Source organism: Lontra canadensis, unplaced genomic scaffold (genome assembly GCF_010015895.1).
Source record: "Lontra canadensis isolate GAN:19392208 unplaced genomic scaffold, GSC_riverotter_1.0 scaffold79, whole genome shotgun sequence".
In the NCBI taxonomy this organism is placed as follows: domain Eukaryota; kingdom Metazoa; phylum Chordata; class Mammalia; order Carnivora; family Mustelidae; genus Lontra; species Lontra canadensis.
In genome coordinates, this window is record NW_022631073.1 from 7621838 (window position 1) to 7763119 (window position 141282).

At 52.6% G+C, this 141282-nt stretch overlaps 1 protein-coding gene across 1 annotated transcript; it reads left to right on the top strand.

The window, feature by feature from the left end:
* Positions 1-48168: 48168 nt before the first annotated feature.
* On the top strand, positions 48169-121235 carry CHST15 (carbohydrate sulfotransferase 15). Its single transcript, XM_032882128.1, has 8 exons — positions 48169-48247; positions 88846-89915; positions 90602-90941; positions 92852-92998; positions 96320-96476; positions 111530-111686; positions 118204-118351; positions 119959-121235. The coding sequence occupies exons 2-8, from the start codon at positions 89370-89372 to the stop codon at positions 120147-120149; spliced, it is 1686 nt and encodes a 561-aa protein (XP_032738019.1). The 5' UTR covers positions 48169-48247; positions 88846-89369; the 3' UTR covers positions 120150-121235.
* The last annotated feature ends 20047 nt before the right edge of the window (positions 121236-141282 follow it).

The following is a 141282-nucleotide window of genomic DNA, read 5'->3' on the forward strand; positions in this document are numbered from 1 at the left end:
GGGTTACTTTCATTTTCGGAGCACTGATTTATTGTCGGACACTTGGCCTGTTTTTTCCAGACTTTTCAATATTATACGTAACAACTCAATGACTACCTTTGTATATACAGTTCTGCTGCTGTCTTGACTAATTCCCTTGGGAGACCATCTTAAAATATTTACTGGGCCAAATTTACCCACATCCTAAAGTCCCCTCGCACACGTGGCCAGACCGCCCTTCAGAAAGGCAGTGCCAATTTAAACGCCCGATGTCACTTTGGCCCAATGCCAAGGGCACGTTTCTTTGCTTCTTCACCAGGACCAGGTATTATCATTGTTAATCTAATAGAAAAATAACATCCTAGGGTTTTAATTTGCTTTTGTTTGTCTACAGGTGAGACTTACCCTTCTTTACCCACGCTGTTTGACGGTTTCTGTCTCTTCCGTGAATTGCCGACTCCTGGTGCTGCCCACTTTCCTCCTGGTTATCCTTCTCGTGAGCCTGTTTCTTGAGGACATCAGCCCTTTGTGGTGAATGTCCTACCTACTTTTCTTAGTTTGTGTTTGCCTTGTTTTCACTCTGCTGGACTCTCCCTTTGGATGTCTCTGGAAACCTTGACCCTCCAGGTAGAGATGGTTCGCCAGGAAGAAGCAACTGTTGAATGCTTAGGTTAAGGGATTATCTGCCTCACCCAACCCCCATCCAAAAAATAAACCCCAAAAGACAAAAAGCCACGACAAAAAAACCCTGAAGCTCAACGAAGGCCAGAGAGTTCGGTGGGGAAGAAGTTCAAGGGGTCAGAGCATATCCTGTTGTTCATTTCACAAATCATGCAATTGCCCAACTTAGAGCCACGTGGGGGCAACCCGTGGCAGCAAGATGCGTGTTTCCTCACACACAAGGACAGCCCAGGATGTTTTCATTTTGGTGGGTGGCGTGTCAGGAAGTCCCACGGAGGCCTCTGGGGCTGAGTGACGAGGGTCCTGTTCACGGAGTTGGCACGATCTGGGACCGACCTGACTTGGTGTGACTGTGAGGAGTCATTTGAAACGACCCCTCTGAGGTTTCTGGGTCTAAAGGACAGGCTCTAACACAGCCTGCAGGGTTTGGGGGACCATCCAGGGGGTGGCCGATGTGAAAATGATTCTCTGCATGGCGAGTGGATTGGAAAGGGCTCCCTTTCACCCCTGAGTTATGACCCTGCAGTACGAGAAATGTTGATTCACGCCTACCCTCTGTGGGCGGCGGTTCCATTTCCTCTCCCCAGCTACACAGCATGACTGTTTTTCATGGCGCTGAACGGACTGTGGCTCCCACGTGCCCTGGGCTGATGGGGTTCTCTGAACAGAACTGTGGGTCGTGCACTTCACGGGGATCCCTGCCGGCTGCAAAGTCCCTTCGTCCACGGGGCCGCTGTGTAGCAGAACACCGCCCACCGGGAGCGTACACCCAGCAGAACCTGACTCTTCACTGTTCTGGGGGTTGGGAGTCAGAGGACAGGGTGTCCTGGAGGTTGGTGAGAGCTGCCTTCCCGGCTCCTAGGTGCACCTTGTTGCTGTGTCTTTGCAGGGCGGAAGGGGAGCAGGAGTGCCGTGGGGTCTCCTTCACAAGGGGGCTGTCCTGTCCCAGGGGCTCCTCCCCCAGGACCTAATCAGCTCGTAAAGGTGCAGCTACTAGGATCATCCTTTGGAGCTAGAATTTCTACACGTGAATTTGGGGGGACACAAATTTAGCCCACAGGGGTATCCACCGAGTCCCCAGGTCGCTATCTCCCTTCCTAAGGAAATGGATAATCTAACAGGGGACCTTTGTCACGAGGCAGTCCGGGTCACACGCTGGTCTGTGACAACAGCGGTGGCTGAGTCTGCTGAGCATTTTCTGGGGGCCAGGCCCTGTGCTTGGGGCTCAGACAAAGACCCCACGTGCATGTGACTGTCTCAGAGACCCCCACTCAGACACCTGTGTACACACACACACACACACACACAGACATTCTCATGCACACAGACACTCTCACACACTCACACACAAACACAACACACACAGACACTCAGACAACCCACACAGCACACACCCACTCTCGCACAGACACAGACAACACTCACATACACTCATAGTCATTCACACACACACACATACACACACACACACACACACACACAATGGCATCAGAGCCTGTTCTGTGCCTGTGGACATGACCTGGAGAGCTGGGCTGGTTCTTGACCGTCCTGCATGAAGAAGAACAAACACAGGGGGTGGGCGGTGCAGCCCCCATGTCCGTGGGGGAGCCAGGAGCGCGCTAGAGGTGTTGGTCTGGGAGAAGGGAAAACTCGGAGGGGTCGGTGGGGGCTCTTCAAATAGTCCATGATCTTCCCTGTGTAAAAGGGTTCTCGGTGAGGCCCAAAGATCCACAGAATGAGGACGGGGGTGGCGAGGGCGTCTTACAGGGGCAGATTCTGGCCTGAAAAGGAGCAGAATTATTTGTCACTTCTGTCTGGGGGGCACCTATCCTGGGCCAGGCGGGGAGACAAAGTGGTGAAGAGGGAGGTCGGGGACTGCCTTCCTCAACTTCACGCTCTTCTGAAGACGGCAGACTGAGCGGAGGAGTTATGGGGTATCTGTGAGGCCCAAGGGAGACGTGCAGGGCTCCAGAGGTGTGCTGTGGGCAGAGCTCCGCCAGCAGGAGTGAGCTCCCCGTCACAGGCTGTGGCCAAGCACAAGCTGGGCAACTTGTCGGCAAGGAGGCTGCTGGGGGCCATTGAGAGCCAGACGAGGGTTTGAACTTGACGCTCTGCCAGATCGCACTCATCCAGGACTCCGAAACTGCCGGGGTTGTCTGTTTCACACCGGGGAGGTCTCACAGAAGAGATCAGGAAGAGGAAGTCGGAATAATTTTGTCACCTCCCCCACCCCTTGTCCCCTGTTCTCTTCAGGTGGCCAGCCCAGGTGACCATTGCCCGGCCGGAAGGAAGGAAGGACAGGGCGGAAAGACGGAAGGAAGGAAAGGAGGGAGGGAGGGAGGGAAGGAAGGAAGAAAAAAGGGTGGCAGAAGGTCCAATGTGCTTCAGCAGGTGACAGTTTCCCTCTGGAAGGGCCTAAGCTGCAGAGTAGAGAAAGAAGGAATGTGGACCCTGGACTGGGAGGCAGAAAGATGGCTTTCAGGCTTCTGCTTTGTAACATATCGCCGTGTGCCTTTAGGCAAAGTCACTTGGCCTTTCTGGGCCTCTGCTATGATCTGAGAAAGTGGCACTGGTTGACTTTATGGCCACGCCAGCCCTGAAGGCCTGCAAGTAACGCTGTACTTACTGAGCCCAGGAGAGGCCCCCACAAAGGTTGGGTGGGCCGGCCCGCCCCACAGCCGCTGCGGGGCTGAGATCAAACATCCCAATAGCGGTGTTTCAGGAGTGATGCTATTTATTCCTTTCTGGGTTTCAGAACAAAACCCCAGAAGCAGAAACCACTTCTCGGCTCCCAGAGGTTTCTTTCCAAGGATGGTATTTGCTAACCAAAGACAGACACATGAGAACTGGAGTTTTCTTTAAACTCTGCTCTGAAAAAGCCAGTGCCCAGCACACCATTTTTCTGCTGCAAAGGTTGGACGGCAGCTTTAAATAGATATCCTTAGGGCCTCACATTTCAATTGAGGAAAAATCCACTAACAGTCAAAAGCAAATGGGAAAATTAAGAGTTTCAGAAACTGTATTTCAAAATTGACCATGAACTTGCAACAAATATTATGAAATGCCTCCGTGGTTCTCAGCCCTCCCAATCCTTGGATTTAATGGATGCTGGTAACTTGCCAGCCAGTCAGCATGACCTTCGCAGAATTTCTCTAAAACTCGTGAGGAAGGTGGACTTCCGCCCTCTCAACCAGCCTTCCTCCCGGGGAATCCATGCAGGGCCCGCTTCACGGGGGTCAAAGGGCCCCGCCGTGTTTGGTTTAATGCTTGGCTGTACTGTTTTAAAAGTCTTAGTAATTTTTGAACAAGGGGCTCTGAATTTTCATTTTGAACTAGGCCCTGCAAATGCTTGAAAAAACTCAACCCTTTCCCTGGGCCATTACCGAACTGTGCTAATTTGTAGCCCACATCCATTTAGCTTTCAGAACTAAATGTGCAACTTTTCTCTTATTAGTGCATGACGTAGGCAACTGACCTGTCCAGAATGTGTCAAACACAATGGAAGGATGGGTCCTTTGGTTTTGTGAAATAAAATCGGTCTGTTTCACATATAACTGTTCTCATACGTAATTCCAAATCCAATTGCCCAAACTTACACAGGCTTGGTGGGGAACCTGTAAGACCGCAAGAAAGTGCTGATCTCCCAACCCTTGACTTAGATCTTCTTGATCAGCGGGAGCAAACTACGGCTTGTGAGCCAAACCTGGCTTTCTGCCTGTTTTTGTCAATAAAGTTTTATTGAAACACAGCCACACACACAGCCACTTACATACTGCCTATGGCTGTTTTCATGCTACAATGGCAGAGTTGAAAATTTGCAAGTGTTGGTAGGTCCAGCAAAGTCTAAAATATTTACCATCTGGCCCTTTACAGAAAAAGTTTGCCAACACCTCTCTAGCTATTAGAATTGCTAAGTTTCTAGAAGACACTCGCAAACTTTGAAAACATGGCTTTTAAGAATAATGTTGTACTCTTGGGATTGGAAATGATTACTTAGACATAAGCCATAAGTGAAAAAGATTTATCAGGTTGGTTACGTTAAAATAAAAACTTTGGCGTGACCAAAGCCACCATCAACAAAGTTAAAAACAATCAACTAGCTGGGGAGAAAATGTTTCCAAGACTTTAAACAAATGCAATTCTGATTATTTGAAGAAATCCCGAAAAGACAAGAAAAATAGAAAAAAGCAGGCAAAAGATATGTATAGAAAATTCTAAGAGAACTAAAAATGACCAAGAAACATATTAAAAGATACTCTCATTTAGGGGCACCTGTGTGGCTCAGTGGGTTACGTATCCACCTCTGGATTTTGGCTCAGGTCATGATCTCAGGATCGTGAGATCAAGCCCTGTGTTGGGATCTGTGCTGAGCGTGGAGCCTGCTTAAGATTCTCTCTCTCCCTTTCCCCCCTCCACTGCTTGCATGCTCTCTGTCTCTTTAAAATAAATATATAAAATAGAATAAAATAATAAAATTGACTACCTTGGGTAGTACAGTTAAAAAACAAGAGATACTCTGATTTAATAACTGAGAATATGCAAATTAAAACACGACTGTTTTTCACCCATAAGATAGGCAAACAGTGTTGAAATCTGACAGATTCACATAAACAAGAATGCTGGAAAATTGTGGCTCTGCACCCTACTGATTGAAGAATAAGTTGGTACATCAGCTTCGGCATCCCTAAACCCTAGATAAACTTGCAGTGACGTGCCCAGAAAGGATGTGTGAGGGTGTTCGCAGCAGCACCATTTATACTGGGGGAAAATGAGCCAAAAGTAACATCTATGAAGAATGGACAAATTCTACTACTTTGTTTTCTCTCTTTGGCAATTCTTAGCCAGTTTTGTAGTGAAAGAGGCAACGTTTGCAGGACATGCCCCCTTCTCCTGTGATCCTTGCCTCTCCGTGGCTTCTTTACCAGAGCTGACCTACAGGTCATCCTGGACCTGGGTCTGTGGACAAGTGCCCTCCAGCTCTGCACATGTGGATGAACACAGAGGCCCTTCCACTAAGTGGCCAGAGCGATCTGTCACTGAGTCTTTGTGGATGGTAGAGATACCAGGCTCCTAGGTAAATTTGGCCTTATGTGATCAGAGCAACACAGTAGAATAGGAATGCATGGATGTTGTTACCCACAGCCTTGAATTTAAATTCCTAATGCATCACTTACGGCCCACGTGGGCCTGAGCTCCAGAACTTACCCATCCTGATCTTTTATCACTCTTCTCTGAGAGGACATATGTCCTTGGTGGTTAAATGAGATGGCACCTGAGTGACTCATTTGGTTAAGTGTCTGCCTTTGGCTCAGATCGTGATCCTGGTGTTCTATATTTAAACTTCAAAAAAGAAGTCAGCTCAAGATGAATTTTCTAGAAGCTCCTTTGCAAGACTGGGATCTTATAGTTGGTTTTGTGTAGCCCCATTTGTCTTTTCACACTCAGAGAAACTGTAGGTTGGAGTCTGCAAAAGGGAAGACTCATAACAGAAAAGGTGCATCTGTTTGTGGGTGATGTCTCTAGAGGGACATAGGACACTCTTGATGGGCATGACCTCTGCAGAAGGGGACTGGCGACCCAGGGTGAGAGGGATCCTCACCTTGTTGGCCAACCCTTTCATGCTCTGGAGTGACCCTCCTCATTTACAGGAGTTTATTGCTGCTATTATTATTATTATTATTATTATTATATGTTGTATGCTGAACAAAAGAAAAGAACTTTGGGCCAAGATGGTGCAGTAAGATTCTGCTTCCAATACCCTGACAGCTTCACTTCTGCATGTTTGGAACTGAACAAAAATAGAGGTGTCTGGGTAGCTCAGTCAATTAAGCATCTGTCTTCAGCTTAGGTCATGATCCCAGGGTCCTGGGATCGAGCCCTGTGTTAGGTTCCCTGCTCAATGGGGAATCTGTTTTTCCTTCTCCCTCTGCCTCTCCCCAGGCTTGTGCTCTCTCTCTCACTCACTCTCTCTCTCTCTGTTTCAAATAAAGAAATAAAATCTTTTTTTAAAGAAGAACTGAACAAAAATAAAAGAATAATACATCACAGCTTGTGGGGTGTAGCAAAGGCAGCACGCGGAGGAAAACTTATAGCCTTAGCTACAAATTAGTTCAGTGTTCAACTCAAGTATCTAGAAAGAACTTTGGAGTAAACCTTTTTAAGGAAGAAGAGAATCACACACATAAGAACAGAGTTAACAAAATAGTGAACAAAATATTTAATTGTTATGCTTGAGAAATACATGAATAGGGTTTTGAACTTCATTACAATTTTTTACTGCCATAAATAATTTCTTCACTAAATGTGTCATACACGCTTTGTTAATAATTATGTGGTTATTTGTTTAATATCTGTCTTCCCAGAGACACTATGTATTCCATGCTTGTCTATCCCCACAGTCTGACCCTTGATAGGTGTTCATTAAATATTTGCGACTTGGATTAGCGAGAGGAATTCCAACCCTGCCATTGATGGTGTCCCTGAGCAAGTTATTTTGCTGACCTGAACTTCCTCTTCATGATCTGTCAAATGGGGAGAACAAAGCCCCCCTCACAGAGCTGTGGGGAGAAACAAATTATGTAATGTACTTGAACTTCCGGCGCCATTGCCGGCACAGGGTGAATAGCCAATAAATGGAGGGAGGTATAATTATGAGTCAGAGAACTGGCTCAGTCATAGGAGTGTAATCAGCCTGCCCTACAGCCCCCAGCTCTCTGAAGGGCATACTCTGCATTGCTGGAAAGGACCAAAGAGGCAGGCTTGAGTGGGAAGGGAAAATCTGGCAAAAGGGAATCCTGAGAAGGGGTCAACCAGATGACCAGTGCCTGGGACAAGCCTGGACCATGATGAGGAGGATGGTACACCCATCCCTGCCTGGCTAGCTCTGAACTCTTTTTGCTAGAATTCTCTTCCCCCAGACTTTAGCATGTTCTATTCTTTCAACATATGGGTCCTGACCTGATGTTGCCTCCTGCTCTGGCCATTTGCCTGTTTGCACTGAGATCCAGACCCTTCCTTCCCCTGCCCTGCTATATATCACAGAGCCCTGGGGAAAATGAGTTTTCCATGCTTGCTTGCCCACTGGCTCATGGTTAGGTTCAGCTACTCGGAGGTGTTGGCAAGAGATTGGAAGGCAGGAGAAAAGGAGAAGCCAGCATGGTTCTAGCCTTTGTTCCTTGGTTCTGCTTCATGGATGATCTCCAGTGGCTGTTTTAGCTCCCTGCAGTCCAGCCCTTCCCAGCCTGGTGTCCACTCCCAGGCTCTGGGACATCCCTTCTCTTTGTCTCCACTGAGGTTGGTAGTAGCCGCGTGTTACTGCTCATCTCTGGTTAGGCTCATCATCGTGTCTGTCCTTGCTGCCTACCCAGCACCTTTGTAACTAGTTGTCCATAGTAAAATCCTTCTCTTGGGCTCTCTGATGGGGAATCTGCTTTCTCAATGGGCTTGCTGTTAAATATCTAGTGTTAAATACCTGGGATTCTGTGACTTTGCTTTGCAATTACTATTGTAATTCAGCCAACTTGGAAATAACCCAAAATTTTGAATTTCCTTGTCCAGAGTCATCAGACAGGTTAATAAAGGTCAGAAATCACTAATCCCTTAGAGTGCTCTGTTCTGCTCAAAGGCGGTCAGTCCTGGTAGGCCACTGCTCTCTATTAAGTGTTCAAGTGTGTGTATGTGTACTCATCAGGAAGAAATGGAACAGAGAGGCCATCTCCCAGATTCAACAATGGCCAGACAACACTGGCAGTGCACAATCCATCCCAAATACCAATAAACACATAATTACAGCGTCAGAGGTGAGCAGAACTCAGCCAAGTTGGTGGGAACCTACAGTTCTAGGCTGTCTCTAGGAAGAAGGGGAAGGGCTCAAACCTCTGTGTTTTCAACTTCAAGGCTGCCGCATACTGAGCAGTCATGTCCATGTGGATGTGCCACAAACGTTAGAGTTGTTTTGAAATACGCATCGGATACTTAATATGGAGACAGCTTCTCTCCAGGGCCACTCCCTCTGTCTCAGGGCCCCTCACTTCTGGTCTGGACCACGCCAGACCTGTCGGATCTCCTGGTGCCAAAATACCCCTCCTCTCACCCAACCGCCTTCCAAACCACCCTCCCCAATGTCATGAGAATGGCCTGTCCAAAAAGCTTAGAGGACTGAATCACTCACCACCTAATGCCCTTAGATAACTCCCCATGGCTCGCAGGATAATTTCCTGGCTCCTTAGCCTTGGGCTCAAGGTGACTGCCTGCTCTGCCCCCTGATGACGTCCTCAGTCAATTTTGTCGAACGCTCTTGCGTGGGCTCAAATAACACTTCTCGTGGTCCCGCCCCTCCGTCTGCTCAGTTCCCCCTTAGTATCTTTGCTCAGGATCTTGCTCCCTCCTAGATGACCCTTTCCTTCCTTTTTCTTTGGATACTAACTCATGCTTTGCCTCCCTCAATTTTAAAATAAAATATTTGGCGCCTAAAAGATATGAGGAATATCCTGCCAAGCTTAAGAAGCGAAGTATCCCCACACAGTCAAACCTCTGGACTTCCTGATCTCCACGTCTCTTCCTCCGGAACTTCCCCAGGTGACCACCATTTTATTTCTTTATTTCTTTAAAGATCTGTATACGTTTATGTACATAATGCGTCCCTAAGCCATACGTGCTACTTAGAATGTTTTAAAACCTTACACAAAGGGTTATCATACTTTAGGTATTCTCCTACAACTGGCCATGTTTGCCTAATATCATGTTTTTGAGACGTTCCATGTTGTAGCCTTAGTTCATTAATTTTCAGTATCGTACGACACATCGGTGTGTGTGTGTGTGTGTGTGTGTGTGTGTTTACACTGGCTCTCTTGTTAAGGGCTTTTCGGTTGCTTTGATTGCTCTTTTTCCTCCCCTCCCTTCCCTTCCCCTTCCTTCTTTCCTTCCTTCCTTCACAAACCTGACTGCTGTGAACACTATCAACACATCTTCTTGTGAACATGGGCAAGAGGTTTTCAAGGGTATCATACAGAAATGGAATTACAAATCGTAGGGCAAGTAAAATTTTTCAGTTTTACTAGGTATTGCCAAATAATTTGCCAAAATGATCGGAGTAGTTTATATGTCTCACCAGAAGCACATAAAGAAAATACCCTTCAGGGACGCTTGGGTGGCTCCGTCAATTAAGTAGCTGCCTTCAGCTCAGGTCACGATCCCAGAGTCCTAGGATCGAGTCCCACATCAGGCTCCCTGCTCAGCAGGGAGTCTACTTCTCCTTCTGCCTGCTGCTCCCCTTGTGTGCTTGCTTGCTCTCTCTCACTATCTGTCAAATAAATAAATAAAATCTAAAAAAAAAAAAAAAGAAGAAGAAAAGAAAATTCCCTTCAGTCTACATGGTTGCCTCAACTTCCTAATAACATATTTAAAAGATTTGGGGCAACAATTCTGCGTGAAATGGAGTCCTGTTGTACTTTTGATTTGGTGCTCCTTGCTTGTAGGTGGACCGTCTCGTTTCCCATTCTGTGAAATGCCCGTTGGTAACTTCTGCTGGTATTTCCTTCATTCTTCTAATGGTTTTTAAAATGACTTGAAAAAATTCCCCAATATATTTTGGATAATAATCTGGTTTTGGTTATATATGTAGCTAATATCTTTTCCCTGCTTGCACTCTGTCTCTGTTTATAGGATCTCTGATTAACAGGAGTCTTTTCAGTTTTGTCAAATTATTACATGTTTCTTCTCTCAGTGTTTGTGCTTATGTCTTTCTCCCTCCGTATCAGCTGAGGCGTGGATCAGACTCCATCCTGTGCGGCTAACCCAGGTCCCCAGTGTCGTTTATCTATCAATTGACCCTTCACTTTATGTCAACTCTTCCAGTTAGACATCCTTGTGTCATTCATCATTTTAAAATAAATGCTTTTCAATGCTATCAAGTATGATGCTTGTATAGATTTTTAATTTATTCTTAGTTAAATAAATTGCTATCTTTTTTTGAGATTGTTAAGATTTTATCATAAATGTTCAACTTTGTTTGATGCCTTTTCCTGCTATTAATGAATGTCAATACAGTTCCTCTTTAATCTCTTCTTGTAATGAAATTATCGATAATTTGCTAATAATAAATGATCTTCACCTTCCTAGAATAAACCCAACTTGATGATGATACATGGTTATTTTATAGTCATGGATAGATTTGGATTCCGCATGAAACTTGTAAACGATGTTAGCCAGGGGTTTTCTTTCTCATACTGTCCTTCCCTGATTTTATTATCAAGGTTGTAGTCACCTCACAAAATGGTTCTCTTCTTCTATTTTCTGGAAGAGTTCACATAAGATCAGAAATAGAGGGGCGCCTGGGTGGCTCAGTCGGTTAAGCATCTGCCTTTGGCTCAGGTTATGATCCCAAGGTGCTGGGACGGAGTCCCTCCGCTTTGGGCTCTCCATTCAGTGCAGAGCCTGCTTCTCCCTCTGACCCTCACCCCAGCTTGTTCTCTCCCTCTCAAATAAATAAATAAAACCTTAAAGAAAAAAACACACTAGGTGTTGTACATAAACAATGAATATTGGAACACTGCCTCAAAAACTGATGATGTATTTTATGGGGACTAACATAACACAATAAAAAAATAATAAAGAAAAAAAGAGATTGGAAACAGAACTTTGCCAGAATTCTCCTGTAAAGCAATCTGGGCCCAGCAGATAGGTTTTAAGTGAGTATTAATCTACTTTATTTAGCGGTCATAGAACTACTCAGATTTATGTAGATTGTCTATTTCTTTCAGATCACTTTTGGTGAGTTAATTCGTGAAGACTTATGACAAATCTCAGGGGTCGTATTCTGCAGGAAGCCTTCTGTGATCACCCCTTGCCCATAGGGATTAAATTATTCTCTTATTAGCTCCGACATAACACTGACATTCATTCATTCAAAAAATATTTATTGAGCATGTACTATATGTATTCTTCTATATGCTGGGGAAACCACAGTGAACCAAGCAGGCAAAAATCCTTGTTTGCACAAAATGTACATCCTCGTAGAGGCAGGCAGGCAATAAACACAACAAATGAATGAATTACGTGATATCCTGGAGAGAAAAATCCAAAACAAAAGGGCACCAAGCAGGAAGGGCCACAAGTTGTAACACGATGTCAGAAATGCCATTGTGTGCACTTCCTTCACGTAAGAGACCTTTATTCATGGGTGCTGGTACTGGGATTACAGCAGAGGACTAAACCGACAAATTTAGTTCTTGCTTTTATATTTCTATTTTAGTGGGAGACAGGCAGTAAATAAGTAAAAATCAACTCAACATTATAGCTATTGATGGAAATCAGCAGGTGCGTTGATAGAGTAGGGGAAGCCTTTCTTGAATGGGGTGTTTAGGGAGGACCCTTTGAGGGGGTGGCCTTGAAGCTGGCATCTGATGGAGAGTGACAGGCAGTGGTGCCCAGAGCCCTCCTCAGATGGTCTGGTCACATCCAGTCTCTTCCACTGGACTATGAGCTCCCCAAGGGAAGATAGGAATTATTCGTGTGGGTATCCCCAACTTAGCATAGGGCTTGGCACATGGTAGCTGCCCAACAAACGTGAGCTGAACTGTTAGGTATAGGAGATCTAAGGTAAACATTTGAAAACTTCTATAAACCGGCTAGAAGAATCCCTTTATAAAGGAAATAGCCATCCTCTATTCCACAAAGGCTAATAGTGCCTGCACTGGGTTACCATTCCTAAAAGCACTTGCTTCCTTGTCTCAGGAAGCTTGGCAGGACCCATAGGCTGATTTGCACTCCGAGAAGAAGAATGCCCTTCTCTGAGATGCACCATCAAAACCGTGACGGCGGCTGGAATCAGCGGGACAGCTCCATGTTTATTGGTTTGGTAGCAATGTCCCAGCGGCATTTTCCGCCAGTTGGCTTCGTGTGGCTGTCCTCGGATGGGTCAGAAGTGTGTTTACGTGCCTGGGCAATTCCATCATTTGGCTAATGCCTCGCAAGGGAAGTGGACATTTGGAGGAGTCAGGAAAACAAGCTTTTAAAATATGCAAATAATAACAATGTCTTGTTTCCATATTTACTTACGCTTTGTCAGCATGGGTTTCCGAGAATTTAGAACCTGCTCATTTCTCCCGTGTGTTCTTCAGGAGGTCTTATCTCCACTGGGCATAACAGAACTCTCCTCTGCTAAAGCGAAAATTAAAAAGAAATCTCCAGCTGCTGTTAGTAAAGTTTAGGACAGAATATAAAGAGGTACAAATGTGCAGGATCAAACAGGTCCCTTCTCAAAACATGCCAGTTATCAACCGGCACTGTTCGGTCAAACACAATCTTCGCACGCCAGCCATTTCCTGATTCCTACAGGAGCCCCTGGTGGCCACGCGGGTGCCCCAGTGCTGGGGTCAGTCAGTGCTGCTGCCCTGGTCAGCAGCACGTGGCCCATCTGGGATCCTCCTGCAGGAGGGACCATTGCTGCCCACCTCGTGGTGGGCGACCGTAGCCGTCCACACTGGCCCCCCAGCATCTAGCACTCTCCTGGCTTGTCCGCTAGAGCAGCAAGTGAACCTATGACCTTGTTAGGTCATAGAAGAGGCCGTCTTCGTAAAAACTAAAAAGAGACAATCTGGGACAGTTGCTTTTCTTACTTTTCCCCAGTTTCCTCTTTTTTACCTTGTAACCACCACCAACCAATCTCTTGGCGAGACTTGCAACCCGCCTTTTCTTGTCCCTAAACTTAGCTGGAGTTTTTCTCCTTCAAGAGCTTTATAAACTAGGCCCTACGCATGAAAGTTAAGCAAAATCTGTCCTTCTAGGCAGAGTCAGGAATTCCTCTTCACTTCCACACTGAGCTTGGCCATTGCTGTGTGCTCGGTATTTTACAAAACCGTCTTTGCTTCTCAGTCTTCTTCAGCAGGTATCCTGGTTAGGGCTTGCCAGCTACTGTGACCCAGAAACTGAGGCCCAGCGAGTCTGACTCCTTATCCAGTCCTGCTCCCCCCTTCTTCATCTCCTACGGCTATAGAAACATGTCACCGTGTTGTTATTGCACTTGAAGTCCCCAATGAGCCCAGCGCTCTGGGCTTCCTGTCCCAGTTCCTCTGTGGCCCAGGACCGCTGTGGAGCTGCTGGCACGGTAGCAGATGGGACTGTGTGCTGTCATCACCCAGGACCATGGGAGGCCAGGGACCGGGTGTCCATTGTCTGCACCAGCTGACACGGAGTAATCGGCGCTATGAATGGCTTTGAGCTCCTGTGTAAGAAAATGCAGCAGGAAAAAATCTAAAATTGGAACGAGGGTCTCAAGTTTATGTGGTTAGTTGGGAACAGAGCTGAGGGGAGAGGCCAGGCCCCCAACTCCGGGTTTAGGGTCCCTCCTGTGTGTCAGGACACCTCTTGGAGTTCCCTTCAAGCTGCCTTCTGCCATCTTGCTTTACTTTGCACGAAAAAGTATTGGTCACATATATGCTTTCTTCATTTTGCTTTTGAAACTCGAAGGTAGAATTATTAAAAAAAATTTTTTACAGCCATCGATTTACAGAAGAGTGTTTAAAAAGTAATCACTGGTGAGATCATGACGTTCAGGGTGAAGAGAAAAACCCAGTGCCCCCTCAGAATTTGCTTCTACCTGCAGCTGGGAGACACCCCAGTGTGTGTGTTTGGGGGTGCGGGCTTTCTTCTTGCAGAAAAGCTCTCCACGCAGCCTCTGGAGGGTAACCAACTGGACGCCCACCTGCCATAGAAGCCAGGCCCTCCCTGGGACATCCCGGACCCAGGCCCCAGTCTCTGGATGGTTTTCCCACCACGCAGCCCCCCTCCCACGGCCCTGGGATCCGACATCCGTAACTGCAGGTGACCACGGCCCCCTTTCTCCTTTCCAGGCAACACTTTGTTTCGTTTTCTGAGATGGCAAATTGTGTGATTAAGCGGACTGCTGGTTTGGGAAGCAAAGGAAGGTTAAGAATATGTCAAAAACACTGAACCAAGTTTAAATGGTGCCGCCAACTTCAAAACCAAGCCAGGGGTGCAGTGGGCGCTTCATAAACGTTTGTGCGGCGTATGAATGAAAATACCCAATCCTTGAACCACAGGCAGGAAAAATGATCACACGAGGGCTGAATTCAGAATTCTCTATTGGAGCTTGTTCTTGCTCTAAGAAAAGTGCATGTGCCAATGTTAATGTTTAATATCTAGGAACCTCCAAGTTTCAGCCCGAGGCTAACTAGAAATATTAGTGACTCTGGAGAGATTTGTTGAAGTGACAGCAGAAAAGGGATAGGAAGGGCTTCTGCCCGCCGGTTTGCAAGGAAATCCCAAGACGCTTCGTGAAATGCTATTAGTGATGTTATTTCAAAAGACTTTTTTCCTTATTTAATTTTTGGTGCCATTTTGTTTCCTTCTTTATCTTGTCAGGCCGCTGCTCGTGACTTCCTGCTCCCGTCACCCCCCGTTCCTGCCTATATTCTGGGTCTGTTTCAGTCCTCCAGGAGCTAAACCATACAGCGCGTCTCCGGCTGGGACCTGAAAGCTGGGGGTGGGGTGGGGGCGCACCAGGGAGGTTGAAAGAGGAGAGCAAGAGAGACCAGAAAGCCACAGAGGGGAAGGAGAATAGGAAGAGGCTCTTCCTACCTGCTCCACTCGCCCTCCCGCCCCACCACTTGGGTCACGGGATCTCCCCCCCCCCCCAGCAGCTTCAGTCCCGCTGGCGACGGGGCAGTAGCTGGGAGATCCGTCCTCGCCTGGCATCTGACGTGCTGGCCGTAGCCACGCACAGAGTCACATGACCTTTTCACACCCTAAGGCACTGGTGCGCGCTGCATTCCTGGGTGGCTGCCTCAGTTTCCCTGCTCAGCACTCCAGGTCTTAGCTCAGTCCTGAAACGTGTCCGGAGCTGCTGGAACCCTGACGGGTGACTTGGTATCACTTAGGTCCTTCCCACTGCCCCTGGCCAGCCTGGACAGAGCAGCCTCCTGCATCGCAGAGTTCTTTCCCAAAGTCCCTTTAACTGCCTTTCCAACCCCAGCAGGCTAGCCTCGAGTTCTGAGGTCCTGTGCATCTCAAAGCCTGGCCCATTGTGTGTGTGTGTGTATGTGTGCACGTGCGCACATGTGCACGGTTCCCAACCAGTCTGGGGCTCACACGGCACACCTGTAAAACCACAGCACCGCTCACAACCTGCTTCTCAGAGCTTCTGGGAGCTGCGAACAGCACTGGGTCAGTGTCTGCCTTGGAGGCCAAGCTCAGACCCCCAAAACCAGCCTGCCGCTCCTCTGCCCTCTGGATCAGGCAATCTAGCTCCCAGCGGGGTCTCCTTGGGAGAGTGAGAATAGCCGTTCATGAACAGGGTTGGTGGCCAGTCCTCTGAGACGGAGGCTACAACAGGTGTATCCCACACTTTATGCCCTGGCACAAGGCCTGGAACCCAGCGATGGGGGCCTCTTCTTTTAATGACAAAAGGACCAGGTGCAAGTGGATGGAACTCCTTTGAGTGGACAGATACTAGAGACCTAGGTGTTTCTGGAAACATCTAGGGAGGAATTGTAGGGAGTCCAAGCCAGAATCCGAATTGGAAAGGCCTGTGCTACATTAATTACCCCACTTGGAGATGAGAGCTGTGCTTCCCAGGAAGCTTTTAACATCATGGTCCCAGCCGACTCGGGGCTGCACAGAGGGGAGCGGAGCTCGTCAATTATACATGGCCCAGACCTGCGGGGCGGGGGGATCAGCTGGGCCCTGAGTGGTCGGGAGTGGAGGCTGAGCCTCGGATCACGATCCCCTGGGAGAGGGAATGGGAAGTGGCTCATCTCCAGGCTGCCCCTCCCCGCTTCTCCCCACCTTGGCTGTGCCTCCCCTCCCCTCGGGAGTGACTCAGAGTGAAGAAGAAATCATTTGAGTGGTTGAAGGTTAAAAGGGAAAATAACTGTTGGGAGATCTGTGCATAACAGGGCTGGTTAATGTGAGAGAGAGGAGCGGGGAGAGCTGGTTTCTCCGGGTTTGCTGGGCCCCCCACCTGCAGGGGCTGGACCCTGGGCTTGGATGTGCACAAGGCTTGTGCTGGAAAAGCCACAGAGTGCCTCCTCCATGCTGTCAGTTTGTGGACGAGGTTGCGGGGAAGGGGAATGTGACACCCCCCACCGCCACAGGTCACATGACGGGAGTGTGGAAGGGCAAAACATGTGGAAGAGAGGGGGTGCCCAGAGGGGCTGCTTGGGGAGAGCTGGGGGCGTTGGGTGGAGAGAGAAAACACTTGCTCCTCCACATTTCATGGCATCGCAAACCTGGGGGCCTGAGCGGCTGCTGCTTGCTCTCTGCCGGCCAGACTGTTAAGAGCAGTGGAGCCCCCCAGACCTTGCCTCCTGTTCCCCCGACACCTCCCAGTCTGCCTTGAGGGTTTGGAGGAGGAAAGAGGCAGCAGAGAAGTGAGCGAGGAAGCAGGCAGGTTGAGGGCAGCAGGGAGTGGAGTTGGGCAAGGGGACGGGATGGGACAGGCCTCAGCAGAGGGGGGCAGGCAGCCTCAGCAAGGGGCAGACTCTGACTTGGCTGAGCGATTTTCCCTCCCTGGGCTGTGCTGCCCCATCCAGACAATGAAGGGTGTCGGGCCCCCTGGCATCTCAGACTTGCCCTGGGCAGATATTCATGGATTCTGTCTTCTCTGGTGAGTTCCAGGTGGTTCTTAGTCACCAATCCCAACCCACCCCTGCCCCTGGGAACTGGGGAGCTCAGTCCTGACCCTATTCCCAACCTCAAGTCCCCCACCCCCAAGAGGAGAAAAAGGGGCCCCACATCAGCTCTCTAGACCAGCATTGGAATGGTGATGTGCTTTCTGTCCACTCTGGGGATTGGTCTCAATTTTATGTATTTTTATTATTTTTAAAAGATTTTGTTTATTTGACAGGGATTGAGAGAGAGCGAACAAGCAGGGGAGTGACAGGCAGAGGGAGAAGCAGGCTCCCCACTGAACAGGGAGCCCAACCAGGGCTCCATCCTAGGATCCCAGGATCATGACCTGAACCAAAGGCAGATGCTTACCCCACTGGGCCTCTCCTCTCCTCTCTGGCCCAGCCCTCTGTGCCTTGCTGGGGGGAGGGACAGAGCCCAGCAAAGAATCACTCAGCTCCGGAGACTGAGGACCCCCAGGACCCGCCCGGCCACCGTGGTCCTGAGGCCGCCTCTGCAGGGGTTTCCTCTTGGTCCTGCATGAGGCCAGGGTCCGTGCCCTTGAGTGCCCCAACCATATCCCGCCAAGGCCACAGCCAAATCCCAGACACAGGAGCCCTGCCAGGTGAGGGGACAAGAAAGGAGGCTAGGGGCAGGTAGGTGAGAGGACTAGAGGAGGGCGCAGGCTGATGGCTAGTCAGCGCTAGAAGGAGCAGAGGCTTGGGGGCTGACTGTCGGGGAATATCCCGGGTCGCACAGGGACGGGGAGCCCTGGGGCAGTTGATCATTCCAGGGCCGGAGCATCTCCAGCGGGGATGGTGGCGCCGTATGGGTGAAAAGGCGGTGGCGAAAGAGCTCCGAAGCCCAGTGTGGGCTTTGCATCCAGTTCACCCTCTGAGGCTGCCTCTGAGGCTCCAAATCCTCATGCTCCGGAAGCTGAACAAGGAGTTTTCTCAGCCTCCTTCTGGAGGTTCTAACTGGGGCTGGCCAGCATCCACTGCCCTCCTCGAGCACGTGCTGATGGAGGAAGCTCCCTCTTGGATGCTGGCACGAGGGCTGGGAGGGCATGCCTCACCCCCCGAGCTCACTCCAGGGGAGAGGGAAGACCGTGCTCAGCCCAGGGGTGGGAGAAAGCCAGGGCCTCTAGCTAGGAGATCACACAGCCAAGCTCAAAATGAGGATAGATTTGGTGTCTGGCAAGAATACTGTCTTAAGGGGTAATTTTTTTCCTGTTATAAATCCATTAGGAAATTAAAAATCTGGGCTGTGACTTTAAAATATGGAATGGAATTTTCTTTGGAGCCCCCAGGTATATATATATTTTTTCTGTAAATGCAGAAATCGAATGACTCTAAATCTCACTGGGGTGACATTCCCAGAGCTGGCCACCACGCCGTCCCCATCCTCGGACTTGCGGCTGGATCACGTTCTCAGAAATGTTGACGGAAAATCTGACAGCATTTGCCCTGGGCCGGAACTGATACCCGGGCTCATGAGTGTTACAGAAAACCTACTGTGTGCCAGGATCCACCACCTGTGGAGCCGGGGGCAAGGAGGGGAGGGAAGGGAGGGCGGCCAGCAGATGGCTGAGGTGGGCTCACATCCCACAGCTCACAGTTGGTCTGGGAGATGGAGACCCTTTGACAAAGGTGCATGTCCAACATCCAAAGTCAGGTTCAACCAGGTCTAGTTAGTCTCCGATGAGGGGAGTTAATGTGCAACCAGGTTGAGTTAGTGTCTAACCAGGCAAGAGGGTGTATAACCAGGTCAAGCTAGTATAGGTAAAGGGCGAGTTAAGGTGTCATACAATGTAAATGTCACAATATTCCACCATCGAGGGACTGGACTTGTAGCAAAGCTGGGTCTTGGACAAACGTGAGGCCGGAGCTCCTAAGTGAAGCAGGATCTGCCCAGCCAAGCACCTTGCTCTGTGATTCTTCCCTTGACGTCCGCGCCCCTCCGGAGGCCCTGGGTGACAAGCGGGAGCACATGTGCCATCAGACAGTGGCCAGAAGAGCCAGAGAAAGCGCCCTGGAGGGGCCCGTGGACAGGGAGCTGAGAGCCCCCCAGACCAGCTCAGACACCAGATGGAGCAGACATGGCCATGTGGACAGGGGCTCATAATGATGATCTTAAATCAAGAAAACTATAGTTGTCACATTGGAAGACTCCAAGAAGCACGTAAAAGATGTATCACGGCTTTTGACCAAAGTGGTTGAAATTCTAAAAACTTATGTCCCGAGGATGAATATTGTTGACCTGGAAATTTTTGATTCAATTTCACACACATTTTCTAAGAATGCTGGGTGGGTGTGACTGTGTGGTATGTGTGGTGCACGTGAAGTCTGTGTCTGGTGTGCATGTAGTGTGTGTGATGTGTGTGTGTGGTATGTGTGCACAGTGTGTGTATATGGTCCATGTGTAGTACATATGAGATATGTGTGGTGTGTATGTGTGTGGTACGTATGAGATGTGTGTGGTATGTGAGGTGTGTGTGCTATGTGTGTGCTATGTATAGTGTGTGATGTGTGCCTATGGTATGAGTGTGGTATATCATGCRTGTATGTGGTGTGTGAGATGTGTGCAAAGTGTGCATATGGTACGTGTAGTATGTGTGGTGTGTGAGGTATGCATAGGCTGTGTGTGGTGTGTGTGGTATATGTGTGATATGTGAGATGTGCATATGGTGTGTGTGTGGTGTCTGAGGTTTGTGGTATGTGTGTGATGTGTGAGGTGTTCATATGGTATGTGTGGTGTGTTTGTGGTGTGTGAGGTGTGTGTGTTGTGTGCGGTGTGTGTATGGTTTATGTGGTGTGTGTGGTATGTGGTATGTATGTGGTATCTGAGGTGAGTGGGGGTGTGTGAAGTGTGTGTTCTGTGTGTAGTGTGTAGTGTGGCATCTGAGGTATGTGAGATGTGTGTGGGGGTGTGAAGTGTGTGTGCTGTGTGAGGTGTGTATATGGTGTGAGTGTGGTGTGTGTGTGGATGCCGACCTCAGAGAAGGGACAAGGGACCTGGAAATGGGAAAGGCAGAAGCAATTGAACCTGCTGTTTTGACTCTCCTCAGATCAGATAACAGTTTCCTCAAAATATTTTCACACAACTTGGTTGCATTTAAACCCAATCAACAAAGAGACAGCTCCTTGGCAAAGATCCCAACATGGCACTGGAGGTTTAAGAGCGTTAGAAGGAGCTTGTAGATGTGGTTCCGAACAGAAAGATCTGTCATATAATCAATGAGGCATTAGGAGACTGGATTCTTGGTCCCAACTCTGCCCCTGACTAGCTGTGTGACCTTGTACAACAACCTCACTGGTTTTCATTTTCTGCAGAATCTGCAAGGTTTGGGGCTCTGAAGCCAAGTCTGCAACAGAATCGTCCAGAATGCTTTCTCCTAACATGCAGGGCGAAGTCACCAGGCAGATCTACGGATTCGGAGCCCTTGGGAACCAGATGCTTAGATTTTTCTAGCTCCTGAAACAAACAAGCCCCAGGTCCCACTGGGTCAGCGCGATCATGTCTGTTCTCAGCCATGTCACCGTCTGCGCACGTGCCCCACCAGCAACCCTCCAGCGGTGAGTCGGCCACTCTGACTCCCGTCTAGTGCCTCTGCCATTGTCACTGTCATTTTCAGGCTCACTGGGGCATCGTCTCCATCACGGTGAGCGGGAAGGGGGAGAGCCTGGAGGATCTGTGGGGTGTGGATCCCTCTCTCTGGGCCGCAGTCCCAGCAGCCACGCGGCCCCCCTTCTGCGGGGAGCGGAGGAGCCGGGTCCGGTCATGAGCGGCAGGGGCCGCCGCAGCGGGCAGCATCCTGACATTCCTTCCAGCAGCCGAGCTCCTGAACGGTGGTCCCTTTGGCTCCCGCTGTCATCAGGACAGTCCTCTCCGCAGCACTGGTCCAGTCCACCTCTTGTCTCCTTTGCATCAGTGTCCCCCAACCCGCCCACCCCCGATGCCACATGCTCCCTGAAGCAATGCTACACTGTATGCATCATTCTTGCTGTCCCCCAAAGCACCCCACTCGCTGTTTTGCGAAGATTAGGTGCTCAAATGCTAACTGACTACATGACTTATAGATGTGATTTTTAACAAACCCATTAGCCCTGGGCAGGGAAAGTGGGAGCCCTGGGATCTGCAGACCCGAATTCCATCCCATTCTCTCACTTATGAAATGGCAGTCCCTCCCCAAGCCCCGGTTTCAGTGAAATCGGCCCACAGCAGGACCAAGCTTGTAAAGCCGCGGCAAGGACACACGAGGGACTGCTTGTGACATGCTGAGCGCACTGTCTGGGTGAACAATGCCATTCGTCTTGGGTTCGTGCCATCTCGAGACGGGCTCAGCAGAGGTCACAGCCACAGGCAGCCGGGACCTGGACAGATTGGCTCCATTTGCAATGGCCTGGGAGTTTGCAAAAGGCCTGGAAGTTTGGCACCATGGAAAATAATACCTAGAATGTTCGATACTTTATCCGGGCAGGCCTGCTGACTCTTGAAGTCCAGGCGGTGTAATGTCACTATGTAATTCCTTACATTTATATAGTACTTTGTGGCACTCATCAGCTTTTGACTTCTGTGGTCCTGATTCAGGGCTCTGCTAACTTCTCTGCAAAGGGCCAGACAATATGTAAAGAAATGAATGTGCCCACGCTCCAGGAAAACCTTATTTCCAAGATAGGTAGCAGGCCGGATTGGGCTGCTCGGGGCTCCATGGCAGGTTCAAGCGCAGGCATCATTCTGGTATCATGCGACTCTTCTTGCTGGAGCTGATTGGACTGGATGACAGTCGTCTAAGACCAGGGACCAATGCAATTATTTCCCTGGAGAGATGGGATGACACGGTGGGCCCCCAAGGCTCAATCTCCTTGTTCGCCCGTGTCCCAGTGCCTCATGGTGCCTGGCAGACAAACGGTGGGCACTTTAGAGAAATTTATGGAACAAAGTGATAGACCAAGCAACCTAGAGGCTAGTCCGTGTGTGGTGGAAATTGCAAGATCACATATACTTACAGCAGATCCAAAAAAATGAAAAATAAAAGAGAGAGAGAGAGAATGGGAGAGAGAGAAGAGAGAAGGGGAGGGCAGAGAGACTGCATGGTCCAGGGAAGTGAGGACGAGAGAGAGAGAGAGAGGCCATGATTCCTAACAACTTCCCAGCCTCACCTGAGTTCTTCTGGTCATCCTTACGTCCATTCTCCCTCTGAGCTCTGTGAGGGTTTGTGCTCCAGACAAGGCACTGGTATGGCGAGGATTAGGACTCTGGCCTCTCAAGCTGTCCCAGGACATGGTCTACTAATCAACAGTTCCCAACCCCTTTTATCCACCAAAAGCCGTACTGAAAACCCGGGCTCCCCCAGGAGAAAAAAAGAAGCTGGGCTTCCTGAGAGAGCGTTGCTGAGTCCTGGGCGTCCGCATGATCTGCTGGGCTCCTCGCCCCACGTCTCCCCTGCATTCACTTTCCTGTCCTTGGGGGTTGCCCCTTCTGCCTGGAGAACTCCTGGGGGTCAGAAAGCACCCCAGGTTGCCGTGGGCTTGGTTTCCTCTGCATCTATGAATGGAGTGCCTTGCACAGGCAGTACATTAGCACACACGTGTGCACGCACACACATACACACACGCACACGCACACATACCCCACCACCGTTTCCTGTTTTTCTCACTCTTGAGCCTATGCACTCCCAGATCTCCTCTTCACACCCCTAACATCTTCAATGCAAGTCTTCTGGATAATTTCGCAATAGTCAGGCAACATTCCCAGTTCCCCTCATTTCCTCCTATTGTTTGAAGGGAAGGCGTTTGATGCTGGGTATGTGTGTGTGTGTGTGTGTGACTGAGGAAACGGCTGCAAGTTTCTCCGTTTGCAGGGTTATCCGTGACAGGAAGGCAATTTTAAATTCTAATTCCTGGGGAAGAAACAGGGACGGGAGGCAATCCTGTGTCTTCTCCTGCTGGTCATTTGTAACGCATGGAGCACGTATTTGCCAAATGCCCACCGTACTCAGCCCTTTACTGGGCACCGAGAAATCCTCAAGAGACAACAAAGGAAACGAGACCTGGACCCACGTCCAGGGGGCAGCTGCCCGTTTGCAGGTGTCAGGGGAGAGGAAGGAAAAACAAGCAACATTTGTCAAGTCCTTGCAGTGTGTGTGGGACTGCCCCAGTGAGCCCCTTCCTCCACGCCACCTGGACGGTGGATTCCATCTTACAGATGAGGCCGTCAGAACGTGACATAGTGGGGAAGCTCAGATCCGAGTCCAGGTCTGACTTTGGAAATAAACAAAACCAGCAAAGGAAATAATCCCGCGCACTGGACAGGAGCTGGGAGAGAGGCAGCAGCGGGACCTGCGGGCACATGGAAGGAGTTAGCGTCGCCGAGAGAAAGGACAGGGCTTCCGGGCAGAGGAAGCCCCTGGGCGAGAAGTGTCTGGGTGGGAGCCACTCATCCCCACCCAGTGGCTTCCAAAAAGAGGTCCCAGCACAGGGGTGAGGGAGGCTGAGCAGATCCCAACTTGAATTGGGGGCCTTCTCTATGGCCTGAAGGGGTCCTTGACCCAATACACACGGCTCCCTCTCCCCAGCCCTCCCCACCCCGAGCCTCACCCTCCCTCCTTCCCCCTTCAGGCAAAGCTGGTAGAGTCTGTGTGATGCTGGGTCTCCCTGTGTCTGGAATGACCTTGTAGGTGAATCTGTTTCCCCAGGAGCAGAAAATTATGTCTTTTACAATGTGACAAGGGGAGAGTTATCTCTCTCAAATATGTGGGGCCCTGAATAATATATCCCAATGGGAAAGGGCTGTTAAAAGGTCTCAGGTGGTTGGAATCCCAGCTTGGGCCACACACAGCTCAGATAGCGGGAGGAGGCAGGGGGTAGCTCGTCTCTGTGGGCACCGCGCCCTGGTTCTACCAGCCCTGCATCGGGGCCTGCCTGGCCCAGGAATTTGGGGACCTGGGGTCCAGCTCAGGCTCCAACATGACCTGTGTATGCAGGACCAGCTGCCCTCTCCTGCCCTCTCTTTCCCTCTGGTTTAGCGGGGCTACGGGCGGGACAGCGGCTGCCCGTTCGAGTCACTGACTCAGACTCAGTTTGCGGGAGGTGGGGCCTGGTGTCGGCGTGTCTAAAAATCTCCGCCAGCAGATTCTAACACCCAGCCTGGGACTACAGGACCCTAGAGTGTCCTCCGGGTCTCACATGGGGTCATGGGTCTTAGCCTCTGAAAAGAGAAACCAACATCTCTGAAAATCAGGATTGTTTTCACGTCTGATCGTCTGTTTCTTTATCTTGATGATCTAATCAGATAATGGCTAATGCTTTCCTATAATTACAGAGTACCTGAGATAGAAGTGCAGGACAGAGAGTTATGCTGTCCCATGCAGTAGCCACTAGCCATGGGGGCCAATTTAAATTCAAACTGATAAAAATGAACTAAAATTAAAATTAAAAATTCTATTCCTCAAGTGTCCAATACCCCTATGTGACTGGTGACTGCTGTTTTGAACAGGGTGGGTTACGGATGTGTCTGTCATCACAGAAAGTTCTACCGGCCAGTGCCAATCGACAGACAAGACTGTGGTCCCACCTTGTCACTTTATTGATGGGGAAACTTAGGCCCACTGAGGCTCAGGGCTTCCTCATGGTCGCAGAGCTGAGTGAGGCGGGGGCCCTGGGATCCTGATGTTCAGGGCGGCCTCCTCCCCTTGAAGAGAACTGGGGAAAGCCTCAAGGCTTTTGAGACTGAGTGTTTCCAGACCCACATCTTTTCTTTCTGACTCCCTGCCTCACCCACTACAATATAACGCTCACCGTCTGGTCCCCTCTGCCAACGCCTAGCGCACACTGAGAGCTCACATGTTTGTTGACTGACTACATGAAGACCAGGAAGGTGGCCGGGACTGGGCAGGGAGCAGGCAGAGAAGGCGCTTCAGGAGAAACCTTTTAAAAAGCAGGAGGAGTATAAGCAGGAGGAAAGGAACGGCGGGAGCTGTAGGAGGCGAACCAGGACGGGAACCTCAAGTGCTTGATGCCACCAAGAGCCCCAGATAGGGACCAAAGTGTAAGGGGACGCTGTGGGACAGTCCGTGGCAGGGAGCCTGAGGGCTGTGAGGCCAAAGCTCTCGGCTTGGTTCGGGTGGGCCGTGTTTGCTCAGACAACCAGACAGTGCTGGGCTGCATTCTGGCCTTCAGGACCTGCTATGCCAGGGTGTGTCCCAGAGGACATCTGTGCCCTTGTCCTGAGCCCTGGCGGCCGGCAGCCCACCAGCAGCTGAAGGACGCCCACTGGGCCGGTGTGGGAAACCGTGTTCCCCTGCGGCTTCTTTCTTTGTAGAGCCGGGGGTCTCGGACAGCAGAGAGCACCGGCTCCTTCCGGAGCCCGGGCCCCTCGGTCAGCAGACTGGCGTCCCTGGGGCAGCAGACTGGTGTCTGGGGCTACTTCGGAAGCTGCTGCCATCGGGAGACTAGGAAGATAATTCTTCCTCTGTGGCTCCCAGCTCTCGGCCACAGGACGCCAGTGCTCTGAAGCGTCTTTTCAGGAGGGTGTTGATTTTATGAAATATGGATCAGAGCCGGGTCTGTTATCTGAAGAGATGCCTGGGCTGGGTTGCTCAGAAGAGACAGGCCCCTGGGGTACATCCTCTTCCTCAAGGCCCGGCCAGCCCTCCTCCCGGGACCCTATGTCTTCAGCCCTGTCCATCTTCAGGTGGAGGTTAAAGTTCAAATAGAAGGCATTTAGAGGACAATGCTGAAAGGTTCTTAAGAAACATTCGTTTTCTTTTTTGCAAATTCTGCGTGGAACGTGTGATTATTAGGGTTTTGTAACTGGGGGCTGTGGTAGGGACAATTAGAACAGTCACTTAAAGCATTCCAGTTGTCCCCCAGGGCCCTGACAGTGGCGTGCTGATGCCATTAGTGGGGAAGGCAGGGTTTCCGCTGGAAGGAGAGAGAAGGGACAACTTTGTGTGCTGAGCTCTGGTCTGCAAGGTGGCTCAGAAGATCTCGTGGTGGCAGGAAGTCGCCCTCGCCCCTGTGACACTGTTGCGATGTTACAAAATGTGTCCACTCCCCTTCTATCCCTAGAGGTAGGTGGGAAGGGGGGGGATCATGTTGCTCTCTGAGAAGCAAGCCCTCTCTGTCCTTAGGAACATAGCCCCAAGTCTGGTGCGTGACAGAGGGACTAGGATTTGGACCTGGACTTCTGGCTCTAAATCCCACGGGGTTCTGCTCCAACATGCTGCGGAAGTCATTCTTTGGGAAGCCTTCCTCCTCTTTGAGACTGTTTTCCTATCTGGCAACTGGGTTTGTTGGGGTAGATGAGTAGTGGGTCAACGTGGATTGTTGTCTCAAAGCTGGATGGGGGTCTCCAGGTGTGGAAAGGGGATTGGGGAGCACGTAAGAGTCTGGTACTGGAGTCACACTGTCTGGCCACAAGTCCGGCTCTGAAAACGCTCTGTACTGGGAGTGGTGGTGGTGGAAAATTGCTTAAGCTCCCCAAACCATAGCACCATAGAATCTGCAGAATGGGAATGATGGCATTCTCTTCTCCTGCCCTCCCTCTCTTTCTTTCTTTTCTTTTTTTTTTTTTTTTAAGATTTTATTTATTTATTTGACAGATAGAGATCACAGGTAGGCAGAGAGGCAGGCAGAGAGAGAGAGGAGGAAGCAGGCTCCCCGTCGAGCAGAGATCCCGATGCGGGGCTCGATCCCAGGACCCCGAGATCATGATCTGAGCCGAAGGCAAAGGCTTTACCCACTGAGCCACCCAGGTGCCCTCCTCCCTCTCTTTCTGATGGCTAGAATGGAGAAGGAGCATCCGTATGTAGGATTTAGACCAGCGCCTGGCCTGAGCAAATAGGGGGCATAATCCCCAAGCACTGCTTGTCAGAATCTGCAGCAACTGAGTGGATTTGAAAACATGCCCCGAGATTTCTTCTAGAGAGACCGCAGGTATCTGGAGGGTGCAGTGGCCCACCATGTTCTGTGTTTTGCCAATTGTACTTGATGAAATCTTAGCTGGGATGGTTGATTTTTCAATTCCCCTGGGCCACAGGGTGCCCAGCTACCTGGTTAAACACGATTTCTGGGTGTGTCTGTGCGGTGTTTCTAGAAGAGATTAGCGTTTGAATCCGTAGACTGGGCAGAGCAGGTGACCCGAGCCGGGGCTGGCAGGCATCATCCCATCCACTGAGGAGCTGAATAGAACCAAGATGTGGAGAAAGGCTGCATTTTGTTTCTCTGCCTGACTGCTGAGCTGGGAAATTAATCTCCTGCCCTTGGACGAGGACATACGGCATTGGTATTCCTGGTTCTCGGGCCTTTGGACTTGGACTGGAATTTACACCACCGGCTTCTCTGGGTTTCCAGAGGGCAGATGACAGATCGTGGGACTTTTCGGCCTCCATCACGAGCCAGATGTTCATAATAAATCACAGTCTCTCTCTTCTTGTATCTGTACCTCTACCTGTACCTGTATCCAGCCTTTTACTCTGCCTCCCCTGGTTTGTCTCTTCTTGTACCTGTCACCAGTGTGCTACACGCTTACATGTTCCTCTGCTTGTCGCCTGCAGTTGCCCTAGAATTACTCTCTCTGAGGGCAGGGTTCGGTCTTCTTCACTTACCCAGCTGTCACTTGAGGTCCTCGGTCTCTGTTGGTTTAGAGCAGGGGCTAACTAAGTATTTTTTTAAATGAGTGAAAGGCTACATTCACAGATGACAGAATGCTTCCTCATCAGTGAGTTCTTCCACTGGTTTTCACCAGCCTCCCTGAGGCTGCTCTCAGCCAGCCCGATTCTGTAGAAGAGAGAGACAGAAACACAGGAAGTTGATCGGCTTCCCCAAGGTTGCTGGGTCCGGATGCTGGCAGGTGCAGCTAATGGCTGGCTCGTAGTTCAGGGCTCTACCCTTGACCCCACGCTGGTGTCCTGGTGGGAGGGCTTCCTGTCCACCAGCTTTGTAAATGGGCCAGAGCCAGGACTCAAGGAGCCGATGACCTGCTCTAACCCCATAGCCCAGGGCGCTAGCTGTCCCTCCCCCAGTCCAGGGCCGACCTTCCATTGCCTCTCGAATCTCCCTGGTCTAGCACAGCATCGATTGTGCGATGCGTTGGTTAAGATATTACATTTGGGGGGTGTAATTATTTCAAAGGCAATTAGGTATTCGATATTTCTTATTCTGCCTGCCAGTAAGAATTAATAGAAAACCTTTCAATCAGGAACAACTGCAAAACAATTTCTGACCCCAAAGATAATCAACATCATCCAGCAAAGCATTCTTCGGTCTTCAGGAGGCTGTTCATGTCTGGTACTTTTAAAACCAGAGGGGACTGTTCTATTTCTATCTTTCAAAAGACACAGAAATCTATATGGCTTTTTCTTACTGCCCATCTCCATGTCAGCTCCAGGGTGCTGGGCAGAGTCCTCGAGGACTCTGGGTGGGACAATGGGTAATGTTCACGTGGTTGGGAACACTAGTTACCACTTTGCCCTGAGCCTCTGACCAGGTTTTCTGGGGTCTGTGGTGGGAGTATGAGACCTTGAACCTTGCCACTAAGGTGGTGTGTCCTGCAAGTCCCCGCAGAGCCCGTGGACCTGGTACCCTCTCAGGAGGCGAAGGGAGTTGAGGGAAATTGGAAGGGGAGATGAGCCATGAGAGACTATAGACTCTGAAAAACAATCTGAGGCTTTGAAGGGGCGGGGGGGTAGGAGGTTGGGGGAGCCAGGTGGTGGGTATTAGAGAGGGCACGGATTGCATGGAGCGCTGGGTGTGGTGCATAAACAATGAATTTTGTTACGCTGAAAAGAAATTAATAAAAAAAAAAAAAGGAGTACCTCTGGAGCAGTTGGTGGGATCTTTACTCCCCTTTGCCGCTCAAGTTCAGTTCCAGGGCTGGCCCCTGCCTCAGTTTCCCTGCTGTCACAAGGACTGATGTTCTGCCTGCTTGGTAAGGTCCCTGATGTCCTATCCAGCTCTTGCTAGGCTCCTCTCCAGGGTGGGAGCTGTAGATAGGGACACTCAGAACAAAGGTTTGTTATTGGCTCCTGTTCTCTCTATCCTCTCACCCCACCATTTTTTCTGTGTTCTGCTCTCATCTGCAGGAATTATGAAAGGGACTCAAATGATGGCAATCAGTAGAACGGGACAATTTTTCATATGCTAATAGGAACAGCTGATCTCAGACCTCCATTTACATACAACAGGGTAAGGAACACTACAGGGCAATGAGGTCATGGGGGAAATGTAGAGAATGTTCTAGAACAAAGACATCCTTTGTATTGGATTCTTGGATATGAAGAGCCCATTTTCACTGGTACCAATGTAATTTCTACACTTGGGAGCCTCTACCCTCTGAGAGAGGGTGACTGTCCCATGCCTTGGGTTCATTTGCAATGCTGGCTGCATAGGCTGCGGTCTTGGGGACACTGTGGGAGTTCTGAAAGCTGATGGAAACATTACCACACAAATCCTCTCAGGAAGGGAGAGGAGAGACCTCAGATATTTGAAGGTTTGATGTCAGGGGCAAATGGCGAGAATGTCTCTATGACCAGCTGAACACGGGGGTGCTGGGAATCCAACCAATCGCTCCCAGTTTCAGTTTGTGAAACTGGGACTCGGGAGGGCTTGCAGCTCAGCTGAGCCAGCACAGAAAGCCTTGGAGAAACAACCCAGCTGAGCAGAACCCAAAGGCGTCCTAGTGAATCTGTGGAAGAGAAAAATGTGAGGAAGGTACGAGGGACAGGGAGCGAATGTTCATCTCTAATGACAGACCCGAGTCCCCTCCTCCAGTGCCCCCCCCATCTGAATGCTCTGCTTCTGATTCCTCTGAAGAACCAGGTTCCTCCTGCCTGCCTGCCGCCATCTCATAGCAACCCCCCCCACCCACCGCCATGTTACAGTTGGGGAAACTGAGGTTCAGAGCCGTAAGGTGACTCTGTCACGGTCATCCAGTCAGGGAATGGCAGAGCCACAGCATCAGCTCAGGTACAGGTGATTCCACGGCCTTCCCCCGGCAGAGACGCCAAAGAGATCTTGGCAGGACTCCACCCAAGTCCCTGTGAGGGCCTGGAACATTCGGTGGTCCGTCTGGCAAACATTTAATGAGCATTCAGGGTATGGTAGGTGCCGCCTCGGGCTGCGTGGCTCCTCTGAGTAGCATGCATGGGACCAAATGTCCCAATTTTGTGATCTGTTCTATCCTCAGTAGTCCCCACACTGGTCCTTCCTGGGCTTCGGGCTTCTGAGCTCTCCCCTGTTGATCATTGGTGACGAGGATAAGAAAAGGATGGCTGGGAGGACGTGGTCCTGTTTCCAATCAAGCAAGCTCTCCAATGACCATGTGTTGACAAATCAGGCGTGGTGCCATCTCTGAGGGCAGAGAGGGGACGGGCACTGTGCTTCTGGTGGGTGCCCTAATGTGTTGGATGTCTGATGTCCTTCCAACCTGTGACATGCTCTCAGTGGCTGGATGGACAGACTGAACCATGGGTTGTTTCCCATACCTGGTGAAGGTTCTTTGAAAGGGTGAGGGGTGGCCTGGACAGGAGAGTCCTCAATTCCTCCCAGACTCTAGTCCTGCCTGCTCCTGACTCCTGGAGACCCCTTCTGGAGAGCCCTTCAGAGTAACCTGACGCTTTTTGACCAGGCCACATCTCTCTGTCTCACCGTCCATCCGTCCATCCATCCCTCCATCCATCCACCCATCTACCAGCACATTTTCTATCTGTTCTCCACTGGCCCCAGCTCTGGGCAGGCATAGACAAGACACTGTCCCAAAGAAGAAGAGGGGCCCACTCTTCTGTCTCTCTTGACAGCCTTTAGTTGTGGATTTTCCAAACCCTAGATTGGGAGACACGAACCAATCATGAAAAGTGAATTCAAACCCAATTGGCTGTCTCAGGGGATCTAAAATCAGGCCAGAGACAAATGCTACCTTCAGCTGATTCTTGGAGGCCATGAGACTGGTCAGCTGAGCAGTCATTACAACACAGTGGACAGCACTGTCCTTCTCTCTTCTCCTGGGAGCCTGGCATCACACAGCCGGCCATTAAAGGACAAAATCCAGACTGTCTGCTCACCTGGCAGCTCTCCTCTCTGCATCCGTGCCCCTCCTGGAATTGGCCTCCCCAGTCTTTCACACAGTCTTCCCACTTGTTACTTGGGGTTTGCTTTTCTTTTTGCCCAGGAAGGAAGACAATCAGCATAATGGCTCCCTTGTGCTGAATGTGACACCAGAAAGAGGCCACCAGAGCCGCTTGCAAGCTCCCCTCTTTGCTCTCAGCCCAGTGTTTGCGATGAGAGGCCCAGCTCACCTCCTCTGCCCCCCAGCACAGACAGGTTTGGGGCGGGGAGACCATGTCTGCTCTGATGCCAGACAACCTGCAGCTTGGCCTCCTGTGGGCTGGCTGAGCAGGGCTCATGGCCCAACATCTTGGGCCCCAGATGCTCTTATCTAGGAGGGGGAGCGCCCCATATCTCAGAATCAAATAAGATAAGGAACTTGAAAAGTGCTTTGCACCCAGGGGAGGGCAGGAAGCTCTTCTAGGCCCGGAGGGACAAAGCCTTGAAATCTTCAAGTCAGGAGGAAGCATCTGACCATCCCATCCTTCTTTAGTTTTCTTAAAATAAATAACGGCGCATCACAAAAATCTTCTGCAAAATGAATCAAGAGGAAATATCTAGATCCAACTGCCCTGGAGGGAGAGCGGCCCAAGGGGCATCTTTCTGGGCACAACTTGTCCCTTGTCCCGAGCCTCCCGTGTGCAGTGTGCGGGCCCACCTTTCCCCCTGAGGCTCTTCTGCATAAAAGGAAGGTCAGAAAGCAAGTGTGATTTGTGCAGACGTTCAGCAAACTTCCTTGAGCACCTACTGTGCTGTCGCCTGCGCTCGGGGCTGGGGGTGTGACAGTGGATGAGGGAGGGGCCAGCGGGGGGGGGCACCTGGGCTGCGGGCTGGCACAGACCAACCCTCGGCAGCTGGGCCACCAAACGAGCCTTGTAACCTCTCTGAGCCTCAGTTTCCTGGTCTGCGAAATGGGAACAATGAAGAGTACATATTAAGAGGTTGATTATGAGGGCGAGAGGAGATGTGGAATGTGCGGAGAGCGTTTAGACAGCAGTCAAGAAACGACAGATGCTGATGATGGGAATGACAGTGACCATGGTGAAGATGAAAACAAAGGTCCTCCCCTCGAGGAAAACCTAGGACACTCCAGAAGCACAGAGGGCGGGCCTGAATTTCACCAGGGGCCTGGGGAGCAGGCCCCCGGGGGAGGGGGCTCTTGGTTGTGTGACAGGAAGGGAACCGCCAGCCTGTCATTGCTGTAGTTGCCACAACCCTCAGATCTCAGGGGTTTGACACGTATGATTTATTCTTGTTCACACACAGGACTTGGATGTCCAGACTCAACATCTAGCTGTCCTCAGTCCCTGGGGCTGCTGTCACTCGGGGTCCACCAGCTCAGCAGCAAGTACATGGAGCTCCCACTGCTCTTCCAGGCTTCAGCCAGAAATGCTATCCTACCGCCTGTGCCTTGGCCAGAAACTCATCCTGTGCCCAGTCTAACTGCAAGGGGTGCTGGGAGACGCGGGGGAGCACGTGCACACTCAGTTAACAATGAATGTTTGGCGCCCAAAGGGTGGGGGTGGAGAGAGCCTCCCGGACTGGAGGGGCAATATAGTCAACGGCCCAGGGACCAGAGGGAGAGGGTGTCTGGGAAACTGTGAGCCCCTCAGAGGTGCTGCAGTAACGAGAGCCAGAAGGGAAGGAGGGGTTGGGGGCGGGGTGGTGGTCAGGGTGGGATCGTGGGTCAGGCTAGAGAGGTCTGGCTGCAGAGATCAGAGGGCTGGAGACCTGAGCAGGAATCTGCACGAGGGGAGTAAAGCCCTGAGTCGGGAGGCAGGGTGACAGGGCGAGAGAGGAGGGGACCGGTCCTGGAGCTGTCAACAAGTGGAATCCAGAGACCAGCTAAAACTTGGGGCGAGGGGCAGGAGTCCGGGCAATTCCCTGGGCACTGGGGTGATTGCCATTCCCCGAGATGGATATCAGGGAGGCAGCTTTGGGGGGAGATGAGGGGCTCAGTGGTGCATCTGTCCAGGATGCAGTGGGAGACATCATTCTAGGGTTTGGGAGAGAGACCGGGGCTCAAGAGTGGATGATGCACAGAACAGCCCTCCCCAGCAGAACCCTGCTACGCACCGCTCGGAGGGGGCTGAGCAGCCAGTCAGTCCTGCGAGAACCAGAGGGAGGCTGACAGGTGAAAAAGCACCATCTGTTATCTCAGCCGCTGAAGTTCTGATCAATTTCCAGTCTGCAAATTTCCAATGGAGGGGGCTCTGGCTGGAGGGAGGACAAAAAGTTGAGGTGCTAATTATGGCAAGGGGAAGTACACTCTTAAAGCAGGGGACAACTGGGGGGTGCAAGCCAGGCCCCCACGTCAGTATCCGGCTTTGTCATTGGTGAGGTAATTGACACATGATTAACCCCCCTGGCCTCGGGTCCTTGGGATGTGGACTGCAGTGTATGGTGAAGGGCTCCCTCCGCCTGTCCTCCTCCGCAAACTGGAGCTATTCACATAAGGATCATAAAAAGCCTCGTGCATTATTAAGTAGCCGAGGTACTTTCCCGTGCCCTGAAGTCCTCTGCCGATTTCTTGCTTGCACTCCAGCATTTCAAAGGGTCCTTTCAAGTCCGCAGACACCCACCCTTTGGCATCTAGGGCTGAAGTCCTGCAGCCGTGAACAGGGAGGCTGCTTCAGGATGGATCAGAGGTGGGCGTTTTACAACGCAATCAGTGCTTGCATTCAATTCTAGCCATTTTGCAGGTGGGTTAATGGAGGCGGAGAGGGCTTAAGCCCTTTGCCTGGTTCACGTAGGAGAGGGAAGCTAGGGACGGAAGTGCTGCTCTGGCTTCTGTAAATCGTGGCTGCAGGTGCTCTGCGGAGGGAAGGAGGGAAGATAGAAGCCTTGCCAGAGGACTCCACCGGAATAATCCCGGCCAGAAGTGGGAAATACAGCCACACTTGTCTGAGCCTCTCTGCCCCGTAGAAAGGCCTGGGTGCCTTTTATGAAACAGAGGACTATTCAACAATAAATATTTCTCACACGGGGCCAGAGAAGTTACCCGGTTGGCGCCTGCCCAGCCTGGCTGAGTCAGCAGGAAATTAGCCAAGGTGTAGAAAGCCTTGTGCTCTGTGGTTTGGGGGTGTTGTTTTTTAAAATAGCAGGCTGAAAAGCAGCAACAACTGAAAAACACACGTGAACGCCACCACCTCTGTGGGTCCCAGATCCCGGAGAAACCGGGTCAGGACCCTGGGATGCCGGAAACGTGCGTGGGTGGAAGGCTGGGGGCATGAGGGGGGCCAGCTAGGGACTTGGAAAGGTGTCCAAGATAGAGCTTCCTCAACCTCAGTTTCTTATCTGTGGAATGGGTTGAAGAATGTCTACTCCTTGGGGCTGGAGGGAGGCTGAGATTTTCTGCGAAATAAGGAGGGTTTTGAGGGGCGGGCATTAGCCTGGGATTCACTCCTCCCGGTTCCACTTTTTAGCTGAGTCTAAACAAGGCCTGTCCCCTTTCAGAGGTCATGGCTTCACTTGTAAATGGTGCGTTAGTACTTCCCATAGGGATCTTACTATTTTTTTTTAAAGACGATTTATTCATTTACTAGAGAGAGAGAGAGTCCATGAGGCGGGAGGAGCAAACAGAGAGGGAGAAGCAGGCTTCCCGCTGAGCAGGGAGTCCAATGTGGGGCTCGATCCCAGGACCCTGAGATCATGACCTGAGCTGAGGGAGACGCTTAACACACTGAGCCAGCGAGGGGTGGGGGCTCAAAGAACTGGACCAACATGGAAGCCGGTAAATTGCGAAGCCCTAGGCGTAGTCACGGCAGTGGTTTTTGGTGCTGCCCGGACGGTAAGCTCTTTGCCCCGAGCAGGTCCTGACCGGGTGTGCAGCTGCAGGTGGGACCTTGCCGACCTGTGGGGGACTTTTACCCCAGACTGGGGACAGCTCCTCGACTGGGGCTTCACAGAAAGGGATTGGTTCTGTCTGTCCCTTCACATAATTAACATTCCAAATGAGAATGATACAGTCATTTCTATAAATATCCGATTCCTCGAATCTTCAAATATCAGCTCAGTTCTCGGGCTGAAGTGAAAGAAGGAATAGTTGTTTTTACAGTGTCCCGAGCCAGGGAGGCAGCTCTGGGTCCCAGTCACAGCCTGAAAACGAATGCCTCAGTTCGGTCGCCCAGATGTGTGATGTAAACATCCGTGCCAGTGTCCGTGGCTCGTGGGGAGAGGGAGAGAAGCACCGCTCAGCTCCATTGGGGGCAGACATTGAAGGCACTGGCTCCTCAGCCCTGAGCCCCTGAGAGACAGGAGGGAAACCCCGTGCGAAGGCTGCTTCTAGATGAGCTCCCCATCTAGGACTCGTGGAGCCCCAGCCCCCTGGGGTTGGAAGAGGATGACTCTGGGCTTCATGGCCAGTGCAGCCCCCCTGGTGGTCACCTATGGGGGGCAGGCAAGGACTAGGACTCAGGTGCGTGGCACCCCCTCCTCTTGGTGCAAAGACAGTGGGTCTTCCTGGCTCTGGAATGAGGGATATCAGGCCCGGAGGCCACTTGGCCCAAGAGAGGTTCCTTCTTGCTTCTTGGCTTGGGTCCCGGGCTCCTCCCTCCCAGAATTCTCCCTTCCGAGGGGCCAACCGGAGGCCGGGTCCATCACATTTACTGTGGGGCAGCTGGTGGGGACCAGGTAATAAAAGGAATAAACAAGAGACGGCGAATGGCTCAGAACATTGTAATCGTACCATCGTCATCTGAAAAGGCTCGCAGCCCTGGCTGGCTGTGCTGATGGTGTGTAAGTGTGTGAATCAGGAACAGAGTGACTGGTGGTCCCTCAGTCTCCTGGAAGAGACCCCCGTCTGAGTGCTCCAGCCTTTCCACTGCTTACCTGCTAGGGTAGGACTCTTGGGTGACATCTGGCCCATTTCTGGGTTGGGGGCACCTTTAACAGAGCACTGATTCCAGGGGCAATGGGCCTTACTTTATCTCCTGCTCTGCCACTGGCAAAGCTGTGTGCCTTTGGCCAACTACATGAACCTTAGTGTTCTCACCTGTGAAATGGGGCAATATCCTCTTACCCTCACCCAGACTGTCACAGCTTAGCTGGTGTCTGGAAGTCATTGGCACAGAGCTAGATAGGTGGTGGTCCATGGACATCAAATAAATAAAATCTAAAAAAAAAAAAAAAAAGAGGAAGAAGAAGTAGGTGACAAAGCCACCTATTGTCTCTTCTTGATCTGGGAGGGGAGGGGTGGGACAGGAGGAAGAAGGCTTTCATTGGTCATTCAGTGAAGGTAGAGGGCCCCCGGGGCCTTTCCCAGGGCCAGCTTGCAGCTGAGGGGGGAAGTGTGAGCAACACTTGGGGTCTTGAGTCTTGAGGGGGTGGTGGGAGGGCAATTTAGAGAAAAAGGTCAGGTGCCCAGGTAAGGGGTACCATCAAGGTAGTCTTAGAACCCAAGCTTTTTAAGGGGCTCTCGCAGCTGCTCTGGGCTGTCTTGCCTTACCCCCTAGCCCCTCCCCACCCCCAGAGAGCACACCCACAGTCACAGATGGGGACACTGCGGGGTTGGAAGGTGACTCAGAGCTCCTCTGTCTGACCACAGGGGCTGTTAGGGATGCATGGATCTGGCGTTAAATACGGCTTACTGAGTTGCTTCTGCTTTGTGCTTACTAAGAAAGATTTAAAAATTTATGCCAGTGAGGGACGCTTGGGTGGCTCAGCAGGTTAAGCATCTGCCTTGGGCTCAGGTCATGATCTCTGGGTCTGGGAGGGAGCCCTGAATTGGGCTTCCTGCTCAGCAGGGAGTCTGCTTCTCCCGTTCCCTCTGCCTCCCCTCCCCCCCACCCTTGTTTGTGTGCACTTATGCCTCACTCTCTCCCTCCCTCTCAAATAAATAAATAAAATCTTAAAAAACAAAAAACTTACACCAGTAAGAAAGCCCACTGAGCCCTGTCCTTAACTCTGATACTTGCTAACCTCCTTGTTAACAAAGAGAAAAACCCATCAGTACCGGGCTGGGATTGAACCACTTTGTTTTCTTTTAATTATATTTCCCTTTTCCTGGGTGGCTCAGAGGTTAAGCGTCTGCCTTCAGCTCAGGTTATGATCCCAGGGTCCTGGGATGAGCCCTGCATCGGCTCCCTACTCAGCAGGAAGCCTGCTTCTCTCTCTCCCACTCCCTCTGCTTGTGTTTTCTCTCTCATTCTGTGTCAAATAAATAAATAAAATCTTTTAAAAAATAAAGAAAAGTAATTATATTTACTTTTTGATAATTTTGTATGGCAAATGATAGTGGCTTTTCCATTTATGAGGAAAAGAAATCATCCCTTTAAAAAATGCATTTTAAAAACTCTTTTTATTGTGGACATTTCCAAACTCAGACCAGAAACTGAGATGGGTGCCTGACGTCCCAGCTGCCGGCATCAATCATCGTTGGCCCGTGGCCAATGTCATTTCTCTATTCCCCCGACTCTCCCCTCACTTCATTATCAAAGCAACTCCCAACTTGGTCTGTATATGTTTCAGGATGAAAATTGCTTCTCAGGGAGTGTATTGAAAGAACGCAGTAAGTAAATCATCGAACAGGGAGACCCAGATAAAGCGGAAGCTGAGATGGTCGGAATACCCAGGGGTTGGGATTCTTGTTGGGCCAACTTCTTCCTGAGTGCATGAGACTCCTGGCCCCCGTGGGCCCCAGACCCAGGCCAGGCCCTTTCTGACTGGGGGCTTCCAGAGTGCAGGGCTTCCCCGGACCCACTCAGGAAGTGTTTGCTGAAGAAATGGTGCCCAGGAGAAACCAGATGGGTGGTCGGCTGAATTTTAAATAACCCCCATCACCTTTGGCCCCAGTGTCCTACCTGTGACTATGGAGGTCACATGGCCAAAACGACCTTGCAGATGTAGTCAAAGTCAGCCTTAAGATAGGGAGATTATCCAGCATTACTACCCTCCTGGATTCTCCGTGGATGCAGTGTAACCACAGGCACCCTTAAAAGAAAGCAGAAGAGAAAGGCAGGGGAGTCCAAGAGAGAGTAGGACTTGAGTGTTGTTGCTGTTTTGAAGGGCACGGGATGCCCTGTGAGAAGACAAACAGGTGGCCCCAAGAGGAGAGAGAGAAGCCCCGCTGATACCCATCAAGGAAATGGGCACCTCCGTGACCACAAAGAAATGAATCCTGCCAACAACCTGAATGAGCTTGGAGGTGGTTTCTTTCTCAGGGCATGTGCACGAGAGCCCCCCCGCCCTGCGTCTTGGCTTCATTCTCAGAGACCCGTAGCAGGCAGCCCGCTCGACTCTGACCTCTAGAGCTTCGAGGCAACAGACGGATGTTGTCTTAAGCTGTTAAGTGTGGAGAATTTGTTCCACAGCAGAAGACTGATAACAGGTAGTGAACCCTTTCCGTCACTTCTCACGGATGCATCACCAATATTTGAATGACTCTTTGGTGAGGCCACAGTCCCAAGAGATAATCCAGTTCTACCTTCTGTGCCAGAAGCAGGGATGTGAGGCCCAGAGAGGGGAAGAGGGCCCCCCACCCAGGGTCTCAGAGCAAACCAGGAGGGTCACCCGAAGCGCAGGACCTGAGCCTGGGGACTTGCAGCCCATCTACCAAGTACCCTAGCGTACCACGAAAGGTTCGGCCGGGTTGGAGGGGAGGCCCACCAACAGAGCTCACACACTCCTAGCAACCCAGACCACCACAGCTGCAGCCACACTCTCTCCGAGCTCTGTGCAGGGCTTTGGCTTTGCGTTTTCTCCCAGTGCCGGAGGCTGGAAAGTCGAAGATCAACGTGCCCGTCAGGTGGATTTCACATGGAGGACACTTCTCGTGGCTTGTGGGTGGTTGCGTTCCCGCTGGGTGCTCACACGACCTCTTCTCTGCACTTAAGAGGGAGAGCTCTCTCTCCCTTTTCTTATCAAGCCACCAACTCCATAGGATTAAAGCAACAGGAAAAGAAAGTCTAACTGGTCACCCCTGGAGGATGCTGGAGAACCAAGCCATGCTTTTGACAACGGTCACTGAAAGAATTATGCGTTTATATTGCCTTCTCTTTGCTAACTGTACCACAAGCTGAAACAGTTACAGGCAAGGAAAACTTCACTTTTACAGAAGTATTCCATCTGGCCAATGAAGACAGAATCGTGGGTTTTGAATATTATAATTTTGGATTTAGAAGCATTGTTAGCTATTAACATCACAAGAAGAAAGACAACCACAAGTCATGTGCTCCTGGCCACCACCATCCGGCAAGCCTTCTTGCCAAAAATATCTATCCTGAGCCTGACCAAGCCTGTATGAGATCTTCTTTTATTTTTTTTTAAGATTTATTTATTTATTTGAAAGAGAGAGAGTGTGTGTATGTGCACAGGGGTGGGGGGTGGGCGGGGAGAGGGAGTCTAGGGGGAGGGGCAGAGGGAGAGGGAGAGAGAGAATCCCCAGCAGGCCTGCCACTGAGCACGGAACCTGATGCAGGGTTTGATCTCATGACACTGAGATCATGAGCTGAGCTGAAATCAAGAGCTGGATGCTTAGGGCACCTGCGTGGCTTAGTCAGTTAAGCATCTACCTTTGGCTCAGGTCATGATCCCAGGGTCCTGGGATTGATCCCCGTGTTGGGGTCCCTGCTCAGCGAGAAGCCTATTTCTTCCGCTCCCCTTGCTTGCTCTCTCTTTCTCCTTCTCTATCAAAATAAGTAAATAATATATTTAAAAAACAAACCGTTGACAATCACCCAGGCACTCCTGTATCTTGTCCTCTTTACCCATTCATCCATTAGTGGTCACTTGGCTTGCTCCCATGTCTTGCCTCTTGTAAATACTGTTGCAATGAACATAGGGGGGGACCACACCCTTTCAAATTAGAGTTTTCACTGGTTTTCAAATAAATACTCAGAAGTGGAATTGGTGGATTGCAGGGCAGCTCTATTTTTAATTATTTGAGGAACCTCCATATTGTTTTCCATGGTGGCTACACCAATTTCCATTCCCAGCGACAGTGCAAGAGGGTTCCCCCTTCTCCACATCCTCCCCAACCCTTGTTATTTCTGGTCATTTTGATACTAGCCATCCTGACAGGTGTGAGGCAATATATCCTTGTGTTTTCATTTGCCTTTCCCCAGTGATTAGGGATGTTGAGCATCTGGATGTCTTCTTTGAGAAATATATTTATTCAGAACTTTTGCCCATTTTTAAATCATATGGGCTTTTTCCTCTTTGCTATTGAGTTGTATGAGTTCTTCATATGTTTTGAATATGAATCCCTTATCAGATATATGATTTGCAAATATTTTCTTCCATTCAGTAGGTTGCCTTTCATTTTGTTGATGATTTCTCTCATTGTGCAGAAGCTTTTTAGTTTGACGTAGTCCCACTTGCTTATTTCTTGTCTTTGGAGTCAGATCCAACAAGTCATCACCAAGACCAATGCTCAGGAGCTTACCATCTTTATTTTCTTCTGGGAATTCTGTGGTTTCAGGTCTTTGCATTCAAGTCTGTAATCCATTTTGAGTTCATTTTTGGGTAGGGTGGAAGGTAGTGGTCTAGTTCCATCCTTTCACATGTGGCTGTGCAGTTTTCCCCACACCATTTACTAAAGTGACACGTTGGGTTCTAATGTCATCAGAGCAACTTCTAAGGAGCTGCCTTCTCTCTAGTTTCCACCCAAGACCATATATGGCCCGAGAAATGGCCACTGGTGTTTTCTGATGCTGGCATGACAGAGCCGCCATGTCTGTAGTCCATGGGAAGCCCCTTTGGGGAGCAGTGTGTGAATGGAGCCCATGGGTGTGCAAGAGCCAGGAGGGGAGGCGGGCCTGGAGAAGAAACAGGACTACAACTGCATGGCCTTGGACCATAGCCTTGGACCCTGACTGGCCATGAGGACATGAGCCACCTTGCGGGTGGAATGGAGGCATCACAGCTAAGTGACCATGGGGCTGGCCTGATCGGATTTGTGTGTTGGAAAGATCCTGGCTGCATATACCGAAAGAACCAGTTATTGGAGGTCAAGGAGAGGAGGCAGGGAGAGTAGCTAGAGGCTACGGTAGCGGTCCCAAGGGAGAGATGAGGTGGGTCCAAACTAGCAGTTCTCAAATTTCAAGGGGTGGAGGTTGGGGGGGAGCATGTTAAATATACAGATTCCTAGATACCATGCCAGAAATGCAGATTTCTGGACCCCACTTAGACCGATGGAAATGGAGTATCTGGTATTGAAGCCCAGGAATCTGAATTTTTAAAAATATGTATTTAATTGAGAGGGAGAGACAGAAAGAGTGTGCGCACACGAGTAGTGGGGAGGGGCAGAAGGAGAGAATCTCAAGCAGACTCCCCACTGAGTGCAGAGCCTGATGCACGGCTTGATCCCACAGCCCATGAGATCATGACCCCCTCAGAAATCACGAGTTGTATTCTTAATCGACTGAGCCACCGATGTGCCCTAGGATTCTGAATTTTTAAAATTTCCCAGGCTTCTAAGGTGAGCCAGGCTCGGGAAGAGGAGGGTGGCTAATCGGAGGTAAGAGAGCTAAGGATGACACTGGGGCTTCTGCATCAGGCATCTGGGCAGGTTGTGGTAGGGACATTCACAGAAATGGCTGATGCAGAGCTTGAAGCGGGTCTAGGCTGGACCCAGCAGGGAAGCTGGGCAGGGAGGGAGTGCAAATCACGATCAGCCGCTCAGAGCCTCTGCATGTGGGTGTCATTCCCATTATCCTCCCCAGCACTGCTTTGTAACATTTGACTGCATTAAATGCTCAGCCAGGAAAATGAAATTTATTTAGAAGGCTCAGGTATTTCACATCTAGGGCAGGCAACGTTGCTCTAAATTTACCAAGTCAACAGCTCATTTTTGCTATTGGGTGGATTGTAGATCTTGTGACAGGAACAAGTGAACATGCTGCCAGCTATAAACTTTCACCTTATTGGCAAAATGTCTATTATGCAGCTAAAAACATCTAGCTAATAGGCGCTGCCCTTCAACAATTGGTAGCAACAGAGTCTCAGGCGGTGATAGCAATGACATTATGTCTCTTTCATCACGAGCACGTTCTTTGTATCGCCAATTACTGGCCTTACCTTCAATCTTGGCCCCAGATACTGCCGAATAAAGAGGCTCTTCCCGTGGTGCTATCGTCGTTCAAATCACCTGGGGTCCTCAACTGATTTTCCTTCCCAGGTTTCTGCCTATGATTTTAGGATTTCCAGTCTTCATTGGTGGGGAAGACATCTGATTCTAGGAAGTAGTGAAAATCAGAGGAAGTTAAGTCTGGGGGGACAAGGCACTAACCAAGCCGGGAGATTCCAGCTGGGTCATTCACCAGACATTTTCTGGGTGTGTCTGCCAGGCCAGGCTCTGAGCGGGGGAGCTGGGAATGCTGACACTCACAAGACCTTGCTCCTGTCCTCCCAGGACTTAGAGCCCTTCGGATCAGGCTTCTCAGGTGGGAATTCGGAGACAGAACTGTAATGCCTTCAGGCTGCGGAAGCATCTTAGGAGTAAGGGAGATGCCCCGGGGGGAACAGAGGGGCAGTCGGCAACTCTCAGGTGCATTCACAGGTTCCAATATTTGTTTCAAGCCGACCATGTTCTTCTCTTCATGCAGGTTTCAGTGCAGAGCTGAAGTCTGCAGCTTTAAGGAACCACAATTTATTATTACCCTAAATCCGGTAGAGGTTTTGGATCGGGTGTAGGAAATTTTCACAAGAACCTAAATTTCACATCGATTTGTGATGGATTAGCATACCAAAATTGGCGTAAAGTGCACTTAATGTCTGCATTACTGCAGAAGGGATCTAACCAGAGCATTTCTAAATTTATGAAATTGAAATGCACTTCAGGTTACCGAGCAGTCTAAATTTGTCAAAGTCACGGGGCTAGAGGCAGGTCGTGGCTGGTGGCAGAGATCCGAAGCCAGGTCCACTGAAACACATTTGAAGGGCCTGTGCACTGGTCCCCCTGGGTCCCTCGCACCCAGGTGCAGCCCCTCCCCTCACAGGCAACTCCCAGCAGCCCTCCACGCCCATACCGTCAGTACCCTTGGAAACCACCTCAAATGTGGGAACAAGGTGAAATTGAATTGAAACTTCATCCCCATCTCTGCTCAAGTGCTAATTGAAAATGAAGGCATTAGCTGGTATCTAGGGCTTTAGGCATCTGGCATGGGTTTTCTTTCAGGAACTTTTGTATCCTAGTAGGAGGCACTGGGGAGACCCCACATGTTCCAGTCTCAGTGCTCTGACAGTGGGATGACCAGTGGCCAGCTTGCTGTTGTTGTTAGCCTAGAATGAGCGGGGCTCAAGGCCTGGCCTTGTCTCCTTTCCTCCCGAGTGGCCCGCTGTCCCCACTTTCAAATTACTGGGCCAGTTCCCAGAACTGTGATTCGCATCCCTCCATCCCCGGACAAGGGACTTCCTACAGCAGTTCCTCTTGAATCCATAGTTCTGGAAAATACCAGGCTGCAGCTTTCAAGGTCTTTCCCCCTCCAGCTGGAGACACTGAAGGCCAGAGAAGGGCTCCAGATCTCACGGACAGCCGGTGGCAGGAGCAGAAGCTGGGTCTTCTGAGCCTCAGTATTTCCCAAGTGCTCACTTAGCACATCCCTGGCGCAGAGAGTGACCCAAGCTGTGTTCCCCCTCCGCTTGGTTCTCACTTCACTTTCCCATCGGACGTGCCTTTCAGTAACTTGAATTCCTCGGCATTAGCTCACACTAATGGTAGAGGAGGAGACTGTGGTCCTTTTCCCATGTTGTTTGGTTTCTGATCCTCTGTCTCCTTGCCTGAGGAAAGAGGAGAGGTGATATTGGCTCACGAGGCCGTTGTGAGGGTCACGTGATAGGGCCTGGGAGCATGCTGAGCCGAGTGTTTTCACACGGTGGGGCTCCGTAGGTCCCCACCCCGAGGAGGGGATGGAGACTCAGTGGCTCCAACATTCACTCCGGTGTGTGGCACAGAGCAGGTGTTTGCGGGACGGCCACTGAATGAGTGAGGGAATGAACGAATGTGACTTGGTCACCGTGACAGGTGACCATGGCCTTCCAGTTCCTGATGCCTCTGGGTTGTCTTGTACATGCAGAGAGAGTCTTTATTTTAGAAATACTTATTCACTGATTCAGTTTATCAGTTAAAACAATTACTATGTGATTCTTACGCACAAAATTGTGATACAAAACTGTATCACAATAATGTAGATTTCTAATCACAGTGAATATTTTGGAGCTCTTACGACATCCCAAGAATTGTGCTTAGTGTTTTTCAAACATTTTGTCATGAATCTTCCTACATGCCTACCGAGGGAGTGTGTCAGTCAGCTACTGTCGTGGTAAGGCCGCGTAACATCCTCTGGCATTCAGCAGCTTACAATGAGTGTGTCCCTGCCCTTGCTCGTGTGTGTGTAGGTTGGCGGAGGCCATTTGGTGTCCGGCTGTCCAGAGCACAAGACAGCAAGCCCAGCCCCTTAACATGTTTCAATCCCCTTACTCAGTAACATTCTCTAAAATCTCACTGACTACAGCAAGTCATATGGCCGAGCCCAAAATCAAGGAATGGGGAAATACACTGCATGTTCTTTGAGACTGTGACAAGGGGATAGAAGTGTTAATACCCCCACGGGATCAGTTATGTGACTGACCACTAGTAGGTGCTATCATCAGCCCCAACGCCGGCACTGAAAGGGACATGCACTCAGCTAGTGTCAAGGTATGGTTTGAACCAGGGCAATTTAACTCCTGAATTATGGAGGGGTGTGCACATGAGGGAGGGGATATTTGTTTTCTAAAATGATCTTCATTTTTCCACCCATTAGCTGCCGGTGTCATGTTGGCACCAACCTCTCTCACACATCCGCTGTCTATCCATCCGCTCATTCACACACGTCTGGCATTTGGGTGCTCTCTCAACCCTCCAGAATAACAGGCAACGTGCAATTCTTGGGTAATTTTGTGAAATTAATGTTAAGGGCGAAAATTGCCCTCCAGTTAATCTCAGGCACGTGTATAAATACCTTTGGAAAGTCCCTGGTGGAATGCGTATCAAAGCGGTACCGTGATTTTATTTAAAAACAATTTGCTCCGTGTCAACCGTGATTTCTGACACCTGAATTTGAAGGTGATCCGGGTGGGCCCAGCGCCATCTCCATAACGGGGTCATGTGTTTAGTTGGAGGGAGGAGAGGAAGGATTGAGGTATGTGTGGCCATGGAATAATGTTCCACACAGCCTTACAGGAGGGGATTTCCTCCTCCGTGTTTCCATAGAACCTTCCCTGTGTTTGTTTAAACCCACTGCACACTCTGGTCTGACAGCTGCCTGGCCCAGGGCCTCCCTGTACAACTAACCCTCTTTAACAGCACCCTGCACTGTGTCCCCCGATGCAATTACTTGAGTATATAAACTTCACTGAAAGGCAGGCTTTTCTTGGGAGCTAATAAATAAGCCCAAAGCCACAACGTGTATAAGACCTTGAAAAATGGCATCATCATCTATTGGGAATTGTGAACCCTGCAAAAAGCACCTCATTGTATTTTCAGAAAAAGGTTTTTGTTTAAAAAAATAATAACGAACACAAGTCATCAAGCGGAGTCTATATGGAGAAACCAATGCCCTCGGATATTCAGAGGCTGGTCTCTTGCATCAATCTTTCTTCGTAGATTTTATGTAAGGGGCATTTATTTTGCAAGAAAACAAGACACAGTTTTGAAGAACTCCCTTCTCATCCAGCTTCGCATCTGCAGTTATAATCCTCTGATTGTGACCTCCGCATTAGTTGCCATGGATGCTGAGCGCAAGTTTACAACCTCAGGGCACGCTATGGTTTCTGGGGAGTGAGATGAAGCCCCGGGCAATATAGATCAGATTTTCAGAATCAGAGGAAAGTGGGGAAAGGCAGGCTCAGGAAGCCCCCTCGGCAGAGGGCCACCACTCTGCAGCACTTAGGAAACACTTTCAGCTTCACTTCTGGCTGCTCTAAGCGCGAGGATGCTGGACCGTGGCCATGGGGACATGGGCAGGCAAAAGGCTGTGTGATTGAAGACAAAGATTTTTTTTTTTTTTTCTGTCCCTTGGACCCGTTTCCTGAGAGGCTGGGCTTGGTGCTCCAAGCGCCCCTTGAGCTGAGTTTTCCAAAATCCAGTGTCTTTTCTTTAACTGATGGTATCTTTGGTCAAGCGGCAGGGAGTGGACCACTGGTGCCATTTCCTTAGCCCCGGACAGCCCAGGTGGTTTTCTGGAGCGGGCGCCTCCGGGCCACTGCGGCAGGGCTCCGGGTCCGGCGGAACCGCCGCCCCCACCCCCCCGCAGAAGCAAACAGGCTGGGCCAAAGAGCCCGGCAGAGCCTTCGCGGGCGGCAAAAACACAACAGAGGGCGCAGAACCCACCAGCGCCGTGGCCTTGCATATCAATGTATGGGCTGGCTGCAGACCGCCAAGTTCGCTAAAAATGTCTCTGGCAGAGAGTCACTGGCGGACTTTAGGGGTTTCGGTTTGCTTCCTATTTAGAATCACTGCATCGCGCAAACCTTGTTTACTCGGAAGGGGAGGGGGCGGGGACCAAACCCACCGCGCGGCGCACACGCCTTGATCTCACATTCCAGACTCGAGCCGATGTGTGTCAGCGCGACATGGGGCGGGGGGAGGGTTCTCTTCGGAGGTTTCATTCGCCATCTGCACGTCACTCCCAAACTTTTCCTCCCTGCGCTCGGGGAGTCAGGTTGACGCGCCCTGGATGCGGGGCTCGAGGCGCGGGGCTGGGCGCGCTCCCGTGGAGCCGGAGCCGCAGAGGCTCTGGGGTTGGACCCAGGCTTCTCAGGTACAAGTTGGGTGCCAGGCGCCGGGGTGGGGGCGGCGAGGAGCGGCGGGTGGAGGTCTGGATCCGGGCTCCGGCGCCCCTCCGCGTTCCGGCCGGGCAGCGCGGGCGGCGGCGGGGCTGGGCGTAGGGAGTCCGGGCCGGCGGAGGCTGCGCGCAGCCTCACTCCCCGCGGCGCTCCCGGCGCGGAGGCGGCGGCGGCGGCCCAGGCAGACAATGAACTTGCGAGCGCGCCGAGCCGAGGCAGGTTTGAGCCCCGCGTCCCTCCGCCCAGCCTCCCCGAGGCCCCCCCGCGGTCAGCAGCGGGGGCGGCCCCTCGCCGCGGGTCCCGACCGCCTCCCGGCGCCCGGTGCGCCGGGGACCCCGCAGAAAGGGATGCCCGGCGGCGGCGCCGGGGCTCGAATGCCCCCTCTCTGGCTCGAGAGAATGCAGCCGGAGCGCGGGGACAGGGGACCAGGAGAAGGGGTGGTGGCGCTGCGGACAGCCGGACGCCGGCGGGGGGGGCGCACGCCGCGGGGCACGCGCGGGCCGGCTGCCCAGAGGAACAGCCCCAGGAGTCGGAATCAGGGCGTCCCCACGCCGCCCGGCTCTGGAAGCTGCAGGCGGAGGACGGACGGACAGACACACCAGTGCTTTCACCTTGTGAGCGCGCGCTGTGGGGGAGGTAAGGGGGGTCGGGAATTCCCCCAGCCAGATGCTTCGCTCCCCCGCGCACTTCGGGGAAGTTTCCAGGCGTAGCCCCGGGCAGGTAAGCGGGCATCCGCTTCTGTCTCCCCGACTCCGGCTGGGAGCCGCCTGCCGACCTCCCGCTCCAGTCCCGCGACCGCGTTGGGTGGCGGAGCCGGGGTGGGGGCGGCGGGGGCAGGCACCGACGCCTATGGGACCCGGTTCCGGGAGGGGACACCGCGGGGGCGGGCGTGGGAGGAGACGGGGGCGCGGCCGGGCCCAGAGCGGCCTGAACTTTTGCTCCCCGCCCCCTCCTCCTTCCCCTCGGCCCTCCGCCCCTGCTCCCGCCCAGCTGCGGGCCGTGGCTCCGGAGGCGGCGGGACTCGGGAGTTGCAGGCGCTTCTCGGCGGTGGCGTCCCCCGCCGGCTGGGCGCGACGAGCGGAGCGCGGCAGGTCTGAGCGGCGCGGCGCGGCGGCGGCTGCGGGGAGCCGGGGAGGCAGCGGCCCCGGTGCGGGGGCGACGCTGGCGATCGTGCGGGAGCGCAAGGGGGTCGGGATGTGTGTGCGGGAGGCGAGGACGCGTGGCGCAATTGAGCCTCTTGGAGTCCCCGGGGATGGCGGGATGGAGGCATCCGGGTGAAGGAAACCTCGCCTTTGGGTAATGAATGAAGAGCTGTGAAAGCGCCTTCCGACTCCGCCGGGCGAATGGATTGGCCAGCGCGCGCGCGCGCGTGTGCGTGTGTGTTTAGGATTCGGAGCCGCCTGGGTCCTGGGCGCGGCTGCTGGGCCGCCCCGTCGCGGCCCTGGTGCCCACGTTGCCCGCCCGCCCGGCGCCCTGGCTCGGCCCTCTCGGCTGGAGGGAGGGAGACAGTCGCCGCGGAGACACTGAAGGCCGGGCTCGGTTGCCGGCCGTTGGCGGCTGGACGTCGCGGAGGGAGGTTCGAGAAGCAGGCAGCAAGGCTGGGGCTGAGGCTGGCTCCTGTGGGGCAGGGGGCATTTTCCCGTTCCCGGCGTACCCTGGGTGAGCTAAGGGCACAGAGTTTGGCAAATGAAGCCCCAGGAAGCCCCAGGACGCCCCGCGAAGGCATTTGGCGCGCCTCAGTGAAATTGAGCAGGGGGTGCTGTGGTTCTAGGCTCCTCCGTCGTGCCCCCAGCCCCTCTTTCTTTATCAGCTGCGGTTGCTGTGAGGGCAGCCACCCAGCAACGGAGCAGAAAGCCACCTTGAGGGCATCTGCATCCCCTGCGGGGCCCGGGAGAAAACTGAGGTCTGGAGATTGGCCCGAAGTTCCTCTAGGACCTTCCCACATGGCTCTCCATCCGAGCCTTCCTGCCCCCCACCCCTTGCAGAATCAGGAATCCTCCCTTACAGAACATGGTACTTATTAATTTTACAAACTGTGTGTTGAATCAGGATGTTTTAATTGGTACCTAAATGTGTACCATAGATGATCTTGCTTAAAATACCATGTGAGTAAAAATATCTTTTTATTAGGTAGTTGTTGTTGTTGTTTTATCAAGTAAGTTTTTCTCTACAATACTCGTGGAAGACTGGCAGGAAAATGTTCTTCTTGCTTCTTCCTGGTCTCCTTCTCTGTGTGTATTCGAGCCAGAAGTGGAGCTGCAGGTCTGGCCTTCCCTTCAAGTTCTAGCTCCCCAGGAGAACCTTCTCTAAGGGCCCTGGGAAGGAAATTCAACACTGTCTGTCTTTTCAGATCATTGCATGACTGCAGTGAGCTGGCTTGTGGCTGAAGCAAGCAGCATTAATTCATCCAGGATGGGGGGTGGTGGATAAGGGGAGCAGGTCTGTCCAGAATGGGTTACACCTAGGCCTTGCTTTTCTTTGATAACTAGAGCTTGTGACGCCTGAACCGCGGTCTTGGCCGGGGATCCCAGCACTGTCACTGTGGCGTCTTTCTGGGCTGCTTTCTGTACCCTTCTCTCCTCTGTTGCTGCTGGCCCTGGCCAGGAGAAGAGAGGCTTTTGGTTTTCCAATGCCAGAAAGAGAGAAGATTAATCTCTGCACCTGGAAGAGGCAGTGTTTTCAGGAGAGGTTGGGAAGTGAATTGTGATTATTTGGTGTTGGGAGAAGAGCATTAAAATTACTCTAAGTTAACCAGCTGGGCCACGGGAACCCCAGGCCCTTTGAACCTGCGCTGTCAGAAGCTTTAGATTAGTACTGAGTTGTGATTAGACTGTGGCTGTCCAAGGCCATCTAGGGCCCAGCCAGAAATTGCCCTTGCAAGGGTAGTGGGAGAGAGGGAGGGGAGGGAAATTATGGAGGCATCCTGAATAGGTGAACCCATGCCCCACATACAAGGGGCAACTTTGACTCAGGCTCAGCCCGTCAGAGAAAAACGGACTTGCAGGTCTTGTAAATTTTCAAGAGAATTCTCAAGCATGGATATTCAAGTGTGGGCTCCAATCCTAGAAGTGGAGTAAAAGGTTTGCGGGGTGCAGTGCCAGGAGGCTTGAAGCTCGACATCTGACCCTGTGTCTGTATTAATGGGAGGAGTGTCCCGTGGTCAGGGCAATGGGACACATGATAGGACACATGGCTCACACCCCCAAGGGCTCAGGGACTAAGAATTGGCGGGTGCCCACATGCCTGCAGCCACGTGCCAGGCTCCTTCCCGTGCTTGTGGGTCGTGCACTCAGTCAGTAGCTACTTGATGAATTCCATTCACGTGGAAGGAGACCCTGTGCTCCAACTTCTCGTATAATTTCACTGACCAAACAGATCCTATGGTGGAGCATCTGGGGATGGTACAGTGATAAGACAGGCCTAGTCCCAGCCCTTGCAAGAGGGGAGCAGACAGAAATGCCTGTACCAGCGTGTCAGATGCTTGTCAAGTGCTGGAGGGGGTGGGTTGTTGGGGACAAGTCTTCTCTTAACAGATGTGGAAATTGAGGCTCAGAGTAGTTGGGTGACTTGCCCAAGGTCACACAGCCTGCAAGTAGAAAGTCCGCCTGGGTCGCTGATCCGCAGCGGCTGGGGCCTGCCCTCTTATCCCACCTGCTGTGCTGGAGCCTCTCGGAGGCTCCCAGGGGCACGTACAGTCCTTGTAGGCAGCTCTCACTTTTCCTGCCCTCTTGTTTGGACCCCGACCCGTTGCTGCTGGGGCCTCGGTAGGTCCAGGGTGGCAAAGATGCCGTTTGCAACCATGTGTCGGAGAGAGGAATTTTCTTAAATTCTCTAAGTGGAAACTGTGTTTATAAGTAGCAGCTGGTACGGGAGTGTCACTTACGTGAGCAGCGGGCGCCTCTTCAGCCGTGTGTCATTTAGAAGTGATGCTTTCAGTCATTGTTGAGAATAATGCCACTGGTCCTCCCTTCTGGTCTGTGTGCTGGGAGGCTCAGGAGTGATGTTCGCTGACTTCCATGAGTATTTTGCTCTGTCATGTGAAGCAGGGGATTGTGTTCTCACTTAGCCAGCTAGGTGTTTGGGAGACGGAATGTTTTGACGTGCACGGTGTATTTCTTTATTGTTCTCAAGTGCTAAGGTCTGATTTCCTTCCTTTACAGTAGGGTCTGGGGAGAAGATGACCCGTGTTTTCACAGCATGAAACAAAGCCTAAAGGTGCCTATTACCTAGTTAGTGTATCCCATCTAGAAAGCTGGGAAGAAGAGTAAAGGTTTTGTGTTGATTTGGGCCAATACAGATTTTTTTCTTTTTTTAACCTATGGGGGTTGGGGAGGGAGACATTTGGTCACGACATCTGTCATTTGCTGGGTCCCTACTGGTTCCCAGCTGGCCCTGTGCCAGGCAGGTCAGGCAGGTGTCCCCCTTTGTCTCAATTAGAGGGCGGGGAGGCTGTCGGAGATCACACAGACCAAGTTTTCAGGCATCCAGTTGTATGGGAGGAAGGATGAAAAAATGATAGTGAGGAAGGAGGGAAAGGAGAGGGGGTGGAGAAGAACAATTGTGGCTTCCCCAGAAGGGGAAGGCGGGTGTGAATCAGTAAGCGGTTAAGTTACGGGGAGGTGGCTGTGGAAAGCACGTTCTCGGTCTCGGCTTGTTTCAAAGGGGACGCGAGGGAACCTCGAGCCTCGTCGCTTTCATCCGTGACAGCGATGTGCAGCCTGGAAGCATGACCTCAGGTGTGGGCCCCGGGCCAGGTGCAGGGCGGAGAGGTAGCACTCAGCCCCAAGGCAGCACCCAGTTACGGGGCAAGGCAGTGCTTACACAAGTCGGTTACGTAACGCTGCTGAGAGCGTGGCAGGACCTGGGTAGCGGCTCTGAGCTTGGCCTTCATGCCCTGGCTTGATGGCTGCCATCCTGTGCATACGCTGACACCTGCCAGGTGCTTGGAGCAGCGCCCAGCACGCAGGAGGCACTCAGAGACGTCGGCTCCTGGGGCATTCTCAAGCTCTAGAGCTCATAACCAGGCACAGAGAGTGTGTCCGTCTCCCTCAAGTTGCACGTACAGCTCTGCATGAAGACGGTAGATCCGTCTCATTCTGGGGGGCGGGGCATGATTTCTAGCAAATTCTACCTCAGAGGGCTTCTCTGACGCCTCGCAAGGCCAGGAGCCCCGGGACAGCTAGATCCTATTTGGGTTTTCTTTGGCAGGTTGCTTCCCCTCCTGGGGCTGTTTCTTCATGTGTGTGAGGACGGGCCGGATAAACAGCTGCTTTCCGACCCTTTGAGCTCACACCGTGGGCAGGCTGCGGGTCCGTTCGGTTGTGTTCCCACTTGTCACAATGAAGCAGGGGGCAGGTCGGGCGGGTGTCGCCGGAAACGTGCTGGGGTAGCTTGCTTTTCAGTGTTAACATCTTGAGCCCCGCTCTAAGCTTAAAAGAGGCCTGAGCAGGCTTGCCGGGGCCCCCTTGCTGGGGCAGGTGCTCTCCCCGACACCCGTATTACATTTCTAGAAGCCGTCCCGGTCCAGGCCTTTTGGGTCTCAGAAGAAAGTGAGGTTGGCAGATCCTCAGAAGCAGAAGCAGGGTGTCATTATAATGGAAACTTGGACGCTTTCCAGCATTGTGTTTGTGATGAAAATATTGAAGCAGGCAGCCTAGTCACCCAGGTGCCTGGAAAATACCCCAACGTGGGCAAATGATTAGATGCAGACCAGGCGCAATTATTTTCTCCTGCACATGTGCTGGAACCTGGTTGTTCCACATTTTCTCTTGAAATGAAGTGTGCTCCTACCCATCCACTTGCTCCCTGTGGCAGCAATGTCATTGGTGATCTGGGTGCAGGTAGGCAAAGTCCCCAGGGGTAGTGGTTTGGTCTCTCCCAGGGCAGCCCTGGGTCTCCCTTGTAGGGACCAAGAGCCAGGGCCTGTGGCAACTTTGCAGTGAGCTTGGGACCTGCATTCCAGTCTCCGAGAGGTCTGGGAAGGTGGATTATTGTGTCTTCCCTTTGCTGAAAGGGGCTGGGTAGCTCTGTCTGCCCCCATGACACGTTCAGCCAGCTCCTTCATGTTTGCAGGGAACCAAGAGTTTGGTGCCTCCGCGCAGACGTTCTCTTACCTGGGTGTTGAATCCCTTGGAGACCCTTGGAGGGGGACAGTGCAGGTGGTGGGCAAGCCCTGGCACCACTCTGACCAGGGCAGGAGTCCCTCCTCTGTTTCTTTGTTCCATTACTGTGACCCAGGCAAGGGGCTTAACCTCCTTGTGCCTCAGTTTGCTCATCGATTAAAAGGGATTAATAATTTCTACGTTGTGTTGTGTTTTGAGTATTAGGAGTTGTACAACTTAGGGCTCAAGGGGTCTCCCCAAGTAGAGCCCCTCTTCCTGGCATGAAAGCATCCCCAGGTTGACAGCATATTACAGGAGTTCTGAGACCTCTGGGGAGAGAGAGGGGAGAGGAGGAAGATGGGTGGAGTTAAAAACGTGGCATTTGTCTCCGAGTGAAGCAGATGTTGGAGAAGGTGGGCAAATGGGCGACAGTCCTGAACTGGAGAGCACTGGGCACTTGGGCCAACGGCCCCCCTACCCCTACGCCTCCCCAGGCACAGGCAGAGCTGGAAAAGTGCAGCTTTCCTCCTGCACGGGAAGCCAGCAGGTGCAATGCCTCCTCTGGGTGGGAAAAGGTGTGACTGGGCTCCTCATGTCCAGGTCTTCCTTCCACACTTCTGGGACAGTATGGACACCACCAGGTGGAGACACCCAGGCGGAGAGCTCCCCACGTGGAAGGAAACCTCAGGAGGGGCCAGAAGAGTACCTTGCTGCCAGCAAATAGTAAGTGCTGAGCCCAGGGCCTGGCCCTTGGTGGGGGGGGGGGGCGCATAGGGGGCCCGTGAGGACAGGTGGGGGGCATTGAGGTTAGACAGCAAGGCCTGTCAGCTCTGTGTTGTTTTCTGCAGTGTCTGGGACTGATCGCCACAGTGAGATAAAGATTAGCCGTGGATTCCACGGCTGCGTCTAACTGGAAGGTCGTTCACCCGGAGTGGAGGTGTGGGCTGACCAAGCGCCCGGCCACGAGAACCTTGTCTGCCTCCTCTTGGTACCCCTGTGGGGCCCCATGGCCCCAGTCACCTTCAGGAAACCTTTGCCAGTAACGCATCCCATGTCTGCCTCCTCTCCCCTGTGTCCCTCTCTCCCCATCCAAGTGTTCCTTTCCTCCTCTGAGCTTCTGCATTCTACTCTGCTGAGCTCAGGCTTGAACTCATCCCACTAGTGTCCTGCCCCAGCCCGGTGAGCCTCTCAAGGTGGGGTGTCTGGGAGGCCCCGCTCCTAGCTAGGCCCACGCAGAGTCGGGAGAGACTGCCATTTCTTGAAGGGATACATCGATTTAAAAGGATTCTTTCAAAAGCCCATTTTTCCTGGACTGTGATGATTTAAAAGGATTCTTTCAAAAGCCTATTTTTCCTGGACTGTGATGGACTTTACGTGGGCCCCTGGGTGTGCACCCAGAAGACATAAAAGAATCCCCCCAATTTGGTAGCAAGGTAACAGGAGTTAAAGCTTGCCACTAAATTTTTGAAGGAGTCAAGGCCTAATGTAATAACCTTAGATTTCCTGGCATTAGGTTTTGGGCCATTAAACACTTGTGTGTGTGTGTGTTGAGAGTCTTGGGGAGAAGTGTTATGGAAATTCGGTTGGTGTTTCAGAAATATAAACAGGAGCCATCTACTCAGGGAAGAAATGTGGGGGCTGCTAGTGTTTCTTATAGCTGGCATAAATAGCTTCTCTTTACGTTCCATGTGCCTTTGTTTAGAATGTAAATATTTGCATTAAAAATATAAAGTATATCCTGGCGCATATTTATTGGGACCATAATTTCCAAACCCCAGATCAGACTATTGCTCTACAGAGAATTATTTCCTCTGATTTGTGAACCTGTTTATATAAAAAGTCTTCCAAACATACGCACAGAAGGCCATATTTGCTCGTGCACGTAAGGGATCTCCAGGATTTTAAGAGAGCGGGGTTGCCCTGGGGAACCGGGACCCAGTGCTGGTGCTTCCCAGTGCCCATTTCAGATCATGCTGTCTGTTCTGCTGCCGCCACTCTTGAGGATGGCCGAATGTTGGCCCAGGTCCCATGAGATCGTCTGTGGCTGCTCTGTCCACAGGTTTCCCGACATCCAGGTCGGGGGTGGCTGCAGCTGGCTTACTCTGGGTCCCATAACCGGACACTGGATTTCAGAACTGCTGTTGCTTTAGGATGATGTGGAGAAGAATGGGAGATTGGTGTCCATTCTGTGGTCTGGTGGAGGAAGTGGGAAGTTCTCATTTCTGGTTCATGGTTGAACTCTGAAGAATGTTATCTTCTACTAGATTCTTGGGGACAGTTTGACTTTCTCATTTGACTGGGAAGACCAGCTGTTCTTTGTCAGAGTCTTGCTGGAGATGGACTATTACCACTTAGCTGGTCTCTGCCCTCTTCTCCCAGGTGAGAGGGTGGGGGCTGCGGTTGGGCTGGGCCAGGACCTTTGTTCCTGGTGTTGTGTGTGTGTGTGTGTGTTGGAGGGTGAGGGGAGTTGTTTTCCAAACCCTCTGTGGCAGCCCTGGATGGAAACCCTGTCTCCCAGAGTCTCAACAAATGGAGAAGTAGAGGTCAGATGGCCTGTTAACAACAGCCAGCTGGGCAATAGGCCAGTCCAAATCTAGGTTTGACCCCCACTATTCCATTGTCATGGGGTGGGGGATGGAGGAGATGGGGGCATAGGCATTCCTGGCCTCCGGTTCCCTGGTACCAGGGTCCGTTTGTGTCTGCTTCCCAGCCATCCAGGGTCTTTCCCTTGGGTGAGGCCCCCTCCTTCTTGGACACAGCACCTGTTACCTTAGCTCTGGACTTGGCTGAGGGAGCAGGAATCCTCTGTCTTGCCTTCCCCATCTCCACCTTGCAAGGGGCTTAGCGTCCTGACTATAGGAATGTCAGGCAGCCCTGTGGATGGGAACTTTTCCTTTATTGGGCTCCTTGGATGCTGAGCCCCATGTGAGGGAGGAAGTGAGGGATGGAGGTAGTCTGAGGAGAGAGGCATGCAGAGCTGGGATTCAAGCCCCCACACTGCCCCGATGGGCCATCCAGTTGGCTCTTAACTTTGACTCATCCATGAACATTCCTTATCCCTTTATCCCATTCCTTATTGTCCGGGGTTAGAAACAGTGAGCCCATAGGAAGGACCCCCTCCTGTGTGTCTGGGTGTTCTTGTATGGTGGGAAACTCACGGTGGCCTTTTCTGTGGTCATCTTCAGCCTGACCCACCGTGATGCGACCCTCCCTGATCCTCTGTCGCAGTTCTTAATAAAGATCGTATGATCCTGGGATGGCCCTGTGCAGCCCCATCGTGGGCCAGTAATCCAAGGGCACTGTTCCGAAAGTCAGAGGAAATAGTTGCTTTTAGGACATGTTGAACTTGCCTCAGCACGTTATCAGTTGGGATAAATAAGAGAAAGAAGGGACGCTCTGATTAATGAGAGCGGGAGCAGCCTGACATTTGTGTCGTCTTAACTTTAGAAAGCTGTTTGTACTCACTGTAGCTGTCTCTGCGAGAAACGAGATGCGAGGGCTGGATGGGAGGCAGAGTGGGTGCTCCATGTGACCTCCTCCGAAGTACCTTCCAGGCAGAGCAACCCAACCCCCCCCACCTGCCCACAGGTAGACTGTGGCAAACCCACGGATCCTTTACGTGGGACAAAATTTGGCTCCGAGAATAAAAATGCTGTACTAAAAGCTAGGTGAAATCTCGGTTGCCATTTGGGTGGGAGAAAGGAAATTTGCTCTTGGCCGTTAAAACTGAAAGAAATTGGTAGAAAAAAACGCAGGCCTGCCCACGTTTGAGTCAGCAGTGTTTTTGGTCTATGGAAGAAGGAGAGTTGCCCACTGAAAATCAGCTCTGTACCTTTTGGAGCAGCCGCGAGGCCGCAGAACTCTTTCGGGAGGGGGTGTGTGTGCACGTGCGTGTGGATGTGTGTGCGCGCATGCGCGTGTGTATCTTTATCTTACAAAGTTCTCATCTGATTTGTTTTTAAAAATTACGCAACAGACTCTTTTCTGGTCCGTTCAACCTATTCTTTTTTTAAATGGCTTTATCGAGACGTCGTTCGCTCGCATACCACACGTTTAAATTAAATCCACCCATTCAAAGTATATAATTCAGTAGTTTTGAGTATATTTACAGATATGTGCAAGCAGCGCCACATTTAGTTTCGGAACATTTCATCAACTCAGATGGAAAGCCTGGACCCGTCAGCTCTCAGCCCCCTCCGCGCTCAGGCTCAGCGCCCCGCCCGCCGCCCCGAGCAGGGAGGAACCTACTTTCTGTCTGTCAGTTTCTCTCTTCTGGACTTTTTATGACTGGAATTGTATAACGTGTGTTTTTTGTGGCTGGCTTCTTGCACTCAACTTCGTTGACCCATGCGATGGTGTTTCCCTCCGCACTGCCGTCCTTCTGATGGCCGAATTGTATTCCATTGTATGGATAGACCACATTCTACACACATTTTTATGGACATTGTCTCCATCTTTGGCATCTTATGACTACTGCTGCTATGTTACATACAGCTCTGTGTATATGCACAGGAGGGTGTTTGTGTGGACACGCATCCATTTCTAGGGTTATAGTTTAGGAGTTATTTTTACTTGCTCTTTTTTTTTACTTGCTCTTACTAATAAGATTCCTTTACTTTTTTTTACTATTTTCCCTGGCTTTCATGAAGGCTTCGTTCTCAGGTGGGTTTCTGTTCCCCCTCTGAATTCTCTGAATTGTATAGCTTGGAAGGGCCTTCAGGGAATAGCCCCACTTTGCAGATGGGAAACTGAGGCCCCCAAGAGACTGCACAGGATCAGGATCAAATCCTGGTTTTCAGAGTCTGTCTGCTTGCCCTGAGTGTTCTTCCTAAGCTCTTAGTAAAACCCCGGGGCGTCCTTTTGCCTGACTTGGGACGGACCCTGGGTGACCACCTTACCTGAGCCCGCTGTTGTGACCCCTGCAGACCTGACAGGGGCCGGAGAGTGGCTCATCCCCCCACAGCTGCCAAACCAGAACCACAGCTTGTGGTGCCAGTGCCTTCTCGTTCTTTTTCCCTGTGGCAACAGGAGGCCGACGCTTATCCGGGGAATAATTAAATTAGGAACCAATTCGGAGAATGAAATTTTATCTGATCTGGCTGAGCCCATAAACAAGGGGCTGTGGCTGTGACTTCAGGGTACATTATGAAGTTGTTTTTAAAAAGCATTACATTGGGCCAGAGCATTGACTGAACCGTGCGGGCCTGTGGGGGCACCTCCCGGGGCCCGAGGGCGGCCGGCGCAGCTGGGGTTTCATCCTGGAGTGTCTAGCCGTGTTACCAGGCCGGGTTTTCATGTGCTTGATTCCAGGTGCCATTTTAGTTCTGATGCGTCAGAAAGTGGTAGAAGTGCGTCAGGGCTGTGGAAAGTCCATCTGTCGAGATCCTCATGGACACATTTCATGTCGGTGTCACTGACACTGTCACGCACCTCTACCCTGTAGTGAGAAGTGAAGTTTGCAGGCAGCTCATGGGCTCTAAAGCAGGGTGCTGCATCAGAACCCCCTTTTTGAAAGCTTTTTGAAAGAAAGACAGTCTCTGGTCCTCCGTCAGGCCTTTGAGGGTGGGCCCTGGGCATCTGTGCGTGTGCGTGCGTGTGCCTGTGTGCGTGTATGTGTGGGCGACGAGGTAAGCTCGTTAGCTGAGAACCCCTGATGGGACTTAGCAGTGATTGTAATAATTTTTCTAAGGAGAATTTTGAGCTTTTCCGTGGCAAAGGGGTGGAAAGATAATCCGCACCGTGATCCTCAGGAATGAGCCTTTTGGTCCTCAGTCTGTGTTGGGACTTGGGTAGTGACTGTCTTTGAGTTTCTTGACCAGATTTCCCAGATGTGACCACCTTACATTCTCCATCGCTCTGCTGCCTCTGCGGGACTGTAGGTCCGTTTTCCTTCCTTGTGAACCGCCCCCCCCCCCCACCACCTCCACCGTGGCCCAGCCCGAGACCCCGTGGCCTCCCGCGGTGCTTAGCTTCCTTTCCATCTGGGCTAAAGGTTGTTTATCCCTCTGAGACAGGAAGTGTGTCTTACTCAAGGTTATCTCCCCAGGCCTAGCCTCCAAGAAGAATGGTTGGATGGATGGTTGGATGGACAGACACATGGGTGAAGGGAAGAAAGGCAGGAGGACATTGGATAATTGAAAACCTTGACCCATAGCGTGGGGATGGCAAAGGTCTACGGGTTCCCTCGTTCGTTTTCCTGTCCCGCCCACAGCCCTTTTACAGCTGGGGAAGCCAAAACCCGCGGAGCTGAAGAGACTTGCCCCTGATCCCTCAGTGCCGTTAGTGAATATTTGGGAGCCTGACTGCTCACCTTCTCCGGTTCTTCTGACTCAAGCTCTGTACATCCTCTTTAGAGTCACTCTCCTGACTGAGGAATCGCTTTGTGCCTGACACTGTCCTAGGAGCTGGGAATGCAGCAGGAGCTGGACAGATTGGGCCCACGTGCTCACGGAGCCTATATTCTCCTGGGGATAGACAGACAGTGGACAGGTTCACAAGTATCAGAGCACAGAGAGTAGGAAGTGCCCGCGAGGGACAGTGGCTGACTGGGAGATCAGGGAAGGCCTTTCGAAAGAGGGGACATCTAGGTTGATCCTTGAATAAGAAGGCACGGTCAGCTGAAGCGTCAGAAGATTGTCCCAGGCAGAGGGAGCAGCGAGTGCTAAGACCCCAGGTGGGGACCAGTTGATGGGACCGGAGAGCTGGTCGGAGGACCTGGTTTCTAGCACGCTTGGGTTGACATCCATTCTTTTGTGTTCCTCCAAATTACCATCTACAGCCCGACCTTCTCACTCACTGTGCATCTCGGGGTGAACACTTGTCCGATGCTGGCTGACCCCAGCTGCTAGAGAGTTTCAGAAACACGGCTAGCAGGAAACCGGGAGAAACCCCATCCTCCTTGTCCTCTCACTTAGGGTTTGGCTTGTGAGCAGAGGTTTTCGTTTGTTGGTTTGTTTTTAAGATTTTATTTATTTATTTGATAGAACAAGAGACACAAGCAGGCAGAGCAGCAGAGGGAGAGGGAGAGGGGGAAGCAGACGCCCCACTGAGCAGGGAGCCTGATGTGGGGCTTGATCCCAGGACCCTGGGATCATGACCCAAGTTGAAGGCAGACACTTAACCAACTGAGCCACCCAGGCGCCCCAACAGAGGTTATTTTTATGTAAACATATGCTCGAGGCTTAGAGTGGGCAGCAGAAACCACAGTCATCCACACAAGATGAAAATAGTACCATGATATCCCCAAGGTGCCCGTGCGGCTGATGACTTGAATATGTGACAGCTCTAAGCAGCCCTCTTGTGGGGCGGCGGGGGGGGAGACCCTTTGGCGGGACAGTGGGGCTGAGCAAATTCCTGGGCTGGTGTGGCCTCTTCCTTGAGCGTTGCTTTCCTGCCTGGCCTTGACTGAGATCCAACCCTCCCTCAGGACTTGACTTCCATCTTCCACTCTCAGATGGAGCCTCTGCTTCCCTTCCTGTGTTGCCTTCCTGAGGTCCCTTCCCATCATCTGTTGCAACTTTGTCCCTTGGGGGCCCTGCCATTCTTTGTCCCTTTCTTGCAATCCTCTCCCTCCCTAGCCCAGGTCCTGCCATCACCCAGGTGCCCGTGAGCTCCGTGAAAGGCCTCTTTGGTGCTCTGGCCCCAGATCTCCCACTTCCTCTCTTTCAGGATGCTCTGGGCCTCGAGCACACCTGGAGCCCTCCATGCAGCCTGTAGTCAGTCCCTGCTAGCGACAGGTGGATGACAGTCTTTCTTTTGTGGGAACCATGCCCGAGACCCCACGGGCCACCCTGATACGTAGTAAGGCCTCAACAGACGATTTCTATCAACTATTTTCACAGACTTTACATCTCTCTGTGGTCCTCCCTAGACATCTTTAAGGGTGTCCCGTTGCAAAGTTTTCCTATAAATGTTTACGAGTAGTTGTAGTGGATGTCCAGCTGCATTTTATATTGTTTGTGATTTGTTTTTAAACTCTGGACAAAACCTAAATTTCCCTGAGTTTTAGTAAATGGAAAAATAACAGAAATGATTTTTTCCCCCTGAAGAGCTTGATTTAGAATCATTCCAGATGTGCACTCAGCATCTCTTCCCAAGTCCGCGTGGGGCTGTCCTGCCTGGAAACTGACTGTACTGACATGCTGAACACTTGCCGAGAATCCCCCTCATCTTTTGGCATTCCTAGATGCTGCCTCATAACTTTATTGTAGCTTTTTATTCTGAAATAATTTTAGATTCACGAGAAGTTGCAAAAAATAGCACTGAGTTCCTGTGTACCCTTGACCCAGCTTCCTGCAACGCTACTGTCTTGTGTAACCATGTCATCAAATCAGTGTTATCAAACCCAGGGGATCGACGTTGGTAAAACACTGTCACTAAGCTGCCGACGAGTTCTGCTGCCACTTGCTTTTATTAAATGTGGGGATCCACTGCCCTTGAGGATTTCGTATACTTCAGTGTTGTCCTTTATCTTTTAGACCGTCCTTGGATCTCTTCCAACGGGCCATCAGTTAATGATCGTTTCCATCGGTCGGCTGATACCAGAAAACCCATGATGTGTGCATTTTACGTCTGCCACGTGCCCACACGGTGCTCTGTGGGACCATCCCCTGCTGGGGTGCATGCCTGTAGGCAGGCTTCATCCCCAGATCTGAGAGATTCTCAGCCTTAAGGGGCCCTAATAAACAGGGTGTGATAGAGCAAGGAATCAGGAAGCTTGAGTTCAGATAACCATAACCAGTCGTTGGGTGCTTGTGCTAGCCTTTGTCTACACTGTGTTTACTCTCAGCAGCCTTTGATATAGACATGCCTGACTCCCCCACTTACAGATGGAAAAACTGAGGCCTGAGAGGTTTACCCTGCTCACGTGCCGGCAGCTGGTGAAAGGTAGAGTGGGACTCGAACCCAGCTGGTCTGACTTCAGAGGTTGCATGCTCTTACCTTACAGTGGGGCCTTCCTTGTTCAGACTTTGACACTTCTGGTCCCAGTTCTCACTGAGTGCTCTGTGTTTTGGGGCTGCTTACTTGACCTCTCTGAACCTCTTTTAACTGAGATTCAGTTATGAAGCATGAGGCATTTGGCTGAGAACTTCTGTCATGTCCCTTCAATCCCTCCCTCCCTCCCTCCCTTCCATGTCTGTTCAGTTTCCGAGTCCAGTTGGTTTTACCAGTAAAAAACCAGGAGGTACTTTTAAGCTTGGGAAGATTCCCGCTGCCTAGTTTGGTTTGATGGGAGCCTCAATTCTGACTGAATTATGCTTTAGTGTATTTTAATTAAACCGTCTACAAGCCAATCTCTTAAAAATGCGAAATCCCCGCACAGTGTGCTGTGTGTGAGCCCCGAACGCTCCTCTGTGGGTCAGAGTGATTCTCGTAATAACCAGCAGGCGTGTGTGAGGCCGCTCACGGTCAGCCTCTCGGGCAGCATTAATTGTGAAGTGGCACCCGCACGAGATAACGGGGGCATTATCAGCAGATACGTAATTGATTTTGCATTCTCCACCAAGGAAGGTTAAAATGAAGCTTGTTTGTAAATGTGTTTAAACCTCGCCGTCCTGAGGATGGCTGTGGAAACTGCCAGAGCGGGGCCATTGGCGGAGGCCTTCGTTTCCTTTGCAGGCTGTGGAAGGAGCCCACCGCTCAGCTAAGGCAGAGATTTTCCCATTTAAAGGGGCCAGGAGAGTGTAAGCTCCGGCTGCAAATTTCTCAGAAGGAGCCTCCGCTTGAGTGGCCGGTGGCTGGACTGTGGGTTGAGTGTGTGATCACATTCGTGTGATGAGTTAAAGGGCCCATATTGTTTAAAGCATCAAGCAAAGCTGGATGAGGAGCAGGGGCGGCCACAGATCGGAGTTATGACCAACGTGCTCCTAGAAGTGCCTCGGGACGACCTCACTGCTGGTGGGGACATCCAGGTGCCGATTCCCAGCACCCTGGGAAAGGTCCTTGCTCAGACCCACGATGAGCTTAAACCCGAGATGTAAGGCCGTTTCCAGGTATTTGCTCTTTTGTGGTTACTTGAACCAGGGATAAGAGAAGCTCTCTGGCGTGATTTCTCTTTCCTTTGAATCCTCATTCCAGAACTCGTGAGAGATCTCCGCAAGCAGGCGTATGATTTGCAGGGCCCAGTGGCCCAGCACGACATGAAACTGTGGGCGCATTCCTTAAAGATTGCTGAGAATTTCAGAACAGAGACAGCAGAGCGTTAAACCCAGTGCAAGGCCCTCCTGAGCCTGGGACTTGGGGGACCACGTGGGTTGCAGCCCGGGGAGCTGGCCCTGGGTTTCTTGTAGGGTGTGCACCCTAGACCCATTCGACTTAGAGCCACTGCTTGTATGAACGGCCGGTTGTGAGCGGCTGGAGGGCCCGGTCGCAGCTGCATCACCTCCGTGGGCTCTGTGGGGTCTGGCGGGGTGCCCGACCCCTGTGTGCGCTTGGGAGGGACTTGCTGAGCTGGGCTGGTTCCCCGAGCGATTGCTCTGGTCTGCGGGTGGGATCTCCTGTGGCTTTCCTGGGTTCCAAGTGTCCAAATCTGGAAACATCTACCGCTGTGCTTTTCAGAAGAGACAGGCACACGGAGCCAAAGTCCTCTAAGGAAACTTACCGTCAGCTGACGGAACGGAAAACCTCAATGTAAAGTCCTTCTAGATTGCGTGTGCGTGCATGTGTGTGTGTGTGCGCGTGTGTGAGTGTGTGTCTAAAGCCAAGATCCTGCTAATTTTTCACCGCACAGTATAAAAGCCTGACAAACGGTGATTAGCCAGTGAGGCTTAATGGATAAAATGTCTTTGTGGCCCTGTGTTTCAGTCCCTAGAGGGGCCTATCCCCTTTTCATCTCTGGCTTCCACTGCTTGGGCCCTGCCCTCCCAGCTGTGGGGGAGGCCCCTGGAGAGAGTCCGGGCTTTCAGGGCCACCAGGACCAGTCACTCTGGTCGCTCCCCCCATATGTGAAGGAGGGGGGTGGCCCGGTGCACCTCAGCTAGGGAACTCCAGCACTCGGGGGCTTGGAAGGGCCAGCTCTCCTTTGTGTGAAGTCTTTGTTCTCTCCCAACACAGCCAGCCGGGACTCGCGCGCTCTCAGTGGGTGCCTTTTTCTCTTAGGAGCCGGTGGAGACACAGAAAGTAGCATCCGGGGGCTGGCTGCCAAAGAGAGCTCTAGCAAAGGGGAAGCCAGCCTTCGCAGGTTTTAAATTGGAACCGGGGCTCTGGGATGAGGGTTAAAGTTATTTTGTACCGGGAGGGAGCGTAGGGGTCGGTGCTGGGCTCAGAGTACGTAGGGGTAGCTGCAGGATAGCTGCCCAGGTCACTCTTTAGAGCCTTATCCTGGGGAGGTGCTGTGTGCTGGGTTTTCCTCCTTTTGTCCTCAAGCTGTACAGAGGTCATTGGAGACATGAGCTCAGAGCAGCCAGAGCTGTGCTGTCCTTTGTCATTACAAGGCCACGGGTCTGAGTGGGGCTGTGAGCTCAAGGAAAGATGAAGGAACCGTCTCTCCTGCCTCGTGGCTGGGGAGAGGTAGCAAAGCCAGGAACACCGTCCTTCTGGAGCCACGGCTGCCCTGGTCCAGCCCAAGAACCTGTGTTGTGCCCGTGGCTCTGGGACCAGGTCCTCCTGCCCGAGGGAGCCCTCGGCCTGAGTGTAACTTCTTCAGTCAGTAACAAGAATAACGCCTTCGTTTGCGAGCAAAAACTGGTTTTCTTTCTTTTCCCTGTGAAGACATCCATGGTCGTTGTTTTTATTTTGAAAAGAAAAATAATTAGAGAAAAACCCACAATATTTTTATTACCTGGTGTGGGAGTCTGAGATCACTTCAACCATACTTCTGGGTTAAAGCTATTGGGGAAGAAGATCTCAGTGCACAAAGTAAAAAATGAGAGAGAGAGAGAGAGAGAGAGAGAGAGGTGAAAAGATGACTGTGCTAGGATAGTCTTTCCCCTCTGCACACCCGATAACCTCCAAGGGGTGGGGACCTTGTTTGGCCCTGCCTGGGGCCCCGCGCCACACTTAGCGCCACACTCACTTAGTGGAACCTGTTAATGGATGAATGAACCAGAGACTGGGCTCCTGTTAGGCCTGTGAGCCAGCATTCTTGGACAGTGGCCTCAAATGGCAGGAAACTGTCAAGATACAAGAAAATCATACTGTCCTGTTGGAGACATCATGGTCAGTACTTCACAGAACTCAGTCAGTCTCCCCGTTGGCCCCAAGAGGTAGACAACATGAGACTTGTTTCGTGGAGGGGCAGGCCAAGCACAGAGAGGTTCAGTAACTTGCCTGGGGTCAATCAGCTGGGAGGAGCTGGGCTGAGAGTTGGTTCTAGGACGTGCCGCATGGCTGGGCTGCAGGAGACGGGAGGGAGGGAGAGAAGTAACGTTCATGCCCAGCCAGATGCTGGGGACGCCTTGGTGTTCCCACTCCGTGCACCCTAACCCACAGGACACGGGCAAGGACGTGGATGCTGGCTGCTGGGGAATCAGCGGCGGCTAGGACATGTCCAGGCCCTGCAGACTTGGAGCTCAGAGTCTAGTGGACAGACTAGACATAAGCACGTAGTCAAATGGTCGTTGAACTGCAGTGGTGATGAGCGTGTCACAGGGGAGACCTTGGGGCGGAAGTGGTGCATGAGCGCGCTTGTTGATGTATTGGGTCTTCTAGCCCTGGGTACAGGGGGTGTCGGAGACTTCCAGGCCATGATGGGTGAAGCTGGAGGAGAGTGGGCAGAAGGAAGTTCCGGGCCCAGAGCGAGGCAGGGGAGGCCCCCAGCGGGCCCCTGGAGGGGCAGAGTCTGCAGTTGGCGAGTATGAGGGCAGGGGGCACACAAACCCCAGTGAGGTGCTGGGACGTGTGGTTCTCTCTATAAGGTTCAGAGAGCATGGAGTCCTTGTCCCTGGAGAGAGCCGCCACTCCGGCCTTGCGTCCCTGCGGGCGGGGTGGCCCATGCTGCCCGGCGCCTCCTGCCGAGAGGGAAGCTGGGCTTCCTTCGGGGATCAGTTAGGTTTCCGGGGAACTCCTTGTCTTCTTGCTCCATTGGGAGATTTCTGAAATTCTCTGGACGTAACTTGCAGAGAGGAAAATTTCCAAGGCCAAGGTGAAGACTCAGTGTCTTCCCTCCCTGGGGGGTACTGGCCCCCTTAGCCATGAAGTGGGATGGGAGACTGGGGACCCAGTGGTGAGGTCCCTTCCCTGACGGTGCGGTGGGAAGGCTCGGGCCTGCTGTTGACCGTGCAGCCTCTGCCCCAGAAAGTCTTCTATGGAAAGAGTCTGAAAAAACATGTGAGCCAGCCCTTCCAAAGCCCACACCTTGGACCTCACCCCTGACGTGTGCCTCGCCGGGCCACCGAGCTGAGCAGGCACCCGGTGCGGCCAAGGAGGGCCCAGGGCTCGAGGCCTCCTGGCCACGTCTGCCCCGGAGGTGCCATTTAAGCCCCTGGAAACCCATCAGACCTGGCAACGGGAGGTCATTAGCCGTCTGACTGCGAGCTGGATCATAAAATAAACCCTAAGTGGTTACGAGCGCTGTTGACCCTTCTAAAATGCCAGCAGAACAGGCCTTGGTTTGGCGCCTCTGAAAGGAAGTGGAGTCCCTGTGACGGGAGCACAGTCCCCTTCTTTGAGGCGACAGGGCCGGAGTGCCTTGGGGCGTCCGCACCGTGTCTGGCTGCCTGTGGGCCCTTGGCTTCTCTCCTGGTTTTGTACGGGGCAGAGACTGAACACCACCCACCCTAACTTTCTTTCTCGATGAACTCTTTTTTCCTTGGAGTGTGATACCCACTAGCGAGACCCCCCCCAGACGCATGTAGTTCTAGGGAGTTGCACAAACAGAATAGAACTCACCCGGGCACCCTTAGCCGAGGGCAAGAATAAGAGCAGCGCCCCAAGCCCCGGCTCCATTCTGCTCCCTAACCAAGCCCCCAGCGGGGGGATCCACCGTCCTGACCTCCGCAGCCTCGGCTGGTCTCCCCTCTTCTCGGGCTGGCCACGAACAGGGTCCTGCGGTGTGTTCTCCTCCTTTCTGAGCTCGTGTGCACAGCACCGTGTGTGAGCTTCTTTCCGGGTGTGGCTCGAGCTGTCGTTGGTTCTGTTTTGCAGCCGAGTCCGACGTACCCCCTAGATTGTGGGGAGACACTGCCCTTTCCGGTCTGGGGCTTAACATCCAGCTCTACGAGCTTTCTAGCACGTCTTTGATGAGCCTCTGGACACGAGCTGTGGGCCGTCTCCCTGGTGGTAGGATCGTGGGTCTTTGGGAACGAGCATGCTCGGCCGTCGCAGACGCTGCCAGTTTTCCAGATCGTACGGAATTCGACTCTCACCCAAGTGCGCACAGGTTTCCTGAAGGAAGGGCCTGGAACAAGCCTCCCGTGAGACCGACTCCCCTGTGCCCCCTGCCCCAAACAGGAAGGCCCTGGGACAGTAGCCGCTGGTCCTTCTGCGGGACTGTGTTGCCTGGGGGAATGGGAACCGGTAGTGAGAAGGTCTCTCTGATGCCTGCAGAGACACCCCTGTCCCTCCGGGGTGCTGCTTCTCACAGTCACGTGCCACGGGAAGCCTGTCTTTGTACCTGAACTTGGGGATGGGGATCTGTTGGTCCCTGAAAAGAGCACAGAATCCAGCATTTTAGTTGTCCCCTTTGGGTGTCTGCTTGCCTTGGGATAAAGCCTGGGAGGTCTGTCTCCTAAGGAGTGCGGGTGGGCGTGCTTTGATTTGCCCATCCATCCCGTCCCAGAACCCGCTGGTTCCATGCAGTCCCTTCTTTTGTGCAACGTGAACCAGCCGGACCTTCCCGTCCCATGTTCAGGGTGGGCAAGGACCTCGTCCTTTCCCCAAGGCTGCTGTTCGTGTGACCTGGGGTCCAAAGCAGGGAGTAGAGGCAGCTGGCATTTCCCGAGGGTCCCCGTGTGTTGACAAGAACTCTGAGCACGGATGGGCCGGTCTCCTGTTGCGATTGAAAACTGAAGGGGAGAGGAGATATGGCAGGGTCCCCAAGGCACCGTCCCCGATGCAGAGCCCTGCTGGGGCCCTGGGTGAGTTCTGAGGGGTGTGCTCTGCCCTGGTTCCACCAGTTCCTGATTTACAACAGTGATGGCTGGATGTGGGAGACACGGAAGGAAGCAAACTCTGTGGCTGTTAGCTTGAGGCTTAAAAGTCCCCTGGGGTATGGGGCGCCTGGGTGGCTCAGTGGGTTAAAGCCTCTGCCTTCGGCTCAGGTCATGATCCCATGTGGGATCGAGCCCCACATCTGGCTCTCTGCTCAGTGGGGAGCCTGCTTCTCGTTCTCTCTCTGCCTGCCTCTCTGCCTACTTGTCATCTCTATCTTAAAAAAAAAAAGTCCCCTGGGGTGATTGCCTGCCTGCCTCCCCCTGTCCCCAGTAGATCTACCCAGTAGATCTGGGGCAGGGCTGGGCACCTGTGTTTTTATCTAGTGCCGTAGGTGAATCTGAAGACCTATTGTGGGAAACAGCGGCTTCCCAGTGCCTTTGCTGGGAGGCTGGGTAAGGAGCGGACTGAAGGAGGTCTGAAACTGTCCTCATTTTAAGGAGCTCAGGGTCCTGGACAGCCCTGTAGAGTAGAACTTTCTGTGATGATAGAGATACACTGTATCTCCTCTGCTCACACGGTTATACAGCCACACATGGCCAGTGGGCACAGGATAGGTGGCCAGTGTCACCAAGAAGCTGTTTTTAATTTGAATTAATTTAAGTTTTAAAAGGTATTCAGTTCAGTTATTGGAAAACCTTTTTAGGAATGTTTGGGGCGACTCGGGCACGTAACGCTCTTTTTTAACTGTACGTTATATGAACTCTGAATACAGAGCAGGTCCTTCTGGGGAAAAGTTAGCATCCAAGTTGAGATGTGCCTTGAGGGTAAAATACACACTGATTCTGAAGACTCGGTGTGAGAAGTTCCGCAAGCAGTTGCGCTAATTGCTCTGAGAGCGCGCACGTGCTGAAGCGGGGATGTTTCGGGTATGGCGGGTTGACTAAAATACGTGAGGAGGAACTTCATCTGGAACACCGAAGCGTGGTTGTGTGGCTCCCATTCTCTTTCTGTAGGACACGCTGTTCTGAGGCTTCTCTCTCTTCCTTGCTGGGAGCGGAGCCAGCGGCCGGGTCACGGGAGGAGGTGAGGGCTGCCCGCCGTCTCCTGCTGTTTTGCGCACCTGGAAGCGGGGTTTGTGGCTGATTACACACCCGGCCCTACACGTGGCCTCAAAGGTGCCTTTCGAAGGAGGGGCGAGCCCTTGGTGCGCTGCCCGAGTGCCCCGCCCTTCCTGGGCTGCCTTTGGAAATGAGCATCGCTCTGATGCGTGCCCTGAAAGATAGTACTCCGGACACGGAGCCACACAAGTGTGTCCCAGAAAGAGGGACGGATTTCATTTCGGCCTGGTCTTGGCGCCTGGGTTTCTGGAGGGGGGTGGGGGGCCCCTGGAGGAGCCCGGGCTGGCGTGGCGGGCTGTGGCGCTCGGGGGAGCACCGGTGTGCCGGCAGGCGCTGCGGCTCAGCAGCTCGTTCTCACCCCCGCACCCGGCCCATCTGTCTTACTGCCGCCTTTGTGGGATTCTGGATGCCTCTGCACCTGGCCTGGAGCCCCCCACACAGGGCTTGTGGGGTTTACTGCGGTGGCCCTAGTGCGACACTTGGGCCTGGTCCGCATAGGGGTTTCATGGACTTTGTCGGATGGGTTAATTCAGAGCTTGTGTCTGAAGGTCTAGTAGGGCCCTTGGAAGTGGGGGATTGGCCTCCCTTAAGTGAGACCCCAGTGGGTGGGTGTGGGGGCCCTGACTTGGGAGTGGTTAGGAAACTCAGACCAACGTTGTGCCTTGTTCTAAAATTCTAAGTGCAGGGTTCCTTTTTTTTTTTCCCCCCGTCTAAAAACTATTTCAGCAGCACCATACCCATTACCGATTGAAGGGAGAAGCTTCCCACCTGTGCAGAGTTCTGTTTGTCCGCTGGTCCTTCCTCTGCCGTTTGCTCCTGACAGCACCCCGGGCCACCTCGGCATTCTCTCGTCGCCCCAGGAAACAGGTGGGGCCATGTGTCCAAAGTCGGAATGGTCCCGTGCTAGTGGGAAAGCAGAGGGAGAGAAACCTGGGGTTGTCTGAGGGGAGGATCAGGGACTGGTTCAGCAGGGACCAGCTGGCCGGCTGGGGAGGGCCTCAGGCTGGCCTTTGTCTCGGGTGTCCCTCAGTGGGCGCTTGTGGATGACATGAGTCCTGGGTCCTGGGTCCTCTGTCCTCTGCTTGGCTGTTTAAAGTCAGTGACTCAAGTTTCTACACCTGAAACCATGAACTTTCTGGGAAATACCTGCCCCCTTCAGTTGCTACCAGGCCATAGGCTCTGCTCTCTGCAGGTTCGAGGGCCTCCTCCTGTACGTGGACCTTGATGGTGACATCACAGAGGAGTCGGGGCAGCAGGTGACTTGCCAGGGCCCCTGGGCCCCTGACGGCAGCCTCCCGAGGACAAGACCCAGTGACTCGTGCCGTGTGACACCGTTCACACAGCCTCCTCCCCTTGTCATCCGTTCCAGCGGCTGATGGGGGTCCGAAAATAGCAGGGATGAACTTGAACTTCGCTAGACTCGTGTCTCTTGGCTGTATTGATGGTGTGTGTGGCATTGTTTTGTATGAGAGCCGAGCTTGTGGGATTCGGTTGACCCCAATTCTTCCTACATTTGGGAGTTTTAAGGGATGTGGGAAATCAAATGGGATTTTGGCTTGTGGGAGTTTGCACCTTTGCCGGTTGAAACTCAGCCCCAGGCCTCCACAGGAGGGGCCTCTGGGGCATGGTGCTGGGCCCCAGATGTCTGTGTGGGGCACACAGATGGGTGCACACAGATGTCTGTGTGGGGATGGGCTGTCTCCCCATCTCTGAGAGGCGGAGTCCCCCCACCCCCCCAACTGGTCATGTCCCACTCATGTCTGACTGCCGCTGAGCCCAGAGAGGGCCTTGCTCCTACCTGTTTGGGTACTTCCTTCCTAGCTTGGATTATCTCTCTGCTATGCTTTCTTTGTGGGCTTGAGGCCCAGAATCAGACCTGCCACTCAAAGATAAAAATGATCCTGCTTTAATCACTTGAATTTGTGTTTTTTATTAAAACTTTACAGTTATTCCCAAGGTCTTTTTTTTTTTTTTTGTGTTTAAGACTATGGCCATCAAGGCATTGATATGAAAGCAGAATTTTTTTTATAAGAGTACAGCAATTCTGTTTCCCCTGACTTAGAAGACATTAAAATGTATGTGTTTTGATCTTCTTTTCCTGGATTAGCATATGAGGGATCCGTTGTTGCAACAGACAGCAAAGCAAAGTAATTCATTCTGATGCATTTCAGCGAGCCAGCCTTCTGGAAGAGGCCAGAAGGAGGCACGGAGCTGAGTGAGACAGAACAGAAGTGACCGGAGGCCACCTGATGTGTCAGCGAAACCCGGACCCAAAGAGCAGGAATGCTACTAGGAATGGGAGTAGTAGTAACGGGGACGGTGTGCATCACTGGAATGGCTGCCGTCCAGTCGAGGACTTAGGGGGGTGCCAGGCTCCTGGCTCAGCACCGTCCATGGAGTCTCTCAGTCCTCCCTTCACTTCGGTTAGACTAGACATTGTCATTATCATCTCTGGTTCCCAGACGGGGACCTGAGGTGGGCTTGGGGTCAGGCCTTGGAGCCAGAAGGAGAACCCCAGCCAGCTGGATGGGCTGTGTGCTTGTGACCACCATCTGGCTCCTGAGCGGGGGGCATGCGGAGCCACGCGTCCGTGGAGCCTCTCGCTGCCACCCCTGGCTCTGCCTGTGGCCCCTGGAGCAGGTGAGGACAGGAGGCAGTGACTCCCGGAATCATCCAGATGCTCCTTTTTTGCTTCCATTATTCTAAGAACTCAGGCAAAGGTTCTGGGAGCTTGGACGTTCAGTATCTGGCTAATTGCTTCATTTTACGAGTTTAGATGCAACTTTTAAAGGAAATTTGAAAACTTGGGTGCCTGAGTGGCTCAGTTGGTTAAGCGATGCCTTCAGCTCAGGTCATGATCTTGGGGTCCTGGGATGGAGTCCCGCATCCGGCTCCCTGCTCAGCGGGGAGTCTGCTTCTTCCTCTGACTCTCCCCCCCCCGCCCCTGTCTCATTCTCTCTCTCTTTCAAATAAATAAATAAAACCTTTAAAAAAATGGAAAACATGACTCTACTTGGGGGAAATGATATTACCATATATCTAATTTTGTCTCCCCAAATTTCTGACAGCCAAGGCTTCCAGTTCGGAGCTCAGCTGCCCAACACATAACATCCTGCCATGGCCCTCCTTGTCAGACTCGAAAGTCACCTTAGGTTTTGGGGCAGCCTGACCGACCTTTCCTTACTTGTGAGATGAGAGCTTCAAACCAGATGGTGTCACAGGTGTCTGGCGCTGTGCTGGTGGCTTCTGCGCCCGATGGGAGGGCAGGTCTTAGAAGGTCCGCACAGACATTGGCTCTGGTCTGCCTCCCTCCTCCCGGCCCAGCCCCGGTGACAGAGCAGCTGGGGCTGAACGAGATGCTGCCGTTTCCCTGATGTGAATGGAAATGACCGGCCAGAGAATATCCATAAAAGATAAGCATCTCAGAGCTTCATGCTACCTTTGAACAATGTTCCTAATTTCTTCTTTGAAATCTCCCAAAAGGATTTTAAAGAGGCTTGAAGTAGGCTGCTCGCAGGAGTCCTGGCACGATGGCAGGTCCTCGTGTGAGTGAGGAATATGGGGTTTGGAGGGCTGCCGTTGTGTCGCTGGGGCTGGGGGCCCGTGGTCCCAGTGACGCTCGGAAAAGGCCAGCCGGTGACTCTGGGATGTGCAAACAGCTCCTCTGCTCCAGCTGCAAAGCCCCTTTGTGGGGTGGCAGGCGGGGGGTGGGGGCAAATGGGGCAAAAGCAGGAGGCTGAAGCCAAGGTGTGTGCTAACGTGGGATCTGTGGCCAGAAGGCCCTGGAGCACGGGGGGGGGGGGGGGCTGCCCTGAGGAGGGAGGTGACCCGCAGTCTAGGAAGGGTGCCGCCCTGTCCCAGCTGAAACGGCCCGTCTCTTCTCCAGGTGGTGAGGTGAGCGCATTTGGCCGTCCCCAGCACCTCGGGGGTTTGTTCCCATCCTCCAGTTTAGCCGCGGGTTTTACTACGGCCGAAAGGGTGTGAAAACCTCAGAAACACTGAGTCAGCCACAGACAGTCCAGCCAGGTCCTAAATGTTTGTCCTCAGAAGGTGGAAGGTCATCCCAGTGCAGGAACATTTAGAAAAAAAGATCAGCCCCCATCGCTGTGTGAAAGAGTCGTTTCTCCCAGGCGGCGTGGTGAGAGGAGGCGTGGGTGAGGCCTGGGAATGGAGCCAGAGGCCGGGACAGACATGGCCTGGCGGCCAGGGTGGGAGAGAGCCCCGGGTTCGAGCCCCAGGTCGTGTGAAGCGCCCCGGGTTCAACTCCCGTGCCCGTCCCTCTGCCAGAGCCAGTCCCCGCTCACAGGCCCTGCCTGCCCCAGCCCTGTCCCATGCCACCAAGAATCCTTTAACCCCGAGATAGCTTCCCCCACCCGTAAAACCCAGTAAGTCCCCCAAATTCATGAAATGGAGGAACGCATTGAATTATAGAGGGGATTGGTGTTTTCTCTCTTCTGAAGTAGAGAAGAGGGGAGGGGGGAGGGGCCACAGAAGAAAAAAGGAAAGAAAGAAAGAAAGAAAGAAAGAAAGACAGACAAAGAAAGGTAATCCAGATTTTCAGTCCACTCTCCGTGCTTGACGTTTTTGAAACCTTTCCAAGCCCTTTACAGGAAGGGAATGAAAGCGATCCGGAGGGAGCAGGGGTCTTCTTTCTTTCCTTTTGTTGTGAACGCAGTCCTGGGATTTGCGGCATTGTGCAGAGAGATGGTGGCATCCAAGTGTGTGCAGAAATTTGCCTGAAAAGGGGTTGTAAGAACTGAAGATGGGTAAAAACGGAACGGAAAAAACAAACCTCTGGCCGCAGATAAGAATCATATAATTTACTAAGACATATCATTTTGTGTGTTCTTAAGCATGAAAGCTAATTTAGAAAAGCGAGGGTTGTACTTGACATTGGTGGGAATGAGACACAGTCGCAGGCCCCGGTGGCCTTGGCTTCTGCTCCCGAGGATCTGGGGCAGTGGGGGCGGCTCTTGGAGGTGTTAGGAACCTGAGGCCGAGGGGGCCCGGGCCAGCCCACGGTGCTGTGGTGGAAGCCTGTGCCCGCTGCTGGCCCAATAGACACCAGGAAGTGGGTTGACATAAGGACTCATCCTAGAGAGGCAGAATTTCACCGTGCAGAAATTTGAGTTCTATTTTAAATACCACCACCCCCTGCATTTATTGGGAATTCTCTGTTTGCAATGTGCTGTATTTTTATATGTGTTTCCTGCTTCCTGCCTCCCTTTCTCATATTCTTCCTTTAGGAAATAGTGGTACGAGTGAAAGAAGAGGCATTCTAGCTGCCGTGGAGATCCGGTACATGGTCAGGGTTGGGGCAGCCCAGGAAGCACACACAGATGGGAGCTGGGAGGGGTTGGACGGATGAGCGTGGGGTCCGACTTGGTATGGGGTCGATGGGGGTCCTCGGCTGACATCTGAAGGGTGACCGGAGTTCATGAGCCAGTAGTGTTGGGGAAGGTGGTAGGTGGCCTGGGGAGCTGGGGGGTGGCAGTGGGATAAATGGTAGAGGGGTCGAGGGGGCACTCAGGGCCTCTGTTTCTCCCTTCATCTTCCTATAGCATGGTGGGAGAGTGGGTGATGTCCCCCATTTACAGCCCAGTGGCCCAGAGCTCAGAGATTAGGTGGCCTGCCCCAAGTCATCAGCTGGTGTGGTTATTTCAGGATCTGGTGGTGTCCCTGGGCTGCAGGTGCCACCAAGCCCCGTGCTCTGCTCAACCTCTCATGCATTCCTGTGGACTTCAGGTCCAGTGCTCAGGCTTTGGTTCCACAGCCTCTCCTGGGCTTTTGCAGGGATGAGGAAAGCATCACGTAGGCACTCGAGTTGTATAGAAGAAAAATTCTTACTGACTGTGAGCAGCATCGAGGTCTGAACAACTGTGTGTTTTAGCCAAATATTTATTTTGCTGAAACAGAGACCAGAGCACTTCTTGATAGCGAGTCAGCCATAAGGACTTTGTTAAAGTCAATTTTTTTTTTAAGTTGAGACTTTTTTTTCTCTCTGCAGACAAGTCCTGACCTTTATAACGAGGCCTGAAGGCTTCCCAGATCTTTATGAAAAAGATTCCACTCTTCTCTGGGTCATTTGACGAGGTTGCTTTGTTTACAACCTTTGTTGTTGGGGTCCAGAGAACCGAGGGTCCAGAAGCGTCTCGCAGCCCGGCTGGCTGATTTCCTGCGCGGTGTAGCTCCCTCCTGTTTCCCTGTCCTGCTTTCCCTGCTTGCGGAGAAGAGGCCTCTCTCCCGGGCAATCAGCAGCCCCTGTTCGCCAGCCAGATGGGCGGGGAGGTGGCTTGCGAGAAACGGAGGTGTTCTAGGAGGACGTAACCTGTGCGATGACACTTCAAGTATTGAAACTTGGAGGGTTTTTGAAAAATAGAGGCCACTCAACACTTTGAGAGTGTCTCCGCTTCATGGAGAAGAGAATTCCTTTTCCACGGCTTGGCCGTATCCACGTTCCGTGTCTGGGGGGGGGATACTCGTCTATAAATAACACCTGCTTGACCTGTTTCTTTTATTGAGTTGGGTCTTTGGATACGAGAGTGGAGGGAGGTTACCTGAAACAGGGTCTGTTTTCTTCAGCATCTAAAGGAGACTTTGAAACCACTAACTTGTGACTTGATTCCTTCTGGGGGTCCCTCTGTCCATCCGAAAAGCAGCGCTCGTCTCCGGGGGTCCTGGTGGCACTGGAGTCTTTGCCACCATGTCACCATGGGGAGGGCTCCTGTGCAAGCCTATCTCGGTCTCTTCAGGCCTGGCGCATACGAAGCCTTTGCAGCTTTCCTCCTTCCTGCCTCGCAGCCAGACTTGGCTGGGTCTTCACACACAGTCTGGCGTCCCTCCCCGCTGAGCCGGGATCCCCGCAGCAGTGGAGGGAGGGAGAAGAGGAGGGGAAGCGAGGACGGTGGCTTGGTTGCTGCTCCCTGGGCGCTGGGTGCCAGCAGCCAGCATCCCGCATGGATTGTCCCCCGAGTGCCTGGGGCGCTGTGGTAGCCGCGGCCGGCGTCTCCATTCTCCAGGTGAGCACACTGACGTCCGGAGGGGAGAGCAGTGTGCCCAGGGGCACACAGCGACCAGATGGGCATGTGTGTATGCTCACATACTTTTTTGTCTTTTTTCTCTGCCACTACATTCTTCTTTCCACGAGGCCCATGTGCCCATTCAATGCCTGTGTGCTCCTATGACGCTGGGTCCTGGGTCTTCATCGTCAAAGTCTCCTTTGGCATCAGCAAACAGCACAAGGCAATGTCCTCCAGGGTCCCCTTTTGCTGAGGGACCCTTGGTGCGGGCAGTTTCATGTGCCTTTAGCACAACCTCGTCATCAAGGGAGATGGGAGGCAGCACAGTGCCCGCCACAGAACAGGTGCCCCGTTCCTGTGGGTTGTCCTCCCCCTGCCCTATGGCAGTGCTTCTCAAACTCACCTCCAGGGCACCCTGAAGGCAGAAGACTGTTCCCAGTGGGGTGCCCCAGCTGGCGCCAAGCAGTGTGCAGACGGCAAGGCAAGCTGTGACTCTGGGCATATTCTGTAGCACTTAGTGATAAATCTGAGCTTAAATTTACTTAAAAACAATGCTTTTTATGTTGGAAATGTTTACATATTTTGAACATGGAAGCTTCATATTGTCTTGTAGCTTCCCGCAGCACTTGGCGCACCTGCCCACACCCCTGGGGGCCCGTGTATCCCCATATCCCTGGGGGGTTGGCCCACCTCTCCATATCCCTGGGGTCTGGTGAACCTCCCCACACCAGTGGGGTCCGTGCACCCAAGCTGGGGTTGGTGCTGGAGTGGTCCTTGCCTCTTGCCACAGCTAGTAAGGGCCAGGCCCATGGGCCGACAGTGAATGTTCATCGCCTGCAAACAACACCCTGGAGAAATCCATCTCTCCTTGTTCTAAAACACTCCCTCGGACATGGTGATTCCATCAGACGGTTCACTCTTCTCATCAAAAAGAAATAAATTCCAAAGAAGTGTCTTCAGGAGGTTCTTTGTATTCAAGGGTTAACCAGATTCTTATTTTGCTTATCTTTGAAAATAAAACAATGTTTAAAACTATTCAGATCAGCAAAGCCATCTGGTGGGGAGTACGCAGCTGCTCTCCATTCAATTGTGCCGCCTTTAATTTATTCATTGAAGGGTGCTGCTGTACATCTGCAAAAATCCTTATTTGCACTTGGTTTTGAACATGTGAGCTATGTGTCTATGCGAGACCTCCCTCTTCTTCGCCTGAACTGAAGGACATCTGGGTTGGCCCTCCCCTCTTCCTGAATTCCGGTCCGAGTCGGTGGGAGGGTGCTGGGGACTCAGCTGGGGCAGAGCCACCTGGCTCCTTTTGGCCCTGAGATGTCATCTCTGTGCCTTATACTTGGAGCTGCTGCTACTTTTCATTCACTTTGCTGTTTGTGTTAAGGGAACACTGTTGATGGCAGCTAGAACCTGGCAGGTGCTGGAACCCTTGAAAGTGTGCAAAAAGAAGAGTAATAGTATATCGCATAGCTGGGTTCCTGATTACTGCACCGTGTGCCGTGTCTGCTCTGGGAAGAAGAGGATGAGGGTCTGAGCGGTGCCGGGGTTTGCCTGCAGTCACGTGGCTGATTAAGGGGCTCAGCAAGGGCTCTGCCCAGGCCTACTGACCCCCAGGTCTGCTCTCTCTCTACTCTATGTCATCTGGAGGAGGAGGGATGAGCGTCACATTCTCTGGGCCGCAGTTTCCCCATCTGTGAAGTGGAAATGCTAACCGAGCTTTCTTCTTAGATTGCCATGATGTTTAAATAGGGTGATCCGAAAAGTTCCAGCCTGGTGTCTGGGCAAAAGGAAGCCCTGCCAAGTTGGAGCTCATGTCACTTGTATTGTTGTCACTAAGTGGCTAAAGCTCTGTACTGGGTATCTGCTGGGAGTTTGCTCCTTCACTCATTAACTTAAAAAAAAAAAAAAAAAAGACTTAGTGGGTACCCAGCCGGTGCCAGGCACAGTAGATACCGAAGCTTGTGTGGGAGCTCTGGTGCCTGCACTGATTGGAATTCGGGGCTGAGCATCCCTGACTCTGCCCTGAAGAGCTTACAGGGAGACAGGGTGGTGGGTAGGCTGGCCGATGGCTGCTCTTACAGAATCTGGCGGCCTCAATTTCTAAGCAGGTTTCTCCCAGAGCCGCTGTCTTACCTAATGGTGCGGTGTGGGAGAGAGGTCATGGGCTTTGCAGCCAACAGGTGCGGTGTGGGAGAGAGGTCATGGGCTTTGCAGTCAAACAGGCCTGCAGTTGCATTTCGGTCCTGCCACTGGCTAGCCATGGTGGGGCTCGAGGTATGCGTTCACCCCAACTGTGCCTCAGTCTCCCCTGTGTAACACAGGGGTCGCAGTGCTGACCTCAGAAGATTACCATCAAGAAGGGAACCCATATCAGGGCACCTGGGTGGCTCAGTTGGTTGAGCGTCTGATCTTGATTTTGGCTCAGGTCGTGATCTCAGGGTTGTGAGTTCGAGCCCTGCATTGGGCTCCGCGCTCAGTGCAGAGTCTGCTTGAGATTCTCTCCCTCTCCCTCTGCCTCTCCCCACCTACTCTTTCTGTCTCTTTCAAAAAAAAAAAAAAAAGAAAGGAAGGGACCTCACATGGTGCACTCATCCTCTGGGGTCCCTGAAAAACGTATTTTGGGTCTGCACAAAGGGTGATATTTAAGTTTGCATTTTGAATGCCTTAAGACAGACCAAACTTTGTTTCCTTGAAATTCTTTACCTTAGGCAACTGTCGTTGCTTTCTTGCCAAGGGGCATTAGATGCTCAGGTTTCACAGCAGGTTGTGGAAGCTTGTCTCCAGTAGGTTCTGCCTTAGTAGAAAACCGCTGTCGGGAGATCTATAAGCCTGAGTGGGAAATCTAGTACCTAAATCTAGTGTGGATTTGCATTACCCCTGGCAGTAAGAAAATGAACCATCGGAAATCGTTTTCCCCCCACAACTGGTTTCAGAAAAAGAAAATTGTCGGCCGTGTCACAAAGACCTTGCACATCTCGTACACACTGATGTCATCGTGTGATGGCAGCAGCACGAGCATCAGAGTCTCCTGTCCACCCTTCCCTTCTGAGAAAATCCCCTTGTGCTGCACGTGGCAGAGAGATAGGGATGTCTGTCTGTGACCCTATCGGAAAGCCACCAGCTCAGAGAATATTAAAAAGATCCCATTCGGGACGCCTGGGTGGCTCAGTGGGTTAAGCCTCTGCCTTCGGCTCAGGTCATGATCCCAGGGTCCTGGGATCGAGCCCCGCATCAAGCTCTCTGCTCTGCAGGGAGCCTGCTTCCTCCTCTCTCTCTGCCTGCCTCTCTGCCTGCTTGTGATCTCTCTCTGTTTGTGTCAAATAAATAAATAAAATCTTAAAAAAAAAAAAAAAAAGATCCCATTCGTTCCCCTCCTCCCCCAGCCTTCGACTGGCAGAGATCCCGTGGGTCCGCGTCCCTGTCGTGAGGCCGCCTCTCTGCTCCGCAAACCAGAGCTGGTTCTCCTGGGGTCTGCAGACTCTTGGGGCTGGGGGGGGGGTGGAGCATGGGGGCTGGGGACAGCCCTTGAAATGGGATATGTGATTCTGAGTGTGGCCATGTTTCTGGAGATTTTGTTCTAGCCTTTGATGGAACGTTCCAGAAGTCCTGGGTTGTATGTCACGTGTTTGTTGCCTCAGCAAATGCAATCGGTGATTGATAAATATGTGCTTAAGGGTGTGGGCTAAGGAGAAAACACTTTTGTGTCTTTCGAGCTGATTGTGTAGCTTTTTTTTTTTTTTTTTTTGCCTAGCGTAAAGGAGGTATGCCCCAGCTTCTTAGTGCTTGCTACAAGACCACCGGCTTCTTAGCAGCCGTAGAAGACATAAAAATGATGCCAGTGGGTCTGTATCAGGGAAATGGTCCCTTCAAATCCTACACCTGTGAGTGTCTGGGCTGAAAGAGGTCGTGCCGGCTCCAGGTTTTACCTACAAGGAAACAGGCCCAGACATACGGTGACTTGCAGTGGGTGACCAGCCAGGTTAATGATCAGGACTGGGGGGAGAACATGCTGGGGAGCACCTGCTCAGGGCCCCATGTACTAACTTGCTGCCTCATTGGGAAGGTGGCACTTTTGTGGCTATAAAATTTCAAAGCACAGAGTAGAGGTTCCAGTCTTTTCCCTTTGATGCGCAAGAACAAAAGGGGCTTCCGTCTGCTTCCCCCCCTCCATGGGGCCCTTTCCATTCCTCCCTGCTGTCTTAGCTTCGGCGTTCTGTGAATGGACCAGCCCCCACCACCGTCTGCTGCCCTACACTTGGCACCAGGCCAGCCTCTGCAAACCTGGTCCCTATCCCGCCGCCCCCCCACCACTCCCTGTCCTCCCGTGGTGCCTGCCATACTTTGCAGCTGGAGCAGAGGAGCCTGCAGGATGAATAGGGTCTGAATTATAGAGTCTGAATTGAGACCATTTAAGACTCGAGGCCGACAAGGCCGACAAGGTCACTGAAGGAGGTACCTGCCTTTCCCCACCATGGCTGCCTCCCGCACGTCCAGGGCCCCCTGTCCTGTATCTCTGTGCAAATCTGTTCTTTAGGAGAGAGTTTCTGAAGGGACAGGAAGGGGCTGGGAGGAGCTTCCAGACTGTCCGAGGCCAGGCTAGGGTGATGGTGGGCAGGGCTCCCCGTTGATGAGGTGCGAGGCGGGGTGGGGGGAGACAGGGGTCAGGGCACTGGCTCTTTACGAGGAGCTGCGTGTCCTTGGGGAAGTACAGAATCCCACTGCGCCTCGGTTTTTTTGTCTGTGAAATGCCTGGAGGAGCAGGTACCCGCGGTTTGGATTCCCTGGAGTCCGTCCGGGTGGTGACCTGGGGCCTGGCTGCCCACCGTCCTTCTTGCAGTGTTCCAGGTCTCTCATAGCTTGAAGGACTTCCCAGTCAAAGTCCCCAGGAATCCTCCACCAGTTCTTTTCAGCTCTGACCTCCCATCCGTAAAGCCGTTAGCTGAGCCCAGCCCTTCAGACCTTTGGCAACAGGCCCGTTTCTGGAAGACTGACCCTTTGTGGTAAGCACTGAACAGGTTATGGACGGAGGAGTCTTGTGAAGGGGCTGAGCTTTTCCCAAGTTGCACCTCCAGCTGTCTTAGACTCCCCAGGGCTCCCCATCTTGGTGTCCAGGGCACCCGAATAATCCCAGTCGGGTCTGCTTGTTAGCATCTCATTTCTGCTGCAAAACTGGGCTATTCCCTCCTCCTTCTCTGTGCTGCCTCTTGCTGTCCCCTGCTTCTTTGCATTCCTTGTTTCAGATTAGTTGCAGACAGGAAAATTGGACACCTGTGCCTAGCATTATGTATACATTGTAAGCAAGTCGGCCTGGAGCGAGGGCCTAAGAGCTTCTCCTAGAAGAATGCAAAGAACACCCGTCACATACTAGGTCGGCCAGGAGCCAGATGCCGGATGAAGCTTTTTATATCTCCTATCTCATTTCCCCTTCACATCCATGCTAGGTGACACAGATGGTTTTGCTCCCATTTTACAGATGAGGGAATAAAGTCACAGGATGGTCAAGTCACTTGCCTGGGATCATAAAGCTGGCACGGAGAGGAGTCGATGGAAACGCAGGTCTGCCTCACTCCAAAGCCTGTCAACACTTTGGATTGGTCAGAAAACATTTTTGCTACATCCCAACTTTCTACCGAGTTGGGAATCATCCGGCCTCTAAACCAGATGCAAGGGAGGCTGGCTGTATCCTGTGGAGATCTGATCACAGAGGAAATGCCTGTTTCTTCCCTATTTCGTGGGACGTAAGACTAGTTACATACCATAAGGCATGGGAAATAGTTATTATTAACAACTATGTTGATAATGAATTTACAATACAGTCAAGGATGCTTTAAAAATAGTTTTTAAAAACTGCCCGTGTTCTTGCTGACACACATTTTGGGCACGCCAGGAAGATCCTTCAGGTCGCACAGTTTGAAAGCCCTGCTTTAGACAAAGCACGGATGAGGTGTCTCTGTCATCGGGAAAGGGGCAACCTGGCAAGGACATCCCAAGGACTAGGCTCTAGGAAGGGCTTTGCTCAAGGAAGCACTGAGGAAATCACAGCGGCCCCAGAGCGAGGCAGGGAGAAAGGTGTCTTTATCAGGAAGTGGGGAGAATGGGGCCAGTTGTTCAGATAACAAAGGAGAACAGCTGCGGTTGTCATAAACCCACATTTTGCCAGAAAGTGACCTGGTGCATGACATTTGGGCAGTTATGTCTTGTTTGAGAACAGCTGCCATCTGGGTTTCCAGCACTGTTTGGCATATGTGCTTTTGGCATTAGCCAAGGGGTTCCATTAGGCAAAAGCATTGATTCAGTTGGGTCTGGGTCTTTGGATGAATTGCTTTGGCCTGAATCACTCATGGTTCACTTTGCTCATATAGACACACTTTTTGGAACTTAAAAACGTAAAACTATACCGGTTTAACTTAGTAACACCTAGTGCTTATAACCTGTGGAAGAGTGTATCGGTTAGCTTCTATCACGTACCAAGCCCCCCCCCAGCACCGCCAAGCCACCATGTTCTTCCCATGGTGACAGCAGAGGTGCAGAGGGTGAGTGGGTACATGTGATGAGTCTCAAGGCCTGGGCTTAGGACTAGCACGTTGTCACTTCTGCCTCATTCCGTTGGCTGAAGCCAGTCTCCACACTCAAGCTAAGGGGCGGAGACTTGAATTCCACAGTCTCGTTGAAGGGGTTGCACATTCACTGAAGGCAGGCAGACTACAGGGCAGGTTGATAAAGGAACAAATAATGCAATCTACCATAAAGCAGTAATCAACTGCTCCTCACCAGATAATTCTTGTGGTCGAGGACTATGTCTATATAAAAAGAGCCAACATTAACAAAAAAGATTTTATTTGAGATAGAGCGAAAATGAGTGAAAGAGAGCGCATGAGCCGGTGGTGGGGGTAGGGTAGAGGGAGAGGGAGAAGCAGCTTCTCCACTGAGCAGAGAGTCCAATGTGGGGCTTGATCCCAGGACCCTGGGATCATGACCTGAGCTGAAGGCAGATGCTTGACCATCTGAGCCACCCAGGCGCCCCCAAAAGAGCTAAGATTTATTGAGCACTTACTATGGGCCACTCTTCTAAGCACTTTATATGAATTGATCCCGTAATGCTCGCAGCAGTGCTCCGGTGTAGGTCCTGCAAGCGTTCCCCGTTTACATGCAGGGAAACGGGACGGGAGGCATAGGACGATTTGCTCAATATCAAAGCCGCATCTCCCGCCTCCGGCACCCAGGCTCCAGTTTTGTGTGTGATCTGTTACTGTCAGGGATTTCTTTTGAGAATCCAGAGGCCCAGATCACTTCGGGGACTTGCCTAAAGTCTCCAGGTGGACGCCGCTTTGGTGTCCTGGCCCACAGATCTGCTGACTGGCTTCCTTCCCCTGGGCTATAGCCAGGGAGGATCATTGAGGCTCGTTGTTTTATTCTGGTGATTGACTGCATTGTGATCAAAAGCATCAAACTCCAGCTATAAGGCTGGAACGGGTTATCTGTTGTTTGTACAGGACTCTCCAGGCTTGCTGTTTCTCACTCTCGGGGACAATCTTCTATCTTTGAGTTAAATATGAGACATGTTGCTTCTTATACTTGTTGATGAATGTTCCTTGAAGAAATGTATTTCCATATGCGTAGCCCAAAGAGAAACGTCAGCAGTTAGACATGCTAATCAGAAGAGAGCCTTGTGTTTTAGTAAAGGTCACTTAAGACCCATCAAATTTTTTTTTTCCCTTAAAACATTCAAGTAAAATAATGTAATTAGCTATTTTTTTCCTTTCTCCTCCCCGAGGGCAGATGTAAATGGTCTACCTAAATGAAGCTATTTATTTAAATCCATCCAGATTTCTTTTGAAGTTTTGTACATCTTTCTTCTGCTGTATCAGCTCATAGCTACAATAATTTAATAAGTTTTTCCTAGGGTGAAATTGGATGCCCTTTATCGATCTTACACCGAGGGGGCATTCAATTACTTACTCTAAAGTGGTATTTCTGGGTCTCTCAATTACAATTTTGTTATAAATGGCTTGCTAATGATGCTTGGGGTGCAGAGGTTAATAGGGGGCATCCTAGCCAGGGCTGGGTAATTGAACGCTTTCTATTTTGGGACCAGTCATCTGATCTCGCACAGGGGTCCGGGTTCCCACACTTGCTGTCTGCCTCTGTCAGGCACAGCGCTGAGCCGGGGCTGGGAAGCGAGCTCACTGAAATGTACACCTGAGTACTTTGGTTTAGTACCCGCATGGGTGTGCCAGGGGTCCTGACTCACCTGAGTCGACAGGCACCAAAGTGGGAACATTCCAGATAGGTAAAGCGCAAGGGATGTGTGCTGCTTGTTTTTTTTAAGGGAGAACTACCTGAGTGTTCGGTTCCCGCGGCACTGTTCTCAGGGTGGTTTGCGGCGTTTGGGAAAGGCCAGTTCAGGAGTATAACAGCAATCCCTTTTCCCTTCAACAGTCACATTAATTCGATTTTTCTTCACTGGATTATGTTGGTTAATAGTTATACGTCTTGTAAAGGTCCTTTTGAGAGAATACGTGGCGTGCCTGCTTTTTTGCGCTTGGACAAACGTCAGCCCGGGATCCTACCTTCCAGACCCTACAGGATCTGGCTTCTGGTTCCTAGCCCCCATCTGTCCCAAAGCCCAGGGTTCCATCCTCCTGGGGGTCCCCCTGGGGTTTACTCCCCAGCTTCTGTCCTTCACAGGGTCTTTACTTCTCCTGAGCCCCGCGTGGCTGGCTTCCTTCTCATCGTTCAGATATTACCTGCCCCCTCCCAACTACTGTTCTCTGGACATCCTGCTGCCGGACCCCTTTTCCTGTTGGGATGCAAGTCTCACCTGGGGATGGAGGTCAGTGTACAGAGCAGCTCCTGACTACAAGAATGATCTGGGCCTAGTGCTGCATTAGAGAAGGCCTGTCGTCACGGTTTCCTTGTACTCTCCCTTTGTGTTTCCTTCACAACCTTCATCGGTGCCTGACATTGTCATGGTCATTGGCTCTTGCCCCGTAGCCCCTAACTCCTGGCAACATATAAGCTCCAGGTGGGGAAAAGCCCCTCTGCCCTGGTTTCTTCTGTACAACTCCCATCCATCCAGCCAGGGCTTGGTCTGGAAGCCTCAAAACCCCAGGCCCTGCACTGACAAGGGCCACAGCCGTGTGTGGGATATGGTCATAGGACTTATTTTTAATCGATATCGTCAAGGGGTGTTTTCATACTAGATACTGGTCATATGTTTCAGTAAAACTTGTAGGGTAATTATATATTATTTTCCCATGACAACAAACTCCAACTCTCCAGACACCAGCTGACTGTTTAGTTTAGTTTAGTTCTGATAGTAACTACCCAGAGCTTGCATAGACCCCACAAGTTAAGGGTTCAGACCCCCAGGATTACTCCACTTCAGATGCCGGTTACAAGCCTCCGGGTCCGAAGGCTACCCAGCTTCTGTCTGATCCAGCTGCCAATTCCAAGGTTCCCACAAGGCCCTCCTTAGGTCTGATAATTCTTTAGACCCATGCTGAGAACTCAGGAAAGTGCCTTATTTACTATTATCAGTTTGTTATAAAGGATACAACTGTGGAAGAGCCAGAGGGAAGACATGCCTGGCGCAAGACCTGGGGGGAGGGGCAAGGAGCCACTCTCCCGGCACCTCCACGAATTCACCAGCTAGAAAGCTCTCTGAATCCTGTCCTTTTGGGGGTTTTTATAGAGGTTCTGTTACATAGGCATGATTAATAAATCATTGGCCTTGACAATTCCCTCACTGGCCTCCCTGGAGGTTGGGGAAGTGGGGCTCTAAGTTCCAACCTTCTGACTGTCTAATGGAGGCTTGGGCTTTCTGGCCACGAGCCCCATCCTGAAGCTATGGGGTGGGGGGGCTTTCCCACAAGAGTCATCTCATTAGCATAAATTCAGCTGTGGTTGAATGGGGCTTGTTATGAATAACAACAAGATGCTCCTCTCACTCCTTCACTGAGGAAATTCCAAGGGTTTTAGAAGCTATTTGCTGGGAACTGGGGACAAAGACCACATGTTTATTTTGTATTCTGTTCCCCTCTGTCTTCCGTTGACTTTGGGTCTCCATGACCCAAACGCACCTCCAGCGCTACCTGCCCCAGGCTTGTCCCTCAGAAGGGATCTGCCCAACAGAAGAACAAACAAGTGAATGAGTTGTCACCCCAGGTCTCAGCTCCCTGTTCTGTGTTAAGAAGTGAGACCGGAGTAGGTCTGGCTGGAGGGTGCAGCCTGCCCAGGGGTACGAATGTTTGGGCTCACCACATCCCAGAGTCTCCCTGTTGAGCCTGTCAGCTTCCCCAATGACCCAGTTAGTTGGCTTGTAAGAAGAAATCTTTGTTTTTGTTTAGGAATATTTTGCCCATTCTGTTGGGTCCAGATTTTGTACATTCTTGTCTTGGAGCTTCAAAGACTCTGTTTTTTTTTCTTTTTAAAAAAAATCTAATTAGACTTTCTGCAACCAGAGGCACAGAAGGGTGTGAACACACTCCCCACTGAGATCCTGGTTGGAGCCTCCTTCTAGCCCCGCTTGGCCTTGTCTTCAACATGTAAAAAAAATGTTTTCTTGGCTTAGCGATAGGATTTCCAAGTAGGGGATCTTGCCCTTTTGTTTCTTTGGTTTGGAAGAATTGTTTGTACCAAGTGATGGGTCAGAGGTGGTTGAGCGAGTGGGAGGCAGGGATTTGAGCCTTGAGGTTCCTGTCACGTCCCTCCAACTTCTCTCAGAGATGAGCGGGCGGCAGAGCCCCGGGTGTTGGCCTGGTTCCAGAATAGTTTGCTCCCGCACACCCCTGCTCCTCTGCTCTTCCCAGAACTGCCTTGACCCCAATCTCGGCCTCCCTTAACTAGCATTTCTCAAGCTGGTTCCTTGTGACATTAGTGAGAATTCCATGGCCAATTATGTTTTGGAAATTTTGCATCTTCTAGTCTTGTCCTGTGGACTCCCAGGGCTCATTAGCATATTCAAGGCCCCCAAAAGTCCTGTTGTAAAGGAGTCTAATTGTGTTCAGCTTAACTTTTCCTTGAGTCATTTAAGCACAGAACACATATCAACAAGATGCAGAACACTGAGAGGGAGATGTTTTAGGAAGCGCTACTTGGCTTTTTCTTGGTCAGCATATTTTGATAAAGCAGGGGCTTTTCTGTCCAAGAGAAGGGAAGGTTCCTGCTGGTGAGTCCTCATTGTTCAGCCTTCCAACCAATACGAGCAGGCTTTAATGCAGAGTTGGTTAATCCTACCTTCTCTGGGGACCAGTAGGATCGTTTGAGGGTTGTGTGTGTGTGCCAAGTTGGAGGTGAGTCTACGGCCTTTGGGTAACTCTCAAGCCCTAAGGAAAAATAATGGGATAGGATCTCCCATCTTTGATTCCACTTTGGACATCCTTGGCATTCACTGACAATTAAAAAACATAATTTTAATGGTCACTGATGATGCTGTTATGAATGTTGCCTACCTTTTAGGGGATGCAAATAACTATGGGCAGGCATTAAGCAAACTCTTTATGTGTGTTAGCTAATTTAATACTGGCTTCAAGCTTGTAAGTGAGGTACTCTTGCCCTGATTTTACTGGGGAGGGAGGCAAAGCTCAGAGACGTTATATGGCCCCCTGGAGGTCCCACAGCTAGTTAGTAGTGGTCTGCCATTATTGGAAATGAAGTCTCCTTTTTTTGCTGTTTTTACAGCATCTACAAAGAAGTGTCATCGTTTGGGCAACAATACATTTTCTAACCACAGAATTCTGTTAATGGATTTTTAAGAATCATGTTTTCCCCAGGATGATGAAAGTGAAAAATGATTTCAGGGTCTGAGTGTTATGTTACTCAGGGGAATACAGCACATTGGTTTAATTGCTTAATAACTTAAAGTCAAATGGTTTTTTTTTTTTTTAATATGATGCACTCTACTGAAGGAGAGAATCATTTCAGTGTTTCTAAATTTTCATTAACTTTTGCCTCCTAAACCGATAATAAAAGTTAGTTCTTGGTAACAGACTATGGGTGCTATTGGGAGAGAGGAAACATATTTTCTCTGCATACTCCTCTCCTCACTGGGCTGCTTCTTGGATATTTTGTGGATTTAAAAGCATGGATACTTAAGTTCATCTCTCAACTTAAAGTCACTGACCGTGCACGCATCTGGGAACGACTACGAAGTCTTGAGATTCGGAGATCGGTACTTAAGCTGTGGTGTGGCTGGGCATTAGAGGATCTAGGGGATGTGCAAAAAATAAGGTGTTTGATGGGGAGCTCCAAAAGCTCTCCTTTTATCCCACGTGATTTTCTGTGACTTGCTCGTGACCCAGCAGAGTGACTGAAACCTAGGAGTGGAAAAGAGAGCTTCTCTCCTAGGAAAGTGATCCCAGGGTTATGGCTATCATCACATCATGTAATAAAACCTCTTTTCTTTGTTGTTCAGGTAATCTGACATTTTAAAGATTTTGCTCCACCCTGAGGAGGAAACATTTTAAAGGAGTGTGGGATGTAGAAGAAGAAATCTTCACGGGGCTCTCCAAGGATGGCATGCCGACCCGTGCCTCACTGAGACCATGAGCCCTTCCGATCTCCTGAGTGTCTCTATGTCCTCCAGCGAGAAATCTTACACTTCATTTTGTGCCATGGGAAAAACCTGAAGGACAGGCAGACTTGCTCCCACACTTGGGGACTTTTCCAAGCTTGCAGGGCTGCTTACAGAACATGACAGTAGGAGAGCACGTCTTTCTGTTGTCTTTCAGAGTTGAACCAAAGAAGGCCCTTACCCTTTCTCCAGGGCGTTGGTGCCTGCTCATTTTTATATTCTATTTGTGTCTGTTGCTTGTGCCTTAAGACCATCTTATCTAATCAAAAGACATCCTTAAAGTTTTTCCAGCACTACTTGCACGCATCCGGGCTCCCCAGGGGCTCGCCCATGGCTCTGGGGGCCAGCCGTCCAAGGGCATTACCATGAGGCACTGTATTAATTGCTGCATCCAGTTGTTGCCCAACAACGAGCACAAACAGCAGGTTGGCTGCGGAGGGGGCCCCCTTCACGGTCACCCGGAGTGCCCCGCCTGCAAAGGAGAGAACAAAATTGTGCTCCGTGTAGACGGTAAGCAGATGAACTTGCTTGCTGTCCTCGAGGTGAGGGCCGAGGGGAATGAGAGCTGGGGCAGGTTTCTGCGCTTCAAGAAGGGGAAGCGATGCAGCCTCGTGTTTGGATTGATGATCATGACCTTGGTGATGGCATCTTACATCCTTTCTGGAGCCCACCAAGAGCTTCTGATCTCCTCGCCTTTCCATTACGGAGCCTTCCCCAGCAATCCCAGCTTGATGGATGGCGAGAACCCGAGTGACACGAAAGAACATCACCACCAGCCCTCTGTAAATAATATTTCATATGTGAAAGACTACCCAAGCATTAAATTAATTATTAACAGCATCACCGCCAGGATCGAGTTCACGACCAGGCAGCTCCCAGACAGAGAAGATCTCAAGAAGCAGGAATTGCACGTGAGTAGCCTTGTGCTAATCTGGATTGATTGAGGGATGGATTGATTTTTAAAAATAGATGCTTCCTTTTGCTGTCACCATCTTTGGGAAACACAGTGAAGAAAAATGACCAAAAAATTTCTGAGGTGTGCAATGAGGATAGTTTGACAGCCTCACAGTTGCGCGGGCACTGGGAGAGGGCTGTGTGTTCACGATGTTTACACCAAGGAGGAAATTCGAGGTACTGGATGCGACGCTAGATACACCCAAGGGCCACCCCTTCTCAGAATTCCATTGCAGGGACTTGACTCGCTGCCATGGTGGTTCAGCTTGTTTCTGTAGATCACTATCATCCTATTTCTATTGTGCCCCAATTAGCATTTTTGTCTCTAATGGTCATTTAAATACACAACTAGTGAAGAGATTCCAACTGTGACATTTAATTAGATTGTGGTGCGTGTAGGCTGCATTTTGAGGAAGCTTTTATCTTGTCTCTCCAGATTTTAGTTTTATTTTGGGCTAAGGAAAAACACGGCCTCGGCCATGCACCACCTTTTGCTTTATTTCAGTGTTTCGTCCTTGTCAAATAATACGTCACATGTGAACACCGTAGCGGGGATCAGGGCATGACCGCGGCGTGGTGAGAACATGTTTTTGCTAACTTCCCGCCTTCGTCTGTCTCTCCCTCTTTTTCTCTTTCGTTGCAGATGTTTTCAGTAATCCCCAATAAATTTCTTCCAAATAGCAAGAGCCCCTGTTGGTACGAGGAGTTCACGGGCCGCAACACCACCGACCCGTACCTGACCAACTCCTACGTGCTCTACTCCAAGCGCTTCCGCTCCACCTTCGACGCCCTGCGCAAGGCCTTCTGGGGCCACCTGTCGCACGCCAGCGGGAAGCACTTCCGCCTCCGCTGCCTGCCGCGTTTCTACATCATCGGGCAGCCCAAGTGCGGCACCACTGACCTCTACGACCGCCTCCGGCTGCACCCGGAAGTCAAGTTCTCCGCCATCAAGGAGCCGCACTGGTGGACCCGGAAGCGCTTTGGTAAGCGCGACGGGCGGGGCCTGCGTGTGGGCGGGGTGAGCCTTCCTGGCCCCGCCTCCTGCCTCGGTCCTCAGTTTTTCAGCTTTGCTTCGCCCATGTCGGTAGGCGGGGCCAGGCAGGATGCTCAGGGCCGCCAGGGAGGCAGGGCCGGAGATGAGGAAACACCCCGAGAGGCAGAGAGCCGGCAGTTGGCTAGTTCCGGGCTCCTCGCACAAATACCCACGGGGCTGGATGCAACTCCCAGCCATCCAGAGAGCATTTACTGAGTGCCAACTGTGCAGGGCAAGGGGAAGGGTGCAGAATGCTGGCTGTTCTTGCCCTGAAGAGCTTTGGTACCTCCGCCAGTGGTGAGTGGTAAGTGCCAGATGCCAGGTGGGCGTTTTCCTGGGGCTCTCCCCACCCCAGCTCTGCTGTGTTGTCCCCAGGGCTCCCCACCCCAGAGGGACACTGCAGGAAGAAAGGTTGCCACACGGGGTGAGTTTCAAGCTTCTGGCTGGCTCCTTTGAGAGCTGTGAGTCTTTGGGCCTCATTTTTTGTCCGACCTGCTCTGTCCCTCTGCTTTAAGCTCAGAAGGAAAATCACATGGACATGATTCTGGGTGACCGTGGACATGGCCCCCACCTAGCCTGAGCCACCCCACAGCCCTCGGGTCACTGTTTCCTCTTCTTAACCTTTTCCCTTCTGCCAGGAGACGTTCGGTCACTTTGACAAATGCCAAAGCTGGGGCGGGACTCGAGGGCATGTTTCATGTAAAGGACTGGTTGCTTAGAAGGGAATTTTAAAAGTTTTCCTTCGTAGAGCCTAAGTTGAGACCAAGTCCTGCTTGTCTCCTGACAAATTGACTTAATCAATTTGATGTTTTGATGTTCTTCCTGGAGTGAACGAACAGAAGGGTAAATGTGTCTTTTGTGGTTTGGCAGAGGCAGCCGCGGGAGCCTTGGCGTCATGTAGCGTGCTCTCCCTGCACAGGTCACCATTTGCCCTGATGAGAACCAGCCTCCTACTGGCTGGGACGAGGGAAGCGCAGGGGCGTGGTTGTCGGATCCTTTACTCAGAGTCTCCTTGAACCTCTTGCTCTTGTGCCCATGGGACATTTTCTCTCCACTTTCCGCTAACCTTGGTAGCTGTGGTTTGGGGGCAGTGTGTTGCTAATAGAGTTGCACATGAAATTGGCCCACTTTTAAGCCAAGGGGCAAATTTCAGCTGCATTGACCAATGGCAGAATAACTAGTGGGTTCAACCACGTGTCCCAGGATTCCGGGATGATTACCCTTGTTTGGATGGACAGACAAGCTGCTTGATCAAACAGGCCAGAGATAGAAGCTCAGATAAAAACTCTCTTTTCTGGGAAACTTGGAGGGCTAGTCAGTTAAGCATCTGCCTTCGACTCAGGTCATGATCCTAGGGTCCTAGGATCGAGCCCCGAATCAGGCTCCCCACTCAGCAAGGGAGGCTTCTTCTTCCTCTGCCCCTCCCCTGCTCATTCTCTCTCTCTCTCTCTCTCAAATAAATAAAATCTTAAAAAAAATAATAACCCTCCCATCCCTGTTTGATACACTGTGTGCATTGCTGTTCAGTCACACCCCCCACCCCCCGAGTGCACCTGTCAGCCAGCCCCAAGCCTGGCCCTCCAAATAGATGCACTGATTGTTCTCTAACAGGTGTGCCATCCTGGAAGCTGCCACTTGCAGCTGAATGGTGGTCCCCACCCCTTGAGTGAGCAGGTGAGAGGACGGCCAGTTTGCAAATATTCTCACTGCCAGCCCCTTCTGGCAGCTCACATGGGTAGAGCCTCGGCTGTACAACTGGGCCCCTGGGGCCTTGACATCCCTCTCAGCCCCTCCCCAGGAGGCCACCCCCCAGCAGTGGCCACTTCGTCCTCAGTAACTCCTGCTTCTTGGTTCTCGTAGGGATTGTCCGCCTGAGAGATGGGCTTCGGGACCGCTACCCCGTGGAAGATTACCTGGACCTCTTTGACCTGGCCGCACACCAGATTCATCAAGGCCTGCAGGCCGGCTCTGCGAAGGAGGAGAGCAGGATGACTAGGATCCTTATCGGTACGGCTTCTGGGAGGGGGGGCCCAGAGGGGCCGCTCCGGCCTGGGGCCAGCTGTGCGTTGTGATTTCTTGGAGAATCTGATGCAGATTGCATTGAATTTCCTAATGAGGGTCAGCTTCCCCCAATGACTCCTTCATCTCTGGGCGCTTTTCAAAGGGAACCATCTAATACCTTCTCAGTGGGCCTTTAAAATGCCACAGAGCTGTGTACCCTGAGCAATGTCAGATATCATGAAATTGGGAGACCAGATGCTGGGAGAGGGGGCCCACTCCCACTGGGCGCCCTCTGCTCTGGGGTTGGCCCAGCTTTTGCTCTGGCCCAGGGGACAGTTGCAGGATTCCTGCCCACTTCCTAACCTGGCCATCGCTCTTAACACTATGTACGTTTGCATTACTGACATAGTTTCTATAAAGCAGAAATGTTTAGTGGACTTTTTTAGTTCTGTGGAGGCTCCCTTGTACCTGAAATGGTTTTTTCTAAAAATTGACATTTTTTTAAATTCAAGTTAAGCACACATGGCTTGGTTTCTTTTTATGATGTACTGATCTAAGTTTGGATGGAGGATCATAAGCACAGTTAACCAAGGAGTCATTGATTTACTGATGTGGCTTTTGGAATCCTTGGCCCCAGGACCCTGGGAAGACAGAGGCCATCTCTCCAGAAACAGATATAGCCCTAATGCATTGTTGGTGACTAATTGCTGTTGAAAAAGCCGAGCCGTTGTCAGGTTAATGCCTTTAGACATTCACAATGAGGTGGCTTGATTAATAATCTTTTTTTTTTTTTTTTTAGTTCACAAGAACGTTTTATAAAAAACCTACCTATTTGTCTTGGATTCAGCTTAGGAGAAGACATTTACCCACTTAGACCTTCTAAAAGAGTGAAGTCTGGCCACATATGTTCCTTAAATTTGTTACCTGAGGCAGTGATCTGCTTTTTAATTTTCCTAAATCTATTATATTTTGATTCTCCAAATTCAATGACTCTGTTAGCAACCAAGAGGAATTGTAATCAACCATCTGAAAGATGGCTCTTTGCTTTTGACTCTTCCTGTCCTAGGAGAGAGGCTTACATGCCTAAGTCCTGATTTATTTATTGTTTTGTTTTTTTAAGGCAAAGAAGTGAAGTTGTGAGAGCCGGATGAGGTCCCATACCACTCCGGCCCTGGTGTGAATTGGCTACTAGTTACTTTCTTGCACCCTTGGGTCCACACACCCCAGATCACAAGTCTAATTAATAGTTGACTGTTACATTCATATATTTGCGTCAAGTGACTCCCACACCATATGCCTCTGGGAGAATCTTGTGTTCTTAGGAAAGAGCTAAAAATACACATCTTAGGGCTAGGAAATTGAGCCCAAGATAATGAATGAAAAAGGAAAGCCTTAGTTTGGTTTTCTAATTTTACTTATTTCTAGATTTAAAAAGGAAAATTAGAGAAAAAATTTGCCACTCTGATATTTACCTAAAGCAGGGTTTGGGAAGTTTTATGTAGAGGAGAGGCGTGGGGAGAGCTGGCAGCTAGCCCCGCCCATGCCACCAGCCAGCTCTGGGCCATGTGACGAGAGTTGTCTACGTGTTCCTGAGTTCAGCCTGCACATCTGTGCAATGGGCTGGTTGGACCAGCTCCATTCTGGCTCCTCCCGGGCCTAGAATGTGATTCACCTCTGCTTCCGCTTCCTCTGATGAGATCTTTGGGAGAGCAGAAGGACCTTTCTTCTTCTCAGCTCAGGGGTCAGAGAGAGCCTTTCCTCAGTGGTCTGGGCTAAAGGCTGGCTGACAAAGGATTCGAGGGGCCGGGTTCTTGGGGGTGGGGCTCTAGACACACTGAAAGTTCCCTGCCTCTGCTCTCATGGTGCCCCGCTCTGCCCGTCCATGTGCTCGCCTGGGGAGATGGTTGTGTACGGAGTTGCCGCTTCCCTCTAGACTGTAAGGTTGGAGAGGAGAGGGGATTGTCTGTCTTAGTTCCCTCCTATCCCTAGTGCCACGCACAGTGCCAGGCACCTAGTAGACACCAGATGAATGCTTTCTGGATGAATGGATGTGAAATGAACAGAGGATGAGTGGATAGATGGACGGACTGATGGATGGACTGGTGGATGGACAGATGTTTCTAGGGTTGTAGAAGTAGTCCATTTATGATATCTGACAGAATTTTGTCAGTTTCGTTTCAGATACTTCTCTTGTTCTAATATTCTTGTATTCACTGTGAGTAGAATTTTCAAAGGACTTCTGATTGACTTGTCTCTTCTGTATCTTAAGGTATTATCTTTCAAAAAAGAGAAGAAAGGAAAGACCAGGACAGAAATGCTCACCTCGATGGGATTGCACGTCCAACAGAATAGACAGGGCCCGGCCAACTCCCTGCTTTATTGTGATGCACTCATCACTGATCAAAGACACTAGTCTTTTGGCTCAGATTTTCCCTGAATAAGTGACTTTGAGATGTATCAAATGTCCATGTAAAATGTTGGGAAATTGAATTTGTATGTAATTGATCGATTTGCCTTTCTTTCTAAACCTCTGATGAGTCTTCTGAAAAAAAAAAAAAAGTCAGGGAATTGGTTCAAGAATCTGAGTGAGAGATGTTGAAATGTGTGGATCTTGGTCGCGTGACCACCCTCGACTGCGTATCACATTTCATCCTTCATTCATACAGACCACCATGAGAAAGTGCTGGACCCATTCCCTGTCCACTCAGTCAGCGTGGACTGAGCGCCAGCTGTGTGCAGGGCGATGGGGCGTGTGGGCATGTAGGACACAGCACCTCCAGACGGAGGTCCCATGAGCCTTCCTGCAAAATCTTCCTCTTGCTTGATCTCAGAGCATGCCCGGGGCCAACTGTGCATTATGATCTCTTGGAGAATTTGATGCAGATTGCATTGAATTTCCTAACGAGGGTCAACTTCCCCAATGACTCCTTCATCCCTGGTGCTTTTCAAAGGGAACCATCTAGTACCTTCTCAGTGGGCCTTTAAAATGCCACAGAGCTGTGTACCGAGAGCAATGTCAAATATCATGAAATTGGGAGGCCAGATGCTGGGAGAGGGTTGTTTTACTTTTTTTTTTTAACATCTCCTGGAGAGGAACTGGGAGGAAACAGGTAAACAGGTGCTCACTGTTGCCCACATCACCTGGATTTCCAGACAGAGAGCTCTGGGTGGGAGCAGGGGAGGTCCCTGGGGCAGAGAGGCCTTGCCAGCTACCTCTTCCCGAAGTCCCATGTGCTCATAGTGGAGCCTGGTTTTGTCCCTCGCACAGGCTGCCCCGTGGGAGCCCCTCACGCAGCGCTGCTCATTCTCGGGGTTCTCTGCTTCCAGGGGAGGCCAGCGCTTCCACCATGTGGGACAACAACGCCTGGACCTTCTTCTACGACAACAGCACGGATGGGGAGCCACCCTTCCTGACCCAGGACTTCATCCACGCCTTTCAGCCCGACGCCAAGCTGATCGTCATGCTCAGGGACCCTGTAGAGAGGTGAGCACTTTGGGTTTCTTGTATTTGGGGCGAACAGGCAGTTTTGAAGGACAGCCTGCCTTCTCATCATGAACAAGATCTTCCTTCCTTTTTTTTTTTTTTTTTTTTTTTTTTTAAATAAACAAGCTTAACTTGCAATGTTACTGCTATTTCCTATGTAAATGTTATTGTTGGTGTGATCTCCACTGGCTCTAAACAAATTGAGGATCGTTTTCTTAGACCTTCTGACCGTGGTCTGTGCGCCTTCAGCCTTTGGCCGGTTTGACCTGGGGACGTTGGACCCTCCCTGGGGACTGTCAGGGCATGTGAAACCCCCTTGGAGTTAGGGACGTCAGGGTTTGCTGAGGGGTTTGGTTCCTACTATTCCTCATGTCCCGACATGGGCGAGGCCTTTAACCCTGTCAGTTCTGAGTGTTCCGTCTCTAGCTTTCCTGGGAAGACCGAAAGGAGGAGAGATGAAGGGCAGGGCTGCTTTGCCATAAGAAAGGCACAGCTCGTGTGAGACTGGACAGCGTGGGGGTGGCCAGGCCGGCACTGGCAAAGCTTGAGCCATAATGAAGCCGGTGGGGATGGCGGAAGATGGGGGCTTCTGGGGCCTGAAATCACTTAGCGGGACGGTCTGTGTCGTACAGTCCCATCAGAGAGGGGGGCCCTCAGGCCACTCCAGGACCCTCAAGTGGGAGTCCCCACCCAAGATGAGCAGTCCAGCTCTGTTACAGCACTCCTCCTGCTTTGAAATCAAGTCTGTCTTTTGGGAGCATCTTGCTGGATCCCTTTCTTCCCTGTAGAGCCGCATAGACCCAAGGGTCACTCTCCCCAAGTGGGAGAGGCCGCTGGGTATCGAAGCAGATCCGGCCCTCTGTGTCTCCCTTTTCTACCTACCTCTTGTTAGGGGGTGAATTGTGCCCTTCCCAAGGATGCGTTGAAGTTCTAGCCCCACCCCTCATATGGGTGTGTGTGATCTTGTTTGAAAACAGGGTCTATGCAGATGGACTCAGGTCAAGATGAGGTCCTACCGGATTAGGGTGGCCCCAAAGCCAGGGGTTGGTGTCCTTTTGAGAAGAGGACATTTGGATGTAGGGAGAGAGTCATGTGATGACAGGTACAGGATTGGAGGGACATGTCTGCAGGCCAGGGAACGCCTAGGGTTGCCAGCTGGCACTGGGAGCTGGAGACAGGCCTGGAACAGACCCTCCTGCAGAACCCCCAGGAGGAAGCCCCCACTGCCGACACCTGGATTTCAGACTTGCATTTTTCAGAAGTGCTAGAGACTAAATTCCTGCAGTTACAGACCACAAGATTGTGATAGTGGCCCCAGGAACCTAAGGGACCCTGAATACCTTCCTTGGATGGGTGTGCATTTCCTTCCGCACATCCTTGCCAATGGCGACAATGAGATATGTTGTGGGAATCTGAGGAAGTACTGGAAAGCTACAGAGGAGAACTGTTATAAAAAGCACCTATAGGGCGCCTGGGTGGCTCAGTGGGTTAAAGCCTCTGCCTTCAGCTCAGGTCATGGTCCCAGGGTCCTGGGTTCGAGGCCCGCATTGGGCTCTCTGCTCAGCAGGGAACCTGCTTCCTTTTCTGTCTCTGCCTGCCTCTCTGCCTACTTGTGATCTCGCTCTCTGTCAGGTAAAGAAATAAAATCTTTAAAAAAAAAAAAAAAAGCACCTATAGTCTCCCATCTGATAGCTGTTATTTATATTGGGTATGTTTTCTTCCAGACTGCTTACCTGTGCAGCTAAGTGCAGTGTGTGTGTGTGTGTGTGTGTGTGTGTTTGTGTGAGTGTATGACACACGGTAGTAAGCACATACAGTCTCACATGTCACTTCATTTGTTTCATGCCGTTGCCCCCAGAAGGACGGGTCTTCACGTCCCCTCCCTGCTTGTTCTCCCTGAATTTCCTTCTCTGTCCCTTCAGTAGAGCTCTCAAAATGGCCCTTGCGGCTGTGAATGTGATCTGGTCAGAGGGGAGCTGGATTCTCAGCCCCATTTCCGTCCCAGCAGCGCTCTTGGTGCTACACCGCAAGACACATCTATGGGCCCCAGATGGTTCTGCTCCCGTTCTGTCCCTTTCTCAGCCTCAGGGATCCATCTGGTCCGGTGCTGAGGTAGCCGCCGCCCTCAGCACAGCTCGCCTCATCGTACCTGCTCGTTCCAGCACTTTGGAGGCAGGAGTTTGGCCCTTCTGCTCTCGGGGTGGGTCGGTCCCCTCAGGCTAAGAACAGTTGACACAAACCAGTGGTGCTCTCGTGTAGACGTGATTATGTAACTGTCAGCCTTGAAAGGAAAGGCTCAGTGACTAAGTGACCCCTCGCCGCCCACTGAGGTGTTTTCACAGCTGCTCTGCCTCCCTCCCCCAGACAGCCCCCAGCTGCAGTTCACAAGGTTGGAACATTCTCTCAAGAGTGTGCTTTCTGCTCACTGAATGTCTTCCTGTCACATCTCCCTGGTTCCTCGTTCTGAGGAAGGTCACTCTGCGCCTCAACCTCAGGGGGCCCAGAGAGTGAAAACTGTGACATTTTGTCACTCCCTGGGCGTAGACCAGTGGGAAGCGGTGTCTGGGCTTTCTTGGTGTGTGTCAGTCCTGTTCTAGGCTGCGGGCATGGGGAGCTCACGGCTGGTTGCAAGACAGGAATGGCTGTGGTTGTTATGGTCTGTGGAACCAGTGGGAAGAAGAGGGAACGTGGCTCAGAAGAGGGAACGAGCTTCAGGTAGGGAAAAGGAGGTAAAGCCAGGCTGGGTTTTGAAGGATGAGTAAGAGTTTGCCAAGTCAACAAAGAAGGAACGTGGTTGAGAGGAGGAAGCATTCTGAGCAGGGAGATCAGTGAGGACAAAGGTAAAGACCACGGGCTCTCTTGTCGGAGAGTGGAGTCAACTTCCCTACACGTGTCCCTCTCTTTCTGCAGTCCCGATTCTACCTCTGAGAACACAACCGCCATAGGCGAGCCTTTGAATGGGGAGGGCCATGGTGCCGCCCAGGTTCAGACAGTGAGCCAGAGGCATGACCTACCCAACTTGCCTCTCAGACCCAGCCCAAAGCCTGCCTTCCTTTAGAAGGCTCAAGGGCCACAAGATGTCACCAAGTAGTCACCCCTTTGTTTGCTTGCTTGCTTTCTGGGTCAAATACTCCATTTATTATAGAACCCGAAAGTGAAGATTTCTTGCCTTTCTCATCCTTAGTGGAGATAGTTCATCTATTCAGACATTTTTTTGAGCCCTGGCCACACACTGGGCATGGTGCTGGGTGCCGTGCACGCACGTATCCATGAAGGCCCACCCAGGGCTTACCCTCTGGGAACAGGTACTTCTACATAGAAGTGAGGTCCTCCCTCTCTCACAGTGGACGTGGTGCCGAGGAGGGGGTGGTGGGATGTCGTGGTGGCAGTTGCCTCTGGAGGCTGAGCCGGTTGTTAGGGTGCCTGCTACGTTAGCCATCAACTGCTATGTAGCAAATCGCCCCAAAACTTAGCAGCTTAAAACACTACACACTCAGGATTGCACCATTTCTGTGGGTCAGAATCTGGCACAGTTACCGTGTCCTCTCCTTCAGGATCTCTCCCAGGCCTGCAGTCAGGGCTTCTGCACGGTGGGGTCTCATCCAAAGGCTTGACTGGGGAAGGCTCTGCTTCCACGCTCCCACGCTGTCAAGCTCACTGGCCAAATTCAGTTCCTCAATGGCTGTTGGAAGGAGGGCCTCCATTCTTTGCCAGCCGTTGGCTAGAGGCTGCCCTCAGTGCCTTGCTTCTGGGCCTTGCCAGCATAGCTGCTTGCTTCTTCAGAGCCAGCCAGGGAGAGAAACAGCGGGCAGGTCGGAAGTCACAACTTTGTGTCATCTCACCACTGGAGTGTCAGCCTATGACCTTGACCATATTCGGTTGATTTGAAGCACGTCATGAGGGCCAGGCCACACTCAAGGGGAGGAGATGGCGGGGTGTGCATGCCAAGGAGCAGGGATGGTTGCCTACTACACCTGCTCCCCATTTCTCTGTCTGATTGTCCGGGAGCCTAGGCCCCAGGGGTGTGACTGGGAGCAGAGAGGCGAGTGCATCACCATGTCGAGGCAGAACCTGCACATGCACAGTTGGCGGGGGGCGGGGGGCGTTCATGCACACAATGTCTGTGTGGGTTACTGACAGCAACAGCTGTTCCATTGCTTTTTAAACATTGATTTAAAAAAGTATGCAGCATAGGAATTTATTATAGAACTGTTTTGTTTTGAAAAAACTGTTTCTGTTTTGAAACCCGTGACTCATGGTCTATCTTAAATGTCTGGCTTATTAGCCATCCCAGCCGGAAAGGATGATAGATGCTCAATGTTTAGGTTTTTTGAAGAAACAAACACTTGGAACCCCTGTTCCCATTGGTCTAACTGGATTACAGGCCATCAGCCCACTTGGGTCGTTGCATGACCTCACTCTTCTGCAGGGGAAGGTTGCTTTCTGCCAGTGGGATGAGGCTAAACTGTTCTTTCCATCTACAAGTTGGCAGGGGTGGGGGTGGAGTTTGTTTCTAGTTTCAGATTCATATTTAACCTTTTTTCTAGAATTGATCCAACGTAGGGGGTTATTAAAGTGTTGGGATTACACACAGAATCAAATCAATCACTTTTAAGTTTCCAGAGAGAGATGTAAATGGTACGTTTGCTGTTCCCCCTTCTGGAGGAGACCAGAGGAAGAGTGGAAGGCCGGTTCTCATGGCCAGAAGGGCCAGCCAAGTTTCACACTGCAAGTTTCTCTACGTAAGAGAGAATGACAGCTTAAAAAGTGAAACATTTCTAGGCCAAATTGGCCTAGTTAATTAAAAAGCAGAATTTTTCTTCCTTTAATTCGACTCTAAAGTGGGAAAGACTGTTCTTTTCAACACATCTCCCAGGAGCTTCCCGTCTCTTCGTCTGTGAGTGGTTGACAGAGTTGGCCTCGTAATTCAGAGGCCACCGTCATTCACCGGGACAAATGGCTGGAAGGTGATGACACAGTTCATTCAGGGGACACTTGGAGTGGGGTCACACGCCATCTGTTAAGGATTTTACTGTGTCTGTATTTTGGGTTTAAGTCTGCATCGTCTTACTGCCGGGGAGGGCAGTGACCAGCGCAGGATGCTGGGTGCTGCTCACGTTTTATGATGATGGTCAAATCGGGAATGAGAACCGAGCTCAGTTAAGAACGAGAACTTGATTTTGACCTGGGCACCTTGAACCTTGACTCCTGGGGCATTGTTTTCTTCATCTGCTTGTAGAAACTGACTTTTTAGCAATCTACTGGACTGGGTCAGTAAATAATCTATGATGGTGCACGAGGAAAGGAGGGAGTGAAGCACTTAATACAGAGTATCCGTTTGCATGCACTTGGTCATTCGGACAAAGTAACGAGCAATGCTAAGCCTTTGGACAGGAATCCTGGTTTCATGGATTTTACTCCATCTGCAAAGTGGGTGGTAGGACGTATGGGTAATAAGTGGCAAACCAGGGTCACCTTGATAGAATCATAGCCTTGGGGGACCAGATGGTCCCAGCTCTGCCACTGACCTTGGGGCAGCTACTTGACCTCTCTGTGTCTCATTTCCTTCTTGGTGAAATGGGGGGAAATCGTCCTGCTCTTAGGGTTGTAAGAGTCAACTTAATATACGTAATGTATTTAAGCAGGCTGGAAATGCAAAGCATTGTGTAATTGGTAGCTATTACGACTAGGTCACAGTGGAGTAAATACTAACAGTGATGCGAGCGAGTGCACATCTGCTCACTATACACAGTTATTGGATACCTTTGAAGGGCTGGCAGTGAGCTGACCACTGGAGGGCAAAATCCTTGTCTGGCCTCCTGGAGCCCGTGTCTAATGGAAGGGGTGGGGACAGCCCTCATTAAGTGACCTTGGCATTAACTCCAGGCTGCCTCTGTGCTAAGCCCTGTTCAGGTATTGCCTCATTTGCACTTGGCAAGCCGGTGTGTGGGCAGTGGGCCTCAGTCGCCTACCCGCGGTCACCTGGTTAGTAGTGACCAGGCTGGGGTTGAGCCCCTGTCGGTTTGACTGAGGACTCGAGCTGTCTTCCCTATCAGAGGCTGGTCCTTGGGACGCAGAGGTGGAGACAGCTGTGTGTGTAGGAGGTTTATGGGGCCCGTCGTGGGACAAGCGGGGGCGGGGGAGGGTGCCGACAGCGTGAAGGGGTGGGCCATGACGCAGTCGCACAGAGGTCTCCCTGATGCCATCAGGAGCCATGTGGCTGGGACCGCCCTTCCGAGATGGCACCGCCGAGGCCTGTCCCGTCCAGCGGTCACTGTTTACCATCTGTCCTGGGGAGGCCTGCGCGGAGCAGGTCTTTCCCGTGGATGGCAGATACCGCATGGGACGGGACCGTGAGCCACCAGCAGGATGACTCCCCACTTCAACAAGGCTCTGTGAGCCATAAGGACCCCTGTCTCCTGGGTGGCTAAGTGTGGACTCCACACTGACGAGAGCAGGATACCGATCCCAGGGCGACACGGAGCTCAGATGATAGGAAGCCGCGCCCACCTAGGCTTCTGAGTCGCTGTAGACCTCTTACCCGCGGCAGGAATTTCTCTCGTAGTTCAGCCTGTGCTGAAAATCTTCTCCAAACAGCTCAACGTCTCTGCGTCCCTGGAAGCACTGATGTCGTGCTGTGGACACTCCCTGCAGCGGGAGAGGGGAGCTGGCACGCCAGCGTCCCGTGACGGGCTCTCTAGCATGTGTTTGCGCCAGGATTAGAGGGCTGGCTTTTCCCTAGCAGGGGTGGATCAGTTAGTGACCTTTTTTTTTTTTTTTAAGATTTTATTTATTCATTTGACAGAGAGAGAGATAGCGAGAGAGAGTGAGTGCAAACGGGGAGGGGCAGGTAGAGGGAGAGGGAAAAACAAGATTGACATAGGGGTCCATCCCAGGACCCTGGGATCATGAACTGAGCCGAAGGCAGATGCTTAATCAACTGAGCCACCCAGGCACCCAACATCCATGATCTTAAAGGGAAATTCGGAGAACTCTGGGCAAGGGCTGGAGTTGTGGTGGGGTGGAAGCCACTGAGTGTAGAGGTCGTGAGGCCGCGGATCGATTCCACACCCTGCCTCCCTCCCTCCGGCTCCTGCTCTCGCCTTTGTCTTTGAGACCCCGGAGGATGAGGGACCAGCGGCCGTCTGCAGGAGACTAGAGTGTCTCTCAGTGGCCTGTTCCCTGGAAATTTGAGGCATTTTGCGTCTCAGAAGCTGTCTGGGTGTCATTGGCATGTCTTTAATGAGCCCTAAAAGTGGTGTGAGGTCACGCTCATAGGGCTGAACTGGGAGCCACCCCAGGGCAGGGGAGTCAGCCTCTGCCATCGGAGCGGGAAGGGTGAGCCGGCCAGGACTGGCCAGGACAGTGTGGGGGAGGCTGCTCAGTCCACTCCCGGACCGCCAGGTCACTTCGGGAACCTCGTATTTGTGAGGTTGGCAAGTTAAAGCTGTTTGGGGAGGCGTGGCCGTGGCTGTGCTCCGTGGTGGGGTCCCCCAGCCTGGGATCCAGGCCTGTCTTGGCCGCTGCTTTAACCAGGGGTAGCCCAGTGATCCTGGGCGCTTCCTTTTCTTCCCTGCCAGAGACACCTGCTGTCAGGATCACCAGGAAACTGTGTGAAAGTGCTTTGTGAACCATGCCGGGCTCATAGACCAAGGGGATTTCTGATCTCATCTCTGAGAGGTTCTACGCTTGGTTCCATGAACGTTGACCAAGGACCCATGACTGGATGCTCTAGAAGAAACAAAGGTGAACCCAGAACCCTACTCCTGCTCAAGGGGAAGGGATGACCCAGCCCCAACATGAGCCCCATGGGCTGGAGGTGCTGCGCCCACGTGGACACGTTAGGCCCAGGCCTGGATGTTCTTCTCTGGCAGAAAATAAGCCTCAGCAATGTCACCCATGTGTACGGCTTCGGGTGACTCTTGACTTCTTCTCCAAGGGAGCCGGCCTGGTCAGTCCTGCTTGATTGTTCCTCGTGATAGGAAAGTCACAGCTTATGATTCAGTGAGACAGAAGGGCCTCCTTCCCAGCCACGTTAAATGGCCTTTATTTCCCTGTAGGAAAAACATACGTAATCATTATTGATGGCACCATATCAAAGGTCAGGAACTTATTGATGTGAATGTGGATGACGGCAAATGGAGAATGATGAAGGGACACTCTGGGTTTCATTTTTGTAATCACCCTTCAGGTGGCTGCAGAAAGGTGGAGATGTCCCCGGGGTCAGGGGCTGAAGCGGAGGCCGAGAGTGTGCCCTCGTTTTGGGGGCTCCTGGCTGAGGAACTAGGGCCGTTCCCTTGTGTGTCATTGAGAAGCCGGCTGGCGGGGGCTCTGGGTGCACAGCGACGTCTGGGCCAGGACAGCCTGCGCTGAGCCCCGCCCCCCAGGAGCCGTCAGCTGCTGCCCACCGCCCCCCACCTCGGGGTCTGCCCCCAGTCGTTTCTCACAGCCCAGCTCTCCCAGATGTCTGGTGCATGGAGCAGTAGCTGGGAGGGATGACACCGCGTGGGCTCTCGAGACGCAGTTGATGCAGTCGAAACTTCCCTGTGCCTTGTGGGCCTGGGATCGCCGTGACCTCTCCTGTGAGCCTCCCTGGGCAGTGGCAGGTTAAAACCGACAGCGACTTTCTGGGGGTGGTGCGGGTCTTCTGGAATTGGCTGGTGGGGCTTGTGCAGCTGTGTGTGTCTGCTAAAAACGACTGAATTGTTGGTGTGTGGATTACTTCTCCATTTTAAAATGGTACGAACAAAACCACGACAAGAGGAGAACAAACCAGCCTCCCTGAACTAGAGATATTGGAGCTGGAACCTGCCTGGGTCTCCTGGTCGCAGGGAGGCCGACCGACAAGCACGTCGTCATTGAAGAGCCAAAACCCTTAAAATCCAATGAGCTGTTGCTGCAGCCAAGGACTGTCCGCTTATGCAGGTGCCCAGAGGTCACTCCGGGAGCTCTGATATTCTAGCAAATACCTGAACACTTGTTTGTTGCTGCTGTCATTTTCCGGATGCCCAGTGTGGTGCTCCATAACCACGTCGGCTTTCCCAGGGCAGCGAAGCTCATCGTGTTGATCCCAAGCATTTGTTTGTTTGCGGCTCTGTGACGCGTCGTGATTGCTTTTCTGTTTGCTGCCACTTATTAACTGCTTCTCAGCATTCCGAATCCCCATGTACTTCTGACATTCAGAACGTCAAAATAAAACCCCAAACCCTCTGGCTCCGGTGGCTCGCACCCTGCTCTCATCAGCTATTGGTTTGGCTCCGTCGTCCCTAAACTCTGAGGCCAGGGCCCGGGGCTGCGTAACCTTGCAAGGCTCCCTGGTCTCTCCCAAAGCCAGTCTTCTCCTCTGGAGACAGGGTGAGGACACTCAGCTTGTGTCCGGGGGCGGGGGAGGGTGCGGTGCAGGTCGTGAACACAGGACGAGGATGTGCACGTAGTGCCCAGTGCAGGGCCTGGTAAGGGACAGCCAGACCAGTGATGGAAGCCATGAGGACGGAGGCAGCTGAAGGCCACAGCTGTCGTGCGAGCCTGGCCCACGAGACCAGTCCACGGAGTAGGGGCTGCCCCCGTTGTTGTGGCGCTCGGTCCCCCCACCTCTGCTCACATAGGTTTGGAGTGACACCCTGTCAGTGTCGTTGAAGAGAATGACTGCTGGCCTTGGTGTCACCATCTCGATCTTACATGGTGGGGCCTTCAGTGGTGGCCCCGATGGCCTCTCATCTGTCCCCCTGAGAGAGACGTGGTCCCTTCCAGAGGCACCAGGTTGAGGGAGCCCCCACCCCCCGCACACACATTCTCCCCTACTCCCCCTCGCAGCGGTGCTGGCTCCCAGGACCCCCATACTGCCCAGGCAGGAGCTCTGCGCACCTCCACGAGGGCCAGCTCCCTTAGTGGGGGCTGAACCCCACGCCTAGCAGCCTTTTCAAATAAGCCTAGCACAGAAGGCGTGGAATGTATTTGGACTTACACTGGGAATTGTTCTTGGAAACAGTCCTGGCCAAATGTAATACCCATCTGTTTGGGATGGTTGAGGAGGAAGAAAACAAGGCGGTTCAGCAAAAGGGGGCTTGGCAGCCCCCAAGCCGCGGGGGGCTGGCTGGGCGGCAGGGTCAGCCGGCTCGCACGCAGCCCCGCCAGCCTTGACTGCCCCTGGGCTGGGGCCACTCACTTCACGCCGGACTGTCCCAGCTGGAGACTTTTTCCCTTGCCTCAAACCAGTTCCCGAACCTTCTACCCACTGGTCAGGCAGTCCTTCAGGAGCAGCGTTCAGGTCTGCTTCCAGCCCCAGACAGCCTTGTAGCCCTTGAAATCTATTCTTCCTTCTGAGTCTTGCTTCTTCGGATGGAACAGCTCCCCCCACCCCCAATTTGATACCTAGCACTGAAGCAGGCAAGCATCCTTTGGGGTCCCGACCTGCTAGGAGGAGCAGAGTGAAACTCTCCCTCATTCTCCGTGCCATACCTTGGTTAATGCATCCTGAGATTTGCATAAGTATCCGGGCAGCTCTGTGGTGATTCATTAGGAGCTTAGGTCAGCTTACACCTGCTGTGTGTTTTCCCCACTGGCTTCTCCCCCTACGTTATCGTTCTATAGTTGACTTGAAAGACCAGAATGTGGATGTTTAGATTTATCTCTTGTTACCTGACTGTGCCTGCTCCAGCTTTTGGATCCTTTTTCTTGATATATTTGCTGCCCTTTTCAGCATTTTTCTTAATGGCTTTAAACTATCCAAGTGGCTTTCAGTCATCCTTGGTCACTACCTGGTCCTTTCTCCCCCAAGAGTAGCTACAAGGAAATCATTGCTTTCAGTATTGCTTCTGTTCTTGTGAAGCATGAGTCTCATTCCTCAGGGGTATAAACAGAGCTCCCCTGAGAGTGAGAGCTCGTGCTTTTCCTCTGCCTTCCTTCTTGCATCTCTGTGGGAAAGTGACCTGTGCCCCCATCCACCTGCACGCTCAGAACTCTGCCAGGGTCTCAGGGCAGGAGAGGGGTGCTGGCAGAAATGAACCCTCCGTCTTCCTGGCAATGGGAGGTTATGACCTGCATGCATTGCCTGGGGCTATTGCAACAAATTCCCATAAAGCTGGTGGCTTCAAGCAACCCAGGGCTAGCTGTCTAAAGGCCAGGTGTCAGCTGGGTAGTGTCCTTTTGGGGCTTCTGTGGAAGGGACTGTCCCAGGCCTGTGTCCAGCTGCTGCTGGTGGCTCACAGCCCTGGGTGGTCCCCAGCTTGTGGTATCACACCATCCTCTCCCTCCATCTTCATGTGGCCTTCTCCCAGGTATCTCTTTCTCCTTTGTCAGGACACTAGTCACTGGGTTTATAACACACCCTGTATCCACGATGGTCTAATCTCAGGATCTTCAACATAATCTTGTTTGCAAAGACCCTATTTACAAATAAGATCCCATTCACAGGTACTGGGGATGTATTTTGGGGGGGATCTACAGAATCCACATAGGAGGGATGGCCATTCCTTGTGATGAATAAAGTCTCTGCTCAGATGTTTTTGGCAAAGTGGAGCGTGAAGGACGTCGGCTTATAGATATACATCCTGGTACGCATGTGGGCTCCAGGGAATCCTGAGCACATTCTATGGGCAGACCTGGGGTTCCTGGAGAGTCTGAGGGACCAGGGACAGCCCCCCTCTGCTCTACTGAGAAAGTAAGCCTGGCCTGGTTGTGATAGGCTTTGACCCTGACTCCCAGAAGGGGGGGTCCTGAGTTCATTTCACCTCACCTCAAACATGATAACCCTTAGTCCTCTCCCTCCCAGGGCTGGCCTGACGTGGTCGGAACATCAGGCACGTTCCAGTCTGCACCCTGCGATTACTTCCTGATCTCTAAAGAATTGTATGGAATCAGCAGATTCTTCATGAAGTTACTTGTGTTTAAAATTGAGGCAGGTTTCAGGGTTCTTGTTTTATTCATGAGCCAAATGTCCACAAGAAACGTTATAACTACAGAATCAACTCTTCATATGGAAAGCTTGACCCAGTGGTTGAGTTTTTAGATAGCAATTTATGTGATAGAATTCTGGTTCCCCTAAAGAATATGGGTAGTCCTGTAGGAGTCCTGGGGAAGAACTTTGGTCTTGGATTTCCTATTAAACACAGATTTTGATGACAGTTTCAAAGGTGTCTATACTTTTCCTGGACAGAGTTTCTTGGCCTAGGCCGTAATATCAGTGGGACTGATATAAAAGGTGTGAGCCGGGAAGGGCATCCCGTCAGACTCACGGCCACGTGGTACTTGTGGCAGGTACAACTGAATTGCTCTTTGAGGTCCGTGCAAATCTGATTTGGGCATTTACCCATCAGCCTCGAGGTTAAGACTATGACCGGCCTCCAGCAGTGGGTGCTGCGACGGACAGACAGGTGGCGTTGGGGGACACTGTAACAGACGGATGTAGTATCATCCTGTGTGATGTGCTCGGATGGGCACGGATCTGTGGGGCAGGAACTCACCAGTCACCGAGCATCACTAATGATGATCTGGAAGCAGGGCCTTTTGAAGAATTTAACCAAACAGGTGAAAGTCTGCGAAACTCCCATTCCGGGGTGTGTCGATTCTAGGCCATCTGTGGGCAGATCCCAGGCATCTCCAGACTTCTCACAGGTGTCCTCTGGGGACACTGGCTGTGGGTGGATTCTAAAGGGTTGTGTCAAAGGCCTCATGCCAAATGGCCAAGGTGAGAAGCTCTGGTCCCCACGAAGCCACGCTTGTTGTCGGTGCATCTGCATACCCTCCTGTCAGAGGGAGGGGCGCGGGAGGAACATTTGCAGCTGCCATGGGGTCCTGTGGTTTCCAACCAGTGGGTGTGCTGCGTTCCAGGGTCAGGCCCTAGCATGGGGAGTGGTGGGCAGGACAGATGTGTGGACAGATGTGTGCCGCTCAGACACTCGGTACAGAGGAAGAGGCACTGACTTGCCTCCACGGGCATGAGTGCAGCCATGCTGGAGAAGTCGGGGGGTAGGAAGTATGGCATCACAGGAGGGAGAACTTGAGTCCTTGGAGCCAGGGGGTCGCCCTGCGTCAGCCCCGCGTTCCCACAAGCAGGCCGAGGATGGTGTGTGAGGGGAGGGTGCAGCGGGGAGGTCCTGTCGGAGCGGGTATAGGAAAGGCACCAGGCAGAAATGAAGAAGGGATTTTTGAAAAACAAAATGATGAAGAGCTTAGCCTCTTGGCAAGCAGAGCAGGAAAAGGTGTGGGCATTCATAACCCAGTTCCATTAAAGAAGAGTTACTTGGTGACGTGGGATCCCGGTTCTGTCAGGCTGCCGTGTCCCATCTCGCCCGCTGCTGTGGGTGCTTGGAATCCTCCGAAGGAGGCCACTGGAAAAGTGCCACTGTGGTAGGTCTGTGACCTGACCCCATCTGACACCTTGTGTGTTTTCAAAAATATAAAATGTGTGGATATGTGCTTGAGTAGGCACAAGAAATTTCCGGCAGGGTATTTCAGCAGCCGGTAACGAAGGTCCCCTTTGGGGAGCAGGACTCCCAGTTACAGCCACTGGAGACACTGGGCAGGAGGACGTCCCACGGGGGCTGTGTTTATAATGCTGCTGTAACTCGTCTTGCTGGTTGTTCATGTGATGTAAGAAAAGAAAAACCCTGTGCTTAAAAAAAAATCCATCTGTAATGCAGAGTCCAGTAAAATATATTTGCAGAGGATTTATTGAAGGAAGGAAGGTTAGAAGGAAAGAGAAAGCAAGCAAGCGAGTGAGCAGACCCTTATCCTGCCACTTGTTCAAGGCTGGAAGGCAGGCTTTATTCAGGACCAGTTGTGGGGGGTCAGGACACAGCGTGGGGACAAAGACTGGCCTCAGCTCGGGCACAGCAGGGAAAAGTGGGGACTTACAGCCAAGGAGGAGGGGTGGGGGGTTTGGAAATTACTGAGGATGCATCAGGGTAAGAAGGTCGGTGCTTTGACCAACCCAACCTAGCAGGATTCAGGCTGAAGGTGGGCTGGGGGGATCAGACATTTCCTGAGTGTCAGTGGGGGACCAGGAACCCACCACCCAGTGAGGGCGATCAGATATCAGAGCATGATCAGATATCAGAGGGTGGGGAATTTTGGCTAAACCAACTTCACTGGATTCTTGCTGAAATTGGGCAATTCAGGAGTGGACGTGGTCATCTACAAGGTGAGACCTAGCTGGGAAGAGGTTTAGAGGAGCCCCAGTAAAGCTCGGTCAAGGAGCGGCACGGCCGGGTCCATAGGAAGACCCGGCACGTCCGTGCGGAGGGATCCACGTGAACGGACCTGTGAGCATGGACAAGCAGGGTTACGGTGACTACATGCACGTGTGCGAGTGTTTTTATATTGTTAAAAAAATAGGTCCCTAACAATCTAGAAAGATAACATCTCATAATTTTTTTTTTTTTTTAATGTCTGGAACGTCTGTGGAATGGGCAGGAGTTTCACGAGGAACTGTAATGTAAAAGCGACAGATGTCCTCGTTGCTTCAGATGGAGGAGAGAGAGAATTGGAGGAGCATAACATCCAGGGCCTGTCTTCGCTCTCGTACAGTTCCTAAGCTCACTGGGACAGGCAAAGCAGGGCTGCGCACTCAAGAGGCTGGAAAGAGGGTGCCTGGGTGTCTCCGTCGTTAAGCATCTGCCTTCAGCTCGGGTCGTGGTCCCAGGGTCCTGGGATCGAGCACTGCATCGGGCTCCCTGCTCAGCGGGAGGCCTGCTTCTCCCTCTCCCACTCGCCCTGCTTGTGTCCCCTCTCTCGGTGTCTCTCTCTCTCTGTCAAATAAATATATAAAATCTTAAAAAAAAAAAAAAAGAGGCTGGAAAGAATAAAGTACCAGTGGCTTGTCTGGGGCCAGTATAGACGAGTCTGAGTCCAGGAGAGCCTGGGTGGCGCTGGCAGGGGTGAGGAGGTGTGAGAGGGTACAGGAAGGTGGCCTATCCGCAAGGGAACAACGAGAAGTGGCAGGGTCCTGATGCACGCGATGAGGTCATGTGATTGCATGTTGATTGTCATTGTCATGCAAGGAGCGTGATTTCCCAGTCCTGGGCGGTAAAAATATCCCTTTATTTTATTCACAGGTTGTACTCTGACTATCTCTACTTCGCAAGTTCGAATAAATCTGCTGATGACTTCCATGAAAAAGTGACAGAAGCTCTGCAGCTGTTTGAAAATTGCATGCTCGATTATTCCTTGCGTGCCTGCGTCTACAACAACACGCTCAACAATGCCATGCCTGTGCGTATCCTGGAAGCACCCCCCCCCAGCACAGGCGCCTCGGTGCTTATTATGCAGGCGGCATGGTGGATGGGATGGGAGCACAGAGCCACAGAGAAGCGTTTGAATGTGCAGATGCCTTTCCCCGTGCCTCTGAGCAGTGGCTAATGCACAGGCAAATACGCGGACGTAAAAACTGTAAAAGGGATGGGCCCTTCGAGCGGGCACCAGGTGTCCTTCTCTGCTGATCTCCCCAGTACAATACTCTCTCCTCCCTCTGCGGGAATGAGGGTGCATTTAGGAAGATTACCATATAGTGAGGCTCAGAAAACGCACTGTGCGATTAGGATTGGCGACACGGGGACCCGCTCTCAGATGGCCTGGAGCACATTCTCCCGTGGTGGATGGCTCTGGTGCTTTAAAATGTTGCCAGTTGGATTGACGCGCTCCTGCCGGAGTTTTTAGTTTGTCAGAGGAGCTGCACACAAGGGCACAGATCTGCACAGAATCTGGCCAGGGGTGTAGGGTAGAGGAGTGGCCTGTGGAATCAGACGGTGCAGTTCCCAGCCTGGGTGTTTATTAGCTGTGTGACTCTGAACAGGTGTTTGAGCTTCTCTGAGACTCAGTGGCTTCCTCATAAAACGGAGTAATACGGTTGCTTCACCCAGCAGCTGTAAGGATCAGAGCAATCGTTCATTCACATGGAGAACAGAAATAAATAATCCTTTTCTTCCAGCCGTAGTCATAGTGTTATTGGTTGGGGCCCCGTGGATTAGACTGACAAAAGACAGATGCGCAAGGGGAAAAAAACCCCACAAGTTGATTAACGCGTGTGTTGCAAATACACTTGTCTCTGATGAGTAACTCAGAGGAGTGGTTAGATCTCAAGCTTATATAACATCTTAACAGGAAAAGGACTTTGAATTTCTAGGGCAGCAAATGGTGGAAAGGCAAATAAACGTTTGAGGGAGGTAATGGCTGGTAAGGGCAAGCTTTAGTGAGGTTTGTTATGTCAGATCCTTAGTGCTGTCTGAAGGCTGGCAGAGGTCTAGAGTTGTCTCCAGTGACAAACTTGGGTCCATCCTGGTGGAGAGGGGGGAAGGGCCCCCTTACAAGTTAATGTACTGCTTGTAGGCCAACAGGGTGAGGGCAGAGAGCTCTTCTATCTGTGTTTCTTAGTTCCCTTCAGCTCAAAATAATCCTGATACCAAAGTGGCATATTTCAGGCAGCGTATTCTGTTCTGCCATCCTTCACACGCCTTCGTCATCTTGCTGGGTCTGGGCTGGCACCTGGGCTGGGACTGCAGCTGTGGCAGGACTGGCGTGTCGCCGGGTCCCGGGTCAGTGACATAGAGGCTGGGGTAGGAGCAGAGGCTATCTGGACACAGAGTATCGGGGGGCTTCCCAGGAGAGGTAATGTTTGAGCTGAGGTTCGAAGGATGAGTCATCTAGGGACATGGAGATAGATGTGCAGGAGAGGGGAGCAGGCTGTACAAAGGCCAAGGGGTGAGCTTGGGGGGGTGTTTGCTGCAGCCGCCACAGTACGTGGTTGTCTGGATGGTGGGGCAATGGGAAAAGGGAAGTGTGAGCCTGCATCCCCAGGAACCCAGTGAACCTTGGAAGTCTGGACACATCCTGAGGGAGAGGGTCCCCAGGGAGGGCTTAAGGCCAGGATTGCTGTAGCAGTTTTGCATTTGAGAAAGATGCCCGGTGTCCTGGGTCCCCAGGGGTGGGAGGGGGATCGTCTCCCAGAGGCAGGGAGGCCAGGGTGGCGACGGATGGGATTTCTGGAAGAGGATTGGTGGCGGAGACAGGGTATGAAAAAATGGAGGTTTCTAGAAGCAATTAGGAGGAATAGTGGAAAAGATGTGTAGGTGGATTGGATGAACGAGTGAGATCAGAGGGGGAAACCGTGTGTTTTCTGGCTGAGGTGCCAAATACAGTTTTTGCTTCAAAATGGCTCTGACTCTTAGCTGTTGCTTTTTAATCATGATTATTTATGACCGTAAGGGTCATCCATGCAGGGCCTGCTGGACAGAAGAGCCATTTTCTGGAGATATTTCCTAAAAATTCAAGGGCGTGGCATGAAATGGGGACTGGCCTCACTTACAGCTGAGGCTCGATTCGTCTCCAAAGGCATATCTTGGGTGCCCATCCCGTGCTTAGTACCGTGCCCGGTGCTGGAGGAAACCCGAGCCAGGGCACGGCCTGGAAGAGAGGGAGGGCACGAGGCAGGATAGGGCGAGCGGAGGTGACTTACCCAGCTAGCATGGTTCAGAGAGGTGCTGGAACCATCCTCTCCCAGAGCTGTGTAGCATGCTTGTCAAGAGACAGACGGGTTACTCAGAGTCCAGTCATTTGGAACAAAGAGAGGCCCACGGGGGCTGCACGGCCTGGCAGCAGCAGAAGTGCAGGCCGGGAAGCGAAGCCCCGGTCCAGGTGGATTCTTGGTTTCATTATTGTATCGTAGAATGTCAAGTATGCGGAAGCAGGGAGGGAAAAACAACTCAAGAAACCATCACGTGAGGGGCCGCCAGGAACTGTGTGTGTGACTGTCAGCACGGATCCTAGTGAGGCATTAACGAGGGGGCTGGAGAGGTTGGGAGAATGGGCCTTGGCAGGCCCAGCCATCTTATCTGCCGTCGTCGCTGGCTTCAGTGTGGACCGATGGCCGGAAGACTTGGATTTTGTCACACGCATAGAGCTGTTGCCATTAGCGCGTGTTCCCGTTCTTATCGTCTCTTTTACCCGCTGAGGTCTTGCTCTCCCACATCCCTGGCAGTGTGACTACTGAGCTCTGTCTTCAGGAGGTGATCCCGCAGACACTCTGAAAGGGAGGCATCGCTGTGGGCTTTCCCTCCCGGCCTTGGATGAGGAAGCGCTTACGCCGGCTGGGTTTGGAAGGGCAAGGCCAGGCGAGGCCGGGTGGGGCTCCTTCCTGGGGGCGGGGCTCATTTCGGGGGCTTCATGTTGTGTGTTGCTCATGGAGTAGTGAACATCTGACCTAAACGTGGTGAAAAAAATGAACATCCGTGCCGCCGGGCACTCTATGTCCCCCGGAGCTGGCCGGGCCTCCAGCCCCTCGGCACCCTTGCCGGGGAGAACAGGGCGGCGGGATCCAACCTTTGTTCACTCCAGACACTGCAACAGGCACCCTCTTGAGCTCTCGTGGTACTCCATGTTCTACCCTCCACGCTGCCCTGAAATCTGTGCCCATTTTACAGATGAGGACACTGAGGCTCCCAGACACTCATGGAGAAAGGGAAGGCACTTAGAGCTGGTAACAGGCCTCATGCTCGTCCCAGGTCCTGTGGCCTTTCAGACTCATGGCGTTTCTACCTTAGCTGGTTAGCTCCCAAGGTCTAAACTGACCTTTTGCGCTTAGTCTCAGTTTTGCTGAGGATGACGAGGTGGTGGCTTAGCGGTCAGAGAGAGATGCCCAGGGACAGGATGGGTAGACAGGACAGGGGTGGCGGGCGTCACGGGTCACAGACTGGCCTTACTCCTCAGCCCCTGACCAGCTCCTGCAGGAAGGGCCGGTGGCTCCAGACATTGGTTTCTTCAGCAGCTCAGCTCCACCTCTCCCGCGAGGTCCGGGCTCCAGGCAGCCAGGGCCCATGTTGGTGACATAGCAGCATGTCTCCATTGGCTCGTGGGCCACCTGGCGTGCCGTGTGCACGTGACTATTTGCAGAATGAACGAGTGAACACGCGAGGAGTTTTCGCCACTAGCGGATGGCAGATGGGCTGGGTGGGGAGTCCCACCTGAACCCCTGATGGGGAGCGGAGAGGCTCAGCATAGTGCCTGTCTGGGAAGAGCCTGTATCCACCTCTCCTTGGCTCTGTCCCCATGTGGGGGAAAAGCCCTGGTGGCGGGGACCCTGGCACCAGCTCCTCCTGCTGGTGGGTGCTCCCAGCTGACCTCGGCAGGCCCCTACCCCTCCCTGGGCTTCCCTTTCTCCATCAAGAGTTGGCTGGGCAGATCACCTCAAAGGCTTTTCTTAGTTCTGAGATTTTGTCATTTTTAAAAAAAGATTTTATTTATTTATGTGTCAGAGAGAGCGCGCGTGCGAGAGAGCACAAGCAGGCAGAGAGGCAGGCCGAGGCAGAGAAAGAAGCAGGCTCCCCGCTGAGCAAGGAGCCTGATGTGGGACTCGATCCCAGGACCCTGGGATCAAGAACTGAGCTGAAGGCAGTTGCTCAACCAGCTGAGCCACCTAGGTGTTCCGAGATTTTGTCATTTTAAATCTGTCAGACACTTCTAAATACCCTTTTTATCTTCATTCCGTTTTGATTCTCTGGCCTCTGCGGGGAAAAGGCAAAGAAGAACTCTGAGGGGGCTCGTCCTAGGTGTGTCTTAATGGCATCCTGTTGTAGTGGTGATGCCGTGTGAACCAGAATGTGTCACTCGGGCGGCCAGGGCTTCCCTGGAGTGGCAAGGGGGCGGGGCGGCCCGAAGAGGGGCATGTCTAGGGGACCAGGGAACCTGCCGCTGCGGGAGCCAGCCCACCTCCCTTACCCTGCAGAGCCACCTCCCCCGCCAGGGCCTTTGCCGCCCGTGAGGGAAGACTCCTCCTGGGAGTGGCTGTGCGGGCTCTGCCCCGATGGCCACAAGCAGGCTTGCCGAGAAATAGTCTGTCACATGTGGCCAGGTCAGGTGTGGGTTCCTGGTGATGCTACAGGGCCCCACCTTGTCGCAAACACCAGCTTCTTTCATTCTAGAAAGTTCTCAGGTCCCAAAGGTAGGTTCTCTGGAAGAGATGACCCTCGTGAGGCCGGTCCTCCCTGAGGGGGATTGGCCATGGGCCTGACAGAAAGTGGAAATGCTCTGGGAGGCCGACGACTCAAGAAGACCTGCTCATAATGGTTTGTCGTGTTGGAGGCGATGCACACAGGATCTCTGAGGCTGGCACACACGCAGGTTCTCTCTGGCTTTGGCCCAGCTTGGGGTCTTTGTTACGGGCTGGCGCACGAGGAAGCGACATCCTGGGAGCTGGCGGTACCTAATGGGTTTTGGAGACAGCTTATCCCCTCACTGTTCTTCCTCTGCATCCTCCCACAGGACTGGAAAAATAACAATGTGGGAGAAGAATAGTGGGAGAGTAATCGAGTCAGCCAGAGCCCGGCCGGCCTCGTGCGGCAGGGATGACGGAGGAGCCTGGGCCTTCAGCTTCGGGAGCCGAGGCCCAGAGGGGCCGGCTGGGGGCTGAGCACAAGCCAGACCAAGAGCTTGCCACGCTGGGAGCGTGGCGGGGCGGGGCGTGGGGGCCGTTTTCACGGGTGGCCGCTGAGGGCTGGGTGCTGGGAGACTAGGTGGGAGCACCAGAGAGGAGGCCGTGGCCGCGGGGCCTGATCGGGGCAGCTGGCATGAGGCAAGGCAGAGGCCGTGGAGGGAAACAGTTGGGAAGGTCGCCGAGGCAGAGCAGTCGACAGGAAGTGGAGCAGGGTCCGGAGGACTTGGGGAGGCGGGAGGAAGGAGAAGGGGCGGCAGGGTGGAGGGGGAGAGGGCTGTTCCCTCCGCAACTGTGAAGGTCTTGGGAGTGTGCCAAGACTGCTCTCCTTTCTGACATAAGTCGGGGTCCCCAAAACCACTTCTGGGGTTCAGTCCCTGGAAGGAATCACGGGCACACTGAAGACGGGGACTCGTGGTTACAGCAGGGAGGGGTACCCGTTAAAACCCGTGCAGGGAAGAAGCACGTGGTCTGCACCAAGCATTCCAGCCAGGGAAGCCCAGCCAAGCCTCGAAGGCCACACTGTGTCCTGGGGCACAGTCACCTACTGTCTTTACTGTCCAGCCCCTACCACAGGTCAGACTGATCCTGGGTTGCCAAGAGCCCCTGTCATCACTCATGCTGTTTACTGTCAGGTGGCCCAATGTCCCAGGCGAGCAAAGATACTTATCAGGTAGGATATCCTAGGTGACCCAGAGGTCACCTCCCAGGAGCCAAGGACAGGGGCCAAACTTCCCTCCGGGTAGGGTTAATTCTTCAGTGTGTGTTATCTTGCCAGGTAGGTGTGAGCAAAGGCACAGGCGCATGGGGACCCGGACATGTGACTGCCTAGAACAGGCTGTGTTTGGCCATCCACACAGCCTCCTGGTCCTGGGGTTCAGGTGGTCCCAGGCGCTCGGCCTTTCCCTCACCTGGCTTGTGCCTGAGGCGTTTTCATGGCCACCGTGTGCTGGGTATAGGAGCAGGAGCGCCCGGTTACTGCGCAGAGAACGTTTGCCTGTTCTGTGTACGGGCTGGGCCTCTTCCTTCCTCGGCCTTCCTTCCTTCCTTCACTCCGGAGTGTGCCCTGCTGCCAGCTACGGGGTGGTCATGAGGATTCTGTGTGGCCCTGAGCAGGAAGCATTTGTGTGGGGAGCTCAGAACCCTGCTTGAGGACCCAAGAACGCTCGGGGTTCAAAATCCGTCCTTTGAAGGCAGCTGTTCACTTGGATAACTCTTGGTGTTGGCTCATACCCGTGCCCGAGCGCTGTGGGGAAAGCGAGGGGGGAAGGACCCTCACGTAACGCCTGCCTCCTCCTTTGGTTCTAGGTGAGGCTCCAGGTCGGTCTGTATGCCGTGTACCTCCTGGACTGGCTCGCCGTCTTTAACAAAGAACAGTTTCTCATCCTCCGCCTGGAAGACCACGCGTCCAACGTCAAGTACACCATGCACAGGGTCTTCCAGTTCCTCAACCTCGGTAGGAATGTCACGCGGGAGAGCGTGGGGCTGGCACAGACTGTGCACCCCGCGTGGCCGAGGTGCTCACTGAGTCACAGGCAGACTCCGTGTGCCGGGCCGGGCCTAGCTAGCTCAGTAGCTGTTTGCCAAGTGCAGGGCCTGCATCTGGGGTAGAGAGGGGTCCCTCATCGGGGAGCTCTCAATCCAGCAGAGGGAGACAGGAAAGCCACAGCTCAGGTCATCGAGTAACTGGTAGAATGAAGCGGGGGAGGGGTAGCACCCTTGCTGTAGGTTCACACACGTGACTTGGGGTCCCAGCTGCTGAAGGATGGAATGGAAATATTCATGGAAGGCATGGTCTGTGAGCTGAGCCTGGAGGATAGGTCAGAGGTCAGTGTGTGGCTGGAACAGTCCTGCAGAGGCCACAAGGCTTGGAGGAGGGAATGGACAGTTAATTGCATCATCCCAGGTTTTTGGGAACCCCTGGAGTCGGGGCCGCGTAGTTGAGCAGCATGTCTAGGAAGGTTCGCTGCTCCGGGCCATGGTGATGGCCAGCAGGGTGGGAGTGTGGACACGGAGTGCTGCCCATGTGGGTGGCCCCCGCGAACCACTTGTTGAGGATCTAGAGCAGAGCACACGTTCTTCCCCAGGACTCACCCCGTGGCCCCATCTAATAATCTGGCCTGGGAATTCTGTTGTTGGAATATTTCTTGAAGTACGTGGGCCCACCACTGGTCTTGGAGCCCTTCTGTCGTGGGTGAGCTAGTGGCATGAGGGAGGTGATCACTTTTCCCTGTGACGGCCCAGAACCATTTTTCTTTTATTTGACCCCTGGTAGATCCTGCTGCATTGATGAGCTAGTCCCTGAGACAGGAAAGGCCTGTTATGTTCCTTCTATTATGTACATCCCAAGGACACTAGAATAGGGTTTTCTGTGTAAAGGCTCAGGACTTTGGCCAAATCCGGGGGGCCTGAGCAGTGATCTGGTTGGTTAAGCCACGGAGAGGTCTGTGGTCTAGAGGGCTGTGGATAGAGGTGGCTTGTTCCCGGGCCTCTCTCCCCACCGGACCCCTTGTGGCAGGTGGACCCCTTGCGGCTCCTGGGGTCTCTGGACACAGGTGGCCTCCTCCCGGCCCCCATGGCCACTGTACAGCATGATACACAAGGTGAAATATGGCGCAGCCACAGGCCCTTCGCATCAGCAGCCTGAAGCAGAAACGACACTGGCAGAACTCGGGCAGGCTGGTTAGCAGGAAAACCTAAGTACAGGGACCATGCCAGGTGGATCAGACAGTTATCCAGGGACAAGCTGACGGCCACGAGAGCCAGCCCTTTGTGGCTCTGTGGTCATGAAAGCAGGAGGGGAAGCTCGGGTGAGGCTGCATCCCCCAGTTCCTGCCGCACGTCTGAGGGCAGGGGTGCAGCCCCCAGCCGGACAGTCCCTGCTTCTTCACGAGGGCCCTTCTGCGTTCTGCCCTCAGCAGCTCTGGGATGGGTCCAGCCGGAGAGTTTTCATCCCCCAGCGCTTCGGGGGAGCTCCTGTCTCAGCGCGAAGCAGGGCTGGGGGTTTTGCAGGGCTCTTTCCTGTGGTGCCTCCGGCCTCACGGGAGCGTTTCTGTGTTCCAGGGCCCTTGGGGGAGAAACAGGAGACCCTGATGACAAAGAGCCCCGCGTCCAATGCGCGGCGTCCCGAGGACCGGAACCTGGGGCCCATGTGGCCGGTCACCCAGAGGATCCTGCAGGACTTCTACGGGCCCTTCAATACCAGGCTGGCCCAGGTGCTCGCCGACGAGGCGTTCGCCTGGAGGAAGACCTGAGGCCGAGCTCCCTCGGCGGGTTCCACTGCGCCACCATGGGAGCGTGTCTTTGGGGGCAGGCAGGGGGGCCCTTTCATTCACAGCCTGGAGAAAACCCTGGGATTCCTCTTGCCCTCCCTAGGCACGTGTGTAGTATAAGCATTTGTTGTGTGGGATAACCTGGCGACTGACCCTCACGGAGCTCCTCCGTCCGAAGCCACTGGAAACCCCGCTTGGGAAACCGTTCCCTCCCGCACCAGAGCGGCCAGGCTGTGGGGATGAGGCAGGCGGTGCCGGGCGAGGGGCCACGGGGGAGGCACGGTGGGGGACTGACTATGCTGGGAGCCCCATTGAGCACGCCAAATGTCATATCATCAGGCCGGAGGTCACGTCACCAGGCCGGAGGCTGTGTCGCCATGCCAAAGGTCACATCACCATGCTGGAGGTCACGCCACCACGTCAAAGGTCATGTCACCACGGTAGAGGTCACACTGCCACAGTAGAGGTCATGCCACCACAGTAGAGGTCACACCACGACAGTAGAGGTCATGTCCCCATGCTAGAGGTCACATCAGAGCAGTGCCAACATTTACACTTGGTTCAGTTGTGGACACTGTTCGGGTCAGTACCTTCATTCGGGCAGAGAATGGAGGCTCTTTCCTTTTATTCCCATTTACTCCAACGTCCACCTTTATTCTCTTCCGTTGTAAACCCTGTTCACTTCACTTTTGTGAGAGAGAAAACAGTTGATTTTTGGTAGCATATTTGCTTCTCGGACCATCTCCTTCTGTCCTTGCGTTACTGAGGTTAAACTAGAAAATGAATGTTTGAAACCACTTTCTGCATTTTGTTAGCCATAGCTCTCTTTTCTGCCTCTTTACGTGTTTCCTCTAGGGTTTATTCCGTTTATAATCAGATCACAAATTTAGTTTATAGTTGGGAAGTTTTCGCTGTTAATGCCAGACTGAGCGACTTCCAGGAATTGAACCCTTTGTGGGAAGTCTGGGTATCTTGGGCCTTCCGCACGCACTCAAGGCTGCTGCCAGGCCTGGAGGGTGTTTCAAGTTTTAGTTCTGGCCACAGACACACTCTGTTGCTCTGTCTTCCCCCCCCGCCCCCACCCAGGAATGAGCTCATTATCCACATTCTCCACCACATGCGGCCAGAGGCCTTCAGTATGTTCACGGACTACAGGATGCTCGTGTTCTGTTTCAGAAACACAGTGAGCTCTACATGGGCCGAGCATAGTATGCTGGGATTCTTAATGGAACTTTCTGGGCCGCTTAGCAGCTTGGTTTACCAACAGATGCAGTAAAAGTCTCGTCATGTCTTGGAAGTGATGGGGAGAGATTGAAGAGGACCCTGGAGCCCACTTGGCACACAGCCCCAGGCGCGACCTCACTGAAGCTTTGGCCTGGTGTGTTTTCAAGGGAGGTCTCCTGCGAACCAGAGCTCTCTGGTCAAGGTTGCGCAATGCCAAAGTCCGAAAGTGCAGCTGCCTTCTTGTCCGCCCATGGCAGACACGCGGATTCGCCCTCCTCTCAGCCCTGGCGCCGCCGTCTTCCTGCCACCAGGAGGCGGGATGCACGGGCCGTCCGCCCTGGGTGGCCGAGCTCCTCCTGCACCCGAAGGGGCCGTGTGTCCTCCAGACCCGCTGTATGGGACAATCCCACACATGGAGCGGAGCCCGTGGGGGAGTCTGGCCCGAGCCCAGCGGGGGCGGGGGGCTCTCACGGTAGCGTGTGTGCGTGCGTGTGTATTTATTTGCAGGAGGGGGTGTGCGTGTGCATGCGTGTGCGTGTGCGTGGGTGCCTTTCCTGGGTGGGCTCCCTTCCGGGTCTGTTGCTGATGAGACGCCTCCGCCCCACACACAACCTTCTCGTGGATTCGTTTCTCTGCCGACGAACTTGTCTCGTCCAGTCCACGTTTTGCTCTCCCACTCCGGCCTCGACGACGACGGATTTTCCTACGCACTCCTATGCATGTGAACAACATGTAGTATAATTCTACTTCTTACAGAAGTATTACCGGAGGTATGATTTCCAATGTTATTTGGTTTATCCTGCAAATCTTTCTGTACGCGCAGGCCCAGCCCTTTGTGCCAATCCGTGCCATCCGGTTTCTCCCATGGGGCCTTTCTCGGGAGGCCGTATCTGTCGCCTCTGCTTTCTCACGTCCAGGCCCGGTTCTCGGTGGCGGTCCTCGAGCCTGTCGTCCCAAACCAAAGTGAAAGGGAGCATTTCTCATGACCTGGTATTGAAGTGACTTTGTGTCCCCAAAGTTGCGTATTGGACCGTGTTCAGTTGTACACCCCTGGTAGCGGAAGGTATGTTAAGTGAACCCAGTCACGCTGTACTTGTGTTCATATTTCACATTAAATGTGGACCCCTGTGACCGTCGCGGGAGTGCCTGCCATTCCTCGCCCTCCTGATCGCCCGTGGCGGGTTCTCCATGGCATCTGCTGCGTACAAATGAGTCTCATTTGTACTCATTCGGGGTCTCACCTGCGGGCTCTGCACACTGGGTGAGGGCACCTCCTGCGTATGGTGATGCGAGAGAGAAGGTCACAGAAGGGAGGGCCCTGACGTGACTCCCCGCTGAGCAGCCTGCCGTGGGTGCATTGAGGTGCCAGGGCCTGCCCCCAGACAAAGCCTCATGTGGGCGTCAGCCTGTGCATGTGAAGATGGGGTGACCGATCCCAGGCCCTCCCAGATGCTGCTTCCCTCACTCCTGGGGTCTGGGCCTGGGGGCAGTTAGTTGGAGACTCCTGGTGTCATTGGCTGTGTGTCACTGTCACTAGACCCTCCAGGTCCCCTGGCTGCACTGGGCTGGAGGAGATGGGATGGTCTCCAGTTTGGGGTTCTGGAGGCCTGGGCTCTCCTGGGGCCAGTGTGGCCCATGGCTTGGTCCCCTAGTTCTGAAAAGATCCTCTGGGGAGAGTCTCTCTCCCAGCACTGTCCCCCAGAGTGGTGTGTTGTGTGAAGGGGGCCAGTGAGTCCAGACCTGGAAAGAGGAGGACCCCATCTCTTGATGAGGGAGCCAGGAACTGCTTGGCTCTGCAGAGAAAATGGGCCTGATTGGAGAAAGGGGGCGGGTGGCCAATGAGTGTGCAGGAGAGACAGGGGAGTCCTGAGGTTGGTTGAGTCCCTATCCTGGGAGCCTTTCCAGAAACCCTCTCCTGTGTGGACACCCACCCCTACTCGGGAACCAGCTTGCAGGGAACATACTTATGGAGACTGTGTACATCTTTGTGTAAATCTCCCTTTGGAATGACCTCTTCCCAGAGGCCCCTGTTTGGGAACTGAAGCAAAGGCGGAGCTCTGGAGGAGTTTCTGGCCTCAGCAAGCAGGGAGGGAGAGGTCTCGGGCGTGGGCTGGCGGGTGTTTTCCTGGTGCTCCAGAAATCTCACCCCGTGGGTAGCTCCCCTGCCTGTGGGCGAGGCAGAGCCTGTTAAGACTCACAGGAAGAATCACCTTCTCAGAACCTTCTAGGGCCAGGCTCCTGCCAAGCAGCCAGAAGAGGGCAGGCCCACGGGCAGGGACCCAGCAGCCGGAGCCGCAGTGGCCCTGGGGACCTGGGTTAGCCACTCTCCGTTGCTGGAGCACATTATGCCACACTTAGCCCCTTAAAGCAACACACGTTGGTTATCGGGGAGTGCTGGAGATCAGAAATCCACAGTCAGGCTCACGGGGCTGGGGCCAAGGTGTGGGCTTTGTTCCTTCTGAAGATGGTTGGGGGTGGGGTCTGCTTCTCTGGCTTTTCCAGCCTCTGGAGGCGCCCCCCTTCCCATCGTTGGTGGCCACTGACCCTGTCCTCAGTGTAGCATCCTCAAATCTCTCTCTGACTCTAGTTCTGTGGTCATGTCACCCTTCTCTTGACTGGCCCCTCTCTCCCCTCAGAAAGACTCTGGTGACTACTCTGGCCTACCCAGATGAGGCAGGATCTTCTCCCCGTCTCCGGGGCACATCTGTGAAGGCCTGCTGGCCACATGAGGGGACTTATTTACAGGGATTAGGGTGCGGACACCTTTGGGGGGGTGACTGTTCAGCTGCCCCCAGGAGCGGGTCCAGCCAGCCAGTCAGGCCATCCGGGGAGTTGTGCCCCTGGCCTGTCCCTTTCAGCTGTCCCCTGGGGGGCCTAAAGAGATGTGAGTGGGCTGGCGGCTGCCCAGCAGAGCACCAAGCTTCGTGACAGGTCCGTCCCAAGATGGTGGTGCATCTTTCTGTCCAGCAGGGTCCTGCGGCTGGGGTGAGTGGGGCAGCAGGAGGCCACGCAGGGCCAAAGACACACTTTTTTTCCAAGGTCACATCGCAAGTCATTCTTCTGTGTGTTTCTCCAAGTGAGCCCAGGGCTCCCTGGCCCCAGATAGAACTGTTTCTCCCTCTCTGAGCAGAAGTGATTTCTGAGTGCTTGCAAGTTTTTTTTTTTTTCCTTTACAGTTGCTTTCTCAGTTCCCTAGGAGACCACAGCAGCCACGTGGGCAGTTGTGAGTTTCTGAAGTTCAGCTGTTTCTGAGTTAGTCATATTTGAAGGGGAGCAGCTTCTGAAGGCTACAAAAATAGTTTGCATGGTTTCTGGTCCCTGAGAGAGCCCGGGGGGCCGTGACCTCTGTGGTTTCATGCTCCAGAGGCGGCCCGGGGAGGCTGACCTCCAGACTCTCTCTCCTCGGCCATGCCTCCTGGCCCCACGCTGGACTCAAGTCCACGACCTCTACTTTGTCTCTGCTCCCAAAGCCCTGCTGGGGCGGTTGGGACCCCGTCCCCAGCCTTCCTGCCCTGCCCCCCACCCCCGCCGCCACCCTCCATCCCCTCCTCTGCTGACCTGCTCCAGTGCCAGGGCTCTGAGGGCTGTGTCTGCCCTGGGCTCTGCGGGCCATGCACATCGCGCCCCCACCCACCCTGAGCCGCAAGCCAGGGCTGAATGCTGAGGTGGAACCTGCGTCTCTTTGCGTGGCTGGGGTGACATCTGGCCCTCCTGAGAGCGGCTGCATCCTCATGCCATGGGCCCCTGACAAGACTCAGGCCCGCCCTCACGCCCTTCACCATTGCACTTAGCGCTGGGCAAGGAGCCACTGGTCCATTCATTGCCGGACGGTGTTTGCTGGCCGCCCTGGGGGTGGGGCACAGAGGACAATATGAGCCCCACCCCCACAGTGGGGGATTCCTTACTGGGGAAACAGCATGCGGAGAGCAGGGAGGCACTGGTGCTCCTGTGGCTTTCTGGCATGCACCCTCGCTCTGCCTGCTCTGAAAGGCCCCTAAAGTAGGCTCTAGAAGCAGTGAGGTCTATTGGAGGCTGACTCCTGGGCCTCCCCGAGACGCATGGCTTTCCCGAGACCACATGGTGGTGGACAGCGGGGACCCAGGGAAGCCAGGAAAGGCCGGGTCTGGGGTATCATGATGGGAAAGCATCTGGCTTCTCCCCAGGTCGCCATTCTTCACCATTCTGCCACCAAAGTGATGGGCCGACTGGCACCCACCGGACTCTGCCTCCAAAGAGAGACAGCGCGGGATGGGGACAACGAAATGAACGTAACTTTGTTCTGCCAACAGGTCTGGCCGCGGAGTCACCTGACCTCCCACCTACAGGCTGAGGGAGGCCTGGGGGCTGGCTCCAGGGGCCAGCAGAGTCATCGAAGTGGGCCGCCCGCCCCCAGGCTCAGCCCCGCACTGGTGTCTCACATCAGCTAGAAAGTGTGCACAGAGTCAAAATTTAATTTTTTAGCCAATGTTTCCTGAACATCTGGTCGGTGCAAGGCCCTGGGCCGGACGTGGGGGTGCGCTGCACCGGGAGCTTGTTTGCTCATTTGCCGATTCCTTCACCCATTCATTCACCAAGTGTTTTCGGGAGTGCTGCTGCGTGCCAGGCCCTGAAGGCTCCCAGGAGAGCAGACCCAGTCCCTGTCCGCGTGGACCCAGGATCTCGTGCCGCAGATCCATACAGACCAGAGCATCACCCACGCGATCCCGAGCTGCAGCAGCCCCGGGGGGCCGCCTGCTCCTGCTGTGACCCCCTTCCCTCCCAAGGCCACTCCATTCCCCGTGAGGCCTCCCCCTGTGGCAGAGACCCAGCCTCCCCCAGATGGCACGGGCCCCGATGCCAGCAGCTCTGAGCTCACGGGAACTGGCAAAATAGAAAAGATCACACAGGTTCCTGTTTAACAGTAGAAGAAACACATTTCCACAAAGATCTCCTGACCGGATTCTGCGTACAGTAAGTCAGTATTAGAATACCCCTGTTTTGGTAATACAGGTCCACTCGTGAGAAGGTGGAATTCCTCTGGGGGTGGGTAAACTTACACTTAACGAGCTTCAAAGCAAATGCCCCGTATCCCATCCCCTGTGGAACATAAAGACCGTTCCTCGGTCATCGCTGGGCCCCGCCGTCCTCCTGAAGTGCTTGCCCTTGGGAGGCGCTACCCTCCAGCCCCCAGAGCAGTCTCTTCCTGGCTCCGTCTCTGCATTCTGACCTTGAAATATCCGGGGTGGGGGGGGACGGGGGGGAGTGTCCTACACTCAGTCCTCAGCCCTCTTAGCTAGCTTCACCCCGTCCATGGAACCAACAGCCATCTCTGCTTGGATGACCCCCAGACCTCAGCCCTGTGCTCTGGACTAGGGCGAGTCTCGCTGGGTCACAGCATCTCCAAACTAACAGAGCGACCTGGTGACCCAGAGCCCTTGGGGTGTGACCCCGCCCCACTGGGCTGTCTCCCCACTGGGTCCCACCTCAGTCTCAGTGGCCAGCCCATGTAGACCAAATCTCCATGCTCCTGTCCAGTCGCTGCTGAGTCTCCCACTGATGCTGGAGCCCACCTGGCCTGCACTCCAGCTCTTACAATCTGTCCCGCACAGAAGGCTCTGCCCCTTGGCCACCTCCTTCAGGTCCTTCCTCATGCCCATCCTCCCGGACCAGCTTGTCTAAACAGCCACTCCCTACCCCTCCCTGAGCCACTGTCTCTTGCTCCTCTCCTCTTGCCCACTTCCCAGAAGCCACTGTTCTGCTGCCTCTGCCCCCCAATCCTGACCACTCCTCACCACCAGCCCTGTATGAATCATGGTTTCAGTTTCTGTATTTCATGATGCTTTGACTTCTTGAGAAGTCGTTGAACCCCTGGGGCATAGCTATGTCCTAGAGATGGCAAACAACTCCCTTCGACATGAGCCTCTGATGTGCAAAGCAGCCAATCCAAGCTCCCTACTCCAGACCACCTCCTTTACGGGTCACCCCGGGGCCGGGTGCCAGACAACCAGGACAGCCCTTAGTTCAGAGTCCAGCCAAGTCATCAAACCGGCCGGTCCCAGCCCTGCATAACCTGGTCACCCTCTGCACCCATTTCTTCCCTGGAAACCACAAGAGAGGCTCTTGGCTCCTGGCCCTCCCTGCCTGTCCCCCACGTGGCCCTGTGAGGCACGGCGTGCCCCCTCCTCTGGGGAGCTGTGAGTGAGAGCCTGTGTCTTCAGGGGCACTTGTCTCCTGGTCTGTGGGCCTCACACTGTCCGAATAATAATGAAACCTACATGAAAGGGCACCCGGTGACATAGTTGGCTGCACATCGACTCTTGGTTTTGGCTCAGGTCACCATCTCAGGGTCCTGGGATTGAGCCAGAACCTGCTAGTTTCTCCCTCTCCCTCTGCCCCTCCCTGTGCTTGCTCTCTCAAGTAAATAAATCTTTTTTTAAAAAACTACCTATGTGTAAAAAATCCCACCTCCAATGGTGGGACCCCCTCAGGCTCCCTGCACCCACCCCCCATTGCAGCTCTTTCCCTGAAATCTGCAGCCAAAGCGACCTTTTACAACATCCCTCCAACCACGTCCCTCTCTGCCCGGAAACCCTCCTCGGGCTCCCAGCTTGCTTCCTAAAAAATGTGGGAGCCCTGCCAACATCCCCGGGGCCCTCCTTGACCCACCCGGCTGACTGGCCCCTAAGGCCCCAGCCACCCCTACTCACCTGGCCCCCTTCCAGTCCAGCACTGACCTCACTGCTGCCCCTCAGGCATGCCGAACCCTGCCCTGCCCCCCATCCCCTCCACCACCAAATGCCCTTTCTGTCCCCGGACCAGGGCTCACCCTTCCGGGCCTTGGCAAGCCTGCGACTTCACCTCCCGGACATGGGTGCTGGGAGGGGATGGGCTGGCTGGGCGGGTCCACATTCTGGCGGCATCTGTAACTGCAGATTAGCCGGGCAAGTTGGATTAGTGAGAAATCCTACCGAACCATAGAAACATTTTTAAATATTTTGTTTTTGCTTACAGTATGTAAGGTGTCGGGTTGTGTGTCTTCAGTAAAAGGGCCAGAGTCCCTCCTGCACGCGTAGTGTTGCAGATGGGAGCTCGGGCGGGGGCTTCCAGGAGACGCGCTTCGAGGAATCAGTGCTGGTTTCCGGTTTGGGCTCCCCATGGGGCGTGGGACCTGGGAGGCGGCTGCCGGGCCGTCTGCGGGCAGAGTCCTCCCTCACTTCTGTGCTTGTTCTCAGATTAGCTCCCTCGTCTGTGCCAGGACTTCCTGCAAGCTTCCGGGCCGCTGTGCAGAGAGCAGCTCGTGTGTCCCTCTCGCTCGTGTTTAGTCCACAGCAGGGGCTCCCCAGGGGGCCAGGTGCTGGGGCCCCTCGAAATCCTTTCGGGAGGTGCCCCTGTCCAAACCGGTGGCATGGTCCTACCAAGATGTCCTTTGCTCTCACGCGCTCCGTGTCCTTCTCGAATGTCCAAGTGACGCTGACGGGCGGCCCCGGCTCGGCCCGCCACTGCTGCTCGTGCACGCACAGAATTTACAAATCCGTCCGTGTGCCTGTCCAGGGCGGTGAACAGTGAGGGACGGAGACCGCGTCCCCAGACTGTCTTGGGAATCTTCAATAATTTTTAAGAGTATAAACGAGTCTTAATCCGACACAGTTTGAGAAGGGCTGCTTTTCCTGTTTAATGAAATAGTGTGTTTCTGAGGTCAGACCCGGATTCCGAAACAAACATGACCGGTTGATGGTAAACAAAACCTCCCCGAGAGCACTTTGCGGAAGGCCCAGGAGCCCTGAGCATCAGCCAGGATAGGGGCAGGGGGGGGGGGCGGACTCAGAGACAGACATCTGTCCACTGGGGAGGCGGGATAGGTGGCGGTGGCCAGAGGAATCTGGGCACCAGCTGTTCACTGAGCATGTGCTGAGTACCAGGCCCTGTGCCAAGGGCATCTTCCAGCGGCCCCTGGGATCCTCACCTCCGCCCCAGAAGGGAGGTCATGTGGTCATCCTGGCCTACCATCACTCGGATGGGGGAACCGAGGTAGGAGAGGGGCCTAGTAACGAGCCCCAGGGCCCCCAGCCACCAAGCAGCAGAGGTGGTCCTGGGTCTTGGTCTGCTGGTCTCTGGGACCTGGGTCCTCACCTGCCCACCTCAGTTCCAAGTCCCTGAACTTTGAGTTTCCAAAGATGTGGGTGGAGGGGGGTGGTCCCATGGCTCTCCTGAGTCTGAGCTGGGAGGCTGATGCAGGCACTGGGGTTGGGGTCAGGCCCTAGGGGCATCCTCAAGGTCATTTCCTTGTGGAAACAGTTGAATGGATCCACACGACAGCCCCCCTCCTCTCTAAGTGCCTCCTGCCCCCTGGTGCCCACCTCTGGGGACACTGAGGCAGAGACTCAACCCTGGCCTCCTGCCCCATCTTCCTGCATTCCCTTCTGGGTCCTGCATCTACCTGGACAGGGGCAAGTGAGCTGAGCGTGCTGTGGGCCTCCAGAGGAGCCCTTGACTTCTTAGAAGGGTGAGCAGGTTGGTCTGCCTGCTCCATGCACCCCGCCTACCTTGGTCTGAGGCTTTCTCCAAGCCCCAGAATCCTGGGCTGTCCCCACAGCCAGCTCCGAGGTTAGGCAGAGGCCCTCTGTGGCCGGCAGTAGCTCCTTCCGCTGTGAGTTCGAGTCATGACTGAGGAATGGGGAGCGGCCGCCTTCCTCCTCAGGGCTGACCTCCAGAGCTCCGAGGGGCAGCCAGACATCTCAAGTTAGGCCCACCGTCACCATGGAGAACATTTGTTTACTCCTACCTCCAAATGAGATAATCTGGAGATCTGCCATTTTCTGTACTTTCAACATAATGGAATTCAGGAAAATTCCAAAGCCAAGCCAGCCCCCAATTCTAAAGACATAGAGACCTAGGCAGCCTGCATAGACTTCAGGATGTGGGCAAACTTCTTTGTCCAGCCTCTAATCTCCTCCTTCCCCTAAGAGCATATATCTCACCAATACACATTTTCTCCTTCACTGCCTTCACCCAGTGTGTTACTCTACCAGCAGTGACCCCCTCCTCACTGTTCAACTGAGTCAGCATCTTACTCCACCCCAAGGACAAATTCAAGTGTTGCCTCCTCCTCCATGATGGCCTCCTGGATTCCACCCACCCTCCCACCTGCATGAAGAAGTCTCCCCCATACTAGTCCCTCTCCCACCTAGTGTGGCATTCATGGCTTTCTACCTGACTGTGGTCATTTGTGTGTCCCCATTCCCATCCGGACAGTGAAGTCTGGGGACCCCCAGCCCCCATAACCATCAGTGGAGTGAGGGAGGCAGCAGGTGCCTGGAGAGAAAACCGAACTGGGAGCTGGACGATACTGGGCAAGCTGCTAACTTCTCTGAGCCTCAGTTTCTCCAGCTGCTGACCAGGATCGGGGCCTGGAGGATTGCAGGAGGCCTTTCAAATCTGCTCATCTATTTTGCTTTTTAAAAACCTGCCACTCTCCCCACAGCACAACTTCCTTAGGCGTTTTGCAGAGGCGGGGTGTAGAAGGAGATGGAGAAAGGGTTGAGGGTGGGGGCTGGCAGCCGGTCTCGGACCTTCCAGGCTTCTGGGGACAGCTCACCTGGGGAGCAAGAGGCACCGAAATGCAGCCCCGCACTGCCCCCATGTGGCCTTCATGGGCACTGCAGCCAGGAGGCCTGTTTCTACTGACCTTTGGCAGGACTGCCCTGGCATGTCCCTCCCCCATGTGGACCCCCCACTGTCGTCCCACTCACCCCTTAGCTAGGCCAAGGAGCTCCCGGGAACCCAGAGTAACCCCAGTAACAGGGCGTCCAGGGTTGGAAGGAGTCAAGGTCTCAGTCCAGCCAATTAGGAAATTGTCCTGAAGGCATCTGATGTCAGAGAAAGGGGTGGTTCTGGGAGTCCCTGCCTGCTTTCTGGCTTCCAGGCTTTCAGGCATGATCATACCCAAAGTATCCACAGGGAAAGGAAGGCTGGGAGAAGGCCAGTCTCAGAGCCAAGGTTCTTTGGAGGCCGGCCTGACTCCCCATCCAGTGCTCCCTCCACTCCATCTGGCACCTCTAGGACACAGCTCCTGATGGGCTGAGCTAAACCCTTCCAGCCTCTTTGAACCTGGCAGTGGTCCAGACACCTCCTATCCAGCCCCTCCCCACCTTGGTCCTTCCACCTGGGATGTCTCCCCTTCCCATCCCTCACATCCAACCCACCCTTTCAGGCACCCAGTCCTGAGCTAGCCTGTGCCTGCCAAGGAGGGCCCTGAGGGAGCCATCACCTACCCCAGCAGGCTCAGAGTGTATGGTGGGGGTGTAGGTTATGAGGGGGGCCTGGGCTTGCAGCTTCTGCCCTCAGACACGCAGAACTCCATCCCTGCCCTTCCTTGTCCCATTTCCACCTTTTCACTCCTCCCCTACCTCCGCTCCTGGTTGTGCTCTCCTCTCTGTTCCCTGAGAAAGGCCTGCCTGGCTGCAGGTCCCACCTCCTTGTGTCTGTGACCCCTTGACCGCAGCAGGCAGACTCTGCCACCGCTGGCCTAGACCCAATCCTTCCTAGATGGGGAGGGAGGAGCTCAGTGGGTCCAGGGGGCTGTGGGGCTCCCACCCCTGGCTTCCTTTCCCTGGGCCTCCCTGGGCTTAGCGGAGCACCTGGCTGTCTCAATTTAGATACGCTGGGATCTGGAACCTCCATGTGGCATCAGGGTCTCATCGTGCTTGACCCAGTCCAACAGGGGGCAGACCTGCCCTGCCCTCTGTCCCCTGTGCCTTTGAGTTCTTTCTGCTCCTTCCTCCCACCCCCTCCCTTCTCCCTCTTCCTCCCCACTTGCTGTCCCTCCAGAGGCAAGGAGTTTGCTGGACTGGGCATGGCTGGGCTGGATTGAGCACCGTTGGGTTAAACTGGGCACAACTGGGCTGGGTTGTGCTAGGGTTCTAAAGGGCAGATCATGGCCCAGATAAATCCCCATGCCCCACATCACCAGGACCTTCAAAGCCACAGTCCAACCACCACAGGAAATGATGCCAGTTTACTAGCATCTGCTGAGAGACGCTTTTCCTCTGGCCCCTCGGGCTCCTGGGCTTTCACACAATCCCAGCAGCTCCAAGCTTCTCCCTTGCCAGTTGGGGGCCGCTCTTTCTGGAGCACTCGAGCTTCTGGGCTGGGTATCAGAGGAGAGAACTCACCCCTGCCTCCTTTGAGAAGTGAGCAGAGAACAGTCGGCTTATTTGTGGCCAGAGTCTGCCTGGGGCAGGTGGCCTAGCAAGCGCGTGCAAGGAGACCCATAGCCGGGGCGCACCTGTCAGTCATTTCGCTGCAATCCTACCCGTCTCTGGCCTGGCTCTCCTCACCCCCTTCCCCATTCTTTCCTCCCTTCCAGATTCTAGCTGCACCCCGTAATCTATCTGCACTGAAACTGGTGAAATATCCGTACATTTATCTCACCGCTCTCCAAGTCCTTCTGCTTTTCTAAACCACCAATTCCGTGAGCTCAGCTATTGGTTTAAGGCTTCAAAGGACTTTTTTTTGGATCATTTTCAGTTGTGGGACTTCAGTGTGGTTCATTTCCAAATCTCGTTTTTGTCCCAGAATCTTGTTCCTTCCATATGGTTTTTATTTCTTCTTTACATAATCATTTTAAACATGCTTTCAGTCTGATTTATGATCTCAACTGAACTATTCTGTTATTTTAATGTGATTTATAAATGATTTAAATTTATATATGATTTAAACATGATCTGTAGTTTCACACATTATCAGATGTTAAGTCCTAAGTATGACTCATAATTTCATTTCAACTGTTTTGTTATTGCAAATGCTTGGGGGACCTAATCCCGTTTATCTGCTGACTTTGCCTCAATGAGAATTGTTTCCTTGTGCAGTTTGTGATTTCCAGAAATGATTGTGAATCTTTCTTCAGCTGGCGTTACCGGTTTTTGCTACAGGAGCCTCACGTGGTCTGCGGTAGAAAATGTCTCTAGGAAAGCATTTGTCTTTGCTTTGGCCTGGATCCAAGGGGTCATATTTCTGGAACCAAATTTTGCAATGACTTTTTTTTTTTTTTTTTTTTTTTTTTGGTTTGGGATATATTGAAACTTTCCATCGGACTGAGGTGGGGTAGTTTTAGAGGTTCAATTTCAAATGGGAACCTTTTTCCACCTTCACCTTTTCTGAGCAGAGTCGAGCTTTTTCCTGAGATTTATCTCTGGTTTTCCTAGTCTCTCCTAGAAGGAAGAGCCAGACTTCCAGGGTCCTGGCTTTGTTCAGAGTTCTCAGTTCCCCTCTATCTCTTGTACATCAGAGCTCTGCGTCCTCTCCTACGAACATTAAATTAACCCAGCCCCAGGGAGGTCCCCTCTACTTGCCAAATGAGATGCAGTGCGATTCACGAATTGCTTAATAAAGCCAATTAGATCTTCATAAATAAATAAATAGCCCCCAGCCCTAAGGACACATACTTGCATCTCATGCCTCCCTGGGTTTGGGTGGTCTTGGCTCATGAATGATCCCTTTGGCTTATGGTTCCTACTTTATGTCTGGCTGGAGAAGTATTCCCTTTCCTTCTCTCAAGTTTACCTCTGATTCACAAAGAACTTGACATAGATTTGGGGGCAGGGATGATCAGCAGGGCAGAGATGGAAATTTTGGAATTGACCTTCTGTTACTAACTCCTAGATTAATTCCACGGTGATTAGAGGACTGACTTCTGGTGAATGGTGTAAATCTCTAAAAAGGCATTGATGTTTGCTTTATGACTCAACATACAGTTCATTTTATTAAATATGCACTTAAAAAGGTGTTTTCTGTCATTGCTGGATACGATGTTAATTAACGATGTTAATTAGGTCAAGCTAATTATGCTGTTCAGACTTCTCTCCTTACTGCTTTTCTATGTCTGTTGAGAGGACTGTGCTAATGTCTGCTAATATGATTGTGGGCTTGTCTCTTCATCCTTTTTGTTTGGTGCTTATCTGGCATAATTCAGTGTTATTATCTTTTGCTCTTATTTGAGTCTCTTGTAATTAATTTATAGTCAGTTTCTTAAAAATCTGATAGGACAATTTTAGTCTTACTTGGAGTATTTAGTCCATTTACATTTAATGTGATTATCAATATATTGGGATTTTTTTTAAGCTACACTTTTACTATTTATTTTCTATTTGTTGTACCTATTTCACGTTGCTTTTCCACACCTCTGTTTTCATGTTTTCTTTAAGGGTTAATAGTTTTATCAACATGTTTTCCCTGTATAAACTGGGCACTAAACTATACTTTTATTTGTATTTTCATAATTGTTCTGGATATTACAATATATATTTCCTACTTATTACTGTCTAATACAATTTTAGATTTTATCTCTTCCACACAATGTGAAGATCTTAGTACACTGTATTTTCCCCACCATTTTCTGTTATTGTGAAGCATTTTAATCCTACGTATGTTTTAAATCAGAATGCTGTGCACACAGTGGGGGGCCCTGAAAGTCTCAGGGCAAAGGGTGGGGGTACAGGAAAAATGAGGAAAGGGAGCTCTTGGTCTGTTTCAGGGATGAGAAGATGCATAAACTACCCAGTTAGCCAGAAGGGTGGACAAAGCAGAATTCATCTGCCTCTACCCAGCACAATGACCTGGAGACAATGAACTGATGGGACCCTTCTAATTCCATAAAACACTGTGACTGGGCTGCTGGTTAGGAAGGCCACCGCATTCAGGGGGACGGGGTAATGTCACAAATTAAAGTTGGAAGGTGGCAAGTCTCTGGCTTGTAACTTCAAGCACAGTGGTCTAATGCTAAACAAAAAATTCCAAAAGCTGTGCAAAAACGTTTTCCGTCATGAACAATACCGTCCCTTCCAGCTGAGACAAAGCCACATGGCCTGGAGCAGAGCCTGAGTGGGGAACAGGGGCTCATGGACTGAGCGCCCCAGCTTCTCCAAATGCATCAGCCAAAGGGCTGAAAACGAAAGGTGGCAGCAGCATCCGAGCAGAGACAAGGTGTGTGGCACTCGGGAGAAGCACAGTTGAGAACTTGCCAAAACCCAGCAAGAAGGCTTGGGGCCATGGCTGTGCTCCACCATCTGCAGTGACCTTGACCTTCAAGGTGCTGAACCGGCCTGGTGCCAGAAGCTGCCCTGGAACCCAGCTGGCCCCCAAATTAGGAATTTATAAGCAACTCTGGGTTTACAAGAATCAAAAGCATATTCCTGCCCCCTCCCCAACAGAGTATGTCAAGATCCAGAAACAGCCACAAAAGGAGAGAAGGAACTAAACAAAATGTCTGGGGAGTGGCCATCGGGGTGACTAGAGGTGGGGCTGTCCATACCAGGGTGACCCACTGGGACTTCTTTTGTTTCAGTGCTGAAAGTCTTGCTTTCTGGAAACCCACAACCCCTTGGTCCTGGTCTCCCTGTTGGCCAGGTGGGCTGGAATTGCAGGGTGCTCCAGAAGGTAAGGCCAGAATTCTGTCCCTCTGCTGAGTTCTACTCACTTGAGCTGTGGGGTTGCGGGGGGTGAGGCCTCCATGCAGACCCCACAGCTGAGGTCCCCTGCAGTGTTTGCAGGGCCAGCCTGGTCCCTGAGAAGTACAGGAGAGAGAGGTCCCCTTCTTGTTGCCCACCATTTCCAGTCTGACACCTGGAGGAAAAATCTGTGTTGCCCCAAGTAATACATTCAGAGGGACAGGAACATTATGGGAAGCATCCATAAACACAGAGCAACAGGGAGAAGGGCTGGGGGTCTGCAGCCAAGGCCCCTCCCTGGGTGTAGCTGATGGGGGGGACCCCAGCGCAGCCACTGCACAGGGCCAGCCGCCCCACCCCCACCACTTTGGCTCCAGTGTGCCTGCATGGTGGATGGACTTGGGGGGATGGGGAAGATCCCTTCCTCTTGACTGCCCCTCGCCCACCCTGCTTCCTACACCGGGAATTAGAAGACATTTGCTAAAAATATTAAAATAGCACACAAACGATCTGACCATCTCTACTGTGCAGAGAAGATGAAGAAGGATGCTGTCCCCTAAGCCAGATGCCCTCGGCGGGAAATTGACCTCAGGGCTCTAGGAAGCAGCCAGTGAGTACAGGGTGGCCGGGACCTCCAGGGAGGAGCTGAGGAGCCCGGAGCCTCTTCCCTGGGGAGGGCTCTGCCCTGGTGAGTGGGACTCCTGGGCCCGTGCCTCCTTCCCTGCCTGGCCAGGGGTTTGCAGTGAGGCCAAAACACTGAAACTTGGCACCAAGAGCAAAGTCATTTCCACTCCCCCACTCCCCAGAGGTTGATTCGCCTTGCCACTGTGCTTTGTGGCACTTGTCGGCATTTTTCAGCCTTTTCCTGACAACCTGCGAGCTCAAGCTCCCTAGGATTGGCAGGAATCAGGACTCAAGCAAAGCTCTCACCTTCCCCTTATATCCATTTGGAATGGTTCTGCTGCTTAAAAGGAAGTCTCAGAGTCACTCCTCTCACAAATCACAGTCATAATCAATACTTAATATACTGTAGGACATTTTAAAAAGTACACAGAGTCAGGCAGAGTTGGTTTTCCAGGCTTTCCTGGGCTCCCTGCCTAGAACTCTCAGCCAGGAATGGATGGGGGAGGAGGGAGGAGGAGAGTCAAACCCTCCGTGCGCGTGTGCACATGTGTGTGAATGTCTTGCACTCTGCAAGGTGCAGGAAGGATGTTCCTTTCCTGTATGGTCCCCTGGAACAGCAGAGCGCGTCTGGGTCCCCGGTCCCCGGAGTCATGGGGCCCCACATCCCCTTCGGAGTGTGTCAGCAGAAGGGCGGCAGGGGGCCCAGGGCAGAAGAGTCCCATTGGGGGGCTGGTCAGCAGCATTCAGATCCTGAACGCCCATCTTCTTTTTCTCATTGTGCTTTTCATCTTCTATACAATTATCATTTACAATTGAAGTTGGCTTATTATTTTCTCATCTCCCCCTAAATAGCTCCAGGGACGTAGGGAGCTCTGACGTTTTGCTCTGTCATAATCTCCTACTGCAAGTTCCCCGATCAGTGCCTGGCCCATAGTTCAGGCTCCACAGATGCTGCTGGATGTTGGGTGAACTTGAGCCCTGGAAGGCACGGAAGGAACTTGAATTTTTTTTCTGGTCACTGTAATCAGCAACGGGAGGGTTTAAGCAGAGGTGATGCGAGCTGATTTATGCTTTAGGAAGAAGCCCCCGCCCCCGGCCTGCCATGTGGAAGATGGACTGGAGTGGAGGTGGGACACCCAGGAGCAGGCAGGGATCCTGGTCTCTTTCACTCCCGGGTAGGTCCTAGAGCAGCGCCGTCCGCACAGGACTTTCCGTCAGGGTGGAGATATTCTGTGGCCGTGCTGTCCGGGACGGTGGCCACTGGCTGGCCACCTGTGGCCACTGAGCACTGCAGCCTGGCTCTTGTGTGATTGAGGAACTGGATTTTACATTTCACTTTATTTTAATTCATTGAAATTCAAATTAGGACATGTGGCTAGATGCTCTGTGTGAACACTGCTGTTCTAGAATCGTGGGTAAGGGTAGGAACAGGGCAGCTGTTGGAGGAGGCCACACTTGGGCTGCATTTGGGAGATGGACCCGAGAGACTGGGATTCCACTGGAGGGAGAGAGGCTTTGGCCCGAGCATCAGACAGGGAGTGCTTAGCAAGGGGGTGTGGATGGGAATGGTCCTCTCTTCTCTTGCACGGGTCTGGCATACAGGGAGAGGCTGATCTGCACAGAGAAATGGGAGTCATCTACAGGGAGGCATGCTTTAATCCAGAGGCAAAGCCGAGACTGGAGGGAGAAAGCAGGGCTGGAGCCGAGAGGCTGATCCTCCCTGACACCTGTCCCCGGGGTCTAGATCCCACTCGTTGCTCTTAGGGGGAGGGGAGCTGCGTTCCCAAGGTAAGTCTGGCATTACAGAGCTAATGCTTATCCTGCCGCCTGTGTGGTGGCCTGTCCCATGCATCCTTGTTGCAGTTGGTGACCCACGGAGCAGAGCCCAGGGGCCTGGCTGAGGGATAGCCAAGCCCGACTTCCTCTTACAAAATACTCCAGGAAAACAGCTGATGAGAAGCCAGTCGGACGGGAGGCTGGGATTTTATTGGTGATTAAGTTAGGGTCACGGAGAGATGCAAATCGGCTGGATTTCTGTGCCTCCGTCACTGTCCTGTGGGATCCAAGAGCATGTCTGTGGCAGCCGATGAAAGCTCGGAAGGGGTCTAAGCTGACCGACACAGTGAGATGAGCAGAGGGGCAAATGCCTCATTAAAACACTGTTTTCTTCCTGCGGTTCTCTCAACCCTCTTCAATGCCTGTTCTTAAATGTCGAGGGTTTCCGCTAAGCTGAGTCAAATGTTTTAGGCATTTTGATCTTGAATGGTGAGTTCCAAGTGGCCTCTGGACTCTGACCCATGGCGTGTATCACAAGGTCCCTTGTTAAGGACCTCCTGGCAGCCAGCTGGTCCGGGGGCTCTAACTCTTAACACAGAGCAGCACTCGACCTGCCGCATACGTGCGAATGGCCCCTGGTGTGTGGGGATGGGGTGACCTGGAGCCCAGCCCTTTCATCCCCAGCCCTCCACACCCTCTCCCTGCCCCTGGCTGGGAACATACATGCTACTCACAGATGTTGTGCAATTCAAGCTGCGATTTCATTGACAAGCAGGAAACAAACTCACCGTTCTCAGTCCACGTAAGGTGGTACAAGGACACGCGGTACTCTGTGACTGTGACTTGGTGAATTGTCGCTCCCAGGTTAGGAGCGGGGACCTGAAAGGGACACCCGAGTCCCCAAGTTCCCAAAATGTGGACTCCACTTTCCGGTCCCTCGACAGGCCCAGCAGAGGGCAGGCTGGCCCTGGGAATGCGCTGGAGGCCAGGACAATTGGGAGGCGCCCGCTTCCCAAGCAAGAGCTGGGAAGCCTAAATCCGTGACTCCCTCCAAAGGCTCTCTCCCTGCTGGGCCCTGCCAGGACCCAGGTTACACCCCATCAAAGAGGAGACCTCTGGGAGTCCCAGCCAGGTCCCTCTCCCTTTCTACAGGGCCCTGCCCTGCTCCATCAATAGGAATGTCCTGGTTCACATGTCTCCTGGGGGCTTGGAGTCAGGATCCTGAGAGAGCGCTGGCTCCCTCTCGCCTTCCTGCTGCTTTTTTAGAGCCAGCGCACTTGCTGCCAGCTCTGGGCCTATTGAGCCCACACAGCAGCCCCGGGCCACCCCTCGGCCTGCCTCAGCTGCCCCCCTTCTTGCCTGGACAGCCTGGCAGAGAGGTGAGGAGTCTGCACACTAGATGGGCCTGGGCTCTCCCAGGCCGTGCGAAGTGACCTTGTCGTCTCATCTCTAAAATGGGACTCAACAGGTTATACTGGAGAACTGTTGAGCAGAGTGTGTGTGATATCATCTGAGATAGAGAGATACCTGATAGCTGAGAGGGGGCAGATGGAGATGATAAACACGATTTTCTTACGCCATGGGACTCTTTGTTTTTCCACTTGAAACTCTCAGTGTCACCTCAGTGTCCTGAGGCCGGTGTCCACGGCCAAGCAGGAGCATCCACTCACCCGTCAGAAACCCGCTCTGTCAGCCCGCGGAGCCGCTTGCCCTCCTGGATCTCCCGGCTTCTGCATCCCACGCCTCCTCGTGCTCTATTTTCTTTGAAAGAGACGTGAGGCTGCAAAGCGCTCTGGAAGAAAAGGGAATTGAGTTTTCCTGCTCTTTCTCTGAAATCCTTAGAGGCTGAGTTTCAGGGCCAGGCTGGAGAAGTAAGGAAACCCTGAAATTCTGTATGGGTCTGGATCATTCCAGAAGCTCCCAGAGACACGCAGGACTGCAGAGACCTACCTCGAGCTGCAAAGCCTTCTCATGGCCCTCCCTGGTGGTCTGGGCACAGGTGGCACACACTGAGCCCGGGGTCGCATGGGACCGGAGGCGGCCAAGGCGGGGATGGGAGTGGGGCACGGGGCAGAGGACACAGCACAGCCCAGGGCAGGCTCATGTCCCCAGTTTGGGTCCCAGCACAGGAGACTGGACCGTGCATGAGGCCCCCGTATCTGGCTGAACCCCAGTTCCGAGTTTGCTCCCCGGCATCCCAGGCCCCTGCCCCACCCCAGCCCATCCCTCAGGCCAGTCCTTCTGACAAAGTCCGTGGGAGTGGCGGTGTCTCTTCTCTGCTTCTCTGCACGGGCTGGTTTTGCGGCCTCTCCCTATGGTTTAGAGTGTGTGCATTGTGTGAATTCCCATGCAAAAGCTTTTTGGGTTCATCATCTTCATTTTGTCAGATTTCCTCTGACTCATGTAGTCAGTTGAAATGTTAATTCTGAAAATATGGCCAGGCACACAGAGCTGGAGTCAACTTGGTCTGGCTCCTTCATAAACAAGGAGGAAAAGGGCCCAAGGAGTGACTTGCCCGGGGTCTCCAACCCCTGGCAGAATGGGAGGGTGGGGCCTTGAATCGGGTCTCCTGAGCCCCTTCCTTGGTCCCCAGGGCTTTCTTCTATGCCGTTGTTGACTCAGCTTGCATGTCCAGCACTCACTTCCCAGCAAGTAGCAAAGCACTAGAATGATCCATGAACTCGGGGGCCCCCAGCAGGAGCTCAGGCCTTCTTGGAAAAGAGGTCTGGAGCGGCAGTGTAGCCACTGTTTGCTGAGTGTGTGGGACAAGGGGAGGGGCCACGGAGCTCTTCCTTTCCTGCTTTAGTCATTCATTGAGTGGGGAACCCAGGGCCCTTGGCCTCCCTGGGGGGATGGGTGATATCGGGGCTCTGCTGTCACAGAGGCTTCCCTCAGACCAGAAAGGGGGGTTGCTCCTGGCCGGTGCGCTCGGAGAGAGTGACCACATTGGCCCATGCAGGATGGGGGACCAGATGTCATGGATGTGCCCAGGGTCCTTGGGCAGATCAGAGCCTCGGTTTCCACATCTGCACCCAGAAGCGAGGGCAATTCTACAGTTTGTTTCACAG

Coding starts and splice junctions, on each gene's coding strand:
- CHST15 (XM_032882128.1), top strand. CDS start 89,370: ATGAGGCACTGTATTAATTGCTGCATCCAGTTGTTGCCCAACAACGAG. Junction 92,999..96,319: donor GATGACTAGGATCCTTATCG/GTACGGCTTCTG, acceptor CTCTGCTTCCAG/GGGAGGCCAGCGCTTCCACC. Junction 96,477..111,529: donor CTCAGGGACCCTGTAGAGAG/GTGAGCACTTTG, acceptor TTTTATTCACAG/GTTGTACTCTGACTATCTCT.